We start from the raw sequence: 144179 nt of genomic DNA, 5'->3' as shown, positions 1-144179 counted from the left end.
ACAGTGGCAACAAAAGCAACTGGAATGATAATGGATTTGTAAAGGTTTGGCAGAATGAGCGGGATATGACAGCACTGAGAAAAACACCAATAAACCAGCTGGAATGACAAAACCGCCCAGATTTTACGAGTTCAATTTCATTACGAGTGGATTTCGGCTAGGGCTCGCTGTGGCCACGCTTCACTTGTGCCAAACAGCTTTTCACAGGATCAATTCATTAGAGCCCTTGGAGGACAACGGAACCCGGAGGTCTCAAGTGCTTTATGAACCTTTTGGAGATGAGTTTTTTTTATAGGTGCTTGAATGTAAAAGAATGAAAAGAGAGACTAAGAGAGAAAGGACAGAGCCAATGGACAGAGGGACACAGTAAGTGAAGCGACAGAGAGAGCAAGAGATAGTAAAGGAAAAGAAAGGGGATAGACAGATGGAAGCAACAGGAAAGAAAGTCCTGAGAGTGAAACAGAAAAAATAATGTGACTGCCTGCATTAGCAATAATTATTATTCATTATGCAGTACATAATTACTACAGTTGGTAGCACTGTGGTGCAGTGGTACGCACAACTGCCTGGCAGCGCTGAGGCTCTGGGTTCAATTCCAGGGGTGCTGTCTGTGTGGAGTCTGTATGTTCCCCTGTGTTCATTGTGTTTCCTTCGGCTGCTCCGGTTTCCTCCCACAGTCCAAAGACATGCTGGTAAGTTAACTGACTTCTGGCATAACTGGCCCTGATGTGAGTGTGTCCCGTGATAGACTGGTACTGGGATAGACTGCGGTTCCCACACGAACCCTGAATTGGAAGATGTGGTTAGAAAATGGATGGATGGACAGATTATTAATTTGGGAGCCACTGACTGGACCATGTTAGAGTAGCCAAAGGAATCCCCAGACCCTCATGTCAGGATTCCTAATTCCTACTGGAGCACTGTCTGGCCTTGCAGATGGCAGAGTTTCCACGACAAGCATAACCGCAGTTCGAGATCTCCCTCTGAGAACAGAAACAAGTCAGCTAGCAAGCTAAGGTCCAGTCCAATGCTTATTTTACTCAGCTGAGACAAACTTCTCCCTTTCCGGCACCCGTCTAATCCAGTTACTCGGGGATTTGCACTGCAAACCCCTACAGAAGATTAGGCTGCCAGGAGAGAGTGGAGTTGATTAGCTAGACGGGGATTTAATGGGATTGTTGGAGAAGCCACAATAAATCAGCTTTTGAGATTAAATGGGTTATCCAGTAAAAGTCGTCCGTCTCCCGATCGATAATTATTGAATGGTTCCACCCTCCCACCGCCCTCTTTTCCCAAAAAGAAAAAGAAAAACCCCAGTAAAACTAACAACTGCAGCTGCTACCCTTCCTCACCCACTGGCCAATTACTGGAAGTGTGCTTACAGGCCGCCCTGAGCTGCTCAGACCAGCACAGCTGTGTCCAAACCAGTGGAGATGACCTCTTCCTAACCAGATTTTCCTTTTAATTGGATTCTTCCCGGACACCTTTTGTCTGCTACTCACCCGATTTGGAAGCGACAACAGTTGTCTTTCGACTGCGGCCCACCGCTGACATTAGGCAGAGATAAGGGTAGACGAGCTGCTCCCACGCCCCCTGTCCTTCAGGGCTGCCCATCTCTCAACACCCCGTGAGCCCCACAGCGCCTGTCTAGAGGGCTGGCGGCTACCGGAGGCAGCCCAGGGGCGACTGGCACTCACCCTGAAACCAGGCTTATTCTCCTCCACTTCAAGGACCCCTGTTACAGCCAGCAAGTAAGGTGACCAAGACTCGAAACGGCAACATCTGTGCTGCAGAGCTCAGCCTGCACGCGCAGCGAGTGCCATTACTGTCTGTGACGCTTGAAATTTTAAAATCTGGTGCAGCTGCCAAGAGCCTCTGGAGATCAACTGCTGCTGTGCTGGGTGACAAAGGGAGGGAAGCAGCAGCAGAGATGGGGGGAACATCAGCTGGGAGCATCCCGATAAGCAGACCTTTGTCTCAACCAGCCTCAGAACAGCAGCCTGCACCACCCAGTCATACATGGAGGGGGCAATGATATATATACAGTATATATGTTATAGCAAGCAGCTCTATGTATGTAAGCAAGGTCATGAGTATCCAAGCCTTTAAATTCATTGAAGAAAAATATCCTGTGGAGGCACACTCAGGTTTCCCCTGAGCCACATCCCATTAGTTTCTAGTGGGAACTAATTATCCGGTCAAGAAGTCAAATCACTGGCTTGTTAAGATCTTTATTGGTTTCTAATTGCAGCTCTAAAACCTACAGGACCCTAGCCAGGCCCATGAGGACTGAAGCAGCCCAGCGTTCCTCTAAACCATCAGCAGCTCTATTGACTAACAAAGCGGAAACTGTTTAAAATACTGTACGTCTGAAACAGCTTGGGTTCAAATGTGCTGTAACATAACTTGTTTTGCCAATTCAAGTTTGCTTTTTCTTAGCAAGAGGCCCGATTTCGTGACAGGCTCGCAGTCATGCGATGGGTTACTGCTCCGCTACTTGTAGATTTTGCACACAAGTGTTGCCGCTGGTCAAGGGCAGCCTGTGTGTCACAGCTTTCCCCAGGGCTAAAGGTGAATGGAAGTGGCCTGCCATGTTTTGGAGAATGAACATGACTGCAAAGGACAGCCTGTTGATCCCTTCCTAGAAAGAAAAAAAATCATTAAACAGAATGCAATTAATTTGTTAGCTCAGCAGCTGCATCCTGGAGCTCACTAACACAGCAAAGGAGCTGGTGGGGTCTCTGCAGACAGAGGTCTGGTACCCCAGCTCTCCAGCACAATGGGAAGCATGATCCTTGAGATACTGTAAATCCCAGACCTGATGAAATAATGTACTGTACCAGCACCCCAGGACATACGCACACAAATTCTCAGGGCTTTTCCACAATTAGCCATGTTTCTGGGCTCAGGACTTCACCTGCTATGAGTAACAGATACCTTAATATGTCTAGGGAAAGTGATGTCATACCCAAATAAAGAGAATGTGGAATAAATGGTAAAAGCCAGAATCCTAATGGGTTTGTGGTCCTGCTTTGCCTCTAAAATTCTGAAAAACAGAGTGGACTAAGAACTGGTCCATGCCTTCCCTTGAATCCAGTCTCTCCATCTTCTGGTCTGTCGTCCTGACAGGCCCCCAGCGTCATTGGTGGGTCCTGTTCATTCCCATCCAAGGTGCTCGTTAGTTAATTGGATTCATTACAAGCTTAGATGGACCGATTTAACACTCCAAAGGTCTTCAGCTGCCGTCAGTGATTTAGAGAGATCTTGCAGATCGAAGCTGTGCACCAAGTGTCTTAACTCCATTACTATCCAAAGGCCCGGAGAAGTATGTTAATGGTTCACCAATTAGGCACTTCAATTAAATTGTTAATAAAGCTTAGCCAGAACATAACAGAGAGGGCTCGGTGATCACCCCTGGTGTGAGTCCAGTGTGAGTTTTGTCTGGTCGCTTACCCTAAGCCAGCTACAGTGCCACAGCCTCTCCTCTCATGGCTGGGCAACAGCAGGGAGCCTGGCCGCCTTGCTCCTTGGGATAAACAGAAGGGGAGGATACAGTGCTGAGTAGCCCAGAGTGCCCAGTGGAAACCCATGTGAATGCGAGTAGAACCTGCAAACTCCACACAGACACGCGCATGGGGGCCAGAATCGAACCCGGGACTCTGGGGCTGCGGTTGCTCCACCCTACCAATTATTACATATTGGTCGCCTACTCTGCTCCTCCAGAGGTCTGGGTTACGGATGTCCAGGAAAGGGAGGGAAATCAGTCTTTTGTCGGGAATCACATCCCAGATGTTGGATTTCAGCTGCACGGATGCACATGGAAAGCCACCAGTAATTACACCACACACAGCAGAGTGGACATATCCAGGCACAGGCTTGGTGACTTGTCACGACTCGTACCTTCTCCCGTAAGCGCTCTGGCATTCCCATGTGTACTAAACTCCACACACGCTCATCCAGGAATTAATTATCCAACCACGTCTCTCTGTCTCCAGTATTTAATCACTCTTCACCGCCTTACCTACGCTCACTATTGAGAACTCTTCCACAGCTTTCTCTTGTGCGCTCTAATACTCTCGATCTGACTCCTTGATTACTCCACCTGGTTCTCCTACTTTTGACTTCGCTCTTGCCTAACGACTTGGATTTGGAATCTTGGATTTACTTTGCTCCAACTCCCTTCCTCATGGCCTTGCACAGGGGTCCAACTACTCACCCCTTTCAGTATTCCTGACAGTGATCATAGCCAATAACATGGTTTATAGGACGTCCCAAAGGTGACTTAACCCCTCTGTGCTCATCACTGTCCTCTCCTGAGAACCCAGTGGGCTATGGTCTTGAGAACAGCCAGCACGTCCGATAAAGCAGCATTAACTCCAAAAAGAACAAGTGGGACTGGATTTTTGCTGTTTGGAGAGAATGTTATTTTATTTTTTGATCTCCCACTCCCTCTCCTTCCCTCCCCCCTCTCCCTCCCTCCTGCCTTCTCTCTCTCTCTCTCCACTCCCCCAGGTCAGAGGAATTCATTGTATCTGGACAGTGTTTCATTTTCACAGACCACATCTCTGATAGCTTAATGACCCCCTGTGCAAAAAAAAAAAACAGTGAAAAAAAGATGTGGAATCATTTTCCAAAAGTAACTAATTTACTGCAGGCCTGGGTTGCAAGACCTGCTGTCACTTAAACCTGTAAATACCTTTAATAGGTTGGGATGAGAGAGATGCATGAGATATTGGCGACAGATCTCAGAGACCAAAAAAATGTTATGCTGTTCTGTGACCAAAAAAGCTAAAATTATATCCAATGTGATGTGTCTGTTTCCTTGCCAAAAAAAAATGCATATTGCCCTTTAAAGGAGACATGAATCTGACGTTCCAACCATTTCTGGTCATTAAACATTCCCTGACGTGGTTCATAAGAGAAGTGTTAATTTGAAATTCTGAAGTTTCCTCCTACTTCAGCTGGCACAGCAGTTTTTCCCACATCCCCCCCATGATCTGCTGTACAGCGGGGCTGCTGGGTGTCACCAAGTGCCGGATGAAATGGGTCCCCTTTTATATGCAAAGCTCTTTGGGATACTTTGGGATGAAGAGCACTATGCAAATGCAAATAATTATAATTCTAAATCAGGTGGTATGTGAAACAATAGCATTTGTTTAATTTTTGATATCTTGGAGGACGCAACTATTAATTATCCCTGACCATTTCACAGAGACTCCAGTTCTACTTGGCTGGTATAAACTCAACGTCAGCAGCCATGGATAGCTGCTTCTCTCTCATTAGAGCTCCACAGTTGGGTACACTCACACTTAGTCGACTCTGCTTTCTAGCTTGGTGTATGTATCCCATAACCCTGCTTGCTCTTTAAAGCACCATAACTCAGAAAGGTCATATGAGCAAGACAGGTGTCTTATTGCATTGGAAGATCTCTTAGTGTGCTGTAGGGTCTTGCTCATTCACCAACACACACTTCACTCTCTGCACTGAAGGAGGCTCCCTGACACCCTCAGCCTGTGCTCAGCTGGATGAAGCCTTCAGCTATCCCCTGCTCATCAACCCCAGCACACCTCCTGTAAATCACAGCACCCCCCACGCACCCCAAAACGTGCATAAAAACAGCATCCTCCTGAGCTGCAGCTCACGCATTCTTTATTTTTGCAGCTGAAGGGGTCCCTGGGAGTGCCGCTTCCTTAATTATTGTCTAAATTGTCTTATTGTCTCATGACAGTGCCTTTGGATCAAGTTGCTGGAATTAACTTGATACAATATGCTCAAGAGATATCCAGGGCCAGCCCATGTCACCAGCGACCCCCACCATCAGGGACAGGGAAGCACAGACAGGTGCGCTAAACAGGGTGCGAAGGTCAGGGAGAGGCTGAGATGGAAGGTGGGGGATAAAGCCAGGGAGAGAGAGAGTGAGAGGGGACAATTCACACCATTCACACCTTCCACACACACGTGACACTCATGTCCATGACCTCTCCCCTCTATCAGAAGGATAGCAATGTAAAACCATGCAGCGACTCCAGTGCCCGCCGCAGCAGAAATGCCAAGCGTTGCAAAGTCACGGTTTACTGGAAACCGCAAGCGCCAGGAGGGCACGGGAAGAACAGGAGCATAGTGGTGCTGGTGGGGGTTTCAGCCTGTCCTGTTAATCAGGATAAAAACATCCTCTTCTCTCTCCAGGTCGGCTATCCAATCACAGGTCACCGCCGGAGCTGGCTGAACCACTGCAGGGCCTCCTCTTTTCAAGAAAAAATAATTTCCACAAGCACGTTCCAGCCTGGGCTCTCAGCGCCAATCCGAGTCCAGGTCAGTGAGTTATTTGTGATAACAGAACTCCAGATTTGTGGCCATCCTCTTCTGTCTTGTCCCTTTTTGCTGGGAGGCAGCAGGATGCAAAGACCTCTAGGCATTATACTGTTGTTTTATTCCCTCTCTGGGAGATCTCTCTGGAAATGTACAGTGACCTTTCCTTCTCTCCCTTGCTCCCGCTCAATAAATTATTCATCATGAGCTAATCTTCTCATTAGCTGAAGATTAATTATCAAGATTCATTAACCGAGCGTTAATTATCAAGCTCATCGTCATTGGCTCCTTTCACCACTGCGCTCAACACGGGAAAGCCTCACACTGGATACAGGCCGGCTCCCCACCAAGTGGCCAAGCAGAACATGAAGGGAGAAAAAGAAGGAGGGGGGAGGAGGGGGCGCTGGGGTCTAGCAGACCCCAGGTGTGCCGCGTTTATTAACTTGCGCTGTTCAACTCTGAAGTGCGGCAGGAACGTTTTAGGGATAATTGTGTTCCTGCTGCCGCAGATGGTGCCAGTTGCTCTATTAAGTGTATCAAGACTCATCACAGTCAAGGACAACCACCACCGCCTCTCTCTCATTTGTGCTCTCTGTCCATCACAGCAGAGCCAGCTTTTCTTCTCCTCACTTGTGAAAGCTAGCTTCCAACTTCTCCTCTTTTCTGTTACTCTAACTCTTGATGGATTTGTATCTCTCTACTGATGTTTCTCTCTACTTGTTTTCTCTCTCTCCCACATTAGCATTGCTATTCCAGCAGCAGCTGCTCCTGAAGGTTGCTCTCTTCAGACTCCGTAGGGGCTATGTTTCAAAGATGCATACTGTAGGTGCTTGTTCCAGTGCACAGATGCTTCATAAATAAGGGCGTAAGAGAATAACATAAGAACAACTATGAATGACAGAAACCCTTCCAGCTTGTTTGGTATTTATAGTAGTACAGTAGGTAATTGATACATGGATTCCATCCCGGTACTTCTTGAAAGGTGGCAGGCTATTAGCTACAATATGGCTGGGTAACTTTTTCCATACTCCCACCACCCTTTGTGTAAAGTAACGTCTCTTGTCTTGCTTAGAGGATCTCATCCAGCTGTTTCTCAAAGGAAGCCAGGGTATCGGCTTTAAAAAAATAGCGAAGTAGCTTTGTCCATACTTCCACCACTCTTTGTGTAATGTAATGTCTCCTATCATGATTGGAGGATCTCATCCAACTGTTTCTTCAAAGACACCTGGGTATCGGCTTCAGCAACATGGCTGGGAAGCTTGTTCTTCACTCCCACAAACCTCAGTGTAGAGAATTGTCTTCTGTTCACTGTCTCAACTCCACTTCCACATAAATGGAAATTAGAATTATGCATACTGTAGTGTTTACTCCCTTCTCCCCATCATATATGCTTTCACCTTATTAGTAAACCAGGTTATTTTTGCTTTAAGTAAGCTCATCAGAGAGGTAACTGCACAGCGCTTGGAACTTGCAGGAATGAAATGGAAACATTCTATTTTATACAGAGGGAGAATGTACATCTATTACCCACTGTGCAACAGTTTGAACCATTTCTCTTTTTCTCAGCTGTGTGGCACTTTTTACTTGTACTGAAGAAACAGAAGAGCAACAGTGTGCACTTTCGTGAACACAATTTTAGCATGACATTTGAAATGTGCAAATTTCCTCTAAAGAAATGAGACATGAGCATGAAATGTCCAGGACCTGATGCTAACCTATATACAAGAGTCCTGCAGCTTGGAGAACTTGGGTGGGAACAAACTGCAGTGCAATGGGAGTCTGACTTCTCTACCTGCTGAGTAGAACTGCACAATGCAAAGTATCTTATCCGGACCTTTCCACATAGTACCTTTAAGCTTACAACCATGCAAAACACAAACCTGATACTGCATCAGCACCCACTGGGCTTGTGCACGGAGAGATTTAGAGGATATACCTAACACATACCGTACATATGAACAACCGTAAATGTGAGACTAAAGTGGCTATAACATTCGTGCACCTGAGTTTTCACACTCACACTGCGCTTATCATTGCTGAGAGCAGAAATTCCAATGTTCTTGCAGACTGGACTGCAATCCTTGCCTTTTCCTCCAGAGATAACACAATATATGCACAGGATGACAGGATTACTTAAATATTTATGACTTGAGATTATTTAGACTGGGAAGTAGGGAATCTTATCTCATTTTAGGCAGGTGTCTGTGACTGCGTCTGCATTTGTCTCATGACAAATGGGTCAAACAGAAATTCCTTTTTCCATCTTTTCCACAGGTCCGCTCTGTGCATGCTGGGTTCCTGGCACAGCGATAAAACTATAATTTATGTAATGATTACACATGCGCTTGCACGCACTGGCCCCTCTTTAACATGCTCAGAGTTGCAGGCTGAGGCCTCCACTACAATCATCTTATACAAGGGTGCATTTATGCCCTTCATGATTACAGCACAAATACTGCAGCACCATACAAACAAATGCGGGCTATTTTGCAATTTTATAAGTCTAACTCCAGGAAAGAAATTTCAAAGTGCAGGCACTTGTATCCAGCACTTAAATGCCCCTACAAAATCCTGAGACAAAACTGACCAAGCACACACAGGGACCCCCATCAGAAAAGAACAAGATGAGCTTAACAAACTGGTCTAAAATTCCTTAAATTGGTGCCTGCACTGCAAACTTGACTTAACATGGAGACACTCAGAGAAGCAGAAGGGACGCACATACACAAAATGCCAAGTGAACTGAATCATCCAATAAAACAGGTTTGCTATGATGACACAGAGATGCAATTTATAGTCTGCACTGCAATTTTCCTGAGTTTTTGCACAGAGCTACAGGAAACAATGGCACAGCCCCACTGCACAGCGTATTCTCGGTTCTGCAGGCCTGTGCTGAAGGTGCTGGATTAGTCTGTCACCTCAGTCCGAATCAGTGAGCACAGGCAGGCTTCCGCAGTGAGGAGAAGACGTGCACTGGTGCCTGCCAGCGTCCGTGTGCAGCATCTTCAGGGTGAGCTTCTCCTGGTTTCAGCTCCGGTGCCCTCTGGCCACTGTGCATTTCAGACGACGCGTGTATGTTGTCGTCATCATCATCCTCATTGCTCCACCTGGGGTTTGAACAAGGAGCTCAGCTGACGCACAGCTGGAGTTTCCAAACGAAGCGAGGTCGTGTAACAAGTGTAACTGGTGATTCGCAAACTCGGACTCTTATGTAAAAACTCTGTACTGGGCGCTTGACTGGGGGACTTGCACACAAACACACACGGCGCAGTCCTCCCTGCAGGCCGGTGCCGCACTGCACACAGGCCCGGCTCCCTTCAGATCGCGGGGGGTCACCTTTCTCAAAAGTGCCTTTGTTCCTGGAGCTCTGACAGCTGGTAGCAATTAGCCGCAAAGACGCCGCGTTACCGTTGCCACCCAGAGCATTCCGGAGCCTAGCCAAGCATGGGAGGAGGAATTCTGGCGCTGGGAGCTGTAAATTATGCCGTCTCCGTGTCATGTCCCCTCAGGATTCATCACAGCCTGTAACAGAGCAGCCGCTCGGCCCCAGGCTTGACAAGGTGAACAGTCATTGGTCAAAGCTGCTTTTGAGACAGAGGGGGGGAAAATGTTTGTTTTTGTAATAACTGACAGCACAAAGGAGTCTTATAAACCCACAGTGCTACATCATAATGCAGAGCTTTCGGCAGGCACATTTGTAAAAAAGCCTGAGTTAAAAATGAAGGAATTGATGTGGCTGGTACTTCAGCCTCAAGTAATGTAAAAGGGATACCATTACCTGTATCTGTAGAGATGTATGCTTGGTGGTACCCATCTGCAAAGATGAACTTCATAGAGCAGTGGTGCAGAGTAACCTGAGTGCGGTATCTCAGGAGAACAGCAGCAGAATTCCCACATGGGATTTGAACCCGCACAATCCAAGTGAGGAGATCGAAGACCGAAGCACTTAGGGGCTTCAGCGGTCAAAGTTCTGGACTTGTAACCGGAAGGTTTTGGGTTCAAATCCCAGGTGAGACAGGTGCTGTTGTTCCCATGTGCAAAATACTTCACCTGAATTGCCCAAGTAAAACATCTGGCTGTTTAAATGCATGCAAATGTATATTCCTTTGGACAAAACGGTCAGACATATAAATCAGCAAGTGCTACTGTGCACGACCAGCCACATTGTAATCAAGCTCTGTCGTCACTCTAGAATGAGACGATATACAATCAAGGAGAGGAAGAGTGGAAGAAAAAAAGGGGGAAGAGGTGTGTGCACAATAAATGGCTGAGAAAGAGAGAGGAAAGTGTACTGGAAAGAGGAAGAAAAGATCAGAGGTTTGAACTGAGGCAGACCTTTCTCAGCACAGCATGCTCAGTATTGTGCGATGGAAAGGATCAGAAACTTTGTTGCAATTTAAAGATTGCTTGGGAACACATGCTGGATCAGGCACAGCAGGGAAGATTCGAACCACCAGGAAGAATTCACATTATACAAGCATGTCCTTTGAAAGAAGACCTCCTGGATCTCTGCCCGCTCCCTGAACAGGCAGAAGGAGAGGAGAGATCTCACTTTAATCGACTTTGGATGGACTCGTTGGCCTTTTGAAGTCTTAACCGACACATGGTCAATTTGCAATCTCTGACTATCACATGGAAAGAACAAAATCTGAAAGGAGGGAAATTGACCCAGCTCATCAGGAACGTGGCTCTAATTACACTCCTCCAGGCGCCCTCCTGTTACTGAGAGTTCCGGACAGGTTCATCAATGGCGCTCGATGCAGATCCATATATACGCCGGCTTGTCGTTTCCATGTCCTCGGACACGTCAATATGCTTACAGGTATAAAACCAGTGGGAGCAATTTTCTGTAGCACGCTTGGGCTGCTTGCTTGATCGACAGGCGCACGCACAAACACACGCCAAACGTGGAGCCACAGCCCCACGATATGGAGATCCAAACATGGGTCCACAAGGGGGGCAGTGAGCCCACTACAAGTCTCCCCCACTCCTGCACACATCCCGCATTTAGAGAGCCCTGAAATGCTTGTGAAGCACAGCCAGTAGAACGGCTCAGCTGGTCTGACTGTGCAGGAGTGCCCTTCTAGTTTTTTCTTCAGAAAGTTCTTGTGGGAGAAACCTTTCCGGCAAATAAAATTAAATGACACTACAGAAACCCTAATTCAGAACCCTATACCGAAACATGCCCTCCATTGGTTTAAAGAGTAGTGACTTAATCTGTCTTTGGCAAAGGAGAGCACGGTTCCAACACAAATGGATTGTGTCCTCAAGCAGTAACTGCTGCTTGAGAGACTGAATGTGTGTTCATCAAAACAAGAAAGAAGAAGAGACGTCACTTGGAAAGGAGCACTTAAGAAAGATTTAGAGTATTTCATCACGCTGAGTAAATTGTAAATTCCAACCCTGTTTCCATACCTAGGAGGGTCCTTCTGTTTGCTGCTTCATAAATCCGAACGAGATACTGTAAGCACAGATTAGACCGTGTTGTTAATATACAAACTGGGGTTTGGAACTTTTTGTTTTGCTTTCAAGGGAAGAAAAAAGAGGCAAGCCAGCCTTTGAAGGGTTAAATATTGCTGATGCTGTTGGGGGGTACGAAGGGGGGCGGGGGGGGGGGGGGGGTTAGGAGGGCGTGCGACAAAAGACACATTGTGTGCAGCAGGAGTCGCCTAAGAGGGATCGAGGAGGGGGGCCGGAGAGAGGCAAGAAAAGGAGAAGAGAAAGGAAGCTGCCGCTGGCCAGTCCCCCCTGCCCCTATTGTGTGAGGAGGGGAGTGCGGCGGCGTGTGACAGATGTCCCCCGCTCCATTGTCCTCCCATCAGCCCTTTCTGTGTCCTGCCACAGCCTGGCATTCCTTGACAGCGTCCCTCCACCTCTCCAGAGACGGCATTCTCTCCCAGTCGCCTGTTCCCAGGAGCGCCGTGCAGCCGGGGCACCAAAGTGGCCACCCCCCTTCCCACTCCACCCGCTTGTGAGGGGTAACGAGGGGGGGCATCCCAGATAGGCGCTGACAGCACGGCAGCATGACACCACCAAATGCCAGCCTGCCACACACACACCCTTCTTTAACACACAGAAACACAACATTAACCTCTGAAACAAAGGGCTTAAGCTCACTTTCTCTTGCTCATTTGTTGGAAGACGTGCCAGTACAATCACGGCAAGGATGCTTTGACATCTGTGATCAGCAGCGCTTGGAGAGAAAGGAAATATTCTTTGTGTTGAAGCTGGGAAGAGCGGATTTTTTTTGTGCCTTGAAAACCGTGCGGGAGTGGCGACACTGACTCCTGCTCCCATGCCTTGGCCAAGCAGAAAGTGACATTTTTTCACACTAAAGACTTTTTAAACATTTATGTAACCCATTTAAGAAACAAATAGGTCAATGTCAGAGTAACAGCAAATTGTTTTATAGTCGTAATGATAAGACAACCATTGTTATCGGCAGACTTAAGTCATCAGCTATTTTATTTTAAGCAAATTTTATTCCTGTAACACATCCAAGCAGAGCATTCTCTAATTATTACTACAAAGCTGGAATTCTCCATTCTTCACTATCGGACAAAGTCCCCAAGACAGCAAGAAAGCAGTCCACTAGATGTTAATCATGAGCCATCTGCATGCCTGGGATCCTGGGGTTCATGTTTGGAAAGGCTGCAGGGTAAAGACCAATTTAAAAGCTGCCCTCTTCACCCGTCCTTGTGTGCACAAGCAGAAAAAACACTCGCTGCTGAATCTTCTGTAAGAGAGACCACACTCCAGATGGACAGGACAGGCGTTCAAGAGGAGAGGAGTCCCTGACAATGGGAAAGAGAACACAAAACATGCTCTTATTCCATAAGAGCAAAAGATAAGTCACAAATGAGGAGCCTATTCTAACCATCTTGCCCATTTGGTAAAGTTGTAGTTAATTCATCTGATTCTCATCCAGCTGTTTCTTTAAAGAACCCAGGATATTGACTTCAATAACATGGCTGGGTTGCTTGGTTCACACTCCTACCATCCTTTGCGTAAAGACTTTCCTCTTGTTCTTAGTTTTAAATGCATTTCCAAGTTTGGAGACTAAGTATTACCCCCATGCTCACAACAGTTTCTGTGGGCACGGCAAAAGGCATGCTGGGTAGAGTTGATTGATCAATTTAAATTGGCGTCCTGCTCTCAGAGTCCTGCCTTGGGCTCTTTGACAAGTGGACAAGTTGTGGCATGCTGCTACCCTCCTCCCAAGGAAAACTGGGTGGATTATATTTACAAGCTGTAAGATAAGGATGGACAGCAAATGTTGATAAGTTTACACTTCCAGAGAATGATATGCCTCCATCATGCATCTGACTTCATATGTAGAAGTTCAGGTGGAAGGTTAGGTCATAATCTCACCTAATTCTGTTCTTTTATGTACCGTACATGTACATCTCACGTCCTGGGTATCCCTTTGCGTATTTCTTCTACATCCCACCTGCTCCCTTGCAGCAGCTCCCTGGCTCATTCCTCACAGAATAAGAGGGATTCAGTCAGCCTCCTCCTTACAGTCAGGCTGCCTTCCTCTCACCTTTATGACAAACAAGCTCTAAAATATATGGTCCTCTACTGCATTCACTAGGATGTGGCCCAACAACTGAATTATCAGTTAGCTAAAAGCAGAGTGCTTCTGCTATAACAGTGTATGGAATCCTTTACTGTTGCCTCTCTTTCTCTATTAAAGTAAAAGGCGTTTTTTCCTTTCTCCTGGAAGAAGAAAAGTGAATTGGGCCTCTTCGTCCTGTGTGAGGAGTTCCCCACCCTGGTTTGGCAGTATCAGCCCCACTGCCCTCATGAAAACTCCCCTTGAGCCACAGAAAGCAACCGGGCCAGAAAATAAACCGACGACAGATCCACGCCTGCTGCCCTCCGTATCCCCCCCACTTGCCTTCAGGACACTGGAACGATGCTCCTCTGCAGACCTGAACATCAGAGCCCCACTGCCAAACAAGACAACTTAGTTTGGTTATTTGTTTGTTTATCAAGTGTCCTGAATCTAACTTTGCTGAGCTGTAGTCAACAGAACCTCTTTTAAGTGAAAACAATAATCTCCAGTGGCTATGATCAAGCTGCTCTGGAACCTTGGCTTATTTACTTAGTGCCAGAAGCTGCACATGAGACAACATGAATGGACTACAATTGCACAAGATGTAAAAATAAAGCATTTACTTCCAAGTGTGCACTATTACGGGCGACCAGTATTTGTTCTTCCTCCCAGGTATTTAACATCCCACAGGAGTGAATCAGATGGTGTTCTGTTAAGAACTTGGCCAAAGCCCACATACGCAGAGGCAGAGCTCTGTGCTGTCTGCTGCTCAGTGCACCTTATCTCCATCAATCTCTCCCTGTACACAACATCAGAAGACTCTGCAACTCTTGTGCATACTGTATACACAGTGGCTCCAGAGGAATTACAGCTGTTAACTGTGGCACTCAGTGGCTGGGTTGTATTTGCTTAGACCGCAAGATTGCCTCTTTACATCACAGCCCATTACCAAAACAATTCCTGTTCTCCTGTTGAAGAACGTTGTATTTAGTGCTGCTTAAATTCAATTAAAGCATGGGATTCTTGACTTTATTGGATTGTTCTGAACTATATTACACGCTGAAGAGTCAGAGGAGCCTCTTGTCTTTCTTGTAATTATTTTCGGGAACTGTGTTTGAATCCAGTTCCAGAAACACACCTGCGGGCAGATGCAATAAGTTCTTTCAATCAACTATCCCTAAAGCAATCCTGGAGTTCAAGGACCTAAGTGCAAAACAACTGAATGCCTTGTCAGACAAAAAAATGTTAATGTGAGAGGTCTCTGGAATGGGTTTATTGTATTTTAACACTTCAGGTCTTCATCAAACAGGCACAGGTTGTAATTTGGTGACATTCACTTTGAGACCTTTTCTTCCGAAAAATGCAACTCCTCAAGGAGAAAGATTGGACAGCTCCTGCAATGATTTTTTCTCCATCGACTCCAGATCAATAAAGTCAATTCCTTAAATAAATACCCGAGGTGCACGGGCTGGGGCTGTTCGGAGTGGCTGCCCAGTGCAGGAACCTCATTTGTACTTTTAATTTGCAAAGCAAGGCAGGGGTCCTGGAGGGCGAGTGGCCGGCCGGTGTCCGGTGTCTTTCCGAAGGACGTGGGGAGCGATCGGAATAGCACTGACCTCCACCTGGCTTTCTCAGCACCACCGTTCATAAAGGCAGCACCGCGCTGCTCCAGCCTCTTATTCCAGTATGGCAAAGCTTTTCTGCAACGCGCTGCAGCTAGTGCAGTGGTTCTGAACCTGGGGCGCACGCACCCCCTGGGGCCGCAAGGCGCCCTTTCTGGGGGAGCAAGACAGGCCTGATTTTCTTAAACATTGAAAACACAAATGAAGCTCAGGCACGTACTGTAAGTACAACTACTTTGTTTCATCAAACCTAGGTATTCTAAGGTAAACTTAAAAAGAGTGCGTCATTTTTCATGGATTCTTAATTTCAGCACAAAATTAAAATAATAATAATTATCTTTCATTCTTTAGTTATGATATATCTAAGATTTAAGGAACAAACCTGCTTCAACAATTTGGGGACTGAGAACATAATTTGAGAATTTAAGGGGTGCAGTCTGGAGTAAAGGTGAAGAACCACAGATCTAGTGAGCTCTCAAGTATGTGACTGGAGACAAAACTAGGCTCAGGGCCGGCCAAAGAGCACAGGGTAGTATGACCATGTGTCACAACACTCTTGACACATGGGATCTAATTTTAAAATTGGCCTTAGTGGAATGACACTAAATGTTAAATTAAACCTTGCGCCAAAACTCCCGAGTACTGTTGATGAATCACCCAGCAGTGATCATGAAATGTTTTATTGTAAATATTTGTGTTATTTTTTTTGTTGCTGTTTGTTTTTCACAATTTGGTAATAACAAATTACAAAAGACAATTTAGCTTTTGTTAATAAAAGAATGTGCTTGAAACCGAACACTCAATAACAATTCCATACAAAATGAGTATTTCACAGCAAGAGTAGTGAACACCTGAATGCTTTTCCTGGGCAAAAGCATTCAACACCTGTCTCTGCAAAGGTGAGACGCTTAGTTTTTAACAAAAATTTCTTACAGTTCAAGCCCTGACTAGGGTCAGACTTACAGTATGTTCAGGAAGAGTATCCCAGCTAGCTTTCGGGTTAATGTGAGGGCTAGTATATGAGACAGAGTTAGCTGCAGGACGAGGTTTAGGGGGATAGGGAGCGATCAGGACCAGAATGAGGGACAGGGCAGGGTTCAGGACTGATGGATTTTAGCTCCACATTACTGAGGGCATCAGGACCAAAACCGCCTCCACTTGTGGTCACAGAGAATTGACTCTGCAGCAGGTCATTAGCAGTGTGACGCCACCTCTGTCAAGGCCAAGCCTCTCCCTGGGGCGGCCAGGATGCCTGTATTTCACTGCCCACTGAAAATCCCCCAGTGCCGCCGCCAGTCCCAGAACATGGGGCTCACCTGATACACTGGGAAAGACAGAAAAATACATGAAAAGGTCCACTGCAGAACCCCTTTCCCAGCCATCTCATGACAGTAAAACGCACACATGCCAGCGTTTAGCCCATACGCAAGGCACCCCAATCCTCTGCATGGGCTTAAGTGACCCCAGTCATCATCAATCAGGCTCCTACAAAGAGGGAGCAACGCAGAGGGAGAGCAGGGTCAGCTTGTCCGTTAATGCGTGGCCTTGAATTTGAGGAAAGGGATTTCCTAAAGCCATTGTTCCATCTTCCCTGCCTTTCTTCTCCCGTTTAAGCCTGGGGCTCGAGATCCTGCATCACGGGGCTGTAATCACGGGGGGATACTGGAGCGCATTAAGTTTTGCGATGAGTGGATTATCTACTTGGGGTTTAAAGCCTAATCTGCCATTTTGTTTTGTGGATTTTTTGTTTAAATCTCAATGGGATGTTTTTGTAGGGGCAGAATTAGTAGTCATCGTTTGTGGTGTTATTAAAATCCGTTTTTTGCAGCTGAAGATTTGCAAAAGCCTTCTGGGTCAGTCTGGTGCAGCACAAGCACCTTGTTAAAGAAGCATAGGTTAATGACTGGTTTGCTTTAGAAGAAAAAGAAGCAAAGAGGATTGAATGCAGAAACTAAATGCTTTTAGCTTAGAAAAACAGCAGCCCAGTGGAGGGAGCGAGGGTTTCCTGCTTTTGCTCTGTGGGAGCTGATACCTCTGTGCTCAACTGTGACCAAAGTTTTCTTGCTCCTTGCGTTTCAGAAAGGTGCTCAGAAACAATCGCCTTCAAAAGCAATCCTATTACCCGTACTCCCCTACAAACAGGGCGGTGCAATTCCCAGCAGGAAACAGAGGATGAACACTGCACGTCGGCAGGAGCTGCAAGGAAGCTGGGAGAAAACATCACAAGGCCATTGCCCCAAGCGCCTGCTTCCACCCTTCCTCATGCCTAGCCATGGCCTTCCAGAGGATCGGAGCTGCTGGCAGAGCAAGGAGAGGGCCTACAGAGACTAATCCATCTTAGGAGATACCAGCAAACCTTTCTTACTTTAGGCTAGTTTCAGGTGTTGCAAGCAGGGAGCAAAAACCTAAACTCTACATAATAACGAGAAATACTGATCCTGAAGAGGCTATTTATGAAAAAGTGTTAAGTGTTTATAATATAATTATAGCACATCATTTACATCTTCTAGACAATGTGGATTAGCAATTAGAAAGGCTAACAAAATGTTAGGATATACAATTATATATAGTTAAAATGTTACAATGCACTAGTATGGCCTCATTTAGAATATTGTGTATTGTGTACAATTTTGAGTACCACTTTTCAAATACAGACATTACTGCTCTGGAATCAGTCCCGAGTAAAGCAAGCTGATACATTCCAGAACTGAAGGGAATGTCCTAGAGTGACAGGCTGAAGAAGTCGAACCTTGTTAGTACTGAACAAAATGTGACTATGTTCAATCCTGTTACAAGTATTCAAAATTGTCAAAGGCACCCAGCAGGGCTTTACAGAATTAACAATGAAACTTGTAACCTCTGGTTTGTGTTTAACCACAGGGAAGAACATTTAAAATTGAGAACAGGAGGCACTTCTTTACACAAAGAATTGTAGTTGTATGGAACAGCCTGCTCTGCCAAGTTGTTGAAGCCAAAACTCTGGCTTCTTTAAAGGAAAAGGCTGGATGAGATCCTGGGATCATTTAGCTAATAATTTTAAAAACGTGTTAGATGAGTCTCTCCCCCTTTGTGACCCATCTTAAGTTCTTTACAGAAATACCGTAGCAAGCAAGGTCTGAAAGGTTTTCAACAACCAAAAAACAGTGTAAATTCTGCATGCCACCTCTTCCTACATGAATGTGCACAGGTTTTGGGTCAGTCCACATCCGGTACTCTCAGTTGCAGCTTGAAATTTACTGCTAACAGGAGTGGAATGAGGCAGAACAGTACACAGTACAACCACTAGTGGTGCAGTGGTTAGCACGGCTGCTTCGCAGGGACTGGGGCTGGTGTTCAATTCCAGACCTGGGGTGCTGTCTGTGTGGAGTTTGTATGTTCTCCCCGTGTTCATATGGATTTCCTCTGGGTGCTCCATTTCCTCCCACAGTCCAGAGACATGCTGGTAGGTTAACTGGCTTCAGGCCAAGGAAAATTGGCTTGAGTGCGTTTGTGTCTGTGTGCCCTATGATGGACTTGTGTCCCATCCAAGGTGTACCCTGCCTTGCACCTGTTGCTTGCCAGGATAAGCTCCTGTTCCCCCACGATACTGTATTAATTAGATAGAAAGTAGATGTAGCAGCAGGAGGATCTGAATGGCATCTCTGGGGTTCATGGCTTTGCGGAGTAACATTTCCTGCACATACAGCTCGCGAAGTGCGCAGTGCCCTTGAAGGCTTGTGTAGCGCTGTACTGAACTACTTTCTTATTCCTCAAATACTTATGTACTTATGTAATTCTCTCCCCCAAAAAACATTTTTCAGATGCTACATTACTGCCACAGACTAAATCATCATCCCGCAGAATTAGAAATCCTCCTGGAATGGTGAATGCTCGCTGGTACACTGGCCTGTGATGCCTTTGCTGTAGCATGGCCACTCATCTGTGCCACCTGTCAGTCGGTTCCTCCTTGTGGTGACAGCTTGTGCACTAATTTTATTACTGCTCTTTCCCAGACATTTGCAATCCCATTAACTTCGCTTCCATCCCAGCTGGGAGGCACAGCGGCACTCTTGTAATCAAATCGATCCTCAGAGCCGCACAGAGGATGCTTCTCACTGCACAGGAGGAGCGGTGATGTCAGGGTCAGCGCGTAGCTGTGGCTCGAGGAGCAGGGGCACCCCTCTCCCTGTATATGCATTGTGTGGGACAGAGATTAGGAAACAGGGCACATGTGGCACCTTCCAAGACAGTGGACGTTTCAGCTCAGCTACCTTGTAAAGGAAACTAATCATTCACTGTGTCTGGATGTGCAATAACTATTGCCTGTTAGACTTATCAGGGAGCCTCTTCTTAGTTTAATGAGCCATTCATGCTTGAACAAAGTGATCCAGTGAGTAGCACTGTGCTTTTGGAAAGAGTTTATTTTTTCCTAAAAGGGGGGAGTCAGGGAGCACCCCTGCACTTCTCTGAAGGCTTTCAGGGTGAAGTGCAAGGTCAGAGGCTAACAGGATTTCCACTTGGGAGGCACTATGGAGGGTGTGGGGTCTGTCCTATCTTGTCTGTGGTTGTAGGAGCCTTTCCCCCCGAAATGAGAGGCTGGTCCTGTCCAGCCTTCTCCAATAAGCTAACAAACACTGGGGTACCATGGGCACCCTGTCCGTCTTTCCATATCTGTGTCCCTGATAGCCAGGCACAAGTAAGATATATTAGCAAACTAGGAATGTCCGACATAATAAAGGCTAAAAGATGGCACTATAAGGTATTCAAACATTCAAAATCCTCACAGGCTCTGACATCCCAGTTGAAACCACAGGACATAAATGAAACCTACTGTATTTGGAAATGTACTTAAAACTAAGATCAGGAAGTACAAATACAAGTTGTGGAAGTTTGGAAGAGACTACCCAACCATGTAGTTGAAAAATTTATTCTGTTTTTTCATGAAGATCCTCACTTCATTTAGCTCCTACTCAACTAAAGGAGTTAGATGGGCCGAATAGCCTCCTTCAGTCTGTAGCTTTCTTACATTATGATGTTCTGACACTATAGCTCAGAAGCCTGATATTCAAATGCTTGCCTATACCCCACAAATTTGACAGATTTCTTAGGTCCCTACAGTAGTTTCCTAGTTAATGTGTTCTGAAGTGGAGAAAATTCCCAGCCGCTCTCAGCTGTGGGATGAGCTGTACAAAAGAGACAGGTTTTCCCATTTCACAAGACAGTCCAAATGTTAGGAGCACCAGCACGCTTTCATTTACTTGAACTGAATCAATTAAAAAAGTACAGATACAGGCTATAGGAGCAAAGGCAAGACATTCTTCTCCTATTTGGAAGCAAAATACACTTAAACTGCAACAGATTTTGGACCTGACTCTAGTCATCTGTAAGAGAACCGTATGGCTCTCAATGCCATGGTCTGAACTTAACTGTGCAAAAAGAAGACAGCGGTTTCCTCACAGGATGATGGGGGGAGCGAGGACCCCCCTTGATCTTTCGAACCTTTGTTTTTAATGGGATTGTTCAGCTGCTCTATTAGTGCATCCAGAAATTGTCCCGAACACCATCCCCTCCTGTCCCCTAGACAATGGCGACACTCTGAGGGGCGCCCCGAGAGGCGACGGCGTTTTGTTTCCTGGAGAGCTTTGTTCGTGCTTCATGATCTCGTTACGAGACAGCCCTGGCAATTTTATTTATTTATTTCTCCTCCAGACCGGACCACCAACCTTCCCCATCTCCCATAAATCTGTCCTTCCTATCAGAGCCGGAAAAAAAACACTCCCTCCCCCCTGCTGGTCCTACACACCCACAAATGTTAAACGTTTTTTGGGGCTATCAAATTCCATGATGCATTTGCATGCGTATGGATGACTAGGATAATCATAAGGAATATAAAAGGAGAAAAGGAAAAATCCATTTTTTCTTCCCCCTTAAATGGCTGGAGCCTTTTTTCTCCTATTATCCAGCTCCCTTTCCCCTTCCTGGTGTGCGCTCACTGGGGCGGGACAGAGAATCACTGGAGCTCTCTCCCTTCTCCCTATTGTTTCAGGGCATCAAGAATGGGCTGCATTCATTAGCCCCATTCCAGATGCCTGCCTCTCTCTGGGAAAGAAAGGGGACCAAACAACAGAACAGCAAACTGAGAACCAGAACTGAAAGGCAACACAGTGCAAAAGTTCAGATATAAAGCAATTTAAAATGCTGCAACAAAAAACAGCATTTTCAGGTTTTCTACTAAATTACTGTATGTAATATTACTAGAAATACAACTTGTTAATATAAATTTTGCTCTCACTCGAGTTGCTCTCCTTCAAGGCTAATTTTGAACATTAAGTTATTCTAATGACAGGAAAAACAGTTCGATCCCTAGGTGAGGGCTGAGAATTGGCAATATCTGCAAGAACAAGTCTACCAGAAATTAATTAAAAAAAACTCCAAAGAGCCTGGTTTATATAATGCATCCTGTGAAACTCTACCTCCCTGCTGTAGCCTAATACACATTCCTACAAGCTTGTTAATCCTTTTACCAACCTCAGCCACACCAAGGCTGGACCACTTGGCTACACAGGACAAGACTCGATCCAGGAGATCTCAGCCTGGCTGTGGGGGAAACCCTGTCTTAGTGAGCTCTACGACCAATGCCAACCATTAAAGTAAGAGTCCAGCTACATTAGACAAATGCATTCGCAAAGTCGAAGCGCAAACAGCTCAGGATGAAGGGGGTAGGTCACTGCAGTCAGAATGAAAAAGCAACTTAATAATGTATTGCCACGAAGCTGTTGACTGCTCACGTGGCGGCAGAGAATCAATGAAATTGTCCGCTGCTCAATATACTCAACCTCACAGACAGATGGAAGACAGGATCACGCTCCCAGCACCGCAGATCTGCCCGTTTCAAGGTGCACCCAATTGCGAGTATGGGCCGTCCTCTCCACCGGTCAGAGCAGTGTGTGCGCGTGCAGCCGACGCATCCAGACATGCCTCGTGCTCAGCAGGGTGATCAGGGAGCAATTCCCCATCTCTGCTGGCTGCCACCAAGCCCCCAGGCCTCACCTGTCCTCCTCCATGAGCCTTGCAGTGAGAACTGGGGACTGAGCGGATTATACAAGTGTGTGTACTGCCTGCACACAGAGCCAGCACGGGAATATTGCCTTTCGGACTGGAATGGGAAGAGACAGCACAAGAGGATTAGAACCAGACCCCAGTAAGAAGCGACAACAGTAAAGTCTTTTCTGATGTTACAGAAAGGGATTAATGCTTACTGCTTAACAGGCACAGCTGTCTGAAAATCCCCCCACATCCTAGGTATCTGATCATGAAGGTCAGAAAGGGCAAGGCAATACTGCCTCTGACAGGTCTGACATATTGATGACATTTTAATAACTATTTTAACAAAAATATTGAAATCAATGGTTTTTCATTGTGAAATAATTGTATTTCAGCAATATTCGCAGACTAACATAGAAGCTCTTAAATAGCGGTTTTAATAGACTGCCTTTCACAAACTTTGCCCCTCGCTTCTGCATCATTCCCGATGGGAGCTCCAGCTCTCCTTATCCCCCCAGATGTGTGGAAATCGCTGTGGCAGGACAATAAATTTAATAAAAAACAGATTTAAAAGTGTCATTGTTTCAGCGTATCGGATGACGGTGTGGTTCGCAGGACTGGGAAAGGCTTCTCGTTCAGAAAGGTTTTGAAAAATTTCCCCTTTTCACGCTGCGGGAAGGGGGAGGGGTGATTCTGCATCACCCTGCTCAGGAATGGGATGTAATGGACTAAAAAGCACACAGGGCAACATTTCTCACACGCACATTCACCTAATACTGCAAAAATAAACAATCCTATCACTTGAGCTTTTCTCCCCCTTTCCTTCCTGTGAAGCACACTGTATGAACTCCTGCTTTGTACACGCAAACTGCGTTCCACTGCACTTTCTCCGAAAAGCATTTTTTCCCCATTTTTGTAAATGCTCTGACAACCCCATTTGTCAGCGAGTTTTATCGTTTCCTAAAGCCGCGTCTGGAAATCTAGACATTTTCGTTTCCCGGGACACTGACCAGGATAGGACCCAATCACCTACGGTGACCTCCTCCCAACCATTCGAGAAAGCAATGCTTGTCGTTCTAAATCAGGTTTGCAAAAAAACGCTAGGATACCCCGCTTTGCGCTCAGTGCAGGTTAAACAAGTGCCCAGGCTGTGCAATCAGGGCTTAGCAGACACAGATACACTCATGCTAAAGTGCTCTGGTTGGAAGTCATGTTCAATTAATACCTTGTGTGCTGCCTGGCTAGTCAAGTACAAAACAAAAATGTGTAAATCTTTTGTTCATTAAACTGTGTTTTTAGTTGAGGGCAAGACATACTGTAGAATCAAATCAATCTGTCAACTGAGCCCCAACAATCACACATTACCAACCCCGATGCCTGATGGCGGGTGGCTTTTGTTTGAGCACAGCCTGGTGTTCACAGGGTGCAGGTGGCACTACGCCCTGAACATGACTCCAGCCCACTGCAGAGCACGCAAACATGTACTGACCCACACAGGCATAATGGAGGCCAAGTAAGAGACTAATGACCTAAGCACATCTTTGGACTATGCAGTGCCAAGAGAAAACCCACACAGACACATGGAGAACAGGTAAACTCCACACAGAAGGACTCAAACCCCGACCCCAGAGCTGTGAGGCAGCAGTGCTAACTGCCCCGCCACCAATCACATTACATGTGTGTTACATAAAAAATGAATTGGTGTGGAGATGTATTAATGCATCAAACTCCCTATTCCCAGGATTAATTTTATGTCTCCCTTTCTGCAGCTGACCCTTGCACAGAGACCCTAGCCTCTGCAGCTTTTTTTACTGGTAAATAATTGAAAATATATCAAATAAAAATTCATTGCGCACTTCCTAGGAATAAACATCAGGAAAGGTCTGCACAGGACTGCAACAACCCAAGAAAATAGCTTGAATAATACATGCAGGCTTGTTATTAAAATTCCTCCTCCATGGCCAGTGCTATTTCACTCTATTATCACAGTTGCATACAGAAAAACCCAGCCACTCCTCACAAGCTAACACTTCACCTAGCCTCTTCCACGTTGACGTCAACACCCAAAAGAGAAGCTCGAGTTTATTTCTCCTGCCTCAAAGTGTGACCGCAGTCACAAAGCACATACAGTACACTCCACTACTTGCAGGGGAAGAAGCGTAAACAGCAGGTTAGGAAAACAAGAAATACTACTGTGCAATCTTATTTTTTTAACTCAATCTGAGTTAGCTGACTATTTAACTCAGTTTAGTTTTTACTGATGTGCCGAGGAGGGATGGCAGTGCATCAAAGGACGCCTATCAATTACCAGCCCTCCTGATTTTGTACGACCAGCAGGGATGAGCTGGAATTTAATGGGCTATGCCACCCTTTATAACGGTCAAACCAGGGGCAACACTAAGATGCGAACAGCCGAGAAAAGCATTTTTTTAAATTATTTACACATTGATTTTCTCGACACTGTGTGTGGCCAAGACTCTGAGGCAAGTTTACACCTCAAACATTTGCTTCGCCTTTCAGCTCTGACAAAGCGATGAAATCATGGAGCGAACGTGCTGCTCAGCAGTGACAAGTGTTTATAAAGCCCGCTGATTAATTCTGTAAATGCTGGGAGAGCAGAGTGCTGGTGAGCGAGGGGAAAAGATAACGTCACAGTGCCACCTACTGGCCACTCGGGGCTTTGTGTGTGTGGGCAAGTTTACCTATCCATGAGGACATAAAAGTTTGAGAAGATAGTTCCCAAAATATAGCAGCTTCTGACAGCAAACGACGTGGGGGTGAGTTCCTGCTATGAATAGGAATCTTGTGAAACCAGCTGGAATCCAAAAGTGTCCAGATTAGGTCTTTTTGTTTTCCACCCCTAATGGAGTCTTAAGCAGGGGAGAGAATGGAGAATGAACACTGAATGGGAGTCAATAGCCAAGTCCCTACAAAGACAAAAACAAACAAACATGTGGGTTATTTTAGTGTATTTTCACTCCTAATGATCCTTCAGTTTTGGCACACACTTTCAGTCAAGATGACCTCCACTGAATGCAACTGCCTAAACTTGCCTTATTTGACTTTACATCTTTGATAACCAGGAAAGAACAGTGGAGCAGTTGTCAGCGTTGCTCCTCATAGCGTTGAGGCCCGGGTTCAATTCTGGACCTGAGGTGCTATGTGTGTGGAGTTTGTAAGTTTGCCCCATGTTTCTGTGGGTTTCTTCTGGGTGCTCTGGTTTTCTTCCATGGTCCAAAAACAGACTGGTATGCCAACTGGCTTCTGGGAAAACTGTCTGTGGTGTGAGTGTATGTGTGTCTACGTGCCCTATGATGGACCTGGCAACACATCCAGGCTGTACCATGTCTTGTGCCCTTTGCTTGCAGGAATTGGAAGATGCAGTTAGAAAATGGAGGTACAGTATGCAGCTTTGGGAGCCATTTCTCCAGCTGGGTGTGCTGGAGCAGGGTAGGATAGGAGGCTCAAGGGTACAATTGTATCATCTCCCTGGTGTCTCAACATCACTGTTCCACATACCCACCTCTCTGACTGCCAGACCTCTCGGGAATCTGTGGAACCTCTGGTTTTGCATCTTGCTGAGGGGAATTCGAATTCCCCTTGTTCTCAGCTATTTAATTGCTAAGAGAATGTTCAAGGTAACTCTTTAAATAACTTAAAACCTGCAGCTTTTTGGCAGGTGATAATGGTAACAAGCATCAATTAAGCAAATAAGTCTAATTAAGATTTTAATTAATAAACAACTCTACACAACTGAAAACACATGGATACTAAGGACACCAGGACCAGGATGAGGAAACCCAATTTTTGCTTCTTTGTGTTCGAATGTTTGTCAGTCTTACTAAAATTACCACAAGGTAAGGCACTGGGGTTGTTCATCTGGGTCCATGAACGCCACAAATTTTCTTTTAGTCATCATCTGGGAAGTGACTTCTCTCCTCAGGGCCACAGAATCTCCTGGTGTTCATTCACCTAATTAGTGGTCCTAATTGCTTCAATGTACTAATTAGTTGTAATTAGTTATAAGACAAGTCACCTGTCCCGTTATGTCTTTATTAGATGCCAACTGAAAAGCACCTGTAATATCTGTAGGATTCCAGAGACCATTCTTGAGCCAAATCCTTGATTTGAGGCTTAACTGGTTGTTACGTCCCAGTGTGTGTTCTGTGTGTGTTCTTTCTGTTACAGTATGTCCACACTGCTGACCCTTGATTGTTCTCCCTTCCCCATTGGCCTACCATTACACCACACTTTCCGTATGATGTCATCATCAATCAGCCTTCAGCCAATCAGAACTCATTTTATTCACTATATAACATGGAGGTTTTCAGCAAGGAGAGGCCTTTCGTTTGACTTCGGTCCCATTTGGTTTTGGTTATCGCGTCGCGTCGCTTCGCTTCGCGTTATTGCTTCGGCTTTGTTTGTTGGTTTGTTTTGCTTTGTGTGTGTATTTTCGTATAGCTTTGGCTTTGTTGTTTTGTTGTTTTTTTTTTGTTAGTTTCTTTGTATTTTCGTTTGTTTGTGTGTTCATCCTTGTTTTGTCATTACCTTGCCCCAGTGTTACATGTTCAACTTTTGTGTTCTTTTGTACCCTGCTCCTGTTGATTACTCTTGTTCTCCCTTATTTGTATTCCTGGTTCACTTGTGTTTTTGTGTGAACTTTTGTATATAAGGTTAGTTTGGGTTGCTGGGTACACTTTACACACTTAGTTGATTTTGTATTAGTACACTAGTTAGTACGGGTGAGTGCCATTTGTCTTGTATGGTTTTGGGTAGTCAGTGCGGGTTAGCTAGGGTGTTGAAGACGCCGAAGACCGTGTGTTTTGGGTTTTCTTTTGTAGTCAGATTAGCTTTCCCTCACTGTCCTAGCCAGCTCCATTTTTTGTTTATTTTCTTTCCTTTGGCACCACTGTAGTTCCTTACCCTTGTTATCATGCTTCCTAGTCCTTCACCAAAACCCCCCCTGCTTCCAAAAGAATTATCCTAAATGTTACACCCCTTTACCCCTAGACACTTGGGGTCGTAACACTGGTCAAAAACATCTTTCAATGAGATGTTAAACCAAGGTCCTGATAACTTTATCATCAATAATATCAAGGCACTGAAATTCTGGACATTCATCCCAGTACACTGGCTAAATTCTACTCTGGTCCTGTACAGTCGGTCTTCCCTACAATTCGCCCTTAATCCACCTGGTGCAGTATTTCCGATCCCCTCCCTTTCTCTGCTGCGAGTCATCCAGGAGGGGCTGCACTTCAGCTGTGGGAGAAGTGAGTTCCGCAAAAGTGGGAAGCTTTTAGATCCTTTGAGATGAAAAGCGCAAAATAAATGAAAATATTTGTCTATTACTGAAACCTGCTTTGTAATTACTGAGCTGAGGTTGTCCAGGAACAGTGATGACCAGTTTTGCATTAGTGTACACTAGGGGTCAGGGGTCTCCAGCCTGAAGAACTACAGAGATCTTGTTTGACTTGAACCCAAGTTAAATTTGGCCTCCAGCTATGAAGACCACCTGAAAGTTGAAGGACCATGACCACACATGCTAAGACACACCGTACAAAGACAGCTCCTTATAAGTAATGTGAACTTGTTATTAAATAATAAAATAACTCCATTTGTAAAGGTGTGAGATTTTTTTTGTATCAATTAAGCAACTTTAAATACAGGAAATTAAGTTTAAAATCCTTAATAATCTTGTTTCTAAAACATCTTCTTAAAAATCAATGGATATGTAATGGAGCTTAGCAACCTGAAAGACAAACCAAAGTATGATGTATCTTTGTTATGACAGAGCAGCAAGCTAGTTTGTACATGCTGACGAGGTTCTAGATGAGTAAACAGAAGAGACATACTTTACCCTCAGATTCAGGTAGCTCGTATCTTATATAAATGAGCATATTTGGAAAAAATCATATGATGATTATCTCTCTCCACTGACTAGTTGTATTGCCTATATTATGCTAAACTTAACTAGATCTATACATTTTCTTTTTAAAAGCTGGTTTTGGAAAGTGGCAGTCGTGGAACACGTTCACATACCGCAATAGATGTTTCTAAGGCACATCCAAACCACAGTAAACCACTGCAAAGGACAAGTAAAGTAAAAACCATGGACAAGTAAAACCCATGGTAAAAAGAACAGGACAATACTGTTGATAATTCTCCGTGTTCAAATTTGATCAGGATATCTTTCTGTCAATAGCTAAGAAACCCTTGCTGCCAGTCTTGCTGTGGAGAAGCACACTGCCCAGAGAAGCTCTGATCCAGCTTCGAAGTCGGGTCTTATATCCATTGCCCTTCATCAGGCAGGCAGTGATTTAGAGCCCGCCACTCTGGAAAGGACACTTGAGCCTCACTGCTGGTGTCTGGGGGTCTCGGTGTAATTGGCTGTTTTTATTGGAAGCCAGTGAGGGAAGCCAAGGTCACGTAGGGGTCGCATGTGTGCACTGAACGAAGAGGACCTTGATCTGCAGCACTCCTTGTGCACCATGAACTATCTGAGCATGAACATGATGCACATCACTCCTCGTGCACCATGAACTATCTGAACAAGATGCACAAAGGGAAAGGGGGTTTTCCCATTTTAATAATAATAATTGTTTACACTTAAATAGCGCTTTTCTGGACACTCCACTCAAAGCGCTTTACAGGTAATGGGGATCCCCTCCACCACCACCAATGTGCAGCCCCACCTGGAAGATGTGACGGCAGCCATAGTGCGCCAGAACGCTCACCACACACCAGCTCTCAGTGGGGAGGAGAACATAATTGATTAAGCCAATTCATAGATGGGGATTATTTTGCATTTTGGAAATAAATTATTTTAATTCGTACTGCAACTTATTAAAAAAACAGTTTAAATATGCCTTTACAACAACCAAAGCCTAACACACGAGTGAGTAAACTACCAATCTGCTTCATTTTATTGAAAGTTGCATTTTTAAATGTTTTCTACACCTTCGGGGAAGTAGTAGATAATTAAATGCACATAAAAAATAGCAAATTTTGATTTGTCACTCTTTGCAAAACTGTGACACTAAGACAGAATAAGGTATGACAAATTCTTAGCCATGAAGCAACACTATTTTATTTGCACAAAAGCAATTCTTTCCTAAATCCAAATAGTGAAACATCCCTGCACCAATTCCTTACAAGTCACTGTAAATCCACACAGTCCAAACAACATTTTTTTAAATCTTTCACTGAGCAGCTTGGCTGCTGCTACAGGCTGATAAACTCTGTACTGCTCAAATCCACACCTCTTTTTTTCCCCTAAAGTGCAGACTGAAGCCCTCAGCTATGCATTAACACCCAGCACACTGATTGCTACATGCCTTCAAAGCAGACTGTTCCTGGGATCACTGCTGCACTGCAGAAGATACCCTGCTACTCCGACACCCCCTTCTGCCCACTATCACAAAATTGTGTTCTTATCTCTTCAGCAGAGCCTTGACCCTGTCTCTCCAGGCCTCCCCCCCCCTCCCCCCACCCAACTCACCTTCCTTATCTCTGCAAATAAAACCAACAGGAGCCAGAGCTACAAACACCCATGCACCAGGATCTGTAAAACTGACATGTCAATCAGGCAGGCTCTGAGCTAAAGATTGATATTCATTTGCTTAGGAGACACCCTTAGCCAGGGAGACTTCCAATGCTAACTAAAGTTTCACATTGAATGCTACAAGACCCTAAAAGCACAACACACGCTAGCTGAGTTTCTGACCAGAGTAAGAGACAGCAAAGGTAAATAGGACCACGACAAAGTGTAGGCTCAGTGACCACAGCCTGGACAGAGAGACACATGGCTGTCCAGAGAAGACAGGCTTAGTGACCATAGTCTGGACATAGAAACTGGACACAGACAGACCTGGCTGTCAGAAAGGCAGAAAGGACAAGCTGTGCTCCCACTGACAGCAGGGAGAAGCAAAGACAGAGATGCACTTTCTGCTGCAGTGTGTGAAATACTCTGGAATTAGACATTCTTCTCTAAAATAAATCTAATCCCAGAATTCCCATTCTTGCCACAATCAAAACAGCTTCCAATCCTACTGGGGGAGGAAACTCAAAAGAGCTGCAGCCCAGTGTGTGATCTCCTGTCACAGCCTGAGGGACAGACAGTAAGTCTGTTTCACACTAATGTTTTATGTTTGTACTCTAAATGTCAAGTTAATTGTATATGCTCTGGCAACACTGCAATTCATCATTCATGCCAATAAAGCTCTTTGAATTTGAACTTGAGTGCCAGTAGAACAGGAAACATCAGATACCATTTAGAGTAAAAGCAAGTACAATCAAGTAACAGAAAAGGCTTTACAATCCTGCAGTGAGTGAGGAATGACCTGAGATGTCAGTCCTGCTGCAAACATGCTTTTGTGAAAGCCAGGCTGTTAATCCTGTATTTCTGTCCAGGACAAACCCTGGAGAGCTTGTGACAGAAGGCAAATGTATAAAAAAAATTACACAAGGCTAGGGCTTGTTTACTAAGGAAGACCAAAACCAACCCGTGCCACAGTGCATTGTGGCATGCCACACTTTAACATATGTTTCATGAAGTAACCACAGTGAAACAAATTCCCAAATGTAAAAGCATGCAACTTAAACCTGGGCTATTCTGTATCGTTATGGCTAACACAGTCGATGGAGCTGTCTGAGCCAAGGTGATAACGAGCTTCAACAAATCTTAAATGCAAATGAACTACAAGGGAAAAAATAGTGGAGCTCGGCTGCAGCCTGGCTTTTTGAAGGAAAGCAGTGACAGCCTTGGTGCTGTCAGCCTCTTCATCCCTGAACCTCGGGGTTGGATAGACATCACTGCAGTGAGCCTTGGAGCAATGGGCTCAGGGTCTACCTGATTTTTGTTTTGTTTTTGTGGGCAATTAACTTGACGAGCCTGGAGCAGAACAGCCGGCCGTGTCAGGCGATGGGCCCCTGGTCGCAGCCACTGCCTGTCTCTCGTCACGGGGCGAGCAGGTGGGAGTTTTAATGAGCGGCCTGGCTGCACGGTGGGAGCTTTAGATGAATAAGACTCCATTAACCAGAAACATCCCTCAGCTCTCCACTTTCTCTGCACTGAAGAAAATAAGGATTACGAACCGCTAACAGCCTAAAAGCTACTTTTATATACATTTTAATCCCTCTTCCATATGTGTCACTTATCAACACCTAGACCGAATCCTTTTAATGCTACAAAAGAACTGTTAATTGCATGTTGTATTTTCTTAGTTTACTGTTGCACTTTAACGGTTTCTGCTTTATCTGTTCCCCATTTACTTTAAAGCACTCAGAGATGATGTCTTACATGGAAGGTACTGGATAAATGTATTTGGACTAAACAATCCGATGAAGCTTTTCAAACTTGAATTGCACCTCATTTTTACCAACTTCTGTTTCTTTTGCTTTTAAGGACAGCCAAGATGTCCTTAATGGAGGGCCATGCACACACGGCTAGATAAGAAACAGCTCTAGGAGTACTAGATCACCCCCAGTTTCACTTTTACTTTACAAAATTTTACCTGTCCAAAATTTAATCCTTACATCAATCAGTTTACAGCTTCATTTACAGAAATAAAATGCATAAAAAGCTCAGAGAGTTACTGTATGCATTACCACAGAACAGTGGCCCACAGCCTATTACATCTCAAAGACAGAAGAGCACACTGTGGGTCTGTGCTCTGTGTGCAAACATGAATTACTATAAAAATGCAAAGGAACAAGTAATAGGTTTATTCCATGCTGAAAAAAAGAAGAAAGAGAACACAATGTTTTGGCCGTGGAACCTTCTTCAGGTGTGTTAGGTGTTCTTCAGGTGTTTAACTATAAAAATGCCAACAAAAGTCAAGGGAACTCTCCCAGCAAAGTAACTGACAGACTCTGAAGGGAGATGACCACAATGGAAATAACATTAATGGAAACCCCCCAAAAAATGTCAAATCTGCTTCCACCCCCAGGGAAGCTTACATTCAATGAAGAACAGAACAGTAAATAATTAGAATGAGAGTTCCCAAGAAATGAGTGCAGAAAGAGTAACTGATTGCAGAAGAATGTGATTTCCAGTTAATGATAAGACAACTTTAAACATCATGTGCACTGTGATGTGTTAACTATCTAAAGTTCTGACAAAAAGAAAACCTTATCTCCACAGTAAAGCAGATCAAACTACATACTTTATGTGTTTAAAGTTTAAGTTAACCGCCTAGCCCTTTTTTTTAACCCTTTATGGCCTGGGTTTGTGTTTTTGTGTTGAAAATGTAAGAGGTGCTTATGTACTGCAAGACACTATTCCAGCCTTTCTCTGTGAGCCTCTTCTCTGGGAGTGCTCACTGAAATTCCACCCTTCCTGCTCTTTGAAGCCCTGAATCAGAGTTCAGATGGTTTCGACCGGCTCAAACTCTGACAAGCCATAAAGGGTGAAACAGTAGTTACCAATCATTGAATCTTCACTAGATGCCTATTGAGTGAAAATTCATTGTGCTCCAGGTTCAGGGACAATTTATTACCTGCAACAATTTTAGACGTAGTACTTGTGAGTATTACGTACATCTCTGATTCCACTGAAGAGGATTAACTGTTCAACTGCTGGGGAAAATGGAAAACTCCTTGACTGTAATAAACTGCAGGACTGACATGAGTTGAAGAGGCTGTGGTAGGGGTGTTCAGCTTCACCTGCACACTCTGAGGGGCTGCTGAGGGAAGTTCTTGGAGACTGTGATGCCAAGTGAAAAGCAGCTCACCCGGTTTCGAAATGAGCAGAGATTTATTGGATTTGTGTTGAGATACAGACTATACTAGCTACAAGTTTACATGGATGCCAAATTGCAAAATATGTTACTAATGTCAGGATGTTTTATTTTCATTTCAAATGCTAAAATTTTATACTGCTTCTTTTAGACTACATTACTCCCACAGACCATTTTCCAACAAGTTTAAACATGGTGTTACTGCACTATTTTTCCAGCAAGGCGAAAAACTGTAGTTTGACAACAGTGTCTCTTTACCGCCCCCTAGTGCAAGTTCACTCACTCCAGGCATGACGCTCCAGAAGAACAGCAGGGGTTTTAAATAAAAAAGTCACCAGATGAAGTTTAAGCTTCCTGTCGTGGAGGAAACAATGAAAACTCAATACCCCTGACTAGCGGTGACTAACACTGTAACTGGCCCCGCAGTCACCGTGAAGCCTGTCTGTTGCAACCGCTGCTCCGGCTATAATGAGACGCGTGAATCACCACACTCGATCGGAGCTACAAAGGAAAGGGGGTGACCTACCTGTCAGTCGGCAGGTGTTGGTCATCTTTAAAAGCTGACAGGCCTTGTTAAAACTCCATGCAATCACCCGCACAGCCCCACTTGGAGAGGAGGTAAGACTGACAGTTCTAAATCTGAAATTAAGAGGCAGCCGTGAAATAAAGACACAGACCTGTCTTTCGTGCTGCTGTCACACTGTATGGTTACAGCCATAGGGACGTATCGTATGGGTTATACCTGCGTGAATTAGTGAAGTCTTCGTCGAACAGCACTGCGCTGGAGAAAAGGGCGCATTCTGCAAGATCTCCGAGACTAGTCGTAAGGTAAGGTCGTTACTTTTTAATTAATTTTATCATTATTTCAAATAAACTTTAAATCACTGTAAAGCACATTGATAAAAAATCCAGTGAACAGTTTATTACAAACAGCTCAGCATGTATAAATATTAAACTTGAGAATAAAAGACAAACGTGCCTTTTGTGAAGTTGATAGTATTTTGAAACAAGGCATTTTGTTTCTCTGAAAGCTTGAGTTAATTTGACAGGAAAACACATAGGCATCTATAGCACTGAAAAGTACACCAGGTTAAAAGCTCGGGCTCATCAGGCATATCAATAAGGATCTGCCAGGACTGGAGTGCCTGCTATTCTGATTTGGCGACCGATTTGGAACCTCAGCTAAAGTATGATGTAATCACTCTCTGCCTTTGATTTTCAGCGAAATGTGACCACAAAAATGTTTTTGCTTCTCTACTACTTTTTGAGTCTGCAGAAAAACACACCTGCCAGAAAAGCCGCTTCACAAATTCAAGAATCTGTGGTCGTAACTTTTTAAGACTCAACAAATGTACAGACCTCACAACCTTTCATCTAGAATACAAAGGAAAAAAAAATCCTGTTCCACAGTCCTGGGACAATCCTGGATCATATGAAAATGAATAGGACCTTCCTTTTGACAGGAATCAAATCAGGCACAAAACCAACAAGCAAAGAGTCTGTAAGACGAGAAGACTGGTGCAGTAGCAGAGGAACAGGTGCTTACTAAGATCTACATACTACAGGTAACATTATACTGAAGTGTAAAAATGTGTAAATATATGCAGTATACAGAGCAAAACTGTTCATTTCTATTCTCAATCACGATAATAGATTATACCATACCTTCCCATCAATTGCATTTTTTCTCATGTGAGAAAAAAACACTCAACTTTGTTTAAAGAGGACAGGCACTGGGATCAGTAATTATACTAAACTGATAAGAAATTGTGCTTATTGATTATAGCGAGTGGACCGGTTAATGAACAGGTCTGTTTTCTTGGCAATCACATGTTTTTCAGACGGACAGATGACAGGAGCGCAGAGCCGCGTGGCAGTGGGACTGCTGGTCCTGCTCCTCTCCTTGCCCAGCTGGGAGATCCTGGTAGAGGACTCAGCCAGTGAGACAAGGTACCCGCAGGCACACACTCATGCTGCTGGCAGACAGCAGACTGGCACCACTGCTAATTGTCACACTCAGAACTTCAAAATACCCATGCAGGAGCAAATATCTGTCTCACTGTCATGTTTACCACACTGTTGTCACAGCTCAGGAAAGCACGTCAGCCTCCCTTGTTTCATCCGTGCCAGGCTTTGCAGGCTGTTGTGGAAGTCGGACCTTAGGAATCATATTTCGAGTTTGTTAAAGTTTGTCTGTGCTTACACAGAAAAATGCTGTGCAAAATCCATATTCATCACTTTTTGTTTCATCAGTACAAGCCGTAGCATGCAACTTGAAAAACCTGAAATGGATCGAGCTGCTGTGGAGTTTTAAACTCCTCTCCTGTTTAAAAGCAGCTCATGCTTAAATGACATTAAACATACCCTGAACATAAATGACTTTAAAAAGGTAATCTGCTTAAGCAATATTTGTTGGTGGACTGCATCACCAATATAGCTGTCACTGGAAATAGTTCCAAGTCACAGAGGCGCTATCCATTCATCATCAGGGAGCTGTTTATTCCTAGGGAGGGTCACAGAGCTCCGAAGTGCTTCCGGAAATATACTGTACGGCAGAAAACACCCTGGATGGGATTTCAGACCATCACAGGTCTCTAGAGTCATTAATCTGAACTTTATTTATTTCGTTCACTTAAGAAACATACAGTGTTGTGCCATTAGTAAACACACATGCAGGACATACGTACGGTGTCCCAGAATGGCAAAACATAAACAAAAATGAGTGCACAAAAAAACAAAAAAGAGTGGGCCAACAAAAACCAGCGACACACAAAAAAAAGAGTGCACCAACAGATGGAAATAGTTTCCCACAATGGACACGACATCTGTTGTCAGGTGAGAGGGCAGCGCTGAGTGGAGCGCACGGGTTGAGTCCTTCATGAGACGTTTGTGTGAATTTTCTAAAATCTTTAAAACACACCACGACAGTAGGATGTTCTGTCCATTTTGTGGAGGGCAGCTTGGTGAAAACCATTCTTTTTGCCCACATTACTGGAAATACATAGGATTTCTTCTTCGTTAAAACCCTGAAGGGGCTACAGGGATCAATAAAGCAATTTCAGTTTGCTGTGCAGGTGTGGTATAATCCGCAGCGTTAACTATTGAAATACACGAAATAGCATGAGAGAAGTATTTTATAACCTTTCTTTTTTCTGCTAGATCAAGGGAAAACCTCCACACTTTCCCAGTTCATACATTTCAGAGACCAAAAGCAACAGGAAAGATGTCAGTGGTCTGCATCCAACAGGAAACGTGTTAAATCAAATATGCAGGCAAGTCAAACCTAGTAGAAAAAATATTTTATCAGACTTGATGAAGCACTCAGCGCTGTCCTCTCAAAAACAGATGTCATGGCTGTTGTGAGAACCTATTTCCATTTTGAACACAATTTTATTTGTGCACTCTTTTGTTTGTGTTGCCGTTTTGTGTTTGTGCACTCTTTTTTGTTTGTGTTGTGTCATTTTTTGCTTGTGCACTTCTGGACCCCCTACACACCTGAAAAATCCATGAACATTAAGAATTCAACAGCCTTACTGTAGCACTGTAGGAACAAAACTAGAAAAATATATTTTCCTTTACTGAGGGAAAGACCTAAATTGGTGACTTGAGGGAAACAAACTCTTGATCATTTAAGAAATGAGCTGGGTCAGAGGAAATCTGCCTTCCCTTCTTGCGTACTAGTTTATAAAACATATTACTATAGCATTCCCTCCTCAAAACATTGCTAATTTGATTTACTGTTTCAATTAGCATATTTTGACTCTGAGAACACCCAAGCAGGCTAGTACAGTAAGGGTCACAGTGTTTTTGAACGTTCGATCGTTCAGAAGATGTGGAGAACTCACTGAGTGACCTTCAGCCATCAGTACATCAATATACTGTATACTACAAAAAAGGTGCTGAAATGTCTTAAAACACAAGCACACTGTTCATGCCAAAGCCAAGTTCACCATCTATTGTTGGTTACTGGTAATTACGCTCCATTACTCTCTGAACCTGTAGATCATAAGTCACTGCTAAACTATTGGTCTTTCACACATTTCGGTCAGAAGAAAGGCCGATGTAATCTTATATTTTATGATAAGATTGTCAAGACTAGTACTCATACAGTGTGTCTGAATGCAATGTGAACACTGAACATCTAACCCCATACAAAGAGCCCGTCTCTGAATCCCAGTTCTGACAGGCATGTCTTTCTTCAGATGGCACACCTACAAGACCAAAAGGGACCAGGAAGTGGTCTCCAACTTCAAAAGGCACTCAGAGGGAACCTTCTCCAGCGACTTCACCAGGTACCTGGACAGGATCAAAGCCAAGGACTTTGTGCACTGGCTCCAAACTGGCACAAAACGACAAAGGTGAAGGTCGTGGTTGGAGCTTTTGATATGCACAAACAGGCACGCATTTGCAAAATCCGGCACCAGCGCAAACTGCAACTAGCACAGAAGGACTAAGAATAACAAGGCCATTAAAGAATCTTCAGCGCTATACAGTAGGCTAGCACACACAAATATTGGTTCTCCACGCCTTAGATAAGATTTACTGACACATCAATTGACATAAACACTTTTTGTTAACCTACACCTGTTTCTTAAGGGTGCCTTAAGGTTTGAGCAGTGATTGGCCAAAGCAAGCACTGGCAAGATAAATGAGACCAGTTCTGCTCTGTTCTGATCACTGCCCTCCTGGGCTGCTCCAGCAGAGGACAAGCCACTCCCAGCTGCCCTTACCCCTGTTCCTGTCAGAGCTGCAGCGTTTCACCCATCTTGTCCTGTGCCCTCCCCAGTCGCCCCAGCAGAGAGGGAGGGGCCTCAGCACATCACAACGAAGAAACATTGACAAGCGTAAATAAATAAATTGCTGGTCTAGACAATGTCAGCCCAGTTGACAATACTATTTCGATCACAACAAGGTCAGAATTTATGACCTTCACACTTTAGAATAGTTCACTGTGGCGCTGAATGGTGAAAGCAGAGTGAAACCAAGTGAAGACTACAGACACTGCAGCCTGTCTCACCAGTTTGGTAGTTAGTAGTTAAGAGATCCTCGGGTCGATTACCAACTACCAAATGGGCTAGACAGGCCGAATGGCCTCCTCTCGGTTTATAACACTTCTTGTGTTTTAAGTCATAAGAACAATACAACACACAATAATGGAGACTAAGCCAAACACCAAAAGTGATGATGGAGAGAGAGCTTAACTACAACTGTGAGATGTCCAGTAAATTGTTTCTTGATTTTCTTTCAGGAAAAATGGTTATACTGCTTTAGCAGTTTTGTACACTGACTGGCTGTTTCCTCACTCGTTCTGCAGGTACACAGTCCAGGCCCTGGACACATGGCAGTAACACAGGAACCTGCACAGCAGCGAGCACGTGGTCACACTGCCAGCCGTCCCTGTTCCGAAGATAGACTGAAGCCTGTATTATAACAAAGCTGCCCTTGTACTGGATTTACACTAATTACTGCTTAAAAATTAAAATCAAGCAATTAAATATACATATACACACACCAAGACTGTGTCTGCTTTGTCTGCAACACTGGGGACACGACAGTGCCCACAAGCCCAGTGTGGTCCCAGAGTCAACACTGGGGACACGACAGTGCCCACAAGCCCAGTGTGGTCCCAGAGTCCACACTGGGGACACGACAGTGCCCACAAGCCCAGTGTGGTCCCAGAGTCAACACTGGGGACACGACAGTGCCCACAGGCCTGGTGAGGTCCCAGAGTCAACACTGGGGACATGACAGTGCCCACAGGCCTGGTGAGGTCCCAGAGTCAACACTGGGGACACGACAGTGCCCACAGGCCTGGTGAGGTCCCAGAGTCAACACTGAGGACACGACAGTGCCCACAGGCCAGTGTGCTCGGAGCTACACAGTTCAGCTTGGTCTGGGAAAACCAGCCTTGTCTCTAGCTACAATGCAACTTCCTCTCGTGCCTCTAGACTGGCTCTAATGTCACTCTGCTCTTACCCGCACCAAGCAAAAGGTGTGTGTTTCCTCACAGCCTCACAGAGCAAATGCTGTAAAACCTGCTGTATGAAAAGCTGAAAGCCAGATGAAACGAAGGGCCGCTGCACTTACCAAACGAGAATGGGCTCACTCTTCCCGCGGTCCTGCCAGAGGCTGCTTTTTCTTTCTGTGGCCACCCTCTGGGGCGCGCTTGTACCGGGAGGCAGGCACCATCTGACCTAGCCAGCAGAGATTAAGGGCAGTCACTGTCAGCTCCACACACTCAATGGGATGATGGATGCTAGCCCACTGTGGCTACAACCTGCAGCCTGGCTGTGGGTACACCCTTAAACCCAAAAAGTTCAAACATTATATCATCTTAATTTCCATTTAGAGCTGGCTTTAATGTGATATACTATATCACATTAACCGTGTTTTAAAAGAAAGAACCGCCATCTTCAAGTGTCATTTAAAGTTTAAAAGTTCTTTCTATCAGCACCACAAAATGTTAAAACATAAATATAACAACTTAAACAATACTGAAATGCAAGCCTTGCCATTGATTTATGTAAATGAATTTTTAGCTCATGATACATGTTCCCTCCCAATATGCTCCTCACCCCTATAGACACATTAAAAGGTTTTCCCCTAGTCACAGTGCCAAGAAACTGTCTTCCACTGCAGCTGAGCTCTCAGTGAACTAAACCCATGCCTGCACTACTTCTAGTAAAAATTGTTTTGTTGCTGTCTTGAGTTACTCTTCCTGGAAAATCCAAGACATACGCATAGAATCTGTTGAGCAAACTGAAGTATTTGACTTTTTTTTTAATAACTGCAAATCATATTAAAGTCTTGCCAAAATATCAAACATTATGACACGAGACAACAATGAGCATGGAGCTGGTTCTCTGTGTATGGTCCTTCAAATGAATATTCTCTGTATAATACACTTGGCCACTTTCTCCAGCACACACAAGTTAAGCCCAATCCACTGCAGGACACTCACACCAGGGCCACTTTTGCCAATAACCCACCAGCATGTCTTAGGAACGTGGGAGGACACCCACCTGAATACAAGGAGAACATTCAAACTCCACGCAGATAGCACTCCATGTCTGGAATTGAACACAGGGTCCCAGTGTGGCAAAGCAGCAATCAGTGCTAACCACTGCACTTCCCAGTTGCCCACATGTGTTAAATACTTATGTTAAAAAGAAGGCTGCAGGAAAGATACCTGGAGGGGAGGGGGTGCTGTGGCACAGCGGGCTTCCCAGATACAAGCCGTCCTCGAGGCTCTGGGCTCTCCTTGGAACGGGCTGAACCGGTGTGGAGGGCACAGAGAAACCTGACAGGGAAAACGGAAAAAGAAAGCAAACCGCTCTCATTCCTGGCACATCTTCTGAAAAGTTTACCCTGGAAGACTTATGCTCGCTCCCTATTTCTTCTATCTTATAAGCAGGGATCTTTCTGGTCATGGAGAGCCCCAGGCCAGCTGTTTCTGTACGTAATCTGACATTACCTGTTGTTTAAAGATTAGGAACACCTAATGTTTTGACATGGGTGGCATGGTTAGGGTTAATGCTGGGGCCTTGGGTTCAATTCCTGGGCTGCTATCTGCATGGAGTTTGTGTGTTCTCCCTGTGTCCATGTGGGTTTCCTCTGTGCTCTGGTCCAGAGACATGCTGGCAGGTTAACTGGTTTTTGGGAAAATTAGCCCTGGTGTGAGTGTGAGTGTCTGTGTGCCCTGCAATGGACTGATGCCCCATCCAGGGTGGACCCTGCCTTGTGCCCATTGCTTGCTGGGATTGCTGGGACAGGCTCCGGGGCCCCTGTGACTCTGACATTAGAAAATGGATGGGTGTTTCAACATAGGGAACTCTGACTCTGGTGGGCTAAAGGAAATTCTGATTTTTGTTTCACGTGAGCTCTAAATGACCAAATTGAACACGACACCTGTTTAACTAATCAGAGTTACATTGTTCCTGGCTTGGAAACCTATAAAATCAGCTGGATTAGGGATCTTCAGGGCCAGGGCTGGAGACTACTGTTCTAAATCAACCCTAGAAAACCATTGATTATTGTTCTTTCATGCTGTTTTTGCTCACTTGCAAACATCAACATGTCCTTTTAGGCAAGATGGCTTGTTCTCATTTGTGACATCTCTCATGTTCTTCTGATATAGTCCCAAAGGGCAATTTGAACCCCTAAAGAAGGCACTTAAATCAAAATGTTGCATTCCTCTTTCTCTTTAATTATTGCATGGTATCAAATCTGTACCTGTTACAGCTGATACCGCAACCAGACAAGTAAGATGGTCTGAATGGCTTCCTCTAATCTGAAACCTTTCTTGATTTAAAAAAGAGAAAGAAACTTTTCTCTGAAAGCAATATTCTTTGAAAAGAAAGGTTACCAGGTTCCTGCTAAGTTACCAGTGGTTTTATTTTACAGAATTGATCTCAATGGGATTACTGTGAATCATTCTCTCGTTTGCTTAATTTCCTCATGGCGTCTCTCAACATATTTCACTTCATCTTAAAACTAGTAAGCCGATTGATAGCAGCAGCAAACTGACACTGGCATAACATCAATTCCAAAACACAAATCTACTGTGTCAGAACATGGGGCAAGTATAGAAAAGAGAGTGTATAATGAAGTATGTTAAACATGTACACTCTATATCTTAGCTTAAGTTTGTAGTCCTCCTTCCATGTGAACAGAGGACAGGAGACAAAATTTAAAAGTAGGCAATCAGAAGGAGAAAGGCTGACCGGCTGTAACCCTATGTTGAGAGACTTAAAATCACGGCTGTCTCTTGGAGTTTGAAGGGGGAACTGTAATGCTGCACAACCTGTACTTATTTTCTCTGATATCGCAGTACATTAGACATTATGGTGACTAGTGAGCAGGAAGGACTGCTTCATATCACAATTCTTTCAAACTCTTGCTCTTGCTGGCAATACCAGCGGTGTGCGACAACATGGGACCATACGGTACTTTCACAAAGTACACAAAGTTGTGGATTTCAAATTCAGAATTGGCCAAATTTTGCAATACCATCAATTAACGTATTTGTTTTCCGAGATTTAATAACCGGTCTGAGAAACTGACAGCAGTCCCCCTTTAAAAGAGTATGGCAACCACAGTTAGGCCAGCTTGGAAGAAGACAAAATGGTTTATGGATTCTTTAACATTTAGTAAGTAGTTATGCACCCAATCTTTTAGTTAGCAATGGAAACAAAGAGCAGCAGGGGCTCCCAAAGAGGAATCATGTTTTTTTTCTTGTGAGTCTCAGATTTCACAATGAAACACATCTGTAAATAAGTTCCATGTGTGGCAGGTTGGGTCTGAGAGACTTCAGCTGACCTTCTACTTGAGGCTGCTTATACTTGTACAGTATAGGATCACTTGAGGTGAATTATTTATTCACCAATTAGGTAAAGGGTTAGGAATACCACATGCATACATGGGTGTGAAATTAGAATTTGATATAAGAATGGCCATACAGTATCATGGTACATGTAGTTGCCGTTGGGTGTTGTTGTGTAAAGCTCTATGTGAAACTGAAGAGAAACTTGCTGAATAATGGCTCCTTGTCCCACAGTTTCCAGGCCTCAGGTGCCACCTTATTTAGAATGGTCTGTTATATGTGGCTTGGCCTGTCCCACGTCTGTTTTTCCACCTCTCACACTAGAAGAGGGAGCTAAACGAGCCTAACCAGCTTTGACCTTGCCTTCTCAAACTGTCACATCAGTTACTGTGGCGCAGCTGGTGCTGCTGCGTTTGTTACTCCAGTCTCCAAGTCCCTTGGCAGCCCAGCAGATGGAGCAATTGTACCATTAAAAAGCATTCAGAGGGCCTCCAGAGTGGCTCAGCCAGTACGGGGCACAAGGCAAGCTCTGCGATCACCGGTTCGAGCCTGGGCCATGTCGCTCGCTGGCACTGACCAGGATGTTCCAAGAGGCAGTGCACAGCTGGCTGAGGACAGTCGGCAGGGCTCTCTTGGTGACCCATGTGCAGATCCTCTGGTAGGGAGCCACAGCGCCTGCTTGAAGGCTTGAAGGAGCAGTCTGCCTGCACTTCCTCACTCCCCTGGCACAGCCACAGGGCTCACAACAGCTGTTCCAAAAACTGGCTATCCCACAAAAGCAGCTTCTCTAAATTTAAAACAGCTCACAGCTACGCATGCTGTAAAGGTAACACAATGTGCTAAAGTTTTGTGTTAAAGAAAAAGGACTGTTGGATATTGAAAGAAAAACTGCCTACTTCATAGTGTTGCACAGAAGAAAATGCAAGTAACAACCACTTCAAAACGGCTGATCTAGGGGATCTGGGAACGTGAGAGCTTCCAAACTGTATCTGTTGTGGCTCAGAGTGGTGCTGTGTGAAAATACTGTAATCAACACCACTAGAGCTGCTTGTTGAAGTGTCCCCCGATCCTGGCGCCCGAGGGCCATGCTGCAGCAGGGTTCGATCTGAAGAGACCACACACACAAGGTCATCTGGCCCGCGGCTGCAGAAGACGTCCTGGACGTATATTAAAAGCTAACCCACCCTGGTAAGATTTTACTCAAGCCCCGTGTTTCTCTGTTGATCTGGACGATGCATGTGAGCAATCCCCTGGAAGCTCAGACCTGAGAACAAGGTGAAGACTCCTCTTTAGCCTCTCACCACACAGGGGTGGGCCAGCGGCAGGCGGGGGGAGGGCGCACCCCTGTGTGGCCTGTGTTTATTTTTTCCACTCTTGTTGTATTAGTTTTGGTCCCTGCTAACCTCACACTGGTGCTTCTGTCCCCTCACCGGGGGTGTTGAGTTTTTACCAGTGGTCGCCACGGCGACTGTGACTAACACTGTCACACAACCATTGTTATGGCCTCTCTGAATAAGGTGGTCCTGAGGCCTGGAGACTGTGGGGCAAGGAGCCATTATTGAGCAGGCTTCTCTTCAGTTCCACACAAAGCCTTGCACAACAATACCCACGGCGACTACCACCACAAGGACAGTCGTATGTCCAGTTCGAATTTACACCCATGTGTGCATGGAGCCACACAGAGACCAGCAGCTCGGACTGAGAAAGCGAAGCCAAACTCACCTCTAGGATTTCCAGGCACCTTGAGCATCAGGACATGCAGGTGGCCATGTCTTGGTGTCATTTAGTACGTTTGAACCTTTGTAAACTTTATCATGGTCTAAACCAGTAGTTCCCAGTCCTGGTGCCCCACACACCTGCTGGTTTGTGTTCCAGCCGAGCCCTCAGTTACACAATCAAACCCTCCACTGACTTGATAATGATGAGATTCTTCTGAACTGCTTGTTCTCAGCTCTTAAACATGTTGCAACTCTAACTGTCGTGTTTTGTAAATGACATAAAATCTCAAGCTTGTGAGTAGAAACAAAAGTCAAATATCCAATTGAAGCAACTTCTTACTGTAGATCAAGTGAGGCTTCAGTGATCTCCTGAAGGTGAGTGAAATGAAAACTAGCAGGTGTGTGGGGCACCAGGACCAGGACTGGGAATCAATGGACTAAACAAACACTATCCACATTTTTTGTTTACTTAATGCGTTCTTGAGGTGTCAGCAAGGAAATTCATCTTCTTTTAAAGATACAGGAAATAAATAAGATAGCAGAAAAGCTAGAATGCAAGCCCCCCCCCCCCCCAAATACTCCAGGGACCCCTGCACTTTATTTTGCAGAAAGACTTACTAGTGTAGGGAGAACTGAGGGTGATCTCTGGCACTGGTGCCCCACGAAGAGGAGACAAAGGTACTCCCTGGTCTGCGCTTTGCCCTGCGTGTAAATTTAAGAACACGGTGTTAGAACGCCTTCAGTCCTGTACCGTCTCCTGTCCCTGGCACACCCGATTTTTCTTCAATTCTTTGCCATCCCCCTTTTCAAACAGTCCCAGTTAAGGATTTGCGGAGAAAGAACACAACAGCTCTTCAGAATTGCTTTGGCAACCTAGAACTAACGTTTCAGCAGTCGGGCTTCACCGTGCCGCGGCCCCGCGCGAGCCCGGCCCGAGCCTCTCCTCTTCCGGTGGCCGGTCACCACGACAACGCGAACGCCACCTACCGGCTGGCGCGGGGCCGCCAATCCCCGTTAGCTCTGGGCTGTTTTAATGTAAGTGTAAGTTGGTATGTTTAGACGTTAAGACTGCAAAGCGACATATAAAGACGGCCATTTCCCTGCTCCATAAGATCCGTTTTGCACCATGACCATTCCATTCCCTCCACACCGCTGTTGTAATATACAGACGTGGCTCAGAGAGGGAACTGGCTTTAATGCCGTGGCCGAAGTATAATTCCACTACATCTGCGTCTGTTTCACGCCAAGCTACCGAGTGGTTTATACTTTTTTTATTTCGTTTTTTCGTACCTGACTCCACGGCTAGCGTTTCAAACCACTCCAGGCCAGCGGCCTCTATATCAGGGACGACGGCAGGAGGTGCGGGCGGAGCAGAGCGGCCGGTCTCTCTGGGCGGAAACTGGGGACGGAGCCCGTACGCCATTCCCGCGCACGAATACAAGCAAAACCACTGTTAAATATCAGAGACAGAGGCTAACGAGCGGAGAGTCCTCTCGCCTCCGCCGCTGTGAACATCAGCCGCCAGAAAGCGCCGAACCGCGAAGGCTCGCGAACCGCTCTCGCGGGCGCCCCCACGTGATCGCCGACGCCGTACACAACAGCCGAGAGTCTCCGAAAAATACAATGTCTGAGTAGTGTGGGGATGCTGACCCTAACCCTAGCTAGGGCTTCAACAGAGCAATCCTGCAATCTGTCTCCGAAGCCCTCCAATCATCAGATGTGCAAATGTTCCTTAAATCAAGAAGTACACGTCTAAAAAAAATCAAGACCATTGAAAAACGGTCTTGGAAATTCAGTGTCTTCGGTAGAAAAAAGTTTTCTTACAACTTTTGATCCGACTCCGTTTTGGAATGCCGTTCCCGAGCGCTGCAATACGCACCAAAGGCAGCCAAAAGTCTCCTACAAAAAGTCAGGTAGGAGCAAATTATCACTCCTGCGCTTTAAAGCGATGCTTAATGTTTATAATGTAATATAAAGTTAGGAGATTAGAATTATGCGAAGAGTTCTCCCACACGTCCACCGCCCTCTAGTGAAAGGGGGATTTATGGCTTTCCCACAATATTGAGGAACGGCCGGATTTCAGGTGAAGGCTCAGGGTCCTCTGACTGACCCCGACCTTGTTCACCTCAAGCGGTATCACCGCGAACTCTGATGCGGCGGGTTTCAAGTTTGGAAATTCTCGTCTTTGGTGCAGCTTCAAGTCTGTTGCAGTGCATATGCTATGTTTGATCATGGAAAGTGCTGGAACTCCAGCCTCACACAGATAGGCGGATGAAAACTGAACGAGGATGCACAGAGCTTGCTCGCTTGTTTTTGGGTAGACAGGAAATTATTTTAACCAAAACGTATCCAAATTTAACTGATATCTGATATTGTAACGGAACAGCTACGTGGTGTCAACTTGTTTGACCAACTATACAGTACGAAACTCCAGAGATAGGTTGGAGCGTGGATCATCGCAGATCTCAATGTGACCTTAGTAGAAAGAAAATGGCACTGGGCTTAGTTCGTAATATTCCTGCTAGAGTGTGGGTATTATCCGTTGTTATTGTGAGATTCAGTGCCTGCATAAACTCTGCTTCTGTGCAGCTAACAGCACACATTAAGATGCTGGTCATTTGGCCAATCTGGCCTGCTTGGTACTGTAGTTAGTAGTTAATTGAGGTGGGTATCTGCATCAGCATGCATAGGCTGCAAAGGAACAAGTAATAGGTTTATTCCATGCTGAAAGAAAGAAGAAAGAGAACACAACGTTTTGGCCGTGGAGCCTTCTTCAGGTGACCTGAAGAAGGCTCCACAGTAGTTAATTGATCTGAGGATCTCATCCCAGCTGTGATAGCATGGCTGTGCTGCTTGTTCCAGGCTCCCCCCACCCATTGCGTAATGACCTGCCTCCCGCTCTCATTTTCTTGAAAGGAGCCAGGGTATTGGCCTCAACAACTGGCTGGGCAGCTTGTTCCACACTCCCATCACCCTCTGTGCAAAGACATGCCTCTTGTCCTAATTGCAGGATCTCCTCCAGCTGTTTCTCGAGATAATCCAAAGTATTAGCTTCAACAACATGGCTCCTATTCTCAGTTTTATCTGTACTTCCACGTACAGTAGTTTCTGCTCGTATCCTTCAGCTTGTGTTTATTCTGAAGATGTTTGCTGGGTTGTCTTTGTCAGTGCCCTTGAGGTTCTGGAATAACTGAATCAGGTCAAGGATCTGCCTTGTTTCTCCCCTTTAAATTCCCCAAACCCCGTTCAGATCCCCTGTCAGATGTCTTGCGCAGAGAAACTGAAGAGATCGAGTTCCTGCATGCAGCTTGTTCTGATAGCTACAAGGATTTTGTCATTTTTTTTAACATCCATTGTTTTTTAATTCCTCACAATTTCTTCGGGTCTTGGATATTGTTATCCTCCTCTTAAAAATGGAGTTGTAAGCAGATTGCCTCCCACCTCGAACCCGAGCCTTGGCAGCCACAGCAGTGTCCCTCTTTGTAACCTCTGGTGCAGTTCGCTGGTCTCCTGCTCTGGTCTATAATGCTCTGAGCTGTGCAAGAGTTTGGAAAATCAATACGTCTATAGATGGTATGGATTAAAGTACAGTGCATTACTGACATTACTGTATGGTTGTAAACTTCCTGTCCTCCCCACTCCATCACCATGTTTCCAGATTAATAACCATCAATATTTAATGCTGATCAATATAGCTGACGCATCTTGTAAGTCTCCATCCTCTCTGCCCTCTCAAAGAGTGCCCTGGTTTACAGTGCTAACAGCAGACCCAGGACAATATGTAGTTGACATATTTTCAGTTGATTGTCAATTTAATTAGGACTCAGGATGGGTAGCCTTCAGTGTTTCTGCAGAACTGGAGATTGAGGGGTTAATGATTTGTCCTTAGCAGTAGCCAGCAGGGCAGGCTTTAGTTGTAGTTTTAATAGCTGTCCACAAGGTGGCACTAGGCATCACTCCCTTTTTTGCAGCTCGGACATCTCGGTTGCTGCTTCAGCAAAATCTAAAAAATAAAAAGCAGGGATGCTTGTTTTGCACGCTTCATAATCTCCTCTCTGTTTCCTGGAACACAGTACCTCTCCTCTCATTCCTTCCTTCCTGCTTCCACTCTCAATATTCCAGTCAAGACCTCTAGCCCTGTTCCAGGACTGTCTCACTGCTTTACAGTCGCAGGCTTTGAGCCCTCCAGGGAGTGCAGATTAAGGTTAGCCCCTATCCAGGTGTCGCCAGGATCGTTCTCTTTTTAAGGTAGCTGTCCCAGGAAATCTGTAATACTTCCAAGGGCATTAAATGTCCCAGATTTGTGTCGCATGCCTGATACTAAGTTTTGTGTCCCTCAGAAGAATTGTACTGTACAGTATATACACATCAGTCTCCCCTCTTCCCACATTGTAGGCTAATCTGCTGCCCACGAGGCCTTGCAAGCCTATTTGTTAGCACAAGCACACCTGTAATACCATGCAGAGTTAGCTCTCACATGACTGGCGGCACACAACAGCCAATGAATGGCGCCGATGACATCAGACGTGAGTCAGCGATGAACAGTTGCCGAGTACTGTACAGTATTTGGGGGCAATAGGTGCAGTAGATGAGCGCGTACACGAAGGGAGAAATGAGAAGTGAAAGAGAAGACAATGAGCACCTTGCTTTCCAGTCATGACAAAGTCAAATGACTTCAGGTTCTTTTACAGTTGGCTACTTCAAATTACTACTCAAAAAGGCTACTTCATTAAAGAAACAGTGACCTGTAAAACACTTCAGAGCCTGGCGAGTGGTATTACAGTTCTGCATTTAATTAAATAATTAGACTCACTTTGTAATGGATCTCAGCTGGAAGAGGAACCAGATGATACCCCTCATGAGTAAGACCTCGCAAAAAGGGTCAGACGAGCTTAATTAATGCTTAATTAGACCTTTTTACCCTTCTGCACTGATCTGAAGCTCCTAATGATTTAAAGACGCCTCCATTAAGAACCAGACTTGTGGACCCCAGATCTAATCAATGTCAAAGTTCGACTGGCTCCATGGGGGTTAATGAAGAATCAGAAGAAGGGTACTTTACATTTTAAGGAAAATCCTTGTGTTCTGTTATCTGAAATTTAGGTTAAAATCAAATGTTTCTAAAATGCATAGCTGATGTGTTTTTTAAAAACTGTCACGTTAACCTGTGTCCCTGCCTTTGAGAAAGTCTAGTTTTTAGAGTGAGCTTCTTATTTCTCAGTTACATCATGTCTCATTTTCTGTCATTGGAATAGGTTACTGTGAAAATGCACTATATACCGGTGTAAAGGTTAATTGACAGTGTTGAGCTGTAGAGGGAGGTAGAGCCTGTGTCTCCCTGGTGCAATCCCAGGCTCCTGTCGTGAAGATAGGGTGAATCCATGACCATTAATCTCCCACCTCAGTCTGCTTCAGGAATTGTTCTCTCCTGCGTCTGGACCAGGCAGGCTGCCTGACTAACCAGCATCCTCCAGAATCTCAGTCACTTTTTAATTAGGATCCCAATCCTCAGATTGCTTGTCTTCTTAGGGAAAGCCCTGCGTGCACCAGGACTGGAGCCTGGGCAGAATGTCAGCAGCAGGGTGCTGACTCACGCTGCACAAGCACACAGCTCACCCGGGTAAGTGCTGTGGTCTTCATCACGCCCTGCCTCGAGAGTCTGATTGACTGCCTACTTGCTGGCAGGACTGAGGCTTAATTAAATTTAATTGAAAGAAGCCAAAATTAATCTTTTTTCTCATTGTTTGTGTTCATCCACCCATCCATTTTCTATGCAAGGCAGGGTACACCCTGGACAGGATGCCAGTCCATCACAGAGAATTTAAATCAAGAGATGTAAATGATTGTACTGTGCACTGGTAAGACAGCATTTAGAATATTGTGTACAATTTTGATCTCCATGACACAGAAATGTGTTGCTGCTCTAGAGTATCCAGATACAGTCAGATAAAGCCAGCCCAGCGGATTTCGTAAGTTTTAGCTAGGGGACACAGCCAAAACTTACATAAAGGTGCATTTAAAACTGAGAACAGGAGGCATGTCTTTACACAAAGGGATGTAGGAGTATGGAACAGGCTACTCAGTCATGCTATTAAAGCCAGTATCCTGGCCACTTTCATAAAACAGGTGGATGAGATCCTCAGATCAATTAACTACTAACTACTAAACAGGCTAGATGAGCCAAATGACCTCCTTTAGGTTTTATAATCAGTTTCTAAACTGCTTAGCCCAGGTGCTGCAGTGAACATTGATGAAGATGTGCACTGGCTGGAAACCCAAACACAGCGGAGTCTGGTTTCCTGATGCTGGCTGTGTTTTGCCTGTGAAGCAGGGACAAGGAGGTATTCCATTATATAGCAGCGAAAGTCACACACTTTATAAGGCATCGTCTTGGCAATTTGCTTCAAAATGAAAAAGAACAAGGATTTCCCCTTGCAGTGCGAAAACATGTAAAGAACAAGACAGTTTTTTAGGCTTTTTGAGAGCTGCACACTCTCAGAATCCCACCTCTTCACTTCCTCCACACATCCACACACACACACTCACTCACTGGGAGCTCATTGATGTATTCTGTGGCCAGGGCTGTGTGCGAGCTGCTGACTCAGCCTCTCCTGCTGCATGAATTCATCTGCACTGCAGTGCTTCCTCTCTCAGTACCCCTCCACCATTCCAGAGAGTAGGGGGGGGGGAGGGGAGGCTGAAGAACAGAGGAAGAGGAGAGAAACAGGGGAGGACACACAGAGGAGGGGGGAGGAGGAAAGAGAGTAGGGACAGTGGGAGGATAGAGAGAAGAGAGGAGGAACAGGGGGAGGAGAGAGGAGAGAGGGTAGGGACTGGGGTGAGACAGAGAGAGGAGAGAGGAGAGCGGAGGGACAGAGAGAGGAGAGAGAAGACGGGGCAGGGGGAGGAGAGAGACTGAAAGGACAGGGAGGAGAGAGAGGGGAGGGGCAGGAGGAAGGGAGAGAGGGGAGGGACAGGGGAAGGAGAGAGAGGGGAGTGGCAGGGGGAGGAGAGGGATAGGGGAGATGAGGGGCAAGGGGAGGAGAGAGGGGAGGGGCAGGGGGAGGAGAGAGAGGGGAGTGGCAAGGGGAGGAGAGGGGAGGCTCTGATGACACAGAGACAGAGGAGGATGAAGAGGGGGAGAAGGGAGAGTGGAAAGAGCCCATGAAGAGGGACAGAGTGTGGGTGCATGCTGTGAGAAAGGAGGCAGGTGAATATCTAATGGGAGGGGGGGTCAGCAACAAGTGGACCAGGCTCCTGGGGCAAGAGAAATGCTGATTCACAGCAGGGGCCTGGGGCACCAGTCTTGCACCTAGATTCTTCTGCTGTGCAGACATCAGCTCCCCTGTTTCTGGTCCCAGTGAAAGTCACTGGCTTGCCAAGTGCCCTCCCCTTGCACACAGACTGCAGTTGAGGGATATCCATCCATGTGTTTCCTATCCCCCTTATCTCGTAGAGGATCATGGGGGAGCAGGAACCTATCCCAGCAAGCAATGGGGGCAAGACAGGGTACACTCTGCATGGGACACTAGTCCATTACAGGACACACACACTCAGACACAGCCACACTCACACCAGGGCCGATTAACCCACCAGTATGTATGCATGTGGGTGTAAAATGGAGCACCCACTGTGCCACCTTAATTCTTAAAGTATTCCATTGAAAAGAAGGAGGAAGAGACAAGATCAGTGTGAAATGTATGCAGTACCCAGCAGCTGTGTGTATCCATGTTTAATAACAGGAGCCCACACCTGCCAGTGCCACACGAAACCCAAAACACAGTTCTTCCCAGCAGTTGAGCTCTCTTGTTTGATGAAACCCGTTAATTGACCTAAGAATTTTATTAGACCTCTAAAAAGGGATGTAACAGTAACTATATTCTGCAACAGAAAACGCTTTTTATGCATGTTAAGGCATAACGTGATGAGGCCAGCAGTGTTGAACCGGATTTCTTTAATCAGTTATGATAATTATAATAGACACACACACCAGACATACCGACGGGGAACAAGGCTCACCTTTTTTCACATAGTGAGGAAGGCCTGCGTCTGGGGTTCTCAATCCTATCATTGTCTGTCTGCAGACACACTGACCCTCCCACAACCAGACTGGACACCCTGCAGACACGCTGATCCCCCCAGGACCAGGACTGGTCACCTTGTAGACACACTGACCCCCCAAGACCAGGACTGGACACCCTGCAGACACACTGAGCCCCCCCCGGACCAGGACTGGATACCCTTCAGACACACTGAACACCCTGCAGACACACTGACCCCCCAGGACCAGGACTGAACACCCTGCAGACCCACTGACCCCCCCAGGTCCAGGACTGGACACTCTGCAGACACACTGAAAACCCTGCAGACACACTGACCCCATTTCAGCACTGAACCACCCCAGAAGTGGGGAGGCCTGGCATGGTAAAGTGAAGCAGTGTAACCTTTACCAAGGAAGAGATTTAGGTCAGCCAGCAGGTAGATATTTGGTCTGCTCACTGTTCAATAAATGACTGTTCGGGTTTGTTCTGTGAAGAAGCGTGTTGTTGAGTGGGCAAGAGAGAGCTCAGTTGGCAGCTCCTGTCCTAAAGGGCCAGACGACTGCAGGCTTTATAGGTGCTTTTCCAGTTAACCACTGATTAAGTAATTAAGATCAGCAGTGGGATGAAAACCACACCTTGTCCATCCCTGCTTTACATGGACATACTGCGGGCTGTAACAAGCTGGAGGTGCGTTTGTGCCTCAGGGAAGGGCCCTTTCAGAGATTCACAGTTACCTTGCACCCCCTCCCCACACAGACCTGAAGGTCACTGAGCTCCAAGCTCGTTTTTCTGCAGGAAGAAAGTAACTTTCCAGAGAACCAGACACATGGACAATTGTAATCCCTTCCTCCCTCCCTTTACTCTGGTGTCATACAAGCTCATCATGGAAACTGCACCAGTCAAGAGGCATGGGCAGAACCTTGAACTGTAAATCCCCAGTCATCATCTGCAACAATCAGAGACAGAACAGAGAGACAAACAACTTAGACATACAGACTCAAGAGCTGAGACAGATTAAATGGCGTTGTGCTGCCCTATACAAAAAGACAGGTATTTATTTGGCCATAGATTTGGTCACATTCTGTCTCAAGACAGAAAAAGAGCAATCTAGCTCCCAGCAGTCATACATCATTCAACAGTCATGTGGGGATTTGGGGTTGATGCAGAAAAAGTTTAATCTCATTTAACTCTGGTCTAATTAGAACTCAGAGGGAACTGTGTGAAACACCTTCAGTATTAGACAAAGGTCCTGATCCCATAACAAAGGTACAGAATTAAGATCCTGCGGTCTTAACGAGGGTACAGACTGCAGTATTAAATACAGATCCTGCGGTCTTAATGGGAGTACAGACTGCAGTATTAAATACAGATCCTGCGGTCTTAATGAGGGTACAGATTGCAGTATTAAATACAGATCCTGTGGCCTTAACGGGAGTACAGACTGCAGTATTAAATACAGATCCTGCGGTCTTAACGAGGGTACAGACTACAGTATTAAATACAGATCCTGTGGCCTTAACGAGGGTACAGACTGCAGTATTAAATACAGATCCTGTGGCCTTAACAAGGGTACAGACTGCAGTATTAAATATGGATCCTGTGGCCTTAACAAAGGTGCAGACTGCAGTGTTAAATGTAACAGCATTTAACAGCAGTTTTGCATAAAGCCCTTAAGTCTCACGGATATCAAAAAAGGAAACCCAAGAAGAAATGTAACTTGTTTCATGCAGATGGCTCTTGATTTTGTGTATCCTAATGCAAAAGTTTGGCTGAGATTGACTGTGTCCATTCTCCCTGGACAAGGACATCTTGATTCCCAACCTGGGCAGAGCCACCTCAAGCAGGGCCTAGTAGGCCACCTTATAAACCACTGCTTTCTTTAGATCCAAAACCACCTTCCTTAAGACTGCTTCTAAAAGTGCCGTAAATGGCTGCATTGGATAGATGAGAGATCATAGAGAAAGAAAAAAGAAACACTTCTTTCTACATGCCCACATTTCCTGGCAGCAGCGTGGAGCAGTGGCTATAGTTTTGGATTCGTAAGGAGAAGGTTGTGGGATCAAAACCCCATATTCAACACTGTTGATATACCTTTGAACAAGGGAATTCACACAAATCATTCCATCTCAATATCCAGCTGTAGACTGGGTGTAAGTGTTTTATAAAATGACCAGTGAAACACATCAGTAAATTAGAGATCACGCAGGAAGTAAAAAACAAATGTTTTCTTCCACCCAGAGTTGGTCACACTCCTGACTGGACAGCGCTGGACTTACAGACTTGGGGAAAAATCTGAGGTGCTGACCTCAGACAGCTGCAGGACTGCTGAGAGCTCTCCAGCCCCAGTACTGGGTCACCGTCTGGATCTAGAACCCATATACTGTACCACACCTGCGACAGAAGCTCCTGTTGCGGGTCAGATCTCGTCCCTCTTACAAAACGCCCTGGATATTGAAACGAGACCTTCCGCAAAATGAAAAAAGCCAAATGGGAAGTCACAGGGCCGGGAAAGGAGACAGTTGAGAAGTCTTGGCTTGGGGCTGGGTGAGATGCACCCCCTCTTCTTGCCACTTCGTTTTGTCCAGCTCAAAGGAGAAGAGACCCAAATTTGTCGGATGCTGGCCCCAGCCACCCAAGCAGACTGGAGCATGCACAGCTTGGGCACAGGAACCCGTTCCCAGCGTGGCCCGGCCCAGCATGGCAGCCTGTCTGGTCCAAGCCAGCGTCCGTCCGCAAGAACCGTGTGACAAGGAAGCAAGAGGGACGCCCTGTCCTCCCTCGTGCCTCAGCAATAAACCCCACACAAGGCGTAACTGGAAGGCTGCTTTATTAAGAAAAAAGTTCGTGCTCAAATGAAGACAATCTTTCAAAAGATCTTACTAAGAGTCCGGTGTTGGTGCAACACGTTGTATGTCTTTTCTCCTACTTTATTTTTTATTTTTTTACTTTTAGTGGCAAATGATAACAACAATGAAAAAAGCATTTTTCTGTTATTTTTCAGCGGGGAAAAAAACAAAAATAGCATTTCCATCATGCTACAAAAATAAACTAAATAGATCCAATAAAGAAATATCCATACAAAAATAAATCAACAGATGTCGTTGTAAATCAGATGAAAGCTGAAAGGCAAGCTGCTGTCTCGAAAGCCAGGTGACTGGAACACACAAGAGTGCAGAAACACATTGCATGTTAGTTCTACCATTGAGCATTTTCTCTTTATTTCTACTCAGGCAGTATTGCGGACACCTCTAATTGTGGTCAATGTCAGGACCCCTAAGTCACGTTTGTGCTCCGTAAATTGGCTCCCGCGGTTCGTTTTGGTGTGGGGTCTGAAGTTGGCGAAAAGCAGATAAAGGCACAGGCTGTTGGGGGAAAACTGTGCCAAGAGCAAGATGAACACAAGGAGGAAGCTTGCTGGCACGGAACGGGGGCAGAGGGTCAGGGCTGGGGAGTGGGTGGGTAACCAAAGGAGTAGGATTTGGGGGGCACCAGCAGATAAAATGAGGTTTAGTGGGTCCAGGTGGGAGATTTTTTTATTTTGAGGGGGAGGAGGAGGAGATGACATCATGTACAAAAGGTGTGCAAAATAGTGCAATTCTCGCGGGCGGGGGCTAGGGGGGTGTCCCATTAACTGGCCCGTGCAGGGACAAACAGAGATGATGAGTCGGGTGCACTGCACATGAGAAAGCACCAACGCCTTTGTCTGCAGGGCCTCTTCCTCTCCGACGCAGGGTAGGGATGAGGGGAAGGTGTTCATACAGACTTTTTTTTCGATTCCACTCTATAGTGTTGGACAGTGTCTCAAAATAAGATGACGAAAAAAATGAACAGATGTGACCAGGGCATCAGCTGGAAGCCATTCTATTTTTAATTATCAGAGTAATACTAGTACTGTAGTAGTAATATTTTTATTTCTGTATTTACAAAAAAATGCATGCTGATAAAATAAAAATATATTACATTATTTATAGCAGTCTCTTAAAAAGTTCATCCTTAACTTTTCAGCGTTTTTTTTTGTGCCGTTTACAATATAGCCTGCACTGTACATATATTTAGTTTTATGTTGCTTATGGACGAATGTGTTTTTACACGCTGTGTCCCAGATGGGCACGGGAAAGTCAGACGGCGTTTGGAACGGTTCTTCGTTAGGAGTTTATTTGGTACAAATTAATGAGCAACACTAGTTTGGAGACGTCATGCAACAGCTGGATCAAAGAACTCCAGAGCCGCCACGCCCCCTGGCCGGAAGTGGGCAGTTTTTCGATTGGCACGCCACAGGAAGTGCAGCCGAAAGCCCTCGTGAGCGTTTGTCCATACAAAACATGGAAGACACGGCCAGGTACTCTGTATTTGGCATCATCCCTCCAGAGTTTTCGAGAGAACCCATTATAAAAATATCACAGATTGTACTTGTTATAACCCGAGAGCTCTGTAGCTTACGCTGACCAGCACAGACACAGGCTCTCACAAAACAGCTTCTCCAGGTGCTTCTGGAGGAGTCTTGGGAGTCAAAACTCTAATTTTGGCAAATTATCCCTTCTATCACTCCTTTATGCCGGATCCATTTTCTCCCTTCCTTCGTGTCTAAAAGTATACGCTACCAAACCCGCTTAGAATTGTCTTCAAACTAGTTCTGGCTTGCAAGGCACTGGCTGACACTGAACCTCTTTAATCACTCCTGGAAGAAGTGCCCTCATGCACTCACACATTGAGATCTGCTGTTGGGACCCTCAGCGCAGGCCAGCACCCATTGATGCGCTTCACAAGCAGGCATGAAAAATCTGCTATTTGGCCCTTTGTTTCTTCATTTCCCAACAAGAAGACTGGGAAAAAAAGCCTCCTGTTCAACCTTCCATTGAAGGAGCTGTAAGATTGCATTGTGTATTGCATTGTTCTCTTGAAGCAAGAATAACCCAACCTGCCCCTTCCTCTCCCAAACTCGGGACTGATTTCCCGGAGCCCATCCAGGAGCCTCGTGTCCAGCTACTGCATGACGACACCAGGAGACGAGGAATCAGATGGCAATTGGCTTTTCCACCATCTCCTCCGATCCGTATCTTCACAAGCCTGCTTTCCACTCTGACAAACCTGTGCTCTCCCTCTTCTTCTCCTTTTGACATTTGTACGGTCCTGTGATTTTCTTTTTGCCGAAATGCTTCAAGATTAAAACCAACCGCGACTGTAAATAAAAATGAAATTGCACTGAAAGGACACCATGGCTACTGAAGCACAGACTGAGAATCCGGCCCGGCGTCCAGGTTTCGACACTGCCGGACTGGGATCTGGATGGGTACAGCGGGTGGGGGTGGGGTGGGGAGCAATGTGAAATAAACACGAGAGCAGGAGGGGAGTAGACGAAAAACAGGCAACAGCTCCTGCTCGCAGCACGCACATCCCGGCACTGTTGCCTTACTCCAGCCTGACTGCAGCACCTTGGAAGAGGGTAAAACAAAAACATCAGCAGCGCCCTCCCCTCGAACCCCTGCCTCAGCACCAGCTGAGGGCCTCCTCTCAAACAGCAGCAACCAGGAGACAGACAGACCTCAGGTCAAAAGTCAGCAAAACATCATATTGCAGGATACAAATGAGCAGTTTCTAAAGCCCAGGGTGTCTGTTGTACAGGGTTTGCTTTGCCTTTTTACTTTGTCGTTTCCTTATCAACATACAACACCAATCAACCCCCCTCCCCCTCCCCCTCCCCCAACCCCCCCGGCTGCTTCCCCCATTCACAAAATCCAGAGCAGCGAATTCTTGGTACTTGTCTTTTTTGTCATTTTTTGTTTTTTTTTTAATGTGCCACAATGTTGGTATACTCAAACATCAGAACATCAGCTACTGAATGATTACAACCTCCTCTTACTGCAAAAACTCTAATGAGGCTTTGAATGAAAGATCTGTAAGTTGGATATTATTTGTGAAGGGCAGGATATATATTAGGTTCTTCCCCCAATATCGTGTATTATTATAATAATTGATATTTTTTTACTATATTTCTTAATTTTTTTCAGTGGACAGCCTCAAACTTATGGTCAAGCCACTGTTGTGGTCTGCATATTAGTGTCTTGTGGATTATGGTTACTCATGCATGATTCCTGATTAAAGCATGCCTCCATGCAAGTCATTTCTATGCATTGAACGAGCACAATTAGTTTTTTTTGGAAATCGGTCTGAGCAAGTCCCCTTCAGCCCAAGTCAAAACCCTGATTGACCCCCCCTTTCCCAATCAATGTGAAAGCCCATGTAGAAAATTTCTTTTGTAATTTTTTTATGCAGGTATAACAAAGATACGATGAGAAGACTTGTGACATGGGCTAAATGTTAAATGTTTTTTTCTGTTTTTGTTTTTTTTGCCACTCAAATAATGTAAAGATGCAATAATATTCACCAGGGACAAACAAACCCCCTTTTTGAGATAGTTCTGGGTTCTCGTTTTTTCGTCCTATGTGGTTCCTTTTACCGTTTTCCCCGACGCATGAGGAAAACGAGATAGATAAAATCCTTCAGACTTGCTTTGGAAGTTTACTGTACGTGCCCCCCTCCCCCCACCGGCAGCTCCGTTTCCTTTGGGAAAATCCCAGATTGGATTGTTTTTTTTGCCCCCCTGCCTCTCCCTCGTTTTTGCCGCGCGGCGCAATCCCAATTCCTACGGGCAATCGGGAGTCCTGTTTCATTCTCATCTCTTCCCCGTTTCTCTCCTGCGATTTCCCCCCCGAGAAAAATGCAGTCCGCCGTCGGCTGAGGCGAGGATTTCCTCTCCCGTTCTCGTCGCATTAGAATCGGTTTCAAAATCTCAAGTCTTGATGCAACAATGTCACACAGTAAGCTGATTATGTTTGGTTTAAATCGAGTTAAGTGTCTTCAAAGCTGTAAGAAACGGGGCTGCTTCTTCTGCATTGATACATCGGTGAAGTCTGTAAACAATTTTGTGTGGGTTTCGTTACTTGCAAATGAAATAATCTGTACATTTGATTTGCTTGTTTGAAAGTTTCATCTAATTTTGCTTTATTATTGTTATTAGTAGTAGTATTTTATTATTAGATCCTAACACTTAGATTCCCTGACATCTTTTTGGTTTCTGCCCTTCTCTTTCCTGCCCCGCCCCTCGTGCTCCTCCTGTTTCTCCTTGTCGGGTTTCGTCACGCTGTCGTAGGAGGGGAGGGATGCAGTGGAGGGCGTGCCCTCCTTCTCTTGATTGGTCCCCCCGTTCTCCAGCTTGTTTGTCCCCGGCCCTCGTTTGCACACAAAGCCCCGCTTCGCCAGGTAGCGCCGGTAGGCGCGCTGGATGACGATGGCCGACACCTCTTCCTGCTTGCGCCGCAGCGTGGTGGTGATCGGCTCGTACGACACCTTGGAGGGGTTGGACGCCACGAAGCGCTCCTCCATCTGCTGCCGCAGGATGTCCAGCTCCCCGCTGTCGCCCAAAACACGTTTTGTGAAGGCGAACAGGATGTCCAGGCAGTGGATGCGGTCCCCACTGACCATAGGCAGGTCCATGGCGATCAGCTCAATGGTGTTGGGCTTGGGCACCCTCAGCGGGTGCTCTAGGGTGTCCGCAAAGTCCGAGAGTTTGGCGTAGGCGATGAACTGCGAGGCGTCGGGGTCAAACTTCTCCCAGATCTCGTAGAAGGTCTCAAAGTCATCCTCGCTCAGTGGCTCGGCGCTCTCCTCTGTGGCCACACTGAAGTTCTCCAGGATGATGGCGATGTACATGTTGACCACGATGAGGAAGGAGATGATGATGTACATGACGAAGAAGAAGATGCCCACCGAAGGGTTGCCACAATCGCCCCGGACCTGGCTGCCCGGGTGCTCCTTGTCCAGAGTGCAGTCGGGGGGCCGGTTCAGGATAGGCAGCAGGAGGCCGTCCCAGCCCGCGGAGGTGGTGATCATGAACAGGCAGATCATGCTGTTGCCGAAGGTCTCAAAGTTGAACATGTCATCGATGCCGCCTCCCTTCTTCACATAGGCGAAGTTGGACATTCCGAAGATGGAGAAAATGAACATGACGAGGAAGAGAAGGAGGCCGATGTTGAACAGGGCCGGCAGGGACATCATCAGAGCGAAAAGCAGAGTCCTGATCCCCTTGGCCCCCTTGATCAAGCGCAGGATACGGCCGATTCGGGCCAGTCGGATCACCCTGAACAGCGTAGGAGAGACAAAGTACTTCTCGATCAGGTCCGCCAGGAACATCCCTGCAAAGATGGGGGTAAGAGAGTGAAGGACAGTTAGAGAGTCACTTTAATCACACTGCAAATCTTGTGCTATAATCAGTGCCCACTACATACATGGACACAGAAAAAGAACAAGTTAATTCAGCACTGAAAAGTAGTCCTGCTACCTTCCAGTGTGGAATTAACCTTTACTTGTTCCTTTGCAGCTAACACACGCTGACAGAGCTTTCCACTCAATCCCCAAGCAAAGTAAGTTGCGCATGGAAACAAACGAGTTCATCTATGATGTACACTTCTACTTATATACAGAAAAAAGGGCTTACAGACTAAAGGACACACATGTTCACGTGTTTTTCTCTTTCAGGTGTCCTGGTTTCCTTGCACAGTCCAAAGACATGCTGGTAGTTTCAATGGGAAAATTGGCCCTGGTGTGTGTTTGTGTCTGTGTGACCTGTGATGGACTGGCGTCCTGTCCAGATTGTTTCCTGCCTTGTGCCTGCTGCATGCTGAGATAGGTTCTGGATCCCCTGCAACTTTGTACTAGATAGCTGATAGATAACAGATAAATGGAAGATCTTTAAATAGAAACAGGGGCATGGTTTTTGAGTCTATAATCATGTGTGATGACAAGGTCCAGAGAGGAGTGTGTTTTACCACGAGTGACTTTTGTTTTTAGGAAATAAAGTTATTTTGCCTTTAATTAGGGTTGGATTACGCTGCTGGCACTGGGGAGCAGCATGATGTCACAGAAAGAGATGGGCAAGGGTGGGAAAATTAGCGTGACAGTGCTCCTCACCCACAATGGATAGAATGACCACCACAACGTCGAAGATGTTCCAGCCAATGGTGAAGTAGTAGTGCCTGAGAGCGAAGAGCTTGAGAACAAACTCCGTGGTGAAGATGATGATGAAGATGAAGTTGATCCAGTAGAGGATGTTCTCCATCTCCTTGCTCTGGTCGTCCGTCTCCACCATCATGGTGACCATGTTGAGGCAGATGAGAATCATGATGGAGATGTCGAAGACCTGCTGCGTGACGAAGTCAAACACCATCCCCTGGATCTTGTTCTGGGAGGTGGGGTAGTGGGGGAGAAGAGCACAAGAAGAAAAGATGGTGAAGTCAAGACCTTTCATTGTCAATTTCATCTTTCCCATGTCATTCTGCAGGCCATCGATCCTCAATCCTGGCCCTGAAGGGCCATGGGTTAACTGAATCATTAATTGATTTAACTGCTCTTAAAGACAGCTGTTTCCAAGTCTAGCCACTGAAGAGCAGTTAATGAGCAGTTAAACCTGGCCCATTAGAGATCTCCCCCAGCACCTAATCCAGAGGGCCATCAAACCTGATCCTGGATAGCCCCAACCCAGCACGTGTTATAGACCATCATCAGATCACTATATTGTAAAGACATGGACATTTTTCAATACAATTAAGCATATGATTTGTAAAATTAATTTAAACATGACTGTGGACCAAAATCTGAGTATCCTTAAGCCATTAAGGACCAGAGTTCACTAAAATGAACAGATCACTTCTTTACTTCAGGTTCAATCAGAAACTGTTGACCTACAAAACCAACTGGACTGGGGTTCCCCAGGAAAGTCTTATTGAAGGTCTTGTTGAGGACCCGGACTGAATCAGATCTTTAGTACAAGCTCATACTGCACCCATCGCCCACCACCTCGCACTCCTTGTTCCTCTCTGCTCTGTGGCTCCTTGGGATTAAATCCCTAATCTCAGGGCAGTCACTGTGGTCCATGTGGGGTGAGTGCAGAGGAGCACCCTTGAACAAACACAGCTGAAGTGAGCTATACCCCTGGACTGCTGGGGAGCGTAGAGTGCGTTATGCCGTTTGTGTTACTTGTGTTCTGTTCACTATGTTTAATTATTAAGAAATGTGGTGTTACGATGAAACCTGAAGTTGGGGGTGGGGTCACAGCAGCAGGGACATACCAGAGGTCTGGGGATGGGTTTCTGTGGCTTCTTGGACCCCAGCTTCTTCATGGCATTGTAGTATTTCTTTTGCTCTTCAGTCATGAAAATATCCTGGCCCCCAAAGTATAGGAGAAATCAGAGGAAACTGGTTACAATCTTATACTCCCTTGGTGCTAATGGAGAAACTATCATCAAATTGACTTGGAGGTGACCAAGCTGTGTTTTCTCAACTCCCTGGCTCATAATATACTGTATGATGCCCAAATGCCTAGATCCTCCCCCACAGCAAGGACCACATTACATGAAACCTCTGACTGGTCCACCAATGCCAGAAGCTAATGGCAGGTTCCCATTGGATAACTGCAAGAAGCCATTGACCAATGAGCTGTTTTGACTTAATCTGCAGTTTGTGGAGAAAATTTGCAGCTTTGGTCCCTTGGCTTGTGCTTCTCCTTTTCCTCTTTCTGCCAGTTCCCTTCTACTACAGCCTGTGTGCACAGTGGGCTCCTGCTGCTCTGCTCCTTGTACTTTGGACTTTCACATCCAGCTAGGAGTTAAGGAAGCACAGAGGGGTGTGGTAGTCTGGAACAAGCTGCCCAGCCAAGTGTTTGAAGCCGATATTTCTGCTTCATTCAAGAAATGGCAGGATGAGATTCTGGGATCAAATAATTACTCATTACCAATCAGGCCAGATGGGCTGAATGGCCTCCTCTCATCAGTAACCTATCAGGATTCTGTCAACTCTGTGGTGATCATCACATAAGAAGTGCAGTCCATGTGCCCCAAAGCCTGATTGCTTTTAGAAAATCGACAGAATCACAGAATGGGAGCAGGGAACTCCTACTGCCTACTTAGGGCCTGAGATTGCTGATGTCCAATGAATGCACAACTTTATAGTGCTGCTTTCTGCAACACTGCAATAAAGCCTTATAACAGGGGGAGGAAAAGAAAGCAAGGCTTATCTTTTTCTTCTGCTGGTTGAAGTTGTCGATGATGACACCGATGAAGAGGTTCAGGGTGAAGAAGGAGCCAAAGATGATGAAGATGACAAAGTAGATGTACATGTAGATGTTGTCTTCGTAGATGGGCTGCTCCTCCACCTGTGGACAAGACAGGAAACACTGTGAGCAACCGTGTCTGCTTTCACCATACAGCTTAGTACTGCAGGATGCCCTTTCCCCTTACAACCCCTTATGAGGGTATCCTCTGCCACCTGATGAGCCCAAGTGCGCAGCTCAAGCAAAGCTACTTAAGAGGTTTTGCTTAACTGGACACTAACCCATGGTGGCACAAAATTGTCTTTAAAAAACTAAAACAGTTTTAAGTGCATGGATTCTGAATAACTAAGGCAAACACTGATGCAAAATCTCAGGAATTAATCCTTATAAGAAACTTCTAATCCAGTTGTCTCCAGTCCTCGTCCTGGGGGGTCAGTGTGTCTATGGGGTGTCCAGTCCTGGTCCTGGGGGGTCAGTGAGTCTGCAGGATGTCCAGTCCTGGTCCTGGGGGGTCAGTGAGTCTATGAGGTGTCCAGTCCTGGTCCTGGGGGGGTCAGTGAGTCTACGGGGTTGTCCGGTCCTCATCCTGAGGGGTCAGTGTATCCTCAGGGCACCCTGCAGACACACTGACCCCCCAAGACCAGGACTGGACACCCAGCGGACACATACCAGCCCTGCAGGACAGGGTTGCCCCAGTCCTGGTCAAGTATTCCGTGACAGAAAGGAAAAAGAATTTGTAACACTTCTTACCTTCCTGGAATCCACTGCTGCATACATGATGTCCATCCACCCTTTAAAGGTAGCCTGTCAGGGAAACACAAGCAGGAGTTAATGTCGATGGCTCTGTGGCTAAGGATCTGTGCCTGTGACTGGAAGGTTACCGGCCTTTATGTTATTATTTAACTAATCACTGTTTTCATTGAACAAGCAGATTTTCACTCTTCCGAGCTGGGTTCCTGTAAAAATTGCAGATATTCATTTTCTTCTCTAATCTTGAATGAGGATGTTACTTTTTATTACAATTAATTTTTGTAATAAAGGCTATAAACTAATGTTTGTTAGTTTACAGGTATAAACTAATGTTTGTGCATTTGCTAATAACTCCATTAAGGTAGCTACTGTACCATAAATAAGAAGGATATCTCATATAGAAGGGAGTAATAAAATACTGGTAACACCTAAAAACTGGTTATTGCTTTCCCACCTATTGTTTATGCATCGGTTAATGACTTTAAGTTATATAAGTTATCGCCTTACAAGCAATTTTCAAGGATCAAACTGAGCTTGTATAGTGAGGGATTACTAAAGGAGTGGGGTAGAGAGGTGGGGAGCTCTCACCACTTGCAGCAGAGCCAGGTAGCCGGCGCCCACATTGTCGAAGTTGATCTTGACGTTCTTCCACCGCACCTCAGTGAAGTTCTGTTGAATGAGGTTCTCGCACTCTGTTTTGTTGTTGACCGTCTTGTAATCGAAGTATTCCTCAGCGGTCTCATTGTAGCAGTAGTAGTACTTTCCCGCAAACAAGTTGACCCCCATGATACTGAAAATCAGCCAAAAGATGAGGCAAACCAGCAACACATTCATAATGGAAGGGATGGCACCCACCAGTGCGTTGACTACCACCTAAACCAGACGGAGAGAGACAGGGCAGCACAGCGTCAGACACAGCCAGACTTGGGACACCCCCCCCCATTCACACCACAGTGGAGAACAGCTACATACCCGTATGCACTCTCTGCATTTCACTGCAGCCCCTTTCATTACAGGCCTATTAAAGTAGGATCATCACTCCTAAACACGCAGGACTGCTTATAGTTCAACCAGTGCCCCCTGTTGCACCACCCCTGATCATTCAATGCAGCATTGGCATTAAGCTCAGGAAAGCTGTTTTAATGCTCAGAAGAAGCAGTCTGTAGAGAAGGAGAAGGTTCACCATCGGAATACCGAAGGGCAGGATTCCTCGCACTGGCTCAAGGATCTCACTCCAGATCCGAGTCTGCATGACCACAGTGCTGCCTCTAGAGGCTTCAGATCATGCATGCTGTCGGCGCCCTGCCTGGTGCAGTCTTGGGGAGGAACTATAAGGAGTAAGGAGTGTTCTCCAAGATCGCCAGTACCAGGTGGCGGGAGCACAGATCCTGGCTGGTGTCCCAGGTAAACCTCCGAGCACCTGAGCCACACAGCTCCAACGACAGTCCTACACTCGAACCCAGGAAGTCTATCTGTTTATTAGCTCTTTTGGTCACTGGTTGCTACCACCCTCCCAGACTCCTGTCTTTTCCCGGAATCAAATTCAGCCAAATTTGTTTTCCCCTGCTGGCTCGGATAAAATCGTCTCCTGTACCTGGTCGGCTCTACGCACGAAACAGACACCCAGTCTCCACAAAACATGGGAAGCGAAAGCCTTGCGGGAATCACTTCTGCCATATAGTTTTCGGTCCTCCGATTCCTAAATCGGGCTGCGGTCTGCCTCTCCTTACACACAGAGCCGCCGAAGGGAGTGAATCTCCCTGTTTGTTCATGGGAGGGGGGTGTGAAAACCAATGTCATTCGATCATACCTGTATGTAGCCCCCACCCCTTCCAACCACCCCTTCCCACTTCAAACACTGCAATGGAAAGCAGAAGCAATTTGAGAGGTTCTGACCCCCACGCCCACCTCCCACCATCCCTGCACTCTCCCCTTCCCTCTGACACAGGTAGCAATGACTTCGGTGGACAGTGGACTGCTCAGTATTAGTACTTATGCAGGCCGATCAACAGCTCTCAGGCAGACAGCTGAGCATGCGTGTCTTTTGCAGGCCCAATACCATAAAGCCATATTCCCCCCCCCGCCCCCATTCAAGGTAGGAGGCGTACTGGAGCAGGACTTGGTTGGGGATTCTCTGAGCATTTGGTCAGTTTCTTTTTATTTTGAATATCTGAAGCCACTGGAGTTAAAAAAAGTTTCAGCAGCTCAGACAGATTTTAAAAGCAGCCACCTGGCAACAATGATGTTGCCAGATATGCAGATCTAAAGCCATAATTTGGGGGGGGGGGTTTGTAAAACCCTCAGGGGCATTTAGACTGAAAGAGCAAAGATAGCTCAGATTCAAATTCTGCCAGGTCAGCTCCCCTGCTATCTGGAGGACCAGTGTCTCACAGTTGGAATGATATTGGAAGCTCCTTTTCTCCTTGCTTGGAACAGGCGATACACTTGAGAAAAGAGCTTTTTCTACAAGTTGTTCATTCCTTAAGTACAGCTGTGGACAAACAGGCAGAATTTCTACAGAAATTAACAACCTCTTCTCTATTGCAAAGAGAGCCCAGCTCTTACTGGAGTGCAATCTAGCCATATTGGAAGTCACAATTAAAAACTATATATACACACAATATATATATAGTTAAATATATATTAAAAAGAGGGGAAAATGGCTTTAAAAAGTGCATAATGTGCATCGGCGATTGAAGAATTCATGCGTGTTACATGGCTTTGTTGTGCTATCTCAAGGAGAGTACCAAATACCCCTGCAAACTCAATGGATTAACAAAGAGCAATACGTCTCCTTTCAGCAGAACAGAGGACAATATCCTGAAGCACGTTTTTGAGACCCTCTCCGCATCACCTTCAGTTTACAGAAAGCTCGAACCTAAACTCTGGCTGGCTCAGTGGAGCATTAGTTATGTATGTAGCTATGTATGTGTATTATGTGAGTGCCTGAGTCCTGTCCTGTGTTTGAAAGTCAGGGGGGTGTCGGTGTGAGTCCTGTCCTGTGTCTGAAGGACAATATAGTGTCAGTGTGAGTCCTGTCCTGTATTTGAAAGTATGGTGTCAATGTGAGTCCTGTCCTGTGTTTGAAAGAAAGTATGGTGTCAGTATGAGTCCTGTCCTGTGTTTGTAGGACAGTATGGTGTCAGTGTGAGTCCTGTCCTGTGTTTGAAAGTTGGGGGGTGTCAGTGTTAGTCCTGTCCTGTGTTTGAAAGTATGGTGTCAATGTGAGTCCTGTCCTGTGTTTGAAAGAAAGTATGGTGTCAGTGTGAGTCCTGTCCTGTGTTTGTAGGACGGTATGGTATGAGTGCGAGTCCTGTCCAGTGTTTGAAAGTCAGGCGGATGTCAGTGTGAGTCCTGTCCTGTGTTTGAAGGACAGTATGGTGTCAGTGTGAGTCCTGTCCTGTGTTTGTAGGACAGTATGCCGTCAGTGTGAGTCCTGTCCTGTGTCTGAAGGACAGTATGGTGTCAGTGTGAGTCCTGTCCTGTGTTTGTAGGACAGTATGGTATCAGTGAGAGTCCTGTCCTGTGTTTGTAGGACAGTATGGTATCAGTGTGAGTCCTGTCCTGTGTTTGTAGGACAGTATGGTGTCAGTGTGAGTCCTGTCCTGTGTTTGTAGGACAGTATGCTGTCAGTGTTAGTCCTGTCCTGTGTTTGTAGGACAGTATGCTGTCAGTGTGAGTCCTGTCCTGTGTTTGAAAGTCAGGGGGTGTCAGTGTGAGTCCTGTCCTGTGTTTGAAAGTCAGGGGGGTGTCAGTGTGAGTCCTGTCCTGTGTTTGAAGGACAGTATGGTGTCAGTGAGAATCCTGCCCTGTGTTTGAAGGACAGTATGCTGTCAGTTGGAGTCCTGTCCTGTGTTTGAAAGTCAGGGGGTGTCAGTGTGAGTCCTGTCCTGTGTTTGAAAGTCAGGGGGGTGTCAGTGTGAGTCCTGTCCTGTGTTTGAAAGTCAGGGGGGTGTCAGTGTGAGTCCTGTCCTGTGTTTGAAGGACAGTATGGTGTCAGTGAGAATCCTGCCCTGTGTTTGAAGGACAGTATGCTGTCAGTTGGAGTCCTGTCCTGTGTTTGAAAGTCAGGGGGGTGTCAGTGCTCTTAGCGAGTCCTGTTTCACGCTCATGAGAGAGGAGGGCAGTTCACAATGCTGATTTCAGGACACTGGGAACACTGGAGCCCTGACAGTAAAAAAATGGGGCCCAGCTAGCTGAAATGGGCAGGAGTGACCTTCCCCACAAATCAAATGTAGCAGGGTATTTTGGACATGGGGAGATTACAAACCAAAAAGAATAATAATTAAATATACATTTCTATCATAACAGAATTAAAAGGTTCATCTATTAAGTAAACCCTTTGGGAATTTCTCTTTAGGCAACATTCATATTACTACAGGCAAACAATCAGGCACCTTCTTACAACAACTGTCACATCAATGTCGACCCACTGGGGTGGCAACTGGGAAACTGCACTTTGCACCTTTTCTGCGGGAGCACAAGCACTGCAGAAGCCCAGGTCAGCCCAGTAATCACACCTGGATGCATGCACTCAGAAAAATAAATTAATTGTGCAGAGATGCCTTTCCAGAAGAACTGAAGGAAGAACCACACTGGGGAAAATCCAGAGAACCGCTTTGGCTTTCAATGGTAATAAAATAGCTACGCAAGGTCTCCCATAGAAGTTGCATTTCAAGAACTGCAGCTGTACAGATATACACATTACTTGTTCCTGAGCATTTCCAAAGGTCAGAAATAATAAGCTTCTCCAAGCTAATTTAGCAGTTTTGCTGGCAAGATTGAAAAAAAAGTCATAACCACAAATTTCACAGCTGCAAAGTGGCAATGTCATGACATGTGCAAGATCAAATTTCCCCACGATAAATAATTTTGCTAATGTAACCTAAAGAGTCGGGCTTCAGCACAAAATAGTACTGGTTATATTTTTCCCAAGCAAAAAATGCCATTATATGACTTGGGCCTTTGTGTTTGCACTAATTTGCTTATTTTAACCTGTTTAACGCACCAAGCACATGGACATAAATGGGGAAACTGGATCCATCTTGATTGTTTGGCTGCTATTAGCTAAAGAATCCCAAAACTCCACCAAGCTGCTTCTTAAATGAATCCATTGAATCCTCTTCAAGGGCACAGCTAGTGAGCTGATTCCAGACTCCCAGCACCCTTTGTGTAAGGTCTTCGATTTCCTGTCCTGAGTATTCCAAAGGTTCATTTCCACTTGTGTCCTAATAGGGTTGCTCATCGTGAAAAGGTTTCCGTATTTGACCTGGCTAGCATCCTTCAAGATTTTGAATGCCTGAATCAAGGCCCCATGAAATCTTCTGCACTCCAGATGAATACAATTCTGCTCCATATATATGTTTGAGTTTAACAAAGTCTTTAGGGATCAGGATGTAGACTCCTACATTTGCCTTTGTTTTGTCTGTACAGAAGAAATGTCCTTTAGCCAGCCTCAGTGAGCACTTAGCAATTCAAAACTCTTCTGCTTCTGGAGCAAACACCACAGTTGCCCCTTTTGTTTTAAGACATGTTTCTGCCATTGTGATCAAATGAAGGGATTGGAGGGTGTTTCAGATTTCGGAATTTCACCGATAGTCTTCACCTAAAATGCAGAAACTACCCTGACCTCTGACAAAGCAAGTAGCAGGTGTCAATGGCAGTTTGAACAATACTTTAGTCAGTGAGCATGATATTACAGAATTCTAGCCAAATGATTCAAGCTGTAGAGGAACATGCCTACATTTTTGGACCAAGGATAAGCTGTGCCATCAGAGCCCTGTGTCCTCAGTGTCCTGTCTGCAGCACCAGTCTACAGAGCGTTCCTGAACAGAGACCTGTCATTGGAATGTGATCGATAAACTACCTTAAGCAGTGCCTTTAAAAGCCAACATTTTAAAGCCTCTGTCTGAAAGTGACAGCTTTCGCTCTATAAAATAGTGTGCTCTCAATTAAGTGATTCATTTTTAGACTTGAATTTAAAAAATCTAGATCCCACAAAAACAAAACAAAAAATAAATGGAAGAACTCAGCAAAGGAACTGTCTTGTCAAGCTGTTTCTTAAACCAAACGTTTTTAATAGCCCTTCTGAACCCCTCACTAGACCTCCTTCACCCTCTTGCTACAGACAAGGGTTCAGTCGGGGAACCTTTCACACTTTAAAGTTCTTTTCAAACCCCCAAAGAATGACAACACTGTTTCAACTCTCCCACCAACCTCACCCTGGCAAGGTCGCTGTAAAAAAGAACCCCAAAACAACAGAAAATGGCCCCAAAACATAACTTTCCTTCATGTGAATCTCTAACTAGATCAAGGTCTTCAGCAGACAACATGAACTGAAAACCATGATCCTGACTGCGAAAACATATAAGATTACACAAACGTAATAATCTTTCTTTTTAGAGCTGAAGTGTTTCCGTAGCTGAAGAATGTAACTGTCAATCGAGAGGTTTAGCCCGTCTTGACACCTGTTGGCAGTGTGGGCTGACTTCTAAATGTATCTGTACACATGTATCTGATCTACATAATGGACATTAGATTATGGCTGTTAATTAATCAACCCTTTAAGTCATCCTGTGGCCCAGTGTTCAGAGGAAAGCACTGCTGCCTTGCAGCTCCAGGGCTTAGGGTTCAGTTCCATAGTTGTACCTTATATTATATATCATAACGTGCTATATAATTAATCTTGGCTGTTGAGTGGTATGGCCTGTCTCAGGAGTTGCTGGGAGTGTGGGTGCATACTTACGCTGGCCAGGCATCCCCAGTTTGTAATCGAAAGTCCCCATGACCCCCCTTATTCTGAACGACAGCGAGGCCAGGGGCTCTCTCACCCAGTGCCCACGGGATTGAGGCAGCCTTTTGAACAGTGACAGTGAACTTCAGTTCTTTTCTTTATCTAAACCATCAGAAAGGACGGCTCATCCTAGGATAGCTGCCATTCCATAGAAACTGACCTATGTGCAAGGATAAACTGGTCATATTGATGAAAAAATATCTCAATGAGACAATGGAACTGGGATCCAACATCCATCAAATCCATCATCAGAGTATGGCTCTTCTGGATGAGGGTCATATTTATCTGAACTTCTCCTTGGACGCAGAGGGCACAAGATGCAATTAGGAACACTCGGCCCTCACCCTCACCACAGGGCAATGCGGAAAGGACAGTAGAGAGTAGTCAGTCAAGCCTTGCCTAATTGCACATCTTTGGGAGGACACCAGAGCACCCAGAGAAAACCCACACAATCTCAGGGAGAGCATGTAAATTCCACACATATAGGCATCCTAGGCCAGAATTTAACCTAGGACCATGCAGCTATGAGGCAGCAGTGCTTTCCTTCACACCACGGTGCCACAGGATATGAGGTAAAGGGTTAATTAGCTAACAGCTACAATCTTGTCAAACATGTTAAACATATGCAATAACCTTGCAAATGTACATCTTACAGCATCAAAGTATATAATTGAGTTAAAACTAGTTTTGTCATTTTTTGAGGGGGGGAGATTAATCATTTCATCGTGTCAAAAAAGTCCCACAGAACCCAGACAGTTGTGTCACCTGCCTAAACACCCCTAGGCCAGCTCCCCTCCTGAACCTTTAAGGAGATCAAAATCAGCCCTGCTCTTCTGGGAAAATGAAACAAACTCTTGTCTCAAAGACACAAGATTTTGCTTCCATTTCAATGCAAAGCACCTTTAACGCAAAGCAAGAATGTGCTCTTAGGAAGCAGCAGTAGCTCTTGATATTTTTCCATTAATGTAGAAAGAAAATATTGCCTTGGTAGCAGACAGCCTGAAGATCTCCTAAGCCTCCGCATCTTTAATAATAAAAAAGCCTTAAAACAACTGTTTTGTTTTTAACCGCTTTTGTTCTAAACCTCTTAACAGCTGAGGATGACTGTGTCCAAAATGCACAGCTAATTGCACAGACAGAATAACCCAACGCAGTGGAAAATAGCAGCTCATCCAGGAAGCTTAGGAGATCATTCTCTCTCCAAACTCCACAGCAGAGAGGAGGGTTTGGCGTGGTAATATTTTCAAACCCCTATCCAGATCCTGGGAGAACAACAAAGTTTTAGCTCTTCAGTGCAGCAGGGCGGCTCAGCGGATCTGCTGGGCCCTGTGCAAGCTTGTGGCTGGCGTGGAAGGTGACGGGACAGGGAGGGGGTGGGGGTGGAGGAGGAGGAGGGAAACGTGGGGCGCCGCACACTGCTGCAGCAAGTGGGGGAGGGTGGGGGGAGGGGGCGAAGGGGAGAGGGGAGAAGCTCAAGAACTATGAGACGTGGCACCAGTCCTGCCACAGGACTAGAGTGAGAACGACCAGACACAAGCAGATTACGAAACAGGGGACATCAAGTCCTTACGGGCCCACATGGGATAGCATAAGACAGGACAGGATAGGATAAATTAAGATAGGAAAAGGAGGGCTATTCCTTTGGGAATCGGAGGTAGGAATCAGAATGCTTTAACCTTTGAAGGATAGTGCTTGAAAAAACAAATAATTCTAGTTTGCTACTAGTTTGGTTTGACTTACGAATGTAAGGAACCAACTGCTCAAAAAGCAATGCATGTTGGGTCTGAATTTTTTTAATTCATTTTGTGATGCTCCTTCAAAGGACAAGATGTCTTCCCTCTGCTGGAGCTCCTGAACAGTCAGAATTGGATTACATGTGCTTGACTGGTGGTGCAGCCATTGGCTTTTCTGTTGGCCTGTCTGATCGTAGATCTTTGCAACTGGTGGTTCTCTGTACAAGATACAGTCAGAGGCGTGACAGGTGGAGGTTAATGGGTGGGGGGCCGGGTTTTGATTAAAGCCTTCTAAGAAAAAGCATTTGTGGATAAAAACCAGGCCAAATGAAGAACAGCCAGTTTACTCAGCCTTCTATGAAATGGCATGTGTGTTGAGATTTGAATGACAAATCTTTTGTTTTTCTTTTTAAGTTTCGCGACCAATTTAAAATCATTAAAGCCATAAGAGTTTTTTTGTTGTAATGTGATGAGGCAGCTTTGCAACATTGGTTGGTTGCGTTTTCTCCATTTCCTTTAAATTTGTGTCTTTGCTTTGACTGTTATTGCAAGAATAACAAGCCTGAGGTCCGAATGAGAGGGTTTTAGAAAACGAGAAGTGAGATTTGTTCCGAAGTGTGAGCACAAAACAGGACTGCGCACAGCACGTGGCTTATTTAAAAAAAAACAACTACTATAGCACTAATCTTGGACTGACCAAAACTCTCCAGCTGCATCATGACTTTGTCTCGCAACATATAATGGAACAGCATGTGCATGTGCGCAAGGGAGCAAGATTTCTTTTTCAAATTTGGTTTTCATGTCCCGTTGTCATCGTTCTTGATATCGTTATTTTTTTCTTCTTTTGTTGTGTTTTCTGGATCAGTTCTAGCATGCTTAAACTGTTCAATAGGCATGCAGAAGGGTCAGCTGTTTAACTTTGGATCTTACCCTCATCCCTTCAAAACGTGACAAGGCTCTGAGGGGTCTCAATGCCCTTAGTGTCCTGAGAGATTTAATGGGCCCTAGATCGGAGTAGCCCAGGGCATTAGCTATAAGGCTGACTATAGACACCTATACAGAAACAGAGAAGCAAGAAAGGATCCAAAATGTTAGAGGTAAAAAAGAGAAGAGAGACCCTAGTATGGGGGGAGAAATTTGAGTTACACACATATATACATATATAAAACTTATTATATATGTATATACAGAGATATATACGGTCATGTTCAGTACGTGATGTATATCCATTTTTTTATTTACGTTGGCCCCAGTTTCTTTTTTTTATTTTATGCGCAGGTGGAGACGCGGCACGAAAGCCCAGCTGCCTTACTTGACGAAACACCTGGGAAAAGAAACGAGTGGTTGAGAGAGAGAGAGAAAAACAGAGAGAGGCATAAGATTTTCAACGAAAGGGGAGGAGAGAAAGGAGAGGGGAGGCACACAGGGCGACTCCCAATGGAGGAAGGAGGGTGGGGGAGGGGTGGTGGAAGGGGCGGGGCTAGAAGGGGCGGGGCAAGGGCAGGAAGGGGTGGAGGGGTGACCCTGTGGAAGGGAAAGAAAAGCCCAACAGACTACAAGAACCTTACCCTGGCCCTTCTACAACACAGCCTCTCCAAGTTCGCCCAGCTCGGCTGAAGCATAAAATCCCATTTAATTTAAGACAGACAAATTAAAGGTACCTATGAGAAAGAATACAGGTAAATATGTACATGTCATCGTGCCACTCACAAGCTTTTCACAGACTGTTGAGAAATCAGGGGAAGGGCACAGTCACACAAGAGGTGGGGAGGTAGGAGGAGGAGGAAGGAGGGGGGTGGCTAGCTACTGTTATTGGGCAACACTGGAACATTGAGAAACCAGAGCAGCCTCCCAGCCTCGCTGCGCGGCCCACAGACTAGCCTGCGACGGCCCAGTTCCTAGACCCACTAAAGCTGTGATCAGTAATGATTCAGCTTCCTTGTCTGAGGGGGTAACAGTACTAGAGGGTTACTTAACAAAAACGAAGAAAGCAAAATCAGTGCAATAAGCAGAGAAGCTTTTAATTATTTTGTAAACTGACTCCAGGCTGGGTACATAGTAGTTATTTACAAAAGATGCTCAGTCAAGCCTAATTTATCTGCAGTATACAATGCAACAGCTGTGAGTTATAAAAGAACAGCAGAATACCTTACAGAAGACAGGCAATTATTAGACAAATGACCCCTGGTATAGAGCCCTTTTAAAATTATGCATCTTAGCCTTAAGATAAAGGAACTCTCTCCCTTTAGTCAGGGTATTGAACTCTAAGTGTTCGGCTCTAATGAGTACACCAACGCCCAGTTCTTTTACAAATCCCTCTCACTTTAAGGTAAATATTGAGGGGTAATTCAAGCTGTTGTGGGGGCTTCTCAGCTCCTACTCCTGGTGAGTCGAGTATCTGAGCTTGAGTAACTCCAAACAGAAAACATTCCACAATGATTAAACATTAAAGCAAGGCAGAGCTAAACTGGAATGAAAATCATCAGAGACTGAAATCGCCAGAAGCAGAACTAGGAGGCATTACAGCTTCCAATTCTATCAGGTGTCTTCATTAAAGGGCTGTCTGGGTCAAACCACACTCAGCAGCAGAATGGACTGGAACCTGGAAGTTCAGATAACTAGGCAACTGTCTAGACCCTGCCTGCAGCCTCACCATACAGAGAAAATTGATCAGAATCTAAATAAAAACATGGACTCATCATAGATTTTTGCTTACTGATCATTAGAGGGTGACCTATAAATCCTGTTGGGCAGGGGCTCTCTAAGACTTGGGTTGGTCGACTCCTGGATACCTTGATCCAGCATTCCCTAAAGAAAGAGAAATTCGGGAGCTCTGGCGTTCAGTCTGTGTGCCGGCAGCGAGGACCTCCGGAGGCGGGGCAGTTAGTTTTACAGGGACAGGAAAGAGATCCATGAACACCTTCAACCAGCCACCAACATTACTCGGTAAATACACCGCAAGTACACAACACCTGAAGCTGACCAGAAGTCACAGAAAAGGGAGGAGAAATCTAACAAAAGGCAGAATCTTTATTGCAATTTCATTCCAAGCAAAAATCAGTGATATATTTAAATGAAGAAGCAGGAACCCAAATTCATTCACCATTTGTTTCAGTTGTGATTTCAGGTTTTGCTGCAGATTAACTAATTCAATTGCTAAATTCTCTTTGACAGGGGCATTAAATGAGTGCCAATGACTCTACTACAGGTACTTCTAATAACTATGTGCGGTTCACCTGCATGCTGTCATAATGCATACTTCATAAAAGCTTGTTAAATACTTAGTGTCATCTGTAGCCTCTTAAATAAAGCATTAGCCAATTTCAAAATTCCATTTAACTCGTGCAGTTGCAGAATTATTTATAAGTGATTGTGTGTGCATGGCTTAATCAAATGAATGCTTAATCTGCTCAGGTATGGGGTGCATATTTAACCACTCTGACAGCAGCTGGATGAACACAAACCTGCTTCTTGTGTCAGTAGAGCAACACCCTGCTGCTGGTGAACTACACTTTATTCTCTGCGCCTGACAGGGTATTTGATAAACTGAGCGAATTACAGTACCAATGCCCTGTTTTCAGGGGGTGGTGGATCAATAACTTCAAGTCCAGAACCGCTCACCACTGGTCTACATGGGATTGGATCAAATCTATTTGATAGAGGAGTCTTTGTTTCAGCCTAATTAATTGTGGAAATTCAGAAAGTGCATCAAGCACCACAGGAAAACATCCTGCAGTTTCTGTGTAGTACCTACAGACCAGATGCATCCTTTAAAACATCACATTGATAACATCTTAGAAAGCACTAACTCTTTCTCAGTTGACTTAAGAGCATAACTTGGAAAAAAGGCACTGGCCTTCCCAGCGAACCTCTCAAATTAGGAAGATTAGACAAGATCCCATTTTTCTATAGTTTAGAGCTTCAGTTTTAAACGATAATGTTCATATTCAACAGGCAGTCACCCAGCTCTGTGCAATAATCAGCTGGAGGCAGAGGAACAGCTCACACAACGGGAACGTGTTGCCATATGTGTGGTCCGAGTGTGATCAGGTGTCCTGTGCCTTTACAGAGCCTAGCCAAAGCGTGGGCAGACAGGATCAACAACTTCTGCAAGTTTCTCAGACCTAATGGACATGACAAAGCCATTTACCCCAAAATGTCACACAGTACCTAATACTATTAATGATAATAAGAAGTTATTTATAACGCAGCCTGCATGGCCGGGACAGAGGGGTACATTATTGAACAGGACAGTGGTGAGCTGGTTTGGGGTGAAACCAAGGATGGGGCGGCCTGAAGAAGAATAAAGATTCCGCCTTTATCTACAGTTGTACAATCTTGGGGTAGTTTTCACCTTCAGCCTCAGCCTGCCCACTTGGAGCTCCCTATATAGGGCATGGCACCCCTGAGCCAGCCTGTGGGTGCCCTCAGCCGCCTCCTCCCAGAGCTCTGAAAAGGCAAGGTCATGAGATCTGTACTGGTCATCCATCGGAGAGATCCAAACAAAAAACGCAAAGCAAAAAAATTCCATACAGACACTATCCTCTCTCCACACACCCATGACACCAGCCAAAATGCCCTCTATCTTGTCTCCTGTCCACCCCTCCGCTCCCAGATTCCGGTTCCAGGGTTTGATTCCAACACTTCCTGGAAAATGATCAAGTCAGAGAGCAAGAGCAGGGGTATCCAAGCCCAGTCCTGGAGGGCCCAGTGTCTGAGTGTTTTCACTCCAAAGCGGCTCATAATGAGCTCAGATAGCAGGGTACTGGCTTAACTGGACCACTTACCAGCTCTTCAGGTGCTGCTGTTTAAACAAACCTTGAAAATCTGCAGGCACACTGACCCCCCCAGGACCCGGGATGGACACTCCTGGACAGAGCTTTGTGTATTTTTTATACCTTTACAGTGGTAACAGAGCACATTTTTAGTGATTGAATCATGGCAGGGCAAAACAAAAGCCTCTTCAAAATGCATTCAATTGCAGCCTTTGAGCTAATCAGTGGGTTAGGTACATAAAGTAAACTAGCTAATCAAACAGCCAATGTGGATGTGTCTAAATCCTGCAGTGGGTACGGTATTCATGATCGAATCCCTTCTGTCTGAGACTCAGCTCTCTCATTACCAAAGCGATATTTATCAGAATGCAACAATCGCTGTCCTGGCTGTGTTCAGGTACCAGAGGGCAATGGAATGGGAAGGGCGGTGTCCTGAATGGCCATTCTTTACAGCATGTCATCATCACAGTATAAGAGTTTTGTCAGGTGGCTACACATTTCTGTCAGAAATTCTCTATATATATTTATTCAAGTAGGGAGCTGCATAGGCTGCAAAGGAACAAGTAAAGGTTTATTCCATGATGAAAAGAGAAGAAAAGAAACATAATGTTTAACCTGTGGAGCTCTTATTTACTTCTCTTTTCAGCATGAAATAAACCTTTACTTGTTCCTATATGTATTGTCTGACTCTGTGTGTCCTAGGGTTTCTATCCTCCATTCATCAACATTTCAGGTACAGACATGGAGCAATAGTGTGCAAGAGAAGGAAAATACTAAGGCAAGGTAATCCTTGTTGCATTTTGATTATATATATATACTGTATTTATGTGCCTTGTTTGCAAGATAAATGACCTGTGATTCTTGCCTGGTTGGTGGAAGCCTAATCTGAAATTTTGGAAACAAACCTGGAACCAGAACTACATTAACCCATTGACCCATTAACCACACTGCAGCACAATTAGGAGTCAGACAGCATCTGATCAGCTCATAAGGTTTAAGCCCATAAGGGGCTTTCGATTAGATTGTGCTGAACTCCCTGTGTGGATTTCGCCAATAGACAGAGCTATGCTGTAGGTGTTGATACAAGTATTGAAAGGGACAGGTGTAGATTGGAAATCTCAGAAATTACAGCAGCATTGTTTCAATTACATGTGCTTTTGAAATCAGAACAGTTGAGGGTAAAAAAAATGTTAGATGCATGATGCCTTTTCTCCTCCTCCTTATAATGCAGGGTGGTCAGTGGGAGCTACTTCAATCTAATCAGCACCAGTTCCAATCCCAAAAATCTGACTCCCAGGAATCAAACTAGTTTCTACAGCTTTATAACCCACAGGACTCCAGCACGCAAGCACACACATACCCACACACACCCCAGGGTCTGCAAAAACACAGGGTACAATGCGACCGGTAAAAGCAGCTTTTGAAACGGCTTCCTCAACCTCATTTAATAGACACACAGGAGGCTTTCTGCATAAGGCTTTCTTCAAAAAAGGAAACATCATGACACTGTGTCCCGGTTTATCTTTCATAAACACACACAATTATTTTCTTATTCCCGGCCAAGTGCAGGACCTGTGATTTTTTTCTTTACTGGCCCCCATCTCAATGAAGAGGCACTCACTGCAGTCTCAGAATGCCAGGCCCAGGTGCACAGATATTTGTGGAATGCCATGGATATCTGGAAAAGTTACTCCTGTGACTTTTCAGTGAGAAGTTTTTCAGTGAACTCAGTGTCTCCCTGCTGTCATTCCACCTTAAGATTGCAACTAGCAATCACAAACCTTGTGATTTTGTTATTTTACTTCAAAGAATTATTTGATGGACAGGGTACAATTAATATTTCTCTCCAGGACTGTTGAGTATCTTTGAGCTAGATGGGCCACTTACTATCTGCCAAACTTTGTTAAGCTGTAGATGCTGACTTTGTCCTACATACTTCTAAGTATCTTTGTCTTTGTAAGCTCTTTTAGGGAAAGCAAAACAAACTTATATACAGTATGTACAATTACTGAGTCATGTGGCCTGAATGCCACAGGTTCAATCCTGGGTCACATCACTAGTCGAGACTGCAACTGTGAGTTCCCAGGTGGAGGTGCTCAGCTGGCTCAGGTGAGGTGGCTAGTGTGTCTAGCTGATGTTGAGCCAACTCACAGCAAGATGAACGATGAAACAAAATGCAATTAAAGCCACCTGACCGGAGAAAAGCAAATGATTGCCCCTTCAGTAAGATGTGCTGGGTACAGAAAACAATGGTTTCTTAATTTTAAATAATTCCTATTACAAAGATTAGATCAATACAGCAGGATCCAGCAGTACTGCAGTGATTGGCTACTTCATGTAACATGACAATTTATAAATTATATTCTTCCCAAAATACGACATTCAGTCACCATTACATTGCAGCACAGGCTTAGATCACATCATTACACAGACAGCCAAGCACTCCTTTCATGATTAACAGTGTAATTATGACTGATGCTCTTCCACACAAGGACAATGCAGGGTGAACTGGGAGAATGAGGCACATTAGGAATGAATGACACACACAAACATGCAGAAACACGCACACACAAACAACAGCACGTGCTTGCCTAACCATGGAGAACTCCTGTGCGTATTAACCCCCTCCACTCCAACCTGTACCAGCCTGTAAAAACCACCATCAGCTAGCAGCAGCAAAAGCACAAGGAACAATTAAACATTTTTTGTTAATTAAGCAGTAAGGAAGGATCCAACGACTAACTTACCGTCAGTTACATGTTTCCCACAATATTTCTGTGCAAACAAAACAAAGTCACCAGGTTGTGCAGGAAAGGTTTTGTGGGGGAGATGGGTAGAAGGGTCTCGCTTTTTTTATGTTTGGCTCTCCAAGCATCACAAACCAGGAAATGTATTCCCCTACCATTCCAGCACTGGTCTTCGAAAAACTACATTTCCCTTCAGCCCTTGCTGTGGCTGATTCGAAGGAGGATGATGGGAGGGGGGAAGAAGGAAGAGGAGGAAAGGACAGGAATAGGGGACTGGGGATAAGGTGTAGGTGGGTCTCTCAGTCCTCTTTGAGAGAGGACCTGTGAAGGTCAATAAAGCGTCAGCTTGCTCCCTGGGTCAGGATTTGTTGTGAAATGGGCTTAAAAGACTTACTGTCACAATGCACAGCTCAGCACCAAGTTCCAAGGTTTGATAAGTGAAATTGGTAAAGTCGGACCGAGGATATTTAGAAAATGCTTGTTTGGAAGATATGGATCCAGGTTAAATAACAGGGATAAACACACATAAACTGTGTCCACATAATCTTCCAATTGATCTGGGTGGCTGAGTGCTGAATTTGAACCTGCCATCTAAGCAGCCATCAGTCCAGACTGGGCTACCTCAGTCCTCTCGGGCCCAGCCAGCTTATCAAAAGGCCCCCTTTCTGTGCTGCCCTGCTTGACAAAAGCCACCCCCCCCCCACCATCTTCATGGTGAAGGATCACGGGCACACAGGCACCTTGTCTGACCCAGCAAACGGCTTCTTTAATAACGAGACAAGAACAGTTCTGTCTTGTCAGCTTGAGGACGGACACCTCCCTGCCTTCCGTCATGTCCCCAACACCCTACTCCCAACCCCCGACTTCTGACCTCCATCCTCCATTGCCTGGAGATTTCAGTTCAGTGAGCACGCAGAACTGCTGCAACAGAAAGCAGAGTCCAACCGCAAATCTCATCCTTATTTGGTTTATAAACATTTGTGGATAAATGTTTATCCATATCAGCTGCATTGCTGATATTCACCAAAGAATCAGTAAAGCAGATGGCTACAGACTTTTCCACCAGGAAGAACGCTCATGGCCAGGTCAGTGTGGGGTGGCTTGTATTCAACAGTCGGCTGCTTGTAACAGACTGCTGTAACAGACCAGACTGCTACAGAATGCTGGGTCCCAGATCTATAACACTCTGAATTTGTACCTACTGATTTCCAGGGCTGTATGTCTCAATCTGTCCTCTGGGGTGAGATAACTGCAAGACCAGACAGTGGATCTGCAGCTCCTCTTTACTCAGTAGTAAATGTGGGATCTGCTGGGAGGGAACTGTCTCGTGCTCCGCTATGGGTGATGCTCAAAATTCTTACAATACTCAAGAAATTACATATTTTTATCTTCAAGGTAATAACTAATGGGAGATCTTTAGAACCCCATTTCACAACAATCCCTCGCCCATCGGATACTCCCCCTCCCTGGGGTTTTGTCGGAAGCAAGAACGCACTGGACACTGTCAAAAGGGGATTAGTTAGGGTCAAGGTTAGAGCAGAGAGAAAAGAAGCCTCCTGCATCACTTGGAGACGGTGCCAGAAAACACCCGCGCGCCCTTGCGCCAAGCACCGCAAGCCTGTTCTCGCTCTCCCGCGCCCATGGCCGAGGTCAGGCTTCCCGAAGCTGCCAAACGCTGCCTGATCACCCTGGGCCTGTCACCTTGCAAGCAGGGGCCTGACGTCCCCCAGAAAACACCAACATCACAGCAGCTGCAGATGCCTCGACTTGCTGGATAAGATGTCTATGCTGAGGGCTGCAGCAGACTGGAAGCATGGGGGCATGAGGCGGGACTGCACTCCAGACAGGACACCAGTCCACTGCAGGACACGCACACACAGGGGGACAATTTAGAGATGCCAGATAAGGCAGCCAGCATGATTTTGGAATGTGGGAGGAAGCCTGAGCAATCAAAGAAAACCCACAAGAACAGGAGGACATGCAAATTCCACACAGAAAGCACCTCGACTATATATAATTAAGGCTTCTAATTAATTAATTGCCCCGATTCTTATTATTTTCTTTCATGACATTTAATTGGGCTGTGTGATTATAGGCTGGGGTTTTTTAAACAGACAGAGCAGTCGCTTATCAGCAACACTGGATGAGGTGTTAGCTTTGGGAACACAGGCCCAGGGTGAGGAAACAGGCAGCGTTTTCTATTAAGCTGTTCAGTTTCAACGATATAAGAAAACTGGTACACAAGAACGACATGGATGAGAAACAAGTCAGTGAAATCCAACACCTGAACAACAGCACTTTCACCACCATCACAGGTTCGAACATTGTCACAGACACCGCAAACACAGCTGCACACCGGAGGCACGGAACCAGGGATGGAAACAGGACTCCCGCTGCCCAGCAGTGAGAAACTTTCCAGGTTGCTCCAGCTGCGGGGCTCCTGGTCCAGTGGCTCCTGATAGTGTGGGAAATGATCAGGCATTGCACACAGGAGCCCTGCAGCTGGTAAATCCAGAGTGGTCTCAAATCAGCTGTGCAGCCAGAGTCCTGCTTCGATGCCAGCTGAGTTTCTGGAGGGCTGGGCGACACCTGACGAGTAGAAGGCAGTCTGACATGACAAGCACTTCTCTCTAGCTCTGCTGAGTTCAGTGTTTTTCTGCGGAGATGTGGCACACCTGAGCACAAGATCCTCCCTCCAAAGAAATCCAATCCGTCTTTTTTGCTGTTTAGCTTGATATCAGTGCATAACACTTTTACTGTGCGGGAATCAAAGACAGTTTATCGCTCATTCAACTGTAGAAAAATAATGAAGGGATCTTGTTTAGGAGGGTAATGCTACAATTTCACTTCTTCAAAGCTGCCATTTAATACCCCAGCACACAGCAGCAGCAGAACACAAACCTCTGATCATCACTGCCCTCTAGTGCACCAGTGTGCCTTTGACATGGCACCCAGGGTTATCCGTAAACAACAATAACTTCCAGGAGGCATAGGAAAGGAAAAGGAGGCGGGTTGTAAAAGGCTCAATTTGCACGCTATCCACTTTTTAACATATGGAGATAAAAGGTTCTTTTCCCCCTCAGCTTAAAGTGCAAGGACTCCGCCTGCTGTATAGCTGTGAATCTAAATTTAATCTTGTGCTTTATTTAAAGCAGATTAGCCTTTACACTGCTGGCCAGAGAGAGCACTTTCAGAAGTGGTTGGGATCCTGGAGGTCAGCCCCGAGAGACCCTACTGTAGTCTGCTTCTCCTGGCTCTCATTGAATTAACATAGATCTGGAGCAAATGGGACAAATGGTACTCTAAAGATCCAATGAACAAATAAAACGATAAGTACAAGGTGGACCGACAGAAGGAGGGGGGAGAACTATTTTTGCTAAACTATAAATCACAAAATCACAATGTGGTTTACTCTAGTTCTCAGCAGAACTTGAGCTCTACAGCAAAGAGATCTGAACTCTACTTGTCTCAGAAACTAAATTAAAAAAGAGGCTTGACTGTGTAGTGGAGTGAAGAAAGAAAAAATATTATGGCTCATAATGTTTTTTTTTGCAATTACCGTATCAAAAAACCTAAACAGATTGCATCGCTGAGTTTAAATCATTTTTGAAAATCAAAACTTTAGGGATACTTGTCTCCAACTTGTGCCCCCCCTAGTCTACTCCATTACACCTTTGGGCTTCAACCAGTTCCATAATTATTTAATTGGGGACCAATACAGGAATTAAGGAGCTGACAGTATCAAAGTACAGCAATGGAGTAGTTTGAAAAGGCTGCAAGCAAAGAAGCCCTATTTCAGGAGATCCTGCCCTCCAAACCCTTTCCCTTCATGCTGTTTGCGGATGACCCATAGTGTGCCACATGTCCAGCCCAGCCAGGCCACACCCTATTTTGCAGTAAGACCACCTGCACCCAGAGGTCTTCATGGCAACAGGTGTCAGAGTGGAACAGACAAAGGCAAGAGCAGCACTGGGGCAGTTTAACATATTAAAGACCCGGCAAGGTGTTCAAACCCAATAGCAAAACCTTTTATGTAACAACTGCTTTTACAGTTGCAGGGATGCTTCTGATAACTTGACTTTATGGACACTGATATATCAAAGTAAAGAGCTAACTGTAACAAATTTAAAAAATAACCATCATAATTGCTAATTATAATGTAATGGTGTCAAAAAGTATCTTTAACACAGAGCACTATTTTAGCCACAATGACACCCTGTTCCATTTCAGAATGAGTGGCTGATTAAAAAGGACAATAATAGAAATAAATTTGCAGTACGGCCACTGGAGGCTCAGCTGGACTCAGCTCGTAAGCATGTGTTTCTTGTATAGCTAATGAAATAACATGCATAAACTGAGCTACAACACAGAAAACAAAACCTGGCTGCAATGAGTCCGATTGTGGGTGCCCTTTCTGTGCTGTGCTTGCTAGTTCAGTACCACTGTCACACCAGTTTGGGAGTAAAACCCAAGCTCTCAGAGAGTAGTCCCACCATACTGCCAGGTATTCTGATCCGGGTGTCTTATCATACCAAGAGCACTGAGCAACAGAGCAGCCAGTCAACGTCAACTTTTATCTGCAAGGAGAATGTCCACAGGTAAATTCTGTGGAATGTCTGAAAAATCCCTCCTGGGGGAGAGAGGGGGGTCCAGTGTCCAGTGCACCCCTGATGTTTCTCTCCTCTACAGATACAGGATAACTAGGGCACAGGGAGTTTTGCAGGACAGGTTTAGTCCTTTGGAACCCCAAAATCTCAGCAAAGCACCTCACTATCAGGAACGCCAGGATAAAGACCCCCCCCGTATCGGCTCTGTCAAAGCACAGCAGGACCGAACATTCCACTCAAAGGTCAGTCTGCTCATCCAGCTATCTATCAATCTGTCTATCTATAGCTTCTCTATAGCAAGGGTTCCAATTCCAGTCCTAGAGGGCAGTCCATCAGGTTCTAATGTTCCTTATCAATCCTCTAAAGCCTTTCATGTACAAGGAGAGGCTTCAGTTCATCCAACTGAGCAACTAGCGAGTTCAATTAGGTAATTAGGAGGTCAGCTGGTACCAGTAAGGAACCTGCAGGACTGGAGCTGTGTATTCTCACTCTATTCCTATCTGAGTAACTTGCATGCAAACAGTTTTCATGATAACACAGCAGTTCCACAAGGGACGGGGAATATAACATTTGGAAGCGTCTCAGTTTCGGCATCTGTTTTGTTCATTTTTCCTGTTGCTTGTGGGCTTCCCTCATGCGCTGGGTCTTGGTGATGAGAGAGTTATGCACTATCTGGCATACGACTCCAGCGGAGGCCCAGACCATGCAGCCTGAGAGAAATCTTCAATCTGTGATGGATCCAATTTCATTTGTCTCATTAATTAAATAACTGGTTCATTTCAGGAACATGGAGCCCTTCAGATAAAAAAAAACCCGTAGCTCTCCGGAGAGAGACCACTGACCTTTAAAGGCAGTGAAGAAGCCCTCAGTCTGCTCTCAAAAAACTAGGAATTGATCAGGGATTTTGCAGTGAAACTGATGCTCAAACACCACTTTTATTTTGTCATGAGAGCCTGGAAGACAGGCTTTCTGAACCGCCTGCAGCACAGAGCTCTTGGTATGGAAAGAGACAATAAACCTGTTCAGGGTGCATCCATTCCAGTACAATCTCTCCACTTACTTAATTACATTATCAACACTGGTAAGAGATCAGTGGAGTATTTTAGTGACATTAGTAACAGCTGTTTTTCAAGGACTGAACTGGCCTGGATCCCCACTGGTCCTGGGACGGCAGAGACTACAGCACAAGTTTTTGGAGGAGATGGAAGCACATGGCATCATGGATAAAAAAGGGGGTACATACGTCAACAATGAAGAAGTCCAGCCAGCACCAGGCGTTGGTGAAGTACTTGACGAAACCGTAGGCCACCCACTTCAGCAGCATCTCCAGGATGAAGATGTAGGTGAAGACCTTATCAGCGTACTCCAGGATGGTACGAATGGTCTTCCTCTGCTCAATGTAAATGTCTTCAAATGCCTGGGGGAGGAGAGAGGGGAAGAAACACATTTATATATTTATTTTTAAACTTGACTACTTGATTGAGATTGATTTTGTATTTTATTTACTGTACTGTGACTATATCTCCCAGAGGTCACATGACTATTTCCTGTACTTTGACTATAGTTATGTTATTACTGGGGAGTTTTGTCTGTACTATTTTCTGTAGTGTTACTGTAGCCTCCTATTGTTTTTAATCACTTATTTAACTAATTTATGTCACCATTATCCAAACTGTTATCAAATATAAGTTACTGTGAAAAATGATGTTATCCAAAGTGACATCTTTGCACTATCATGATCATATGTAATTAAACATTTTACTAGAGCAATTTTGGGTGACATACCTTGCTCAAAAGTACAACATCTCTCTTTGGATTCAAACCTCCAACCTACTATATAGAAGTCCAGAACCCTGAGCACAGCACCACACTGCTGCCTCACTGCCATGACCAACTTACTGTGCTGTTCTTATTCACCTCTTTTACAGCATGACTGTTCTACTGTACATTTGCTACAGTATTCTCAATACCTGCTGTTGGATTGGGTGGTGAATTCCCGTAACAGCCACATCAGTGATTGGCAAAAAATATAATCACTAACTGGGTAATAGGAACACAAAATGATTCTTGAGTGCATTTTACTTTAAAAAAGTGTGCTGACCCCCCAGCAGAGGCAGAACTGCAGTTATGACAGCAGTTGCACCCTAAGCCCGATTCGAGGGTGAAAGGCCAGTGCATTAACCCTCTTCACTGTCCATTAAGGTCCATCATATTACATATCCTGAGCAGATACGGATTACACTCCCATGCTTCACTTTACTCTGGGAGACAGGGCCTTTCCCACTGGAAAAGCACACAGCTGCCCTTGCAACCTCTTGGCCTTCATAACGAGCTACCTCATAGCAAGTTTCCGTCTAAACAGGAGTGTGTTTAGAAATACATATATACACAAAATGTCACACAATGTTAATGACTTCTATGTGAAAAAATACAACATTTACAACTAATGTCAAGAATTAATAGTCAGCAGAAAACTGGTTTAATTTACTAATAATCATCTGGATCTTTTCCCCAAAATTCGCTTTTCCGTGTGAATTGTAAAGCCGATCATTACATTAATATTTTCTTATTCTGACAAATTTGTTTGGAACAATTGGAGTTTGTAATAGAAGTTCAGGTTAGGTCCTAAGCTTGCATACTTCTGCTTTCCTTATGTACATGTACATCTCACGTCCTGGGTATCCCTTCGCGTATTTCTTCTACATCCCACCTGCTCCCTTGCAGCAGCTCCCTGGCTCATTCCTCACAGAAGTGAGAGGGATTCAGTCAGCCTCCTCCTTACAGTCAGGCTGCCCTCTTCTCAGCTTCCTGAATTCGGTCAAACGAGCGGAGTCCAGCCTTCTGTACATTTTCTAACCACTTCTTCCAATTCAGGGTCACAGAGTCGGAGCCTATCCCAGCAAGCAATGGGTACAAGGCAGGGTACACCATGGACGTCCGTTATTTCTCTCTTGCATTTTTGGGGATCTAACGCAGCTAGTGAAAATATTATTGGACTAGAGAGCCACTCTTTTAATTATGCTTAAATAATATATTGTGTTCTTTTGTAACTCTTTAAGGGAAAGAAGAAAAAATATTTTGGCTATGAAGCATTCTTCAAGTGTTTCGGTTATCTGTTGTATCAATAACAATCAATTACAGGTGTTGCTTTATTCAAGGAGAACGGAAGGGGTACAGTTTAGTTTAAAATCATCCTCAACAGATAACATTTGCTCACTTTCTGTTAGACCAGGCCCAACTAGCAATTTTACAAGAGCTGGAAAAATAAGATTGAGGACTCAGGGTCTGTGGAGGTGGTGAGGATGTGTGAGGGGCTGGTGAAGAGCAGGGTCATCTTAATTTATTCATCGCACTGCAGACGACTGAGAAATCTGACTGTATTTGAAGATGTATGGTGTTTCAAAAACAGTCTGTGCAAAGTTGAAAAAACAGAATTGAAAGTTGTAAATTACCTAAAGATAATAATTTTCAATTGTAAGTAGTATACAGAAGGGTGTTGCGAAGGTGGGGGTTATTGTTTTTTGACACGCAGACACGCACCACACTTGCCCGGCGACCTACCAGAGCGCCGCTGCTGAGCAGGATCATGAAGATGATGAAGGTCTCGAACCAGTTGTGCTCCACAATCAGGTAGCAGGTCTTCCTCAGGTACCACCAGTACTTCCCCCAGCCCTCCGTAATGCTCACGTCGCAGCATTTGAAGCGTGCGATGCAGCCTGCCGGAGAGCACAACGGGCTCAGGGGCTCAGTCCTCACACGCCTGCACTCTGACTTCCAGGTCAGTGCAGAATTTCATCTGGGGTCATTCTACATTTGCTCTTTGCAGGAACACGGACATCTGCTGTACAGTATGTGACATTTCAGAATAACTGAAAGGAGGGGATAATCTTGTGCCACTGTGCCATGGGTGGAAATCTATGCATAGATTCATATGAATTTGCAGTGATCACTCCTAAATATGGTAATATCAGAGAGAGACTGGGGCTGTACTCAGATTCCAAACCCCCTGTAATGTAGTCCATTACAGGAAGATGCACTTTGTGAGTGTTCTTTGGAATAGAGCCTTTTTTGTACCAAATTAAATTTGTTTCAAACTTTTGTTGAACTGTGCTGTGACTTCTTGTATCCCTACATCAGCATGATTTTGTGCTGCCACTTCAAAGGAGATGTCTTGACTTCAAATTCTCCATATTTGGAGGAGCCACCCCCAGCTACCAGTCCAGGATGTGCTGCACCATCAGGCTGCCAGGGTGTTTTAAGATCTGAAGTGCCGTACCCTGTGAGAGCAGCACCGAGTTGCTGTGAGAGCAGCAAAAACAAAGAGGGGGCTTCAGCACACAGAACCCATGGAGTTGGCAGCAGGGGTCAGTTCAACACGTTTTAAATCCATATAATTTCTGACGTTACTTGAAAACATCTGCTTGTCTTGGGAAGTCAGCCCTGTCCTGGTGTACTACAAACCCTACCTTGCTCAGGAGAAGGCCATCTGAGCTGAGCCCCTGACTGGTATGTTCAGGCTTACCCTCTGTGAAGCAGGCATCAGGATCCACGTACTCCTCTGGCTGCTCCACTACGGCAACCTCCTCTACCTCTGGCTTGATGTCAATGGTGCTTCCTTCTGAGGAGCTGGTGTCGTCCAGCTAGAGAACAATAAGGAAGTTAAAACAATTTTCAGGCTGTTGGGGCTGCTTGGTGTTAGACTCCAAATGCACAGCAGTTTAAGCCATCACGGAGGCTCCCTGTTTCTGACCACAACAACAGGAAGCCTGTTAGCATTGTCTTGACTGAGACATGGAAGTAAAAAAAATCATACTTTTTTCCCCCGTTCGCTGATACAATTATTACTCAACACCTTGCAGCTTGTGAAACCAGAAATGGATTAAACAGCTGTGCATCAGGAGCTCTGAGAGTCAGCCCAGTGTATGTTCCTTAAAGCATTCCAAGATCCGCCATCTTTCTGGAAAAGGAAATGGAGCCACTGGGTTCACAGCTCTGTTTACAGTTGCTTTTTTTGTCTCATCTCATGAACTTGGTAAAAAAAAAAACTCTGACAGCGTCTTTTCTAACACAAATGCTTACATGGCGCAAACGTGCCGAGTCTGTGCACTCTGTACAGGTCACAGCTGGAATTATGTACGGATGATCCAAGGATGTAAAGCATAGAAAACAATACCCAGCAGCTGATGAAGTAAATAGCAGGGCTTCCGAGTCAGAGCCTCATGATTTATTGAGCAGGGAGATGGAGACAAACGAGGCTGTGATCTCTGAGAGGAGCTGCACTCAGAGGCTGCAGTGCTTCAGAATCGGCACACAGCACTCTGCACCACTGTGTGGAGGAGACAGGGAGTGGCCTAAGGCACAAACCCAAAGCCGGGAGCTGCACACGGCCAGGAATGTATCCCGAAATATGCTGTACCCAGATGATACGCACACCGTATAGGCATCATATACATAAAGTGCACTGAGATTAATATATTTTTATAGAGGTAGGTTAAAAACCACCATTGTTGCTAAAATAAGGACTATTCCTTATGATTTAGATTTTTAAAAATAAAATGAAAATAAAAAGCACATCTGTTACAACCAAAGGTATCTCCCTATTCTCTTGTGTTTTGTTCTGATCTTGTTTGCGAGGCAGGAAAGTGTGTGATTTGGCAGGGTTAGTTTTCCAGTCTCCACCAGTGCATCACTCTGCAAGCAGGCCTGCAGCAGGAAGATAAGAGGAGGAGGAGGAGGGGGAGGGGGAGGGAGGCGAGCAGAACCCTCCCCCTCTCCCATCATTGCAAGCAGAGCAGAAATCTGTTTACTCGAGGCATAAGACGTCCCGGACTCTTGAACGAGCACTCAGAGTGGCTCAATGCATAAGTACATGTATTCGTATGGCCTTTTTGTCCCAGAGGATCCCATGTATAGGAGGGGAACCCTCTTCATCTGCCAAAGAAGTGTAGCACCTGCCTAGGTAGCAGCCCCCAGCCCAGCTGCCTGCATTGGCCCCAACAGTCCAGCTCTTTCCCAGCAGCCTAAGCCCAAGATATCTGCCTTCTGACTGGCCTGACCGGTGCCTTCACAACCCAGATTTATGCCAGCCTTAGCTTTGGGCATCATGATTGGTGGAGACCTGCCAGCTCCCTTCCTGTCGCACCAGCTGGTGGACACCAGAGCTGCAGGAGAGACTGGCCCCAGCAGGGCATGTGCCACAGGTAGGCTCCACACCCCCCAGTCTGGGTGAAGGTGGCCTGCGTGCTGGCTCGGAGGCACATGTTCACAGAGACATAAGGTTTGTTCAGATTTCTCCACTATTTATTTCCCCTCTCTTCCAGCTGCACACCCAGCATCACTGCCACATCACCTGCTTAATGAAGCATCCCTGGACTCGCCCTGCTTCTCTCTATACAGCAGTGTGTGTGAGCAGCGTGTCAGTCCTCTCTCCCCTCCATCACCTTCTCCTTTGTGACTTCTCTGCTCAGATTCCTGTTAACCCCATCAATGTCCTTTCTGATGGCAACAGCAGCAGCCTGGAAGCACCCTGAGAAAATACCAAATTTTTCTCCCTTCTGCACTCTAAAATACTCTCAAAACCTCTCTCAAAACCATTTCCCGATTTGCTCATAATTTGCATTAGCAAGAATAAAAGAGAGAAGAAATTATCTGCAGCATCAGGGAGCTGAATGTGCGAATACAGGAGAAACTACAAAAAACAGCCAATGAAATAAATCCTCTCGCTAGGCAAATCGATACACCTCAAAGCCACTCTCCCCCACCTCAATTAAATACATTTCTAGCCCACAAATTACTACCGGCAGCTAGAACCACAGCCTGCATTCTGGTACTGCCTAATGCTGGGGAGCATCCACAAAGCAGAGACCACATCTCAAAATAAGCACTCATTCAAAAAACAACCAACAAATTGGAATAAAATATCAGCACTGCATAGCTGAAAGATTTGTTTCACCACCTCCACCTCTCTGCACAGACAACTGGCCTTCCAGGCAGCTGGTAGTGGCTTCGCACTCTCAGTTCGGAGTGGCACCACTCCTAACCTGCCCAGTTGTCCCGTTTTAAAAACCACATGGGACAAATGTGAGAGGCCCACAGCTGTCAAAACACACCAGAATACACTAGGTCCAGTTCCCTGATGATATCATGGACCATTTCTCTGGCAGTTTTACAGAAGGCCTGCAACAGTCCCATTGGAGCTTCACAGATCCACAGCTATCTGCAGTGTGTAGATAAATTACCCAGCATTCCTGCCCTAGTCGATGGATCTCGTTCTGCACCCTTTCCCTGAAATGGACTAGTAACCACAAGACACTGAAATACCAGGCTTCTTTGCCTGCTGGTCTGTGGAAAGTGGAATCTACACTCTGGGTGCTAGTCTGTAAAAAGCCCTTTGAAGGATGAAATTACCACGGGGTATCCAGCTCTGTCCAGTGACCATAAAGCAAAGGACATGTGAAAATCCCAGAGTCCAGCCAACGTGACAAGTGAGGGGGAATGAGAAGCGGGAAGTCAGAGTTCCCCAAGTTTAAAGAAGGAGCGCTCCTGTTGCACCCAGATCCATTCTGCTTTGTAAAAAGAACTACAAGGATATCGGCCCCCTTCAACACAGCTCAAACTGTGCTGTAGCTCAAGGGTTCCAAATCCTGGTCCCTGGGGGACCCCACACCTGCTGGTGTTCACTGCAGCTGAGCTCTTGACTCTCATGAATCCTTAACTAAACCAACAAGCTGCTTGGTTAGGACCATGGCAGGTTGTTTCCTACTCAAATGGTGGAGATTTTAAGTTCCATAAGAAACACTGCAGTTGGAAGGCAGACCTCTTACCTCCCATGTTTAGGAACAGAAAACAATGAAAGTGTCTAAATCAAAACTACTGTGAGGTCTGTTAAAAGTTCAGCACTTGGGTGGGTAATAGCCCAAGTGAGTGGGTCCCTAGGTGACCATCCTCCTTGGATCACCGATTGGCCATGGGGGGACCCCACTAATTTCCCCCTCACCGCGCTCTGAAGCTCCTCCCCTCCTTTGTTTTTATGCCTGCAGCACCAAGTCCAATTGCATCCAGCCTGCCAAAACCCACCTCCACTCAAATGTTAAAAAAACAAGGTTCGAGAGATCAAGCCTCAGGGATACTGGAAAATCAAAACACATTGGCCATATGCAAAGCTTTTTTTCATTATTTTAAGAAAGGCTTCAGAAACCCACTACTTTATGAAATAATAAAAATATACATATACTGCTGTTCCAGCAGGTACGTGAAAACCACATTAGGTTATATATTAAATTCTAATATTGTGGAAACAACAGCAAGTGCAGGGTGCAAGAGATTTGTGCATTTTCACATTATTACACTCTTGAAACAATGCAAAGGGGATCATCATGCTGGAACCAATGGAAAGGTGATTGTGAACTAATTACACCCCTTCTCACCTCCTTGCTGCCCTCGATGTCCGACTCGCTGCTGAAGTCCTCCGTGTTGAGGTTCTCGAAGTCAGACTCGCCCACGGCGATGGGCACGCGCACGGTCAGGTTGGGGTTGTGGATGAAGGACATGCGGTCCTCGTCAATCATGTACTTGCCCACGCTGCTGCCGATGCCGCTGGTGGTGCCGTTGCCGTTCTTCTGGAAGTCCATCTCGCGGTTGATGTCAGCGCCGGTGTGATTGGCAATGCAGTTCAGCTTCTTGTCGTACATGTCATCCAGAGGCTTTACCTCGTCGGTCACCTTCTTCTTCAGGTAGGTGGTGGCGAAGACCCGGACCTTGGCCTTCACCCAGGTGATGCCCTTCTTGATGCGGATGACGGAGATCTGCAGGTTGTTCATCTCCCCATCGTCATCAGTGGCCGCCAGGTTGTCCGCGCTGAATGAGCTCAGCAGCAGGGCCAGGAACAGGTTGAGCACCTGGAGAATGGAAAAAGGGATGAGGAACCAGGCATGGAGGAAAGAGCGGCTAAGAGGCGCAGAGGAGTTAATTGAAACGACAAGACGCAAGAGAGCAGCGCCTGACCTTCTCCCATGTGCATACATAGCACTCCCAGCAGCCCCCGATCCCGAGGAGACAGCTGTTTCCGCTGGGATTAGAAAATCCCTCACCCTGCCATCGGCCATCTCCTCTTGATCCGTATTGTCACAATTACCGGACAGAGGAAAAAAATGCCTCCACCGGATAGCAGTTTCATTCACACATCGGTCAACAGTGGGACATACTTTCAGTTTAGAGCACTGACCTGGAGAGCCGTTCAGTTAAGTAACAGAACCAAGTTGGAATTAAAATCAGAAGCTCATGTGGCTCTCCACAATCAAGTTTGGATAAACTGCGCGCAGAAAAATTATTTTTGGTATTGCTAAAAAATTGCAAAGTACAAGTCGAGCAAGAGTCTCTCACCACCAGGTTGCCGATGACCATGACCATCATGAAGACGATGAGGCACATGGCCTGCCCGGCCACCTCCATGCAGTCCCACATGGTCTCGATCCACTCGCCGCACAGCACCCGGAAGACGATCAGGAAGGAGTGGAAGAAGTCGTTCATGTGCCAGCGCGGCAGCTCGCAGTCCGCGGCGATCTTGCACACACAGTCCTTGTAGCTCTTGCCGAAGAGCTGCATCCCCACCACAGCAAAGATGAAGACGATGATAGCCAGCACCAGGGTCAGGTTCCCCAGGGCTCCCACCGAGTTTCCAATGATCTTGATCAGCATGTTTAGGGTGGGCCATGACTTGGCCAGCTTGAACACTCTCAGCTGGGAGTGGGGTGAGAGAGAGAGAGTGCAAAAGAAAGGAGATGGGATGATAGATGCAATAAGGATCAGAGTGGAAGAGGAGGAAGTGAGGAAGGGATAAAGGAAGGGAGATGAAACAGATATTAGTGGCTTGAAGAATTTTGATTAACATTCTGTCCAAGAACAGCCTACTGATTGGGAAGTACATAACAAAAACAACACCATAATTGAAATTAATAAACAAGAACCTGATAAATGATCGGGTGTAACCAAGAACTTCAGGCTTCACTAAATAAACCAGAAGACTCAAAACTGTTCCATTGTATATTCAAAACAGCTCAGTCACCTTCCTAAAGACAGGTATTCATAGATGTATTCAATACACAGTGTTACAAAGCAGAAACTATCAATCCAAAATTAAAAACAACCACAAGACTGATTTAGAACCAATTTCCAAAGATGGTTTCCACAGGTGGGTGGCACAGTGATGCAGTGGTTAACATTGCTGTCTCATAGCGCTGAGGCCCTGGGTTCAATTCTGAATCTGTGGTACAATCTGTGTGGAGTTTGTGTTCATGTGGGTTTTCTCCGGGTGCTCTGGTTTCCTCCCACAGTCCAAAGACATGCTAGCAGGTTATTTGGTCCAGGTGTAAGTGTGTGTCTGTGTTTGTGTGTGCCTTGCAATGGACTAGGGTCCTGTCCAGGATATATCATGCCTTGCACCCATTGCATGCTGGGATAGGCTTTGGCTCCCCTGTGATCCTGAATTGGATAAAGTTGCTAGAAAATGGATGAATGGAAGGTTTCCATAGGTCAATCAATTCCTCTCTGGGGAGGGACAGAGCATACAAGAAAACAAGAGTATACTGGGATCTTGAGATTCAAACAGCCCAGACATATGAGCACGAACTGGTCTCCGTTAGAAATAATAAGGATTCCACATGGTAGAATAGCTGGAAATGTATGAACAACGACTATGGCTCGCTCACTACTATCGCAGAACAGTACAGCATAAAGCTGCAGGTTACAGAGAGTCGCTCACTCAGTGGCTCCGTGGTTTTGTCAATGGTAACACTTGACTTTTCCACCGTGACTCCATGAAAAAAGTGATCAAGATGCATAAGATCCTGAAATAAGAATGGTGATAAGCCTTGAAATGAAATGGGATATCACTTTCAGTCGCATTGTTTCGACTCAAGAACGACTCGTGTTCTGAATGGGGCTTTGGAACAGTACCCGTTCGCAAGTTGAGAATGGAGTGTACGCTCAGATCCACTTCTATTCATGCTGAACCCTGACCTCAGGCTGTCTGTTCCAAATTTCTCATCCATGTCCTACTTAGTGGTGAATCCACAACCAAATCCAGCTCACATTGTGTATGCTGGGAGAAATCAAGTCATCTCAAAAACAGCTTGGGCTATAGGGCATCGGTCGCTTTTTCAGCCACAGTGTAATACACAAATTAGAAGAGTATGGTTAAATACAGGAAAACCGATAATTACTACTAACTGCTAAGGAGATTAAAATATGCAAACTCTACACAGAAGGATCCTCAGTCCAGAATGGACCCCAGGACCAGAGTTGCAAGGCAGCAGTATTAACCACCATACCACAGTTCCATCAGAAAACTAAGAAAATCAGGGGGTTTAGTGGAGCCAGGAGTTTCATTTTATTTACCAATCGGAAGGATCTCAGCACAGACAGCCCCTCCACATTGGCCAGTCCCAGCTCCATCAAACTCAAGCTGACGATGAAGCCATCAAAGATGTTCCAGCCCTCTTGGAAGTAGTAGTAGGGGTCCATGGCGATAAGTTTGGCCATCATCTCCGCTGTGAAGATCCCTGTGAATACCTGCAATGTGAAAAAATAGCAGAGACAAAGAAATCAGCACAGTGATGTCCTGTATTCCCTCTTAGCTGCACACTTGTGTGGCTACGCTGTAAACACTAAATTCCCGCACATAAAATGTTCTAGGCCACGCAACCATTTAAAATATAACACCTTCACTTAACTACAGATCACACTGGCAAACAGAACTGTGCGCTTCACGACCGATTCATTTTTCTTGAATGAATCTTTTCGGTCAATCAAGGGCATCAATTTACGAGTCCCCAGATGATTCACTTATTGATTCACTCGATCTTCAGCTCAGTAAGACAAATAAGACCAATCTAGCATCGAGACTAGAGGCCAATACAGGAGACAATGTAAAATTCACATTCTGCTCCAAACACAGAGCTCAGAGAATAAAGGGACATACTTGGAATACAATAGACAATATGCAATTGTTAACCCCAAACTCGACAAAAATACACATTGTCCTTGTAATGAAGTGTGTGGATTTGAGAGCCATTTTTATAGAATATATTTTGCTGTTCATTTCATAAAGATGTACTGATGCAAATTTCCACATATTCCTGAAACACATCCCATTATAATAAACACTTTATATACCCACTACAAGAAAAGTGCATAATTTAAGTAACACATACATTATTATATCTTCAGCTGTGAATGAAAATATACTCAAGAATTGGTAAACAAAATGATGTTCTGTTGTGTTTTTTTTTAATCTCATTCCTGAGTCTAGAACAGTGAAGACCAAGAGAATCCATAGAAAATATTCAAAATCCTAAAAGGTTTTTCACAAAAATGGAGTCCTTCAGGATCAACAGTGAAACACAGACCTGAGTAAAAGTAGAAACCAGCTGCCCTGTATTTTCTCCTCAAATTTCCATCCATCCCAAAAGAATATCCATCCTTTTCCTAACCGCTTTATCCAATAGAGAGTTGCAGGCAGCCAGAGCCTACCCCAGCAAGCAACGGGGACAAGGCAGGCAGGATACACCCTGGATGAGACACCAGTCCATTGCAGAGCACACATCTGGACCTGTTTTCCCAGAATCCAATTATGGATTCCTGCATGTATTTGGACTGTAGAAGAAAACCAGAGCACCCGGAGGAAACCCACATGTACAAAGAGAACATACAAACTCCACACAGACAGCACCCCAGGTCTGAACCCAGGGAACCAGTGCTGCGAGTCAGCAATGCTGACCATGGCACCACTGTGCCACCCTACTACTAATATGCTAATCAGAAAAGCGCTCCTTCCTTGATAGCTGGAAAAGCACATTGTTTTCTTCGTCCTGAACAAGGAATTCTCAACATAAAACACAAATGCCTGAGGATAAAACAGGCTTTATAAAGTTTAACCTCCACGAATTTTCACTTAGCTCCGACAAACAGGGTAATTTTAACAAGGACGGAATCATTCTCAAAGTGTGTAATAAAACACAGGATTTCTGCATGCATCCTAAATTAGATGCATAGAGGTTAGGGGTTCAAAAGGTGCAATAGAGGTTTGGATGTAGAGTGCATCAGCCTCTGTTGTGTGCAAAAAGGAAAAAAGCAAAGGCTAAATTATACTCTGAAAAGCAGGAAGAAGAAAATATTTCAGTTGTGAAACCTTAAAATTAAATAAAGCAAAAGTGAGATCCTTGGTGCCAGTTGGTGAAAGTGAAATACATCCTGTCACAGGCAAAAGTTTATTCCATGCTGAAAAGAGAAGAAGAGAAACACAACGTTTCATCTGTGGGGCCTTCTTCAAGTGTGATTATGTGTTTCTTTTCAGAACTTCTTTTCCAGGATTATGTTTCTTTTCAGCTTGGAACAAACCTTTACTTGTTCATTTGCAGCCTATGCTCCCTTAGCTCCCCATAACTCCCTTCTCGAACTATGCTGTCACAGGCTGCCCTGGCTTTGGGACAGAATAATGAATCAAAAGATGCCCCTGGCCTCCACCTCCCTGGAACACTCAGGATCTTGCCAGCTGACCCCGCCCCTCCATGGACCACTTCCCCTCCCCTCCCCTAAACCACGCCCCAACCCCACCCCCTGTACACACCAGGTTGCCCACAGACAGGACGTGCTCGAATTGGTCTGTCATGGGGTAGTGCTCCATGGCCATAAAGAGGGTGTTGAGCACGATGCAGATGGTGATGGCCAGGTCCACAAAGGGATCCATCACAATCAGGTTGGTGATCTCCTTGATCTTCACCCACAGCGGGCAGCACTCCCAGATCAGGAAGGTGTTGGCAAACTTGTACCAGCATGGCGGGCACTTGCGCTGAGACTCCTCCAGTTCTGCAAAAGAGAAGGGTGGCCCCGCCGCACGTGGTTAGACAGATAAGTGAAATGCCACCAAGGTGGCAGGACTGAGAACATGCGTGCTGTAACAGTATGGGCAGGATGAGGAGGATCCGGGTGGCTATTTCTAGACACCTAGAATCAGCACTTCCTGCATCTTAGCTCAACAAACGACATGAGTTAAACTTCTTGAAAAAATTTTCTTGAAAAACACAGCTTCAAATCTGACGGAGAATGCAGGGAAAGCATAGTGCAGCACCAGCGCCGCACTGGTTGACTCTCCAACCCAATGTGCTGGAACCAGCAAACCAGAACCAATGGAGCCACGTCTCGGTCCCTGACTCCTGCTCTGGACACGCCCCAGCCTCTGCGGTATTTCATTGTGACCCGGTGACTTTTATGTCAAATGAAAGCTCGATTTGAACTTTGGCAAACTGAACAAAAATTAAAACTGATCCTGCAGAGGAAGAGGGAAAAGGAGAAGTAACAGAAGAGGTACCCTCCACGAGCGTGTTGGTGATGACGCTCATGATGCTGTTGGCCCGGTCCTTGCGTCCGTAGGAGGTGTTCAGCTGGTCCACAGACACCATGAGGGATGCTGAGTGTTTCTTCTTCACCTCCACCTCTGTGGTGGGCTGCGGGGGGGAGGTAGCAGGCAGTGAGAACCGTGGAGATGAAGGCACACATAGTACAGGGAGCTCACCACCAGTCTAGAGCCATCAACCCACTCCCTCACACACACACAACAGCAAAGGAACCAAACAAAGCCAGTGTGGGTAAGGGGTGGATATCCATATCACTGACATTGTGTATTACCACAGCATGGATCAGGTGCAGGGAAGCAAAGAGGCATAGCGAGGCAGAAACAAACAGACTGGACGGAGGAAGACAAAGGGATAGACCATGAACATGGGAGATATAACGGTTTTCATTCAGAAGTCTGCAGGAAACACAAAAAGCCATGTCCAAATTATTCACAGACCAGAGGGTCTTCTGTAGCCTTGTGATACCGCAAGACCAGACCTGAGGTTTCCAGAAGCTTAATAGAACCTGCTGTCTGATCCCCAGGTGTGCCTCTTTAACAACGTGCTGCACTGTTTTCAACAGGAAGTGTCTGATGAGAACTGGCACAGCACAGGCCCATGTGAATCACATATTTCAACCTGTAAGACAACTTTCTCCCCTGCTAGACTCAAGACCTAGAAAAGAGGGATTCCTTTTTTTCCCCAATCTATTGTCTAAAAAAATCAAAATCACTCTTCCTTAGTGTATTTCCATGCAATGTGCAACTGGCAGTTGTTTCAGAGTCGGCATCCAGCTGCTCTTTAACACCTGCCCTCCATCACAACATGGACACAGCAAAGAAAGGCCATCTGGGTAAGGGCAATTCATTGCAGGTTGGCGGAGAAAGAGGCTGTTTAGAATAGCTCATCCAGCTTAGCCAGTGTTTCTTTGGGAAGTGTGAGGAAAGCAGGACACCATGAGAACATGCAAACTCCACAAAGAAGGCAGCCCCAATTCAGGACAGATGTCAAGATTCGGAATCGAAATTAGGTTCTCAGAGTTGAGAGCCATACCACCTGCTGCCCCATCTATTCTATAATTCACAAAACTGCAACAGATCCACACTGCGATTTCTAAGTGGCCCCATGGGTCCCGTGGCCCCAGAAGCTAATGTATTAGACAGACCAGCCTTGAGAGGTAACTGCACTACGTCATGTTGTACAATCAGATTAGGATGTTGTCAGACTAAATCCAGAAACCAGCTTCCCAGCACTTCTACAGACACTTGCTCTCCTCACTCAGCTTCTCCTCAAACTCAGTCCCATTCCCAGTCCCCGACTCCACTGAAGCTGCTGACATGGGGGTAAGGGCCCTGGAGGGAGGGGGTTGGCAGCGTGGTGCTAAGATTCTGCATGCATCGCCATGCACAGGATAAAATAAATACATCAACCACACGACACGGCTAGAAACACACCACAGCAGGACGTACAGAAGTATAAGGAAGTCAAACTAACATGCTAACTGAATGGAGAAGAGTCACTAAAAAAAGGTTAGTTTTTTCTACAAGTTGCTTGAAAAAGACTGAAACTGAAAGAGGAGGCAAGAAAGATAGAGGAAGAGTAAAAGGAAAAATATTTTAGATACTGATCCTTTAAGAAAGAAAAAAAACAATGGCTTGGAATTTCCAGGAAGGTACTTTAAAACCAGAAACAGTTTCAGTTTTCCAGTGTACATGTGCTGAAAGCTCAGTTTGACGGGCCGTGGGGTTTGTGTTGAAGTTTAGAAGATCAATTTGTTTGCTTCTATTGAATGTAGTTGTGCATTGCTACGTTAACACACACTTGATCTGGGCTGTCATGTTCTGGTCTGACTGTCCAGTGGGCACTCTTTCTGGATATCAACGAACTTGTACCCATCAGGTTGCCACTATAGGTTAGCTGACCAAGACCACAAGATCTCAGCCTGCCAGATGCTCCTGCCTAGGTAACCACAACCTCAATCCACGGATGCCACAACCTGGAACCAAGCAGGTAAGATCTGGACTGCAAAGCTTAGTCTAATATAATCTACCTTTGCTCTCTGAGTCTGCATCCTTGATCTCAGCAATATCTTCACGCAGACCCTGCAGTAGTACCATCATCCCTGCCTCTCCAATAAATATTTCATCACTTGTGAGCTAAAGGTGTATTTCCCTTCTTGGAGTTACTCCTCTGGGAAGCAGAAAATGGGCTGGATGTACACTGCAGCTGAGAAAACATCTGACCAGATCAGGCTGCATTTAGCAGCAGCATCCCATCTTGCAGCCTGATCTGGTCAGGCATCAGAAGCTGTGTTTGGTCAGTTCTAGGGAAACAACAGATTGCTGCTCTAAGTGATGTTGGGGTACCAGCAGATGGTGCTCCTCCCTTTGGTAAAGAATTCCCCAACCAATGTCCCAGTATGGTGACAGGAGACACTATGCTGTAGGAGATGCTGTTGTTTTGATGCAGATGAGATATTAAGCAAAGGTCCCGACTGCATTGTCATTGAAGATTGCAGGGCATTGCTTGTAAAAGTAGGGGTTTTAATCTCAGTGTCCTGACTAAATTCCACTCTGAACTGCTACAACATCCCTTCTTAATTCAGCTAGTGAAGAAATCTCTCTCTCCTTTTCACTGTGTAGTAGGGCTGCTGGTACAGAATGACAGCACTGTTATCATCATGTAGATGGGTGGCGAAAGACAGCTAATATCATCATGAATGAATGACTACAAACAAAGAAGACCAGATTTAGCTCTCTATATATACAGGAGTTGAGATCATAACTTTTGACTCCTATATGAAATGGTGGTAAGCTGTTTATATACTAATTTATGTTTCAGTGATACGTCTAGCAAAATTTATAATTCATTCATCTTAGCAAGTGTAGCTGAAATAATTCTTGTCAATGAATGTGTTTAAGACAGCCCTGCTGTATATACAAGAAAACCCTTTAGTATGTGTCGGGAATAATGATCTAAACACAACACAAAACAAGGGAAAAACCACCAGGACTCAGGTTCAGAGTTGCCGAAAAGAAAACTGACTGGATTTTTCCATGCAAAATTCCAAGCCACTGTTCTGAAAGGAAGAGGGATGCGAGTCTGTTCAGAGGGAGAGAGGGAGCAAGATGGGGCATCATTCTCATTACACGGGCAAAGAGGGATGGAAGATGAGAGGAAACGCATCTAAATCAATCAATCAGGCTTTGCCCAGAAAAAAACCCTCCTGGTGCTGTGAGTTTTTAAACATTCAGGGCCTGTATTTCAAACACATGCATCCCCGCAGGAATCTCCAGGGATGGAAGAACCTCAGTCTCTTACAGAACCCACTCCTGACTCGGTGTCATTTGGTACTGGTGGTTCTAACTCCGCAGGGCAGCACCTATTCCTGAACAGCATTCCTCCCTTTCCATCAAACACACACACACACACACACACACACAACAGGTCCGCAAGACATCCCAGACGTACCACCTGCATCCTCTACTTTGAAAGAAGAAACACATCCTACATTCCTGTTGGAACCTGCATGGCTTTGCCTCAGCGCCTGTACAGGTACACCCCCTGGTACCAGGTACACCACCCACCCACACACAGACTCCTTATATTTTAGAGGAACAGGTAAAGGTTTATTCCATGGTGAAAGGAAAAGAAAAGAGATGCAATGTTTAGGCTGTGGAGCCTTCTTCAGGTGTCAACACCAGAAACTATTCTATTTTCATTTCCTTTCAGCAGCGAATAAACCTTTACCTCTTCCTTTGCACCCTAATCATGCTGACGCAGCTACCTACTTGAGCTTCTTATACATAACCACACAGGACAGCAGACCTTGCTCAAACATGGATTGCTGGATACATATTGAAAAACACAACAGCACCAGGTAGGAATTCATTCAGGCAAACAAAAAAGCTAGGCACACATACAGATGCAGAGCCTTGCTATATGAGACTGAGCGCCTCCACTGGCCAAGTGTCCCTGCATCACTACTGCGCCTGCAGTATAGATATCAGCCTCTGCGTGACACGCAAGACCAAGCGACACCAGACATGGCCGTGTTTGGGTCTGCTTGGTCTTGTGGTTGGCGTTGCGTGGCACATGTGATCATCTCTGTCAGGGCTGCCTGGTTTCGGGGGGCCTGGACTCTGCACAGATACATGCATGCCTAGCTCTTGTTTTTTTTTTCCTCTTTAAATTGTACTTTTTGTCCGAATCAGGGAGGGCAGCATACAGAAGAACAGGGTCCCGGAGGTCAGCCGGGACACTCGAAGAAGGAAGGAAGAGTTGAAAGGAGAGGAGGAAGAAGAAGAAGGAGACTGCCATGCCTAGACTGATCTACTCATTGACGTCCTTACACTGTCGTCAGTAGCTGCCTTATCTATTATCACCTCAGGCAGAAGCCGTCCGCCAGGGATGTTGGGCCCGGGGCCCCCGATGAGCGAGACCACGCCGTTGCAGTCGACCGTGCTGTTCCTCTTGACGCCGTGCGGCAGCAGCGGGTTGATGCGGGACGAGCGGCTGCCCTGGCTGTACCCGCTGTAGCTGTTGCGGCGCACGGGGATGAAGAGGGAGCCGCGGCGCTCCTCGCTTTCCTCCACGGTGCTGTGCTCGTCGTCGGCGAACTCGTTCTCCGAGCCAGCGTCCTTGGAGCGGCCCTTGAAGCTGAAGATGCTGCTGCGGCTGTTGTGGCGCGAGAGGAAGGGCGAGCCGGGGATGCTGAGGAGGGACTGCATGGGGAGGGAAGAGGGATCGGGACAGGAAGCAGATTGGGAGGGCGAGAGAGAGAAGGGTTTTGGAGAAAGCATTTGAAAGAATTACCCTCCAGTGGGGGAGAGTGAGGAACCTCAAGCAGTCCTCCCCCCCCCCAGCCTTTGAGACACTCTCTGACTGGGGGAGAGGTGCATCTCTCGCTGACTGCACCGCACTGACTGCAAGTGCCCGGGCGGCCAAAGGGGGCGTTGTGATCTGACAGATCCGTGGCTAACCGTTCCCACCCAACCCTCGGAGGTGCTTAACCGATTGCACAACACCACTCAGAGAATCCTGGATCATAGTTGGCCGGTGACATGACCCAGTTTAAAGTCATTTCAAAAGTGAAAGGCCAAGAGCCCTTAAAAACAGCCAGTAAATAACTTGCATTCAGGTTGGCAAACAGCAGATGACAAAGCGCCAAAACACAGAGCCTCTCCAGGGTCCAGAGAGGAGGCGCTATAGGGTCCAATCAATCAGTTGTTTAGTCTGGTAAAGAAATCGCTCAGCTGTAGGTGCCATCTTGACATGTTGTACATTGAGCCACCAGGCAGTAGGGGCTGGCGATGAAAGGGCAAGGACGCAGAGGAGGGCACAGGTTGGCAGTGCCCGCACTGTACCAAAGCCTGCGCTCCCCTGGAGAATCAGATTCTTGGCACAACGAGCTCAAGCTATTTATATCACTGCTAGCGTCTGGGAATGCTAACATCCTGTCTGCTGTTCGGAGTTGCATGCAAAGCAGGGAAGTTGTGAGCCCAGGGTCCAGAGCCCAGGGAAGAGGCCCCATGTGGCAAGCTGGATAGGAACAGATTACTCCACTGCTCCCACCGAGATCATCCATCTGACAGAAAACAGCAGGCAGGAGCAGGGGTAAAGGAAATAGGAGACTAGGGGGAAGGTGCTGAAGCTGGCAGGTAGAGGAAATGACAGAGATACACTAAAACTGAGAAACGTCTGTCCATCTTATAGTGACACCTTCATCCTTCAGAACCAAAGGAGCAAAGACGATGTGTGCACATCTTCTTCAAACTGTTGTCCATTAGTCCTAAATCAAAACATTTGACATTAATCCAGGGCTTTTTTAGCCATGAAAACACAGACCTCCAAATTCCAGGCCTGGAGAAAACCCAACCCAGCCGGTTTTAGAGGTCCCATTAAATCACAATGTTTGAAAGTTTGGACTTTATTTCATCAAGCAACGTCTTAAATTAATCAATATAGGGATCATTCGGAAAACAAATCTGAAGACCTCAAAGACTAGAGTGCCAGTTACAGAGAACAAATGACTTGTTTAATGGATGAATAGCTTACAAGTGTTCCCCCTCTTTAGAAATGGGTGATTTAAGGTGGCCTATAGGACAAACTGGATTGGGGCTCTCCAGTGATGAGTTGGATGATTTGGCAAGTCATTGCACTTTGAAAGTAGTTCATATTTCAGTCATTTACTGCATGTAACTTTGAGGGGGTGGGTGAACTATATGTTTAAGCAAATGACCTCTTTCAAGCTATTAAGATCTCAGCTGGAATACAGCAGTGTCCTGCCCTCTGCTTCAGACATTTCTGTGCTACTGGAAGCTCATTCCTGTGTCCGACAGGGTTGGCCATAAGAACAATGGCAGAAAGCGACTGAAAGACATTGCTCTCTGCATCCTTTAAAAGATTCATGGTGGTCTTATTAATTATTCACAGTGAAAGCCCACCTCACTCTCGCTGCCAGTACAACACAGAAGAAACCTGGCTCCTGGACTCTCAGACAAAGCTGAGGTAACAGCAGCAAGAGCTGGTTATTAAGTCCTGTAGCAATAACTTTATCTAGTTTGCATCTCTAATGACAGTTCTACAAAACAGATTCACCAAAAGCCAAAAACCCCTCTCAGGCTGGGCCTACACTTGCAATCACTACTACTAGTGCTTGCTTTCTATTACAGTGAGCAATTAGCTACTAGCAGTGCTTTACTCTAATCCAGAGAAGAGGACTTAAAATAATAGTGAAGATAAATCAAGGGGCAGCTCTCTAAGTCTCTGTGCACAGTGTTGTTTACCTGCAAGAAATTACTTCTGAAAAGAACCACTAGCACATAAGTTCTAAGTTTAAAAACCAAAGGTTTTCTGCATGTATCAAAGGATTTTAACTGAACTCAACATACTGTTTCACACCTTTTTTGTTTGTAATATGTTTTAAATTGAATGTAATAATCGCCAGTTATTTATTTTGTTCTGCTCACCTGATGTTGAAATAGGCAAACGTATGTTTGAGGGCTTGGCTCCAGCCCATGAGCCGAGCCTCACCTCAACCCCCAGAGTGAGGAAGCTTGAACTGATGCCCACTGGATGAGAGGTGTGTCTCTCACCGATAGCCCAGGACGCCAAAGGGTTGTGCTGTAATCCGACAGAGCCCTAGCTAACCATTCCCACCCAACCCTCGGAGGCACTCATCTGATTGTTCAGCTCCAGTCGGGGAATCCAGACTCGAACCCATGATCACAGAGCCCTAACTTTCATCAGCCAAGTGACTTTACTGTTCGAGCCCCTCGGGAGGCCCCAGTTTCATACCTTGCACTTCTGTCCAAACCGCTCCCCCCCCACCTGCTGGGGCCAACCCCCACAGCCCCACCTGGTTCATGATTGACGACTTCCTGCCCAGCCGGTTGTCCCCAGGGAACCGGAACTTTCTCTTGATGCTGTCGCCAGACTCGGACTTCACAAACTTCTCGCTGTCTCCCTTCTCCTCGCCCCGCTCCTTCTGCCGCCACTTCTTCTTGCGGTTTCGGCGCTCCTTGGCGCTCTTGGAGCTGAGTTTGGAGATTTCCGAGGAGCTGCGGGACATGTGCCCCCCACCGTCGTCCTCGACCGCATCCTCCGACACCGTGCCCGCTGACGTTGCCATGGCAGCCGCCTGGGGTAGGGGGAGAGAGATGGTCATGGTGGGGCACAATCAGTTCTGTGAAAAAAGTCTGCCATGCAGGTGGCAACACAACTGCAAGACATGCAAATCACCAGGGTGCCCCCTGAGCTCCCTTGAATGTCTTCCTTACTACAACACTGTTCCTGTTTTATAGTTCCTGATGTTGCTACAGTCCTTTAGTTTCACTCATACGCCCATCACCTGGTCTACACTGACATTTCCAATCTGTCTAGATAACATTCCTTGCTATAGATAACATCCTTGGAGAAAATGGGGAAAGAAGAAGAAAAGTCAGCTGACCTGGGCTTCTTCTTGCTGCTTCTTCAGCTGCTCCAACATGGCTTTAAACTCTGCTTCCTTCTGCTCCGCCTCCTCCAGCGTCGCCTGGTTCTGCTCCTCGTAGGCCATGGCGACCACAGCCAGAATGAGGTTGACCAGGTAGAAGGAGCCCACGAAGATGACCAGCACAAAGAAGATCATGTAGGTCTTCCCAGCAGCCCTCAGAGTCTGAGACACGGGAAGATGAGAGAGGCTGCCAATGAGAAGGTTCTAGAGTTTGTATTTCACTGCTGACCCAGAAGAAGACTCAGAGGGTTCGACTTTCTTACTGCAGTCAATCTTGTCCAGAGGTTGACTCTGTTCAAGGCTTTAAGGATTTTGAAGGTCAGATTCAACAATTCAAAATCCTTAAAGGTACTTGAAAAGTCCACCCTTTGGACTCCTTCAGAACCAGAAGTACACCACTCACATCGAGTCCAAAAGATACCAGAGACCTGCCCAAAACCCATATGTTGGTTAACAGGACAGCAGCACAAGGTCATTTTATGATCTAAAATAAAAAGCAGAGGTCACCTGCCAGCCCAAATCTCAATTTTCAGCACAAAGCCATCACACCTTGTATTAAACCACTGCTCATAAGAAAAGAGGATTAAGATAAATGATATATTGACAGGTTGATAAATGGATGATAGTCACTAAAAATGATTAATTGAGTGACAATTTGATAAAAATGATTAATGGATTAACAATCTGATAAATAAAATGAATGACAAGCAGGCTGATAAAGATCACTAAAACTGACAATTTGATGATTGACTGATAGATTGATTGACTGACTGATGTTGATTGGCAGACTGGCAGGCTGATAAGGGATTAATAGATTGACAGGCTGACAATAATTGATAGATTGATTAATAGATTAGTAAAGGTGAATGACTGCTAGAGAGATAGACAAAGAGACGGAGACAGGCAGATATATTTTTTCTCAAGATCCAGTCAATGTTGCAGTGTAATTAAATTGAACGTATATAGACAAGGCTTTCCCTAATGGGTAGAAAGCCTCCTCTATAAGTGAACTTGTACATTTCCTGCTGTAACAGTCTGCTCTAAGTTAATAATCTTCCCACGATAACAGGAGATAGTGAGACTCCCTCGCAGCTCATTGTGAGGAATAATGAAAGCAAGGCACTTTCTCTGAAGCCTATTAGAGAGGCACTATGCATTTAAGCCTGTGAACAACAAATTAAACTGAAAAAAAAGCATTGTCGGTCTCATTTCTTGGTCTGCAGCTATCAGAGATAGTGATCACCTGATCTCAAAATTCCCACAAATGATGTCACACAGGGTGACAGCAGCTACAACTTGTTAACAGGAGTTTCCCTTTAGTAAGATAAAGATTGATTTCATCAGAGCCCTGTTTGTGCCTTTGCATGCTGCGCTGGCAAGAGTGACACTCTTCCTCGCCCATTGTTTCACAACAATCTGCAGCTTTGCTCCAGTTCCTGCAGTTTATTCAGGGTGGCACCAGTGTTCAAGGCAGGCTCTCACCAGGTGGCAGCTCCAGCTGCGTTTAACTGTGGTTCCTTTCACAGAGAGGGGAGAGTAATTCTCTCGGACGCATCTATCAATTATAAATGTGATCTGCAGGCAGCATGAGGGAGGGTGAAGGGAGGGAGGCTGAGGGAGTTTGCAAATGCAATATGCTGCAGTGCACTGTGCACTTTTTTTTTAAAATGCAACCCACCATGACCCTGTAACACGAGGAACACTCTTCCCCCACTTCACAAAAAAACACTACTCTTGCCAGTAAAAGCTTCGTGAAAAGCACGCCCATCGGCAATACTTTAAGCAATAATGAACCCTGCCTGGTTCAAAACACCAAAACCAATTCTCAACCTCCATCTACCCTTCTGAGTTTAAACCCCCATCAGTTAGCTGATAACACAGCTGGGATGACTGCATAACTGCATATGGTACATTGCTCAAGGACACAACAGCACAGCTCACATCCTCACAGGGGATCTCATCTGCTATCCTGCTATCCAGACATCAGCTGTTGCCCAGCAGTTGCTATGAGCATGATATGACAGGGTTTGTGCGGGGCATGGCAGGGCTCTCCTTGTGGTGAGAGGGTTGGCGCGGGGCATGGCGTTGGGAGGCAATCCCCATTGTGGAGAGAGGTCATTTGTTATTTAACCTGTTGAAAGTCACACCTGGTGAAAATTAAGAAAAACACAGAAGGGAACAAATAACTTCAGCTTATCAAGAGAACGTCATGCCATATTTATGTGGGTGGCCAGAGTAAGTCAGTACACTGTCGCTCAATGGCAGTTTCTAACGTGTCTGTCAATGTTAGGGCAGGGACTGAGTGGCGACACCTTACCATGATCAGTGGAGTTTGATATTCTGGGCAGACCTAACTAGTCCCTAAAGAGCTCTACCTGTACTGACTGACGGCAACACGACTGCATGGCACTATACTAATGAATCCCTGAGAATTCATCAGTGCTGCCCCTCCTGGGGGCTCACTCTGACATGACTACATTCCAGCCGGACAACATACGTTTTAGTGCTGCTTGCATAATGATGTCTTGTTGCTGGCTGGGACACCCCACATGCCAGATTTGAGCCCCCATTGAACATCTGTGGAATGATGTGTGGCATCTAGGGCTCAGACACCAGTAAACAGACATTGCTTGTCCAGGACTTACAAGAGGAATGGGTTAGAATCCCAAAACACAGCATCTGCAACCTGGTGCAAAGCATGAGTCACAGTGGTACAGCTTGTATTCATTCCAGCAGTGGCCTCAGACACTACTAGCCTGTGACTTTCACAGTAGACTACTGCTTATCGGCTCTGTTGATGACACATGTTAATCAGCATGAAGAATTAGCCATCTCATGTCTGTTCCATAAAATGCCAATCCACCTGAAACATTAAAGACTAATTTTACAAATGGTAACTCTGTGAACCTGCTGCAGCCATAAAACATAACCTTCTTCTGATGCTCGGTTTATATCCATAGACATAACCTCCCAATGGACTCACCAGCTGGTACAAGTTCTCCCAGAAATCCTGGGTCATGAGCCGGAACAGTGCCAGGAAGGCCCATCCGAAGGTGTCGAAGCTGGTGTAGCCATAATTTGGGTTCTTCCCAGCCTTCATGCAGGTGTATCCCTCAGGACAGCGACTGGATGGAGAGAAGAGGTGTGTTTTGACTGAGAGAAATTAGGACTCCTGTTAAAAATCAGCTTCAATCCATTTCAAGGTTTGCTGCAAACAGTAGCGATCTTGAGCAAACAAGTGACGACGAAATTATTGACCTATTAACCCCCCCATCTTTCTCCTCAATATACTGAAGAATAATAAGCATAAACATTAAGCATCTAATAAACATTGAAGGAATCCCCACTACATTGAAAATTTATGATCACTTTAGTCTTTGAAGGCTTTGATGAAGGTACAGTGAATTCTGGCATGTGTTTTGTTTAAAGCTGACAAAACTGAAGGGTCTGTAAAGATCAGGTGAACAACTCACCCAGAATCAGAGCTGTTTCCACACAGCAGAGCGTCTATTTGTCCAGGCACAAAGTAAAAATTTGCTGGAAATAAGAAATAAAAATAGTATTAATAGTATGAATCAATAAAGGCCTGGTGGTTCCTGAGTAACCTACTGATTTGGTGTACTAACATGGTATAATAAAAATTAAGATCGTGCACCAAGTTTTCACCCAGTTCCTTTACCGGAAAGCTGTGTCCAGTTTTCACTTGTTGCTAGGTACTGCAAAAGCAAAGACAGCAAAGGCAAAGGCAAAAGCAAAGGCTCTCTTGAACCCATCCTATCCCAAAAAACACTTAACTGACATCAGGCTCTCACTTATGGACATCTGGACATAGGAAATACATCACACAAGAGTGAACTACTGAAGTCAACCAGGGACTGGATCCTGTCTGGTCAGGAATGTGGACTCCTTCAACAGCGAGATTCCTTGGGTCAAACAAGGGCAATCAAGGTGAAGTGAGTGCCAGTTGGTTACTGATCTGAGGATCTCATCCAGACGCTAACTGTGGGAAGCAGGCGTGTGGGCTAGAAGAGCACCACAGGACCGAACCAGCAGGCAGTTCAGCAGGGGAAAGGGTGTGGGCGGGACTCACTGTCATTCATGATGTACTCGCGCCAGTCAAAGCCCTGGCTCCCGTTGCTCAGGTTCAGCCTGGTGGTGTTGATGGGCCAGAAGACACACTTCTGCCGCAGGTTCCCCATGAACAGCTGCAGGCCGATGAGGGCAAAAACACTGAGACAGAACACGGTCAGGATCATCACGTCTGACAGCTTCTTCACTGACTGGATCAGTGCACCTACAATGGTCTTCAGGCCTGCAGGGTGGCAACAAAGAGACAGAGGAAAACAGTAGACTATTGCCAAGGACCACAGAGCAATGGAAGGCAGGCACAACATTGCAGGGCTGTCACTAACCTCTGATTGCCAATCACTAGGGTTATAATAGCTATTTTATATTCTTCTTATAAGGGGAAAAAATTAAACAGGAGGTGGACCACATAGAGTCATATAAGAATAATTCTAATTCTTATCATCTAAGCTCAAAACAATACAGACAAACGTGAGATGCAGAGGTGTAGACGGGGCTCGTATGGTACAGTGCTGTGATCTCTCCCAGCATTTCCAAGCCCCTAGTGCTTTAACATGGCACATTTACAAAGCAGAAATGCCATCATATCTTCAAACATCACACCTTCATGCAGGTAGCAGGCTTTACGCTGCACCTGCTGAAGGCCCCATAAAACAGCCTGCGACTGGCTTAACCCAAGAAATTATCCAGCCACTTTGCAGGGTAAAGTCTGAATCTCTTTAGCTCTGTTTTCTGGTCTGATAAATAAGATAAATAAGAAATGAGGGAGGATTCTCATTATTTTTCCTTGGAGACTTTGGTTGGGGGTGGTGGTTCACAAGAAAGAAAAACCTGAAACCACTGCAGCACTGGAGTAATAGTACCATGGAAGCAGTCCAGAGAAGAGCAACTAGATACATCCCAGGTCTAAAGGATTAAGGGCTTACACTGACAGCTGGAAACAGTCTCTTTAGTCTGGAGGGAGTGTCCCACACTGACAGCCGGAAACAGTCTCTTTAGTCTGGAGGGAGTGACCCACACTGACAGGCTGAAGGAACGGAGTCTCTTTAGTTTGAAGGGACTGTCCTGCACTGACAGGGTGAAGGAACTGAGTCTCTTTAGTCTGAAGGGAGTGTCCTGCACTGACAGGCTGAGGGAACTGAGTCTCTTTAGTCTGGAGGGAGTGTCCCACACTGATAGGCTGAAGGAACTGAGTCTCTTTAGTCTGATGGGAGTGTCCTACACTGACAGGCTGGAGGAACTGAGTTTCTTTAGTCAGAAGGGAGTGTCCCGCACTGAAGGGCTGAAGGAACTGAGTCTATTTAGTCTGATGGGAGTGTCCTGTGATGAAGGAACTGAGTCTATTTAGTCTGAAGGGAGTGTCCCACACTGACAGGCTGAAGAAACTGAGTCTATTCAGTCTGAAGGGAGTGTCCTACACTGACAGGCTGGAGGAACTGACTCTCTTTAGTCTGAAGGGAGTGTCCCACACTGACAGGCTGAAGGAACTGACTCTCTATAGTCTGAAGGGAATGTCCTACACTGAAAGGTTAGAGGAACTGAACCTTTTTATTTTTGAACAGATAAGTCTATGAGGGGATCACTGACAAGTATATTTATAATCATCACAGAAATTTTCAACCAAGGGGATTTCTTTTTAGAATCAACAGTGAAACACAAAGCAGAGAACTCAAGGGGAAACTATGTGAAAGTGCATTTTAAACCAAGAATAGGAGGCATCTCTTAAACCCAAAGAATCTGTGAGTCTGGAACTACCTGCTCAGCCATGTTGTTGAAGCCGATATCTTGGCTTCTTTCAAGAGAAGCCTGGATAAGATCATTGAATCAATTACTGTAGCTACTGACTATCAAAAGGGCTAAATGGGCTGAAGTTTTTAACCGTTTTTAAGTTCTTAACACAGGAGACATTTCCACAACAGATCTAAAGAGCATCAGTAACAAAATCTAAAGCATAATGACAGTAATTGCAATAACTCCAATTGCTTTAGTGAGGAAAGTCATCACTTCTAGCAGACAGAAAATCATTCAATTGGGTTACAGTTTTACATAAAATATTACACTCACTCCCCTTCCCTCAAAATTATTAATATTTCTCTTTCTTCGGAAACCCTCTATAACAGAAAAAATAGTTTTGATACAAGCTCAAATCATTAAGTGGCGATATAACAATTTAACTACAGTATGTTTAATTTACTCGCAGCACATAGGTATCTAAATGAGTAATGTTGCCCTGATGTTTTGTTCAGTAATAGGTGAGGATTGCCTTTTATCATTGCCCAGTATTTTCTGGACAAATCTGTATGTGATTTACCAATGTGCTTCAGGATACCCTTGTTACGGCATGACACTAATTCAAATGGTCTAATAGTCAATTGCTTCTTCACATGTAAATACTCCATCTATTTAAAAGGTAGACACAGCCCTGTTCTGCAATAACTCCTCCTCGTTTACTGTGACTGGTTACCACAGACCTTATTAGAATACAGAAGCAGGGCAAATGATCTCTAAATTGGAATTAACACAGGAAAAGTTACAAACCAGAGGAGGCCATTTGGCCCACCTGTGTGTTAGCAGATGATTGATTCAAGGATATCATAAAGCCTTTTCCTGAAGGAAACCAGGGTATCAGCTTCTCACCATGTGGGTGGGTAGCTTGTTCCCGACTCCCCCCACTTTGAAACACTTGAAACAAATGTGTGGTCAGTCCACGGGGTCCACCCTAATCAGTGCTAATATTGCAATTTTAGTATATGTGCTGCCGAACTGATCTGCTCCATCAATAAACTGAAGAAGTATTAAGTAGAAATTCAGGATGCATTAAAAGGGAAAGTAAAATTCCCCTTTCACACATATAGTCCTAGCTAAAAATGAAACCCAGGTAACTTTACTGTGAAACTCTTCAAAATTTAAACCATTTTTTAAATCAACATGATTATTTTTCACATTTCCAAAGAACAGAGAACAAAGTTTAAGAGCCATTCCATCATGCTTTCCCCCTATCTGGAGATTGTGATTTTCAGAAGTGACATTACTGTAAATTCCTGAGTGCTGGATTTCTGAAAACAGTCAAAAAGGAAACTTTGAAGGTAGTACGTTTGACACTACCTTTCAAAATGACTTTGACATAATGCACAATTAAGGTAGGGTGTTTTATTTATTCTTTACAAATTTCACTTTAATGTACTATATAAATGTTGGATTTTAAAACTATAAGAATTAGATGCTATTAATAACCCCCCCCTTGCCTCCAGACTTGCACTCAAGACAGAGGAAACTGTGGAAGGGCTCCTAATGATGTGGATTTTAATCAAACATTCATCAGGAAATAATATAGCATCACAACAATGAGCAAAACTAGAGGACTGGGAGCAGGAGGACAAGCAGGGAGATGGAACTGCATGCAGGTCATTTAAACTCCAAGGCTGAAAACAAAGATTTGACTTGTACTCCCTCTGGAGCTTTTGGGAAAACATTTTTTTTTTCTTTTTTTCCTTGTCATCTTCCTCTCACCCCTGCCACCCTTGTTCAACCAAAACTGAAGTTCAGGAAATGGAAAAGGAAACAGCAGGGCCAGTGCCCCCGGAAGGCCACGCGCAGAACACCAGAAGACACAGGCCAGGAGAGTGAGCAGGCCGATAGCCTGAAGAGGAGGCTGCGGAACCGGAGAGTATACACCATCCGAAACAAAATCTCTCCTTTACAGAGAGAGGGGCTGAGATTTCAGACCCGAAAAGGGCTTGGCAGCATGCCAGTCTGCAGTAAACAATAGGAGCTGCAGACGGATGCACAGCACCCGCTGTGCGGCTCAGGCCAGAGTCATCAAACTGCCCTTCCTTCCTGAAGACCAGTCAATGTTTGAGACACAATGTCATTCTCGGGGTGAAAACGTGAAGCCCTGATGCCTCATCTCTTAGGACCTCTTCTCATAGGAAGAGGGTCAGTAAATGTATCAGACACTCAAGTCTGGCTCTGACAACTGGAATCAGTGCTCTCAAGGGTCTGGAATCAAACACTAGCAGCCTGGCACAGACATAAATGCAGTCAGTGGGTACTACTGGAATTACCAAAGGGGAGCTTTAGGTAGCCACAGATATTAAGATCCATGGTGATTTAGGGAATCACAGATAATAGGATCTGCTGTGCTTTAGGGAACCACAGATAGTAGGATCCACTGTGGCTTTAGGGATCCACTGATAGTAGGATCAGCTGTGGCTTTAGGGATCCACTGATAGTAGGATCTGGTGTGGCTTTAGGGATCCACTGATAGTAGGATCTGGTGTGGCTTTAGGGAACCACAGATAGTAGGATCCACTGTGTTTTAGGAACCACAGATACTAGCATCCGCTGTGGCTTTAGGGAACCGCAGATAGTAGGATCCACTGTGGCTTTAAGGAACAACAGATAGTAGGATCCACTGTGGCTTTTGGGAACCACAGATAGTAGGATCTGCTGTGGCTTTAAGGAACCACAGATAGTAGGATCTGCTGTGGCTTTAAGGAACCACAGATAGTAGGATCTGCTGTGGCTTTAAGGAACCACAGATAGTAGGATCTGCTGTGGCTTTAGGGAACCACAGATAGTAGGATCCGCTGTGGCTTTAGGGAACCACAGATAGTAGGATCTGCTGTGGCTTTAGGGAACCACAGATAGTAGGATCCACTGTGGCTTTAGGGAACCACAGATAGTAGGATCTGCTGTGCCTTTTGGGATCCACTGATAGTAGGATCCACTGATAGTAGGATCCGCTGTGGCTTTAGGGAACCACAGACATTAGGATCTGCTGTGGCTTTATGGATCCACTGATAGTAGGATCCGCTGTGCCTTTTGGGATCCACCGATAGTAGGATCCGCTGTGGCTTTAGGGATCCACTGATAGTAGGATCCGCCTTGGATTTAGGGAACCACAGATAGTAGGATCTAGTGTGGCTTTACGGATCCACTGATAGTAGGATCTGCTGTGGCTCTAAGGAACGACAGATAGTAGGATCTGCTGTGGCTTTAGGGATCCACTGATAGTAGGATCTGTTGTGGCTTTAGGGATCCACTGATAGTAGGATCTGTTGTGACTTTAGGGAACCACAAATAGTAGGATCTGCTGTGGCTTAAGGGAACCACAAATAGTAGGATCTGCTGTGGCTTAAGGGAACCACAGATAGTAGGATCTGCGGTGATTTAGGAACCACAGATACTAGCATCCACTGTGACTTAAGGGGACCACAGACAATAGGATCTGCTGTGGCTTTAGGGATCCACTGATAGTAGGCTCTGTTGTGGCTTTAGGGATCCACTGATAGTAGGATCTGCTGTGGCTTTAGGGATCCACTGATAGTAGGATCTGTTGTGGCTTTAGGGATCCACTGATAGTAGGATCTGCTGTGGCTTTAGGGAACCACAGACAATAGGATCTGCTGTTGCTTTATGGAACCACAGACAATAGCACCTGCTGTTGCTTTATGGATCCACTGATAGTAGGATCTGTTGTGGCTTTAGGGATCCACTGATAGTAGGATCTGCTGTGGCTTTAGGGATCCACCGATAGTAGGATCTGCTGTGGCTTTAGGGATCCACTGATAGTAGGATCTGTTGTGGCTTTAGGGATCCACTGATAGTAGGATCTGCTGTGGCTTTAGGGAACCACAGACAATAGGATCTGCTGTTGCTTTATGGATCCACTGATAGTAGGATCTGCTGTGGCTTTAGGGATCCACTGATAGTAGGATCTGCTGTGGCTTTAGGGAACCATAGATACTCAGATCCGCTGTTGCTTTAGGGAAGCACAGATACTAGGATCCACTGTGGCTTTAGGGAACCACAGACAGTAGGATCCAATGTGTTTTTTCCCTAAGGCTTCCACACCATCTCCCATCAACGCAGAATAATTTCTACCCTTTAAGCAAAACAGTCAAGATCTGAAGGTGGAAATGCACGCAAACGAATATCAGTTTTTTCCATCCCCAGGCTTCACTGTTTTTTTTAGCGAGTGGAGCATGACAGTTGCTACAATGGCACTCTTGTTTTGAATTTTCAGGTAGGATGTCAAAAATCGTGTTTGTTTAAAACAAATTAATTTTAAAAAATCAAGAAAAAATCAAAAATCAAAAAAAGAAACCATCTGTCGGCTGAGCTCTTAGCCAATGTAATAATAAAAGCAAGTGACTGTTGGAAAGCACCATGCAGCATAAAATGTGTTCACAATCTAGGCTTGGCAGTCTTCGTGAATAAATAATAAAGGATGTTCCTCTGGATCTCACTAAATGGTATGCCATTTTCATCTGGATGAGTGCATGGGTGTAAGCATGCATATTCCTACCCAACCCGAGCTCATTTTTTTACAAGGGCTGAATCCTTTTTTAAGCTGTAATTTCATCCCTCTGTCCAGAAGTTAAACAGATCTTAAAATGTTCTTGTTTTTTGTTTTATTTCTTGTTCAGGGTTTTGGAATTTGGCTGCTTGTGATATTGATTTCAAAACTGCTTATGCTGCACTACCCTTTTCTAATAAGAGCTGAAGGCACTCAGCTCTTTACATCTTTGACATGTTTATTAGGGAATTAAATCAGGTCTGTTTCTTGTAGCAGGAATTGCAAGGAAGGAAGGGGAGAAGAAGTTAAAAAGGTAAGAAAGGCATGTTCAGTTCTGGGAAGGGAGACCTCTGAGGAAAACCAGGTTGCTGATTTAAGTGGTTACTGGTGGACCTGTATGAGGCGCTCCTCTCTGAATCAGAACAATGCCCCAGTATGGTGACTGGGAACTCTGTACTATAGAAGGAGCCATCCTTCATGCAATACTATAAATTGAGGGTCTGAGTACTTGGTCATTAAAAATCCCATGGCACTGTTCATAAAAGTAGGGGCATCCTTGGTCTCATAAGTAAATTGCATTCTGGGCTTCTATCTTCCCTCCCGAACATTCCTGCTTAGTTTCACTGGTGATGCGGTTTCTCACTCCTCCCCATGATCTGCTGGTGCAGAAATGTTGCAGTGTTTCACCCAGGTGTGGCTGAGCTTCAGTGAAAGGTAAAGTGGGTCCCTCTCTATGTCTCAAGTGGTTTGGGATCCATTTGAGTGAAAAGTGTCAAACAAATACAATTATTTTAATAACAGAGAAAATAAAGTCAAAGGTCAGAAAGTCTTGTTAACAGGGTATAAAGTACAAGGGTACAAGGGTATAAAAAAGGTATTTTTTGTGTTCCAGCTGACCTCTTAAGCATAACTAATCCAGTACAAAAGTCTTACCACTGCAGGTGCGAACCTCAAGCAGTACAGAAACATGAAGCACTCTCAGCAAGTAAGCGAGGTGTTAGCACAATTCCTTGTGCTGAATGCGTTCCTGGAGTTTACAGTGATTTGCCATCAGCTGGATAAGAACAGATCCAGCCTCATATAAGAGAAAACCTATGGGTGTCGTTGCAAGCAAACCGAAACCTCTGTTAGCTCTGTTAGCTAACCTGGCAGAGCAGGAAGACATGAAAACTGACACCTTTAGGTCTAAGCATGTCTCATCATAGAGACATTTTAAATACTACAGAGTTTTCATCTTGGGGCAAAACTCCCCTATTGATTCTCCAGAGGGCTGTATTTGATTATGTCAAGGTCACTCCATCCTAGCTTGGCAGATCATCAGGTTCCAGAATTCACTTACAGGATGAGCAAAGGCTGCAGGCTTCTGCGCCTCAGATGTAAACTAACAAAGTGTCCACTGTTTAATCCTTAGGTCATACCTGAATACAAGTTCATTTATGTTCACATGTTTCCTCTACTCCTCTCTTTTTTTTTACTACATGTGCAAGAACTGGCCAGAACATTAGAAACTGCTAAAGCCAACATCTGCTGCTGGATGTGTTATCCTTTTTTAAATCCTCAATGAAGAATTATTCTGCATATTCACACATCCGCCTACATTTTTACTTGAATTCTATTTTATTTTATTTATACTGGGGGTGATTGGGAGAAACTGAGCAGAACCTTGAGACTCAAATTAGACTGCGAAGCCTATCAAAAATGTATTGGTACCATTTTTGAGAATTGTTTAAAAATAAAGATTTTTTTTTCAGAAAACCAAAAACAAAACCTAGTTTCAAGGAGTAAAACAAAATTGAAATAATATTAATAATTAAAAAAAAAGATACAGATCAGCCTTAGTGTTTAAATTGTCTCTCACCTGGAATGACAGAGATAGTTTTCAATGCTCGGAGAACTCGGAACGTTCTCAGCGCGGACACATTTCCGAGGTCCACAAACTCTGTGACATATCTGAAAATAAGGGAGGATCACACACAAACACGATGACAAAACCAACACGCCAGAGACGGGAGCACAACACCACCGACCAGGAGGAAACGGCACTCACAGAGCCTACCCATCGAAAAAAGAAACAAAAACAACCAAACACACCTAACACCGACCCTTCTCCCCCCACTGCTGTCTTACCTGGGATTACAGAAATAGTTTTCAAAGCCCTCAACACTCTGAACGTGCGCAGAGCTGAGACATTGCCTAGGTTTACAAACTCTGTTACATACCTGCAGAATCAAATCAAAGTTACTTGTAGTGAACAACAAAGAAACAGTTTTAAGAGAAAACAAGAGCTGCCTGGCTAATGAAGACAATGCAACTGCTGGAGAAGGGAAAGGGAATACGGCCAATGTGCACAAGAAAAAAAGGAACAGACACTGCCCTTTCCCCAGGCTTGTTTCCCAGAGGGACACCAAGGGCTGGAACGGTGAAAGGGCTTACATTTAGGTAAAAAAAACAGACCTCACTGCTATTGGAACCAAACGGCAACTCCGATTTTAAAATCTCATGACGTCAGTTTTTTATTTTTTTGTTAAAAATGCCCTTGTCCTCCTCACCCTTCCCAGCACCGCCATCACCCCTGTACAGGAATCAACATCTCCACTCACACCCTCACACGTCCTTCATTGCTGTACCAATGAGGAAGACCAACACTGAAACGGTTTTTGCACTGGCAGAGGTCTTCTCCAGCCGCCTCTAGCGGTGTAAAGAGGCGGCAGGTGCCTGGAAAGAAGGGTGTGCTTGGGAGGTGAGAGGGTCCTTGAACAGGAGAGAGCAGGTGAGCGACACGCAGCCCTGCAGCCTTCACCCTGGGGGCTCTCTGTGCACCGACTAGGAAGCAATGTGACACAATCAGGCAAACAGATGGGGCCGATTCACGCACAAGCTAAAATCAGATCGCCGGCATACCAGCTAGCGGATCACAGGTCTGTCAGTTCCTGCTGGAAAAACAAATATACACCCATCCCTTGATTTCTGAAAACAAATTTTTGCTGTGATGAAGTGTGCATTTTCATACCATTTTTACAGTTAGGGAGAGATTTTCGCTATGACAAAAGCACCACCCTAACCTCCCAGAACAGAGGTTCCCAGTGTGTCTGCATTTCTTAAAACTTTTGTACATTTTACTTATGTTCTATTCTACAATATGAATATAATAACGATTAATTATCTAAAACAAAGAATGTTCTTATTTTGAAGATTCAGTGCTCTGTTAGGTTATAAATATGTCATGCTTGGTACATTTCTTGAAGCTGGGAGAGAATCAGAAGATTTTACTTGTAAAGTCATAATAATTTCAGTTGCAGTTTCCAAATCTTCCGTTTTTGAGGAAAGAATTAAGTAAATCTAAGGATGGAAATACAATATACAGTATGTGCACACATAAGGACCTTTGCAAATACATTCAAAATTAACATGCAAATTCCTACAAAAATGTTTGGAAGCCCAAAATCAACCACAATCTTAGCAATACACACACACACAATACACACACAAATTCACACGCACACACATGTAATAGGATCTTGTTGCTCTTAAGAAGAAAGAGGAATCTTCTCACGAGGAGGCCATACTGCTAAGAACCTGTGACCAGTTTACAAGAAACACCTATAATTTAATCCCCCATTAGGGGCTCCATGTGTTTGAGGGTGTTGCTTAACACACCGAACTTCAAAGCCTTGTTAAGGGAAAGATCATATCTTAAAGGGATATAAGGGAAAGGTAATGTATATCACTTAACACAAAGTGTTTCGTGCAGCCTGCACCTGGGACCAGCTGAACTGAGCACTTATTTCACTCAAGTGATTGATCAGCTGTTTTTCATCTCTTAATTTTTCAGTGTAGAGATTCTGCAGAGCCTGGATCGCGCGGAGGGAAAAGTGTGAAGTAGGAAGTAGAGAGATGAATGGAAGCCGGAAGCCGGAAGCCGGACTGGACCACTGGACTGGTTGAGCTTTTTTGCTTTAAATATTCATCAGTACAAACACACCCACATCGGCAAATGCACAAAGGAGAATTAATTAGGATAAACTGAGAAGAAGCATTGTCATGCAGACTGAAGATTCAATTGAAATACAAGGTCTTAAATTGTAATGGGACATAAAGATAGAGAAGAACTGAGGTTCCAAGGTGCTTGGGAGACACTGACCCTGTGTCTGCAAGCACCTTTGTACATCAGAAACTGCAGTTTTCCACTCATTTCCTAACTGTTTATTCAATACAGGGTCGTGGAGGAGCTGGAGCCTATCCCAACAAGCAACGGGTGCAAGCCAGGATACGCTGTGAAGGGGATGACATAGAGACACTCACACCAGGGCCAATTTTTGAGAAGTTAATTACCCTACTAGCATGTCTTTGGACTCTGGGTAGAAACCGGAGCACCTGGAGGAAACCCATCCAAACTCCACGCAGATAGCACCCAAGCTCCAGAGTTGAACTCGGGGCCTCAGCAGTGCGAGGCAGCGATGCTAATCTCTGCACCACTGTGCTGTCCTTTCCATTTTTTCTCTCTCTAAATTATGCACAGAATCATCCTGATTATTTTATATTTTGAGTCCTACAGCACCCAAGGCAGTATCAGCAACATCAACTGGATCACAACCCAAGTTCATGAGCTCCTGGAAAGCAACAGGGGGAGTGTAGCACAGCAACAGGAGGATAGACCAGCAGACTCAAGCCCACCCATCCTTAGCCATGCTCAGCCGGTGGTGCGCCACTATTTAGGGAATTCCAGTCCCCATTGGGTAATCACATGGCCCAGACTGGAACCAGCAAAGTCTAGACTATCTATGTCTCCACAATATAGGATGGTTGAGTTAATCAAAGGCCTCCCTTCTGCACTGTTCATTTTCTAAAGTTAATCAGAACTAAAAGAAAGCAGGCATTCAGAGGATACTTACGCCATAGAAATGACACTGAAATCCAGCCAATTCCATGGGTCTCGGAGGAACGTGAACCCGTCTATACAGAATCCTCGAGCAAGGATTTTTACAATTGATTCGAAAGTATAAATACCAGTGAAGGTGTACCTGCAAAACAGGAGAAGAACCAGCATGGCCTATTTAGTGTCAGGAAACAGGCAAGAGCACGACTGCATTCTTAAATCATGCCTCCTCTCAAACCACACTGTCCACTGAACTGATAAACTGGAATTCATCTTAAGACTGCAAGAGAAATCCTGCTCAGTTCGCTCACAATGCATGCACTGGTGGATCTCTGAACTAACGGTCAAGCCCGAAGGCTCCTTTACCCATAAGAGCTGCACCCAGATCTGAACTGCACAGGCGGTCATTTGGGTTTTGTTCTATGGCAGGGATAGGCAACTCCAGTCCTTCGAGGACAACAGGATGCTATGGTCTGTATCCCACCTCTGATCTACATTACATATGTCAAGTAATTGGGCTACAAAGTTATGAATGTCTTAAACCACTTGCTAATTGAAAGAATAACGACAGGACTCCTCCTCAAGTTCTGAAGCTTACCCAACACTAATCTATAGTGACTGGAACCCACTGCAGTATTCTAGACCAGGGACAGGCAACCCCAGTCCTCCTGTGGCACAGGCACTGCTTTTCATTTTGCCCCAGCTCATAATTAACCAAATTAAATAACTGGATAAGTGAAATCACCTCTTTGTTTAAAAGTAGTTTTTTTATCACATGCTAAGTGAACTAAGTCCTAAGAAGTCTGGAGCTGCCTACCCTGCTCTAGAGTTGTCATACTAGCACACCATAGAGTTAAAGCATGACCTCCCTGGGTCAAGCACCACTTGGTGATCAGGTACATTCGAACCTGGCACACTTGTCTTAGAATCATGCAAGGTAAAAATGTGTTCCTGGGAAACGTTAAGGGCCATATAGCAAGTGTCTCCAGCAACTGTCCTGAAACATACCCATTCCCAGGGGTTTTATACTGTAGATAACCACTTTAACTCTGTAACACACGTTAAGGTTATAAAACTTATAATACAATTTCCAAAGACAGGACAAACTAATAGTGATCCATTAAGCACAAAATGTGTTATAATAAGCCAGATAATCTGGAACAAACTGAATACACTTCAATTCTCAAAAACCACAGTCCTGTCATTGCACATTTTACTTGTTTAAATGATCTTATAACTACTCACAGGTAGTTATAAGAATTAAAAAAATAAAAACTGGCCATTTATAAACAGGCAATTTAGGCAACTGAATTTCAAAAACAGGCAATTTAGGGCGAAACATAAAACATACTGAACTGGAACCCTCCAGGACCAGGACTGGAGAACACTGATATGCGGCACACATTTTGTGCCAGCCCTGAGAAACCAGAACGGTATGTAAAAGGTAAGCATGCTCTGACGTGAAGACATACTTACTCTACTTGTTTCGACCATTCTGGAGGATTGCTAAAAGTCATGAATACACAGTTGGTCAAAATTGTACACATAATGATCATGCTGAATACTGTAAGGAAAAGTCGGTTAAGGAAGCTTTTAGGACTTGACTGGCAAAACAGAAGACACTCCCTCCCCTTTCCTTTCGAAAATCAGAGAAAGGCAAGAAAAGCAAGAAATTCTAACTTCCAAATACCTTATGAAGGTAAGTAAACTAAAAAAATCTTACACCCCATTGCAGATTTAAATTGCCTATTCCTACCGTTAATCCTCAAGACTTTTGTGCTTTTGAACTACAAATGGGACACCCACAGTTCTTCAGTCCTCCCATCTTGCCTCCTGCTCAAACAAATGATTTATTGCAGAAGTACAGTTGTTGTCAGCTGGTGCCATGATCCCAGAGCCTTGAACTCTCCTTCTTAGCCACAGTCACTAAAACACAATTCATGCTAAAGGATGTTTCTCACACCAGCCAAGCCAACATTATCATCGGCTTTTAGGGTGGACTAAGAAGTAAGTTCATTAACTGGGGCTTTTACAAAAAAGGCTAAAGATAAACAATGGAATAATGTTAGTTTTTTATATTTTCAGTAAGTCATGAAAGTAATTTAGTCAAGGTTTTACATTCACTGGGCAGACTGGATACATTTAACTTTAAAGGCAAAATCACTAGGGGAAAACTGCCATCTAAAATACAGCCAAAGACTAAAGTAAAAACACATCAGGGAGGATATAATCAGTAATAAAAACATATGTCAGGCACTACATACTTTGTTATAATTAATTATAATTATTACTTTTGATCAGGAAATCAGCTTCCAAAGATCTATTAAAAACAATATCAAGAGAGCATAAAAGGAAAACTCTCCAGACAATTTTATAATAATGATGGTATTGTATGAATCCCTCAATCCAGCATTGGGAATCTCTATCAAGCAGTTGCAAGGTTACAGTTTTAAAAGGAGGAAGCTTGGCATATTCACCAGATTGATTTCAATAGTGGTATCTGACTCATCCCATCTGAAATTTGTGCGCTAAAGTGTGGGGACAGAAAGAACTGCTCCCACTGTGCCGTACTCCTTACACATCCAGATTAGGGCCCTCCTTGGCAACTGCAGCTGCTTCCAGGAGCTATGCATTTCCACAGAAGAGGCTCTGTAATTAACCTCTCCTGCTGTCCCCAAAATCTCAGTGCACTGACTTGTGGCCAATTGGTTTCCTTGAGGCCAAGATGGGCGTTTTATCCAAATTCCCTTATTGACTAATCATGGGTGCCCAATACTGCTTCTGTCTGCAGGCTTTCATTCCAGCTCAGCTCTTAACCAGCTAAATGAGGTCGTTACTGGCTTAACGAACCCACTGAGGAACTCTTTGAGTGCTGCTGCTTTAAAGAGGCCAAGAAAACCTGCACACAATGGACCTCCAGACCAGATGTGAGCAGCCCTGGTCTAATTGAGCATAACGTTAAGTGCATCATTAGCGTCACTAATTTAATATAATGCAAGGATTTGATGCATATAATAAAACTACATATATACTGCATGTATATCTCAGAAATGGGCAACTCCAGTTTTCAATGGTCACGTGGTCTTCAGTTTTTAATTCTACCTCAGATCTTATCTACTTGTTCAGATAATCGGCTTAAGAAGTCAGATCACTACTGTTTATTAATTGATTACAAAAAGAGAAGCACCTGTACAGCCTGCAGTTCAGTTCTCCAGGCCCTCAAAGACTGGAGCTGCCCATCTCTTTTGGTGTAGATTATTACACATTGCATGATTTTGTAGTCTTGATGAGAGACAAGTTAAGGACTGTTGAACTGTGGGCTACCCATGCAAAAAAAAAAAAATCCTACCTCCTACCAGACAGAAGCACTTAAATGCTTGAGGTCATTCATTAGTTCATCACACAGAATTCTTAGGCTATCATCTTCATCACTAGTCAGTCATACTACTCTTATTAATGCTGCTCTTGAAATTGAATATCTCTTAGAGGATCACATAAGATATCCACTGTATTAAAAGCAAACATTCCCCTCGCCCCCCAAAAAATTGTACCCCAAAACTGTTTACAGTTTGATGCATTTGAGTGTTTCTTAGAGCTGTCTCCTTACAACATGTCCTGCACATCACCAAAATCACCAAATCCTACAGTAGGGAAGGGTAACCCTGGTCCTGGAGGTCCAGTGTCTCTACAGGTTTACATTTCAACTCATCTCTTAATGAGCTCCATCAGCTTATTGGCTTAATTGTACCAGTTGAACAGCTTCTCCCAGCTCTTTAGGTGCTATGGCTTTGAAGAGACTCTGAAAACCTGTAGACAACTGACCGGCCCTCCAGAACCAGGACTGGACACCCCTGTGTTGGATTTGATGTCGTCAAGGACAGGAGGCAAGGAGACAGACAGCTCTAAAAACACAATGCAAATATATCATACTGCGAACACTATTGCAACAAAAGGAAATAAGAAATTTGAGAAGGACCTAAACTAATTCATCTTCTGGTCTTCTGCACCATTTGAAAGGATATGAATGTATCAAAATTTTAATAGCTATTCGCCTAACTAGATTAAAAGGACTTATACAGTACAAGGCAGGCGTGGCACTAAAGCGGAAGATTGTTTTCCCTTTGTTTATCACTATAAACGTCTGTGGAGAGAGAGAAAGAGAGAGAGGGGTTAAACAGAATTGCAGAAGCAGCCATTCAGAGTGCAACACGTACTTAAATTGTCATGCATGCCACCTTTTGCATCAGGGGGGAAAAATGAGAGAAAATTAAAAATGGAAACCGCAGGTACTGTATACAGGGCTGGGAAACGTACCAGCCAGATGAGGAGGCTTTGCGATCATATGTCCATTCTGCACTGTCTCAGGCCTTATGTGGCATCCAGTGCTAGCAGTACACAGGTGGCACGCCTGTCATCTTATAATGCAGAACATTTTCTTTTGGGTTTGTGCACACATGATTAAATTACAAAACAAAACAGGATACAGACAATTGCAGACGTAAGCTTTGGAAGCCTGTAGGGGTAAATTCAATGACTAGATTACAAGAGTTATTGCTCATTGCTAGAATGAGTATTTTGTAATTGAGATCACTGGGATTGAGTTCACAAGACATCATTAGACCAAATGATGCTCTCCAACTACATCTCAGACAGGGGACCAATACCGCCTTCTGCAGCCGGGATGTTAAAATGGCTTTTTTATCTTTACTGATCGCCATGGGAAACGGTTTGGGAAAATGAGGATGGTCTTTGGGGAGAAGGGCGGGAGTGCTGGTTTCAGGCCGTGTGCACGGAGTGATGCAAAAGCCAGCCACAGTCCAAAGGAGGAGAGGATCCTGTAGGGCTGAGAGCAGAAACTGGCGTTGAAAACGACTGAGAAGATTAATGCTTTTTTACTGAAGCGCAGCTTCAAGGCCATTTAGCCTAATTTACAAAGTTTGGGGGGAAGTGAAAGAAAAAACATTCACCTGGCAAGAAAGAGAGAGGAAGGCATAACATTTTCAGAACTGAATTTGACAAACGGGAGATTAAACAAATGCAGAACTCCTTTCAGTTCTATAGTGACTTTCACATGACTGCAGAACTGGAGGGCCCTGTCAGATTGCCCACAGACAAGGAAACACACACGCTCTCCTCTGGCAATCTTGTGGAACGCCAAGGAAAAGCAACCCAAATGCATGAATTTGTGTTTCCTGCAGCTCTGCCCATGAAGTCAAGCATGGACCCTGATGTTTCGTCTCCAGCATAAATTCCCCAATGTCCCATCCCGGTGAGGGCACACCATCTAAAAACAAGGTCTTGAAGGCTACAAGGAAAAGTAGCGCCGCAGGAACGCTAACCAATTGTGCACATGGCTTTAGAAAAGCATCCATAAGCGGGCACCTGTGTGCTCCAGGCGGTACAGCGATGATGTCATTCCCAGTGCAGTCTTCCCAGGCAATCTTGGCTGTAAATATCTGTTATTTAATCCAAACCATAAGACAACAGCATGGAATTCCCTAACAGTACACCAACAGAGAAATGAAAAATGAGCACCAAAATCTGTTACCAAGCAGCTTTTAGAAAGTGGCAACTCTGCTGCTGTCTCTGTGAAAGTCTCTGCTTGAGACAGCCAAGACTGCCTTGGCTCACCCCCCGAGTCCTAACGCCTTGAGTTAACCCTCTGTGTCCCCCAGCCAGTCCTCCAGTTACACTGAGGCATCCGGGCCTCAATCCAGCTGAGATTTCAGAAAGTGAATGACCCAGTCACACTTCTGTCTTTTCACATTACATTAAGGTGTTAAACAGTTACGCATTTTAAGCAAAAGAGCTGTACAGATCGTTTTAAAATCTGAAAACATTTTATTAAGTAAGATTACTGTGGGGGTTATTGGGGTTCTTTCCAGCCGCTCCCCAGTCCCCCCCTCACCCCCAGAGATCATTCTTTGGAAAAGGGAGGGAAAAGTGAAAGATCTCGGCCCTGAAATGCAGAACTGCAGGGGCACGCGAGGGTCAGGCTTATCCAGCTTTTTAATAAAAGACTGAAATTAGTTTGGAGCTGATGAGTCGGCAGATGATTTAGTGGATCGAGGATTTCCAATCATGCTTTCTTCTTTGCCGTTTCACGGCAAAACTCTTTAAAAATCAGCACAGCGCGCCGGAGGAAGGCGCACAGCTCCAGAGGCACAGGCCTGAGCCGACGGACAGGGAAGAGAGACTGGGTCCCAGCCGAATTCCGCTTCCAGACGTTCATTTTTCTGCTGTCGACTGAGCTCGTCCTCCGGCCGACCTTCAGCGAGCATCCCGCAGCCGGCTGGCGCAGGGCGATCTCACGCGCAGACAAGCACCTCCTGGGCGTGTTAAACCCCCCCGGGACATGTGGCAAGACTGACGATAATTCCTCATACAAGTACTTGTAAAAAATGTATTCTAGACCTGAATACATTTCCTGAGACGTTTCTTTTGCAACATAAGTTGGAGCTTGGAGAATTGGAAAAAACGCTTTTGTTTTTAAATACAGTTTTGCAAAAAGCATAACATCTTCCAAAGGCTGCATATTCCTCTCCTTTGGTACTACCTGAGAGTCTGGGGGAAGCAGGGGGCTCGGCTCTCTCTAGGACAGGTGGCATGAACCCCGCTGTTCCTGCAGCTTCAGCACCCCCAATTCTGAGCGCTGGGTTAACACCTCCCAGTTCATTCACTGACACATGGCTGCTGCGCATCACAGCACTTTATCAGCTGCTGCAGCCGGCCACAGAAACAGACTGCTGATTGAATGGGATTGAGGGGGGCAGTCCCCACCGCCTCACTTCAATGTTGGGGATCCCCACAGCTCACGCACAACATCATGCCCTTTAATGATAACCCCCGCAGCAGCCTGCAGCAGATCCAGAACTGAAACCCGCACAGGAGAAAGTCAGACAGAGGAGGCAGCCGTCTGGGAGCCGTTAATCAGGAGTGTGCAATGAAGGAGTAATACGTCTGGCTCTTAAGAGACTGCACATTTGTGTATAAAACACAACCAGGCTCGTGTATAATGACCCACAGACAAACAGTCACAGACGACAGGAGGCCCTTCAGTCCTTCTGAACAATAACAGCTCTCTATTGATCTGAGGATCTCATCCAGCCATTTCTTGAAAGAAACCAGGGTATGAGCTTCAACAACATGGCTGGGCAGTCTCGATGAGCTATGCCATCAAAAACGGCCCCTGGACACACTGTCCTCAAAGCCAGGCTGGGAGAACAATGGCACTGGGGTCAGCCAGGCTCTGGAAGAAGCAGAGATATCTCCTGTCTGTTGTCCCAGGGCCTCCTAAGCACAGATATGCCCATTTCTCTCTGTTTCTACCCATTGTATGTCCTGTGTTTTTTTCATAAGATTGGGTCACAAACTGCTCTTATGAGAGAGGAGGCCACTCGGCCCATCTGGCCCATTGGGAGTTAGCAGCTAATTGATCTGGGGTTCTCAACCTGCCACTTCTTTAAATTTTCAGCTTCATCAACATGGCTGGACAGACTGTGCCACACTGTTTGGGTAAAGAAGTGCCTCCTGTTCTCAGTATTATTGACATTCCATGGAGCTTCCAGTTGGGTCCTCAACGCCAGTGGAGCACAGCTCTAGGCCTGTTTTCAGTTTAACACCAGTATTACAGAAAGTGCAACAGTCAGAGAATATTTTCATTAGGCAAATCACAAGCACAAAGAGCCCCATACTTGGTCATTGGCACTAAACAGAATGCTGTAAGGTACTGTAATATAATACAAAGCCAAATAAATCTGTTTATTTTCTGAACAGATTAACTCCAGGTTATGATACAGCCGTATAGTGTAGCTAAACCTCTTGGCTTAGCCTTAGACAGGAACCAACAAGCCTACAAATTCACACCCCCACATAGGTGTGTAACCAAGGTCAAATAAACAAGCGCTAGGGTTTCCCTCTTCGTCAGTCAATGCCTGAGTAAGTGAGACATCACATAAAATAGTCTGTCAGGACAGAGGCCACGTGTGTCAGTTGAAAGACACCACTTTTAATAAAACCAAAGAAAATCGCTATAGTTTTAGAACATCTTTTCCTAGAACATACTAATAAAAACCACCCAGCAGTGAGACTGTGCCCTCAAAAAGTGGATTTCCAGGACCGTGTCCATCGGATTAATCCGATTCTGAACCGGAAATGGATCGGAAACAACATTCTGATCGTATGACTGCAGCCCTTAGGTTTCCCCTGGCAGCCTGTTAGGTAAGAGCTGTGTCCCAGGACTCGTGATGTCCTGTAGGGTCTCCCCCCTTCCCTTCCCTCTCTCTCCGAGCTGCCCTGCTCGAGAGCCTAGCTGGCAGGCGGCTCCCGGCCTGAGTTTGGATTTCACAGATCAATAACGACAATTGTCCTGGTATGCGTGTGCGCTAGAGGAGGAAGGATGCTTGTGCACTATTACAATTCGGGTGGAGAAGGAGAACAGTGGAGTGGAGAACAGTGATCAGTGGTGATCAAAACGCTCTAGTGCACCATCCCTGACACTCTCTTTTCCACTTCCCATACTCCGGACTCAAAGCCTCACTGGTCAGCAATCAAGCACGTGCTATGTGCATGACTTTTATCTGATTATCATCTCTCTAGGAATGTGTTAAATGCTGAACTGGTTCAGTTAATCAATCAGTTTTTTACTTACTCTAGCCCCCTTTACCACAGTTTGCCACAGAGAGCTTTACAGGTTTGTACCGCAGGTAACAATGTTACAGCTGACCAGGCTCAACAGAAGCTAAACAAGACAAGAATAACTCTCCTCCACAGATCCACAGATCCGAAGTTACTGATGAGTTGGAGACCCAGAAATACTGCTGGACTGCTGCGCTCGCTCAGTGCAACGCCATTTTAAAGATTTGAGCTTGAATTATGAATCGTTTAGTTAATTCTTGTCCTTAGGTGAAGATTCACTTTGGGAAATTGGGATCTAACTGAACTACTCTAAGGCACAGTTACTAATGAATGTGATAGAGGGACAAATATATTAGAGCTCATTTGGTGTAACTCTCCCAGCAGAGAAGAGGGTAGCCTGACCGTAAGGGGTCTCCCAACCTCACTTCCACAAGGGAGCAGATGGGGTGTGACTGAAATGCACAAAGAGACAGGAGGCGAGATGCATATGTACATAGGAGAGCAGAAGTAGGCGAGACTAGGACCTAACCTTCCTCACAAACTTGTTACAAACACCATTAGTGAAAACTGTAATTTTACTCAACAGAAATAGTTTCAAAACACTGTGTTGGACAGGGTATCTGCCTAAAGGGGCAAAAACATTTATCTCAAATTGGCAAAAGAGAGAGAGAGAAAAGGGGACTGCTTGCAAGTGTAAGCAGATAACCTCATACTTGTTTAAATAAAACATGGCAATTTGCATAAATGTTTAATGAGATCCACATGCATTTGCAAGAGTGATATGGTGCTCTTATGAGGTGGTGCTGCATTAACCCCTGGCTAGGACTGAGACGCTGCTCGCTGCTGCAACTCCAGGAACCCTGGGGGCCAGGAGGACAATATGCTCACAATGTTGAAGGGTTCTAATGTTGAAAATGGTCACTGGAAAGAACAAGACCAGGAGGTACTTCTTTACGCAAAGGATCGTGGGAGTACGCCCAGCCTATATTGTAAAAACCGATATCCTGGCTTCTTTCGAGACGCAGCTAGTTGAGAACTCCAACTCAATTAAGTACTGAGGCACATGACATAAAATGGAGAGAAACAGTGAGCAACTGACTTTTTTCCTGAAAGAGAGAAGCAAAGGAGAGGGGACACTACTGCTTCTGCCACAGCCTGGCTAACCTCTGCTCTGTAGTTCCTCCAACCTGGCACTGAGGACAGTTTTGATGGAATATCTCATTGAGATGAGGGAGCTTATGGATCAGGCCACAAACAAGGACACATCACACAGATTTGTACCTCAAGGGGTTCAGCTCCCCTCCTGTTTTATAGCATGGTTCAGGGGCCCACACAACACACATCTGTTTTTCAAAAGTACAGGAGATTTTGTGGCTTTGTTATTAAAGAAGCTGTAACAAACCAGCTTCTAAATACATCAGACTTCTACAAAATAAACAGAAGCTTCTGGAAGGGTGGCTACCTCCACCCCAGAACTACTACTACCCATACTACACCCATCTCTCAGTCCTCTGTTCCACCAGCTACTACTCCTCTTACTGTGACTCCAAACTTCATCTATACTTGCAAACTCTTCCCCAGCAGTATTCACACCCTTGCATACAAAACTAAAGCCAATAATTAGCCCCATGTGAAAATTAACACACACTAAATGCCCAATTATACCATCACTTTGATGCCACACGACCTCTAGTGGGCAGTCCTGGTATTACAACCCTTCAATGGGGTGGCGTGCCACAAACTCCATGTTTTGTGGATCTCCCGGCTAAGAGCTTGTTTTGTTTCAAATGAGCTTTATTTTTTCAAGTATGTTTCTGGAACTTCCTCTGGATTGTGTTTGTCTGCCTGCTAACGCCACTAGTCTGCCTGTCCGCTCACCTGCCCTGCGTCCACTTGGGTTTTCTTACTGCCCTGCAATGCTGCTTTCACTCGGGTTCAAGCAGTGCCATTACAGTTAAAAAACTAAAAAACACCTGATTCCAGATGCCAGATGTTCCACATGCAGAGTTCCCATACTCACACAGAGCTGTAACACACAGTGTTATATAAACCAGGGCTACTCAGCTTGAGTCACTTCCAATTCTTGCTTTACTTTGATATAACCAGCTCCTTCATTTATACATTGATCCTGATGATTACCAATTAAATAATTAAAGAGCTGGCTGTGGCAAAATTGTGCAGTGGTGGATAAGATGATTCACTGGTTCAGTAGCCCAAAACGTCTTCTGTATATAAAGACATGCTTGCTGTGTGCAAGGAGGGACAGGGAAGATATTCTATGCACCAAAAAGGCAGAAATGTTTTCTTCAATTAGAAAGAAAACCACACAGATAGCTTTCTGAAGACTAACCTGTATTCTTGGCCCTGAACACTTACTGTTTTGTTGTTTGTGTAAAAAGTGTCACAAGTGTGTGAGAGCAAGAGTGTGAATGTAATGAGACTCAGTTTGCTCAGCAAGTTACATCCACCCATTTTCTAAAGGCTTTTTCCAGTACAGGGTCATGGAGGAGCCAGAACCTATCACAGCAAGCAATGGGCGCAGGGCAGGGTACACCCTGGACGGGACACCAGTCCATCACAGAACACAAAGACACAAACACAACAGGGCCAATTTTCCCAGAAGCCAATTAACCCACCAGCATGTCTTCGGACTGTGGGAAGAAACCTGAGCACCCTCAGGACAACCACAAAAATATGGGGAAAAGATACAAACTCCACACAGATAGAACCACAACCACAGATTGAACCCGGGGCGCTAGAGCTGCAAGGCAGCAGTGCTATCCACTGCACAAAGGTGAAATCTGAAATGTGCAATATTCTGCCAGATCACAGGACCTGGTATTTTTGTGCAGTGTATTTAATAATAATTAATAATTACACTTATATAGCGCTTTTCTGGACACTACACTCAAAGCGCTTTACAGGTAATGGGGACTCCCCTCCACCACCACCAATGTGCAGCATCCACCTGGATGATGCAACGGCAGCCATAGTGCGCCAGAACACTCCCCCCACATCAGCTTTCAGTGGGGAGGAGAGCAGAGTAATGTAGCCAATTCATAGAGGGGGATTATTAGGAGGCCATGATTGGTAAGGGCCAATGGGAATTTTGGCCAGGACGCCAGGGTTACACCCCTACTCTTTTCGAGAAACGCCCTGGGATTTTTAATGACCACAGAGAGTCAGGACCTCGGTTTTACATCCTATCTGAAGGACGGCGCCTGTTTACAGTATAGTGTCCCCGTCACTATACTGGGGCATTAGGACCCACATGGACCGCAGGGTGAGTGCCCCCTGCTGGCCCCACTAACACCTTTTCCAGCAGCAACCTTAGTTTTTCCCAGGAGGTCTCCCATCCAGGTACTGACCAGGCTCACACCTGCTTAGCTTCAGTGGGTTGCCAGTTGTGAGTTGCAGGGTGATATGGCTGCTGGCTATTTCCCCTCTATTCGTGCACTGTGTAGAAAGCGGCACTGTGTCTACTGTGAGGCAATGTAGAGAGTGGTGTGGTCAGAGCCCAGGAGCAAATAGAACTGAATCCCAGCAGGGTCAGTTAGCGCTACATTCAACACAAGTGTGCATGGCATACAGCATGGCAGTCCACCTTTTATTGTATAATGTGAAGTGCCTTGAGAATGCTCTGTACTGACAAGCTACATACAAGAATAAAACTGATTGATTGACTGACTTCTTGCTTTACTAACACTGCTCCCTTGTGGACACTTAAAACAGTAATTTTTCAAAGAAGAATATTCTAAAGGGGCCCCAGTATTAAAGTTCAAAAACATTTTCAGACAGAGAGAAAATATGAGTTGTCCCAGTTATTCAAACAACCCGAGGAACGGAAAAGACTAGACAAAAAAGCCAGAAGAGGGGAGCGCGACTTCATGCCCACTGCAAGAGTGGTGGCCTGCAGTGTCCAAAGAGGTGTACCCACCAGGTACAGTCACCCCTCAGTCCTGCACAGCCAGAGACCGACGTGCCAAAGAGATACGCACTGGCTTCTGGCCATGTACCAGACTGTCAGCAGCGCCACAGCCATTTAACGAAAGGACTGGGGGTGCTGGGGGGAGGGCATTGGAGCCATCTGCTGCTGTGTCATTCCCTCTCCCCCTTCTTGATCCTTATGATGAATGAGCAGAACAGGCAAGGGGAAACTGAACCAGCTGCTCATTTTCACACCTATCTAACACTGACCACTGCTGCCTCATTCTTACTCTTACAAGGGTTACTGATGGGCCTGCCAGTCCTGGACACTGGACAGGGCTGGGTAGGGCTACAGCCAGCCCTACTACCTATAATATATCCCCCTTGTAGTACATTATACTGCACTTGCCCATTGGAGGCAGTTCCAGGCTAATGGCTCCAGGCAGTTAAAAATGTTCTGCTCGTTTCTCACTAGGGACATCAGAACTGCAACACTGCAGTTTTTTTTATTCATCCTTCCTCCTCTCTAACAAATGCATGACGGCCACAATCAGGTTTCACTGCTGGCGCAAGCTGGCTGAAAGAGAGAGATGGAGAGGGGGATCAGAGGGAGGAGCAGAGGAAGGCTGAGAAATGCTGATTGAACCTAAACAAAAGCAATCTCGCTGCTATGGGTCCCCCAGGAGCTGCAACGCTGCTTACAGAGGGAGAGCAAGGAAAGGTGGAGGTTGCATTGGGAAATACAGCGTTCCATCCTTTCTCCTGTCTTCTTGCATCCTCTCTCTGTCTGGTTTGCGTTTTGAACCCCGCTGGACACTGGAATGCAGAGCGCCTAGCGGGTCTGTGGTGCAGCTCAGCCGCAGAGAAGCGGATCAGCCTTGTCCAAACAAGCCGGCAGGAAGAAAACCAGGACGGATTGCGTAACTCATCCGCTGCCCAGGGAGGCAGCGGGAGTGGGAGCTCGCCGGCACAGGTTGACTCAGACCTCAGTAGCCCCCCCATCGTATTTTGAACTGCTCCGTGAGAGGAGGGGGCTCTGGTCCGGGTTGGGGACTACGACACACCCACCAGCCAGGCGAGGCCAGCACATCGTGTCCCGTGAGCAAGCAGAAAACAGCCCCCCCACCCAGCAGAGCTCCTCAAGGTCAAAACCTGACGTGAAAGTTAAAGCCTCCAGCAGGGAGAAGAAGTCTATCTCTGCAACCAGCAGAGGGTCCTGCAAGATTTTAAATGGTTTTGCCATTTTAAGGAAATCGGCAGTGCAAAATCCTGCTTTCACAAACTCCAGGACTCCAGGACTCTGGACAGCCTGACAGAATGGAGTGGAGAAGAGGAGAATAGTCTCCTTTTTTCTAAGGGTCTATTTGATCTTCCTTGCCATACAGCACATCTTTACCCGCGAACTCCTCGCAATGAAGTCATCCCTCCTTCCATATCCTGCCCAACGAGAAAACTTGTTGTCTTCTGGATCACCTCTATTGGCCTGCAATAGTACGATCCTCTCAATAACATGTGATCCAAACCATTGAACTCGCAATCATTTACATATTTGGACCTCTTCTCCAAACCTATGAAATGCCTTAATATGTACAATTAGCAAAAGTTAAAGGGCATCAAAGGGCACTGTACCAAAAATCAATTGCTTAGGCAAGTTGAAAGGGTTTTCTTATCCAATGCTAACAAACTAAAAGAAACAGCTGTGGCCATTTTCCAGGAATGAAAACAGATATTTTTTAACATGTACAGGTAGCTTCAATCTAGGCCTGTTTGAGTAAAAGACATTAAAACCCAGATGTAGCTTGCCAGGATTGCACGACAATTCAAACACAAACAGCCAGATACAAATCTGGAAACAACAAATAAATATTTGCATTTCTGCATACTGCCTGGGTGGACCCGTGTTCTCTGTAAATTTTGCAGAAATCAATCTGCAGTGCGAATCAAACAGCAACCATATTGCGCTGCTAAGTCATGCATCGAGAGCAGATGATTGGATTTGTCACACATATGGCTCAGAAGGTGTCAGCTCTGGTGCCGGGCCGATATTCATTTTAACGAACAGGAGCACAAGACCTGTGGGAAGGACCTAAGCTTGGGGGCTTAATCTGATACAGCTGTGCCAGAATCCGCTGTCTGCTTGGGTACACACATGTGTTTTTATACATCCAGAATTGTTGATTATTTTTGTTCTACCCACCCAGTTTGTAGCTCTCTCTCTCAGTTGCGATCCTGTGATCACACCCAGGGAAGAGTGAAGAAGTACAGGCGGACTCCTCCTCCCTGCTTACCTTCAGCGTGACATCAAGCCCCTTGTCTTTTCACACTGCACAAGCAGCCCAGCCTGTACTGGTGAATTAGCGCCGACAAAAGACGGAAAAAGCACCCAGGAGTCCGTAGGGGTCTCTGTATTGCTTAGAGTTTAGAGAGCCAGGTCAAATGTTCCCTCTACACTAGTGGCACTCAGCCAACTGTGCGCCACTGATTCAGAAATCCCAGTCACAGTGGGCTGGTGATTTAGATACAAACCCGTAATCACCAGTAAAACACCTTTAACGGTTGAGCCACGAAGGAGCCCCCACTTTATTTAACAAACTGTCTAATTCACTCTGAAACAAAAGGTGCAGACGGATCTTGTAACAATCTTTTTAAAAACTCTTCACGCATGCAAATGGTTGTATTTCCTTACGTCCTAGCGTGGAAAGAGGTGACATGCTATCTTTTTATCGGCAGCCTTAGAGATTTTGTTTTCAGTTTAAAAATTAACAATAGCAATATTCCCCTGCTCCATTTTGATGTAAAACCTGAGCAGGCTGACAAGACACAGTTGCCACTTTGACCCCTTAGGGGAGCATAAAACTTGTTGATAAAAGTCAGGACAGGGCAAACACCTGGTAGATAACTCATAATCTAGACAAGTGCATAGTCTTGCATGCAGGTAGTAAAAATTAACTATACATACAATTAGGGAAAAGCTTGTCTAGAAGAGGATACTTAAGAAAAGGTGTTTGTGTTGACACATCACGAACTTGATGTAGACAATGTAGAGAAGTTAAAAAAGGCAAACAAAATGGTAGGATATATAATAGAATTGAAAACTAAGGGATGTTGTGTTAAAACTGTATTACACACTAGTGTGGCTTAGTTTAGAGCATTGTGTACAGTTTGGTCACCATATTAAAGAAAATATGTTACTGCTCTGGAATTAGTCCAGAGAAGAGCCACCAGATACATTCTGGGGCTTAAAGGGAGTGTCCTACACTGACAGGCTGGAGGAGCTGAGTCTCTTTAGTCTGAAGGGAGTGTCCCACACTGACAGTCTGAGGGAACTGAGTCTCTTTAGTCTGAAGGGCGAAGTGATTCCTTGTCTGTAACCTTTCTCATGTTCTTTTGGGTCAGCTTTTCCCATTCACAGAACAGCCCCCCCCACACACACGCAATGAAGAGACCCTCTATCGAGGAGCTGTATGGATTACAGGCTGAGGCTGGGAGCAGAGCACATCAATTTTCCAGAAAGGCACCGTTCCTGCACGGCACAACACAATTGGACCCAACGGCAAGACTAGACAAGAGCTGAGGTTTTCTCTGTGGAGGCTGGCATGCTCCGCTGCCCAAAAGGGAAATGGAGGAAAGATGCTTCACGTATCCAGTCCACAAATGTACAGTATATTACACACATCAGAATTTCCCAGTGTCAAACTCACGTGAACAGGCCAGTTTTCCCTATAAAAGGGACTGAAAATCAAGTTATGTAAAAAAATCGCTGAGATATCAACAGTATAATCCTGTAACCAATGTGGTGCACCTCATCCTTAACACTGATCTAGTCTTACTAAAGTGGAAACCATTCGCTTTAAAACCCATTCACAGGAGCATTAAATCCAGTGACATAACATGCATTTGATATACCTCTACAACATGGATGTCAAAAGCCAAGAATATAAAAGTAGACAAGACTCCCACTGCATAGCAGAAACATCTGTTCCAGGTTTTGTTATTTCACACTTGTTTACATATGGATTACACTGACATAGATAGAAGGGGGAAGTTAATATTGATTTTTTTACTGCATCTTGAAAATTTGTATGAAATCCTGCAGCTCTGGAACACTGAAATGTGTTCAACTGCTCGGCACTGGAAGTCCGTCTCCCTTCGCTGCAATAGAGATGCAATGTGGGACACCCGTGCACTCACTGAGCATTGCCAACACAGCCCTGAGAAATGTCCCCCACTCCATTTTGTTTCACAGGACACCACTGTGTGAACTAGTGAAACCTATATTCAAGCCTTTTTTCAAAACTTCATTTTTTTAAATCAAGACCACAAAAGCCACAGAAAAAGAACAAGCATATGAATATGTAAAAATCCCAGTTTAATCTGGATTTTTGGATTTTCTTGGTTTTTGGATTTCTGGGAATCTGCAGTCAGGATCTGCTCCTTGAGTAAGGCTCTGGGAAACGACCTTGTCGTCATAACCTGCCTTCACAGGCCCATCTTCCCTGCTCATCTCCCCTGCCTGGACTCTGCCCTACAGAGCCACATGGCCTTTCCCTTTAGCACAGGGGTCCCAGTCTGGCTCCACAGGAGCCCTGAGCCAGCAATTTTTATAAGGAACCTTTACATCAGTTAGTTCAGGACGGAAAGCAAATGGCTTCCTCATAAAATGGCAGGCGATTTGTCAAATTACACTTTTCAAGTACACATCTGAAAATAAACATCTTAGTTCTGATTGACTTTCACATGCTCCCAAAATTAAGATTTAGGGTGATCTGTAAGACTTAAGCACCTGGTGGAATCTCTCTCACCTGATTTGCTGTACAGTGGGGTTGCTGATGCATTAATTGCTGCTGTGTGTCTCCCAGGTGGGGATGCTCATCTATGTGCGTATAAAGTATATAAAGTGTTTTGGGATCCCTCAGGATAAGCTCCAAATACTACTACTAATGGGGCTCTGCCAGACCATGAATTGAGATCCCTGCATTAGTAGGATTGTTGTAACTCTGTATCTTATCCATCCCCACCTACAGAACTCAAGGAATGGAGTTCAGTATCATTGCCTAGTTGCATAAGACAGCACAAAACTCCACTTAGTCTTCCTTTTCAATACCCCAGTACAAAACACCCCATCACACCCAGTGCTGTGACCCGGGCAAGCTTGAACAAGGCTCCTCCTACTGTTACCTTAACATGTAGATCATTACCAAGTGGGACTCGAGGCCGGGATTATTAGCTTCCCGTCGAACAAGTGGATGTTAGAGGTGACAATCATTTGTAAAACCGATGAATAAAGTGCTGAATGAACAAATGAATTACTGGCTTCTGAAGTGGAAAAGTGGAGTCAAACCTCTAGATATGAGAAAAGGTGTCTGCCAGTTTCATACTTAAAACTGAAGGTATTTTATGCAGCTAGTTTCAGGGATTTAGGTAAACTAGCAATGCTGCTTATTCAGATAAGACCACAAAAACAGAAATTCTCCATTTCCAACCTACATAAGACATTCCTGCCCATGTTCTAGGCCAAGATCCCAAAACCCAACCTTGGATCAGAAGCGTTATCACGTGGCTAAAAATAGCACACCAATCCCTGCTATCTGCCCTCCTGGTCTCCGAGTTTAACTCAGGCCCCTTTACTGAACTAATTCTGTTTACCCATTCTATCGCACGGCCACTCATAATTAAAAGAAACCTGATTTAAAGATTTGAGCACTTCAGCATGAACAGTGATAGCAGTGCTGAATGCATGCTGCTCAGATCCAGTTTAGAGGCCACAAAATCATTTCCATTTCCATCCTCCCCCCAACCAGTCTTCAATTAATTCCGGAGCATATCCTCAGCTCACCACTTCCTCCAGGCACCTGCTCAGGGAGTAAGAAATTTCCTCCCGCACCTCACAGCCTGCAGCACTGCAGATCCCCCACGTGGGAGTGGTGCTCTGTTATCTACGGCCCACCACATGTGTGGATCAATAAAGGAATGAACACACTGATAAAACCAATCCCTGGAACGCAACTCTCCGCCCCAGCAGCAAAACCCAACAGGACAAGCCATGGGGACCCCCCCCCCCCCACATTCTTTCTTCAGGAAGGGGCGCAAAACAAGAGCTGACAGTGTGTCCCCTTCCTCCTCCTCCTCTCCTGTTTTCGGAGGTGTTATAAGTGGTGGTGTGGATTGGGGGCTGGGGGGGAAGGGTGGGGGGAAAGGGATGGGGGTTGTCTGCAGACTGAGAAGTCGGGGAACAGTGGATCAGTGAAAGGGGTTAGGGGTACCAGGGTTAAGGAGGGGCGCACTCACTTTCTGATTCATATAATAAGGGTCCAAGTCCTCCAGTGGTACCGCCACCATACCCGAAGGAACATCACCGTAGATAAAGGGCAGGCTGCGGCCTGCCTCCAGGTCGCTGTTGGGGGAGGGCTTGTTCTCATCGTCGTCGTCACGGTGACTGCTGTCGGGCTTAGGAGGCTTTTTGGCCTTCTCCTCGGTGATGCGCTTCTCAATGTTAGCCAAAGATTCCGGGGTAAACTTGCGGAAGCTGTCAGGTCCTGGCGGTGCGAGAAGGTGTGCAGCCATGTTTTCATCCTGCAGCAACTTCCTCTTTAGTTAGGTACCATCCAGGACAGCCAGCTCTGCACGGGGTGGGGGGGGGAGACAGGGGAGAGAAACACAGGGTCATCAGTCCAACAGGAAGAAGTCTTTCGGCTCAGCTAACAATGTCATGATCGGACCATTCACTGCACTAGCATATCATTAAACCCTAGCCCTTAACTTCTTTTCTGCTCATACACAGGAAGAGAGGGATCCCTAGCGCTGGTCCTAAAGGTCCTGTACATAAAACCACCAATTTTTAAAGACATGGAACATTTCCACTGTGATCAATTAAACAGGCAATTTGTTAATTTAAAACACACAAATTTTTTAGCACTAAAATCTAAGACCTCTTAGAGTTCTTATAATTGAACAGAGGATCTGACTGGTTCATCAATAGCTTACAGGTGAGCCCAATCTTTAGATCCTGTCGAGCCCAGAACCAGTGCTGGGCTGTTCTTAATGTCAACTGAGCAACACAATTAAACTGATAAATTGCTGTATTGAAACCTATGCAAGCTTTTGCTTCTGACTCAAAAGTTGGAGATCTTAAATCTGTAATGAAAGGCAATAGTTAAAAGGCAGCCTCCCATCTGTTCATGTACTAAAAAGAACTACCTGAAATTAATCCTGATACCAGGCTCATGAAGGATTCAGTTAAGAAACAGACCTCAGATGGAATCAATACCAGTGGGTCTGGGGGTCACCAGGACCAAGAGCCCTTGGGTGAGTTGATGGTACGCAGGACCATTAGGACAATTAAATTTGGGAATGGTTTCCCTGCCCTTGGTGCTCTTCTTAGAAACCAGAAACCTTAGTATCCAGAATCATCTACAGATCTCTTTATGATGGTTCAAACATCTTCAAAACCCAATTTCTCATGGAAGTATACTGCTGGTTCAAAGCGGAGCCCTGGCGTATGCACAAATTGCCATCTTATCTGTCCAAAAGTCAGGTTACAAATGCTTGATATACTAATTATTAGGAGCAATACAGCACAGTAGGTGAGTCTTTTAACTCATTAATGGATGCTGCACATTGGTGGTGGTGGAGTGGAGTCCTTATTATCTGTAAAGAGCTTTGAGTGGAGTGTCCAGAAAAGCGCTATATAAGTGTAAGCAATTATTATTATTTATGCAAAGGAACAAGTAATAGGTTTATTCCATGCTGAAAAAAAGAAGAAAGAGAACACAACGTTTCGGCCGTGGAGCCTTCTTCAGGTGACACCTGAAGAAGGCTCCACGGCCGAAACGTTGTGTTCTCTTTCTTCTTTTTTTCAGCATGGAATAAACCTATTACTTGTTCCTTTGCAGCCTACGCATGCTGACGCAGCTACCCACCTGAACTATTATTTATTATTATTATTATTAATGACAGATTGTGGGTCCCTGCTATAGAGCCAGCTGTTGTACCTTGAGTGAGGTGGGGGCAGCACTGCTGGGTTGGTTATCCCTACAATGGACTAGCATCCTGTATGGGGGTCACATGCTCACCAGTCCACTTCACGCTATAAAAACCAGGATGAGATCTGGCCAGATGAGCTGCTGTGGCTCAGGTCTGGACTTTGAGCAATTATTCTGACCCACGTAAAATGACACGTGGACACCAGTGGTCCCAGCTGAGCGGTAATACACCCGCACACTCTTGTCCACTCAGCACTGTTTTTCCCATACAGAGAGAGAAACAGTTTGTCTACAGGGTCAGCACTCTGTTCACAGGATCTCTACAGCACTGTGCTACCAAAGGTGAAGAGAAAGAACCTTTTCTTACAACATTAGGGAAAAATCTGCCCTTCCACCCTCATAAACAGGCATTTTTAAAACCTACTGAAAATCCCCCCCCCCCCCATACCACTAGTATTTGTGGAAGTATTTCAGCAGAGCAACTGATAAGGTGTGGGCTCCAACCTAGATCCGTGCAGACAAAGCCTCTTCAGAACATCAGAAAGACATGGGGAAAGATCAGACTTCCGCTCGCCATCTCGGCTCGTCTTCACGTGCTCCTGAGCAGAATCGGCTCTGCGTTTGAAGATGAGGGCAAAACAACTGCTGCGGCATACGACTGGGATATCTGCTCCCTTTTCCAGAGAGACAGAAGAGGGTGGGGGGAGCACTTTCGTACGAGGGAAATGCTTGGGAAGAATTTCCGCCAATGCCCGTGCACGCTGCAGGAAAGCAATTACAGAGATGAATCGGCACAGAAAGTGCTGAAAAGCCTCCTCCCCCACAGAACCCGATTTGCACTGTTAACACAGAAACCCTTCACCGCACCTCATGGCACCAAGCACGCAGACATCGGTGAGGGGGCAAGCAGGGGGAGCCGGGGCCCATCCTGGCAAGCAACAGGCACAAGGTGGGTAACACCCCAGACAGGACTCCAGTCCATCACACTCACACCAGTGAGCCAGTTAACCTACCAGCATGTTCTTGGACTGTGGGAGGAAACCGTAGCACATGGAGAAAACATGCAAACATGGATTGAACCCAGGGCCCCAGTGCTGTGAAGCAGCATTGGTAACCACTGTGCCACCAGTCTCTGTACCCTCCAT

General features: G+C 45.3%; 2 protein-coding genes across 2 annotated transcripts; one reads left to right on the top strand and one right to left on the bottom strand.

Moving 5' to 3' along the window:
- The first annotated feature begins 35097 nt into the window (after window positions 1-35097).
- LOC148841405 (pro-glucagon-like) lies at window positions 35098-38596 on the top strand. The gene is made up of 3 exons (XM_088913409.1): window positions 35098-35198; window positions 37451-37606; window positions 38563-38596. The coding sequence occupies exons 1-3, from the start codon at window positions 35098-35100 to the stop codon at window positions 38594-38596; spliced, it is 291 nt and encodes a 96-aa protein (XP_088769535.1).
- A 19497-nt stretch (window positions 38597-58093) lies between these two features.
- LOC148841404 (sodium channel protein type 8 subunit alpha) lies at window positions 58094-141616 on the bottom strand. The gene is made up of 26 exons (XM_088913351.1): window positions 141341-141616; window positions 126511-126629; window positions 123965-124054; window positions 122505-122633; window positions 119471-119562; window positions 111316-111537; window positions 110699-110762; window positions 110209-110350; window positions 107181-107387; window positions 106590-106871; window positions 103615-103953; window positions 99205-99340; window positions 98464-98702; window positions 96234-96407; window positions 94221-94577; window positions 93266-93736; window positions 89362-89479; window positions 88401-88555; window positions 86083-86256; window positions 73641-73763; window positions 64773-65057; window positions 64185-64238; window positions 63399-63536; window positions 62455-62559; window positions 61298-61568; window positions 58094-60522 (listed from the first exon to the last, which is right to left on the bottom strand). Exons 1-26 carry the CDS (start codon window positions 141614-141616, stop codon window positions 59372-59374), a joined length of 5913 nt encoding a protein of 1970 aa, XP_088769477.1. The 3' UTR covers window positions 58094-59371.
- Window positions 141617-144179: the final 2563 nt, after the last annotated feature.

This window comes from Atractosteus spatula, chromosome 1 (assembly GCF_055471065.1).
Source record: "Atractosteus spatula isolate fAtrSpa1 chromosome 1, fAtrSpa1.hap1, whole genome shotgun sequence".
Classification (NCBI taxonomy): domain Eukaryota; kingdom Metazoa; phylum Chordata; class Actinopteri; order Semionotiformes; family Lepisosteidae; genus Atractosteus; species Atractosteus spatula.
This window is presented reverse-complemented; position numbering and strand designations above follow the sequence as displayed.

Excerpts from the sequence above, each read along its gene's own strand:
- LOC148841405 (XM_088913409.1), top strand. The coding sequence starts at position 35,098 with ATGACAGGAGCGCAGAGCCGCGTGGCAGTGGGACTGCTGGTCCTGCTC. Across the intron at positions 35,199-37,450 it reads GACTCAGCCAGTGAGACAAG|ATGGCACACCTACAAGACCA; the intron begins GTACCCGCAGGC and ends GTCTTTCTTCAG. Across the intron at positions 37,607-38,562 it reads ACTGGCACAAAACGACAAAG|GTACACAGTCCAGGCCCTGG; the intron begins GTGAAGGTCGTG and ends CTCGTTCTGCAG.
- LOC148841404 (XM_088913351.1), bottom strand. The coding sequence starts at position 141,616 with ATGGCTGCACACCTTCTCGCACCGCCAGGACCTGACAGCTTCCGCAAG. Across the intron at positions 98,703-99,204 it reads CACCAACACGCTCGTGGAGG|AACTGGAGGAGTCTCAGCGC; the intron begins GTACCTCTTCTG and ends TCTCTTTTGCAG. Across the intron at positions 89,480-93,265 it reads ACATCGAGGGCAGCAAGGAG|CTGGACGACACCAGCTCCTC; the intron begins GTGAGAAGGGGT and ends ATTGTTCTCTAG.